The sequence below is a fragment of the Lytechinus variegatus genome, chromosome 10, assembly GCF_018143015.1.
Source record: "Lytechinus variegatus isolate NC3 chromosome 10, Lvar_3.0, whole genome shotgun sequence".
Taxonomy (NCBI): Eukaryota; Metazoa; Echinodermata; class Echinoidea; order Temnopleuroida; family Toxopneustidae; genus Lytechinus; species Lytechinus variegatus.
The window spans coordinates 6,964,963-7,109,141 of record NC_054749.1 but is presented as its reverse complement, the minus strand read 5'-3'; the positions used below and the strand labels follow the sequence as shown (position 1 = coordinate 7,109,141).

The following is a 144,179-nucleotide window of genomic DNA, read 5'->3' as shown; positions in this document are numbered from 1 at the left end:
TCACATATGTAACAGCCGTAACAGCCGTGAAGGAATAATAATAATTTATGTAATACATACAATAAACTCCAACTCAAATACATATAAGAATATAACCCGCATGTGTACAGAGATTGGCACTATTGAGATACTCATTACCTAAAAGCAGTACAGTACTCCATATGTGAATAAAACGCATAAAAACCTGATCAAAGTGAGGATAAAAGAGATGTCACTAAGTGCAAGTAAATGTACATGTTCCTAGATAAGCGATAGGATTATATAATTCACATTAAAACTAAGAAATGTCATAAGTGAAAGTTCAGATGTTCATGTAAATATTTGAATTGCATGCTCTCTGTTAAAATACCATTCCACATTCTGTTGGTTACTTGTTTTTTTTGAAAAAAAAACTAAAGTAAAATCTTTTTTTTCTTCTATCATATTGTTTTTTGTGAGTAAATGAAATATGTGTGTGATAGATGATAAATGAATTGAAGGTTATAACATCATAATTTTATCAAAATCTTCATTTGCATAAAGATTTTATTGCTATTAAGGGGAATTGCAAAGTAAACTAGATGGATTTTCTACTGCACACAGTAAAATAAATGCCTCTGCTATTGCCAGATCAAAAACACATTTACAAACCAACTTCTCAGGTTTAAAACAATGACTTTTGTCACCTTTGATGACCCTTAAACTTGAATCGGATCATCGTCCATCTAATGTACATACATGAACCAAGTTTGAAGTTAATCTCTAAAATGTTTGTTCAATTATCACCAGAAAAAGATATTTCATTGTCATCTAATGACCTCTGTAACCTTTCACATTTGACCTTAATCAACCCCTCCCCCCAAAAAAAGATGAAAATCTGTTAATTGTCACTCCTATGTAAACAGTTCTTTTGTTATCAGAAGAAAGAAAATGGGAGCGATGCTCACCAGGCGAACAACCAGTAAACATAATGGCCCCACTGGGAAGAGGAATATAAATAATACCACAGCAAAGTTAACCTTTAGATGCTACAATATACGGCAGATCCTTCACTGTGTCTTATAATGCCAGATCATATCACTACATGACTTTGTACCAATGATCAATACAGCATCCCTACCTGTTATAGCTGAACTGGGGTCCGTTGCAGAGAGTTGCGTTTATTAAAACGCAAGTAAAAAAAATCAATCGCAATTCCCAAATATGTGCTGTTGATTGGCTGAAAATCAAGTTAGGCATGATTTTTAGAGTTGCGATTGATTGCAACTCTTTCTGCAACGGGCCCCTGGTAAAGATAATAATCATTGTATGCATAATAATTAAACACATGCAGATAAATAAGTTGATCAAGGCACACACACAAATAAATCCCAATGCTCAGGATGTGTTTGTAGTACATTGCTGGCAGAGATCCCACTGAAATGGGAGATGAAGTTCTGAAGAACATTTCATGAAAATTGTCTGCATTGGCAAATTTCAGTCAGTCTCCGACATTTACCACAGTGATATTCAGACACCTGTGCATCTGGTCTGCGACGCTCAAGCTAACAAGAGCTGTGACGTCACATCTCCCCTCACCCAGTCGCAAGCCAGTCGGCGACCAGTCGGGTCGTAAGGTGTGCGGTGGCCTTTAGCCAACCAGAACCAAAGGAAGTTGTCAGAAGACAACAGTTGTTGAATGTCAAATGTTGTTGAAGTTGTTGAATGCAGGTACCCATTTACCTCACCTGGGTCGAGTGCAGCACACTGTGGATGAATTCCTTGATGAAGGAAATTACGCCATGTCTGGGATTTGAACCCACAACCCTCTGTTTCAAAGTCCGGAGACTAATCCACTGGGCCACGACGCTCCACGACTATGAGAACAAAAAGTCTGTGCCTGCAGACTATGGTAAGAAAGGGTTGACAGTCATATATTAGTTAAATCAACAAGACTGGGTAGTGTAAAATCTTGACTCAATCAAAGAATTAACATCATAATTAATTCATGCATCCATTTTTTGTATGGGTATGATTCAGGTATGATATAACTTTAAAATTCTAAAGGAAGTTGTTTTGTTAGTTTCTTTTGTCTCAAGCTAGATTTCAACGTTAGATTGACACTATCTTGACCATTCCCCTATGCTGCATACAGGAACCCCCATCAATCATGTAACAGTTTGTTAGCATTCGGTTATAATAAATACATCGCACAAACACAACCATTGCAAATGTTCGCAAGACCAACTGAGAAAGCCCCTTACAGTAGATCAATATTATGCATTCCAATAAATAGTTCTCTATCCTGGGAAGAATTCATGATGAAGCCATCGCTGGATCAGGACACACGGCTTTGTACGCAATAAAGAAGTCTGTGAAGTCAACATACGGATCAATCATTCCGTTCTCATCTACCTTTGCCTTGGTTTCATCATGCCTGTTGAAATCAAAGACTCTCTGAGATTCCTCTGTACTGCTTTGGTTGGTAGAATCTGTACTGCTTGATGTGCGAGTATTCTCTGTGTCCCCGCCTTTATCTTCCTCTTCGACCCCTTCCTCGACTTCAACGGACGTAGGGCGGGGGGTGTGCTGCATGTCGACATCAAAGTACGGCTGGGGAATCCCCGGCTGCGGGGTCAGGTCACCGACAAACTGTCCTAAAGGAGAGCGCTGCTGATCTATGGGGGACACATTGTTGTTGTCGACCTGGATGTACAGCGGAGTCATCATGGAAAGTGAGCTCTGAGAGTCTGTGCGGGTTCTGTTGGCGGACGTGATGGTGAGTCTTGGAGGTTGTGACCCACCCTGTGGTATCGGGGTCGAGAACGGTATCGGCGCAGGATTGTAAGGGGCTGCTCCACCAGGGCTTGACATGCGACTTCCCAGAGGAAAATTGAAGTTGCGGACGATGAGAGTGATGTCGTCTCGCTTCTGGCAATTGGCCATGCGGCCCCCTTCCGAGAGGTAGGTGTCGTGATGTTTCCGGACTACTTTGTCAACAACAGCTTGCGCAACACCGCTCAAGGTCGCCTGAACCTCAAACTCGGACATGGCCATGAAAGCTAGGTCCAGGTTGGCTTGAGAGGTGCCCGTAGCTTCAATTAGTGACTGACTGAGACCGTTTGAGTACATCATTAAGAAACCAGTCATGTTGCTGACATCTAATCCACCTATAATATCTGGTTCAGCTAGAATGGGTTCACTTGAAGCTTGGCTGTGAAGGAAGATAAAAAGGCAGCTTATAATTCAATGTTGATTAGTTTTGAAAAGAATAAAATCTAGGTTTAGTGATGAAATAATGTACATTTTATCATTAAGCAATAAATTCTATTAACCTTGTAAGACTTTCACCTATGTCCTTAAAAGATGAAGGATCCTTCGAAAAATTACTGCCCTGTTCAACTTAATATGAGGTTGTGGCACTAGCAGTTTGAGGCATTCCAATTCTCTGAGACTATCAACTGCTAGTTGAGCAACCAGGGTCCCATAACACAAAGTTTGGCGATTGATTGTATGCTTGATTTTCACAGTTGATTGTACATTGTAGTCAATGCAATCAATTGTAAAGATATTCTTCTATGATGGTTGCTAAGCTTTGTCCTACAGGCTCAGATCTTTGGCCAAGCAAATCAATCCTGGGGTGCATTTCATGAAAGAACTAGTCTGATGTTCTATCCGACGAAGTCTGTTTGGGCCAACAGTTACCACAGGAACAGTCAGACATCTGTGCTCCTCAGCCAATCAAAATCAAGGAACGTTTTCAGATCTGACAACCCATCAGACGACAAACGTTGCTGAAATGATCTCCAGTGTTACTGACGTGCCAATCTGGCCCGTATTCTGCGGTCAGGTTTAACTTAGATCGTGTTCTTACTCAGTGCTAAATTTATGGAAAGCCAAACATGTCAAAATTTTCCTTAAATTGCATGTTTCTTATACTTGCTGTGCTCTTTCATAACTCATGAATGGTGAATAAAGTTATCTTATTTATCTTTCCGAAACAGTTAAGAATGATTTGAGCGAAAAATGACTTGATCCATTTATATCATATTGTCAGATATTTATGCAACTATTGGTTGTCCATAGTTAAACCACAACTTTAAACCAGAGTTAAAATTAAAGCCGACTTAAGAATACGGGCCTCTGTGTTGCAGATGCATCTTTGGAACTTGGCTTACAGTGGTACAGACTTTCCACAAGCAACCATCTTTACCAGTGATGTGTCATGGCCCCTTTTCCAAAAGCAACTAGCACAGATAGTTTTCTAATGGGGATTTTTTAATTTAAACAAATTCTTTGCAATTTATACTCAGGGGCTGTTACGAGAAAACATAATTTCAGTTGAAAATCTAGAAGTGATACATCAATTCTAACTAAAGCAAATGTATTTATACTGTTGACGCAAGAAGCAGACAAGTAATAAATTGCAAATTTGCAATTAATCACAACTGATTCTGGAACCAAACATTGGGTTGCAATCGAATGATAGTTTTTTGATAGTTTTTTGCAATGCCCCATTAGATTATATATGACCTGATGGGTATTTACTAAAGCTATCTATAAGCTATGAGCAACTTTACTGGTGATACTTTCGTAGGAGTGTTGTGGCCCAGTAGATTAGTCTTCTGACTTAAAACAGAGGGTCGTGGGTTCAAATCCCAGCCACGGCTTAATTTCCTTCAGCACAAATTTTATCCACATCGTGCTGCACTCAACCCGGGTGAGGTGAATAGGTACCCGGCAGGAATAATTCCTTGAATGCATAAGCGCTGAAAGGCAGCTCGAGCTAAAGGCGGGGTATTAATAATAATAACAATGCGCCTCGGAATAGAATATTTCTAGATAGATGGCGCTATATAAATGCCTATTATTATTATTAGGAACCAAATAACCAACTACATGAAAATCTGGTGATTATCATTTACCACAAGAAAGGATCACCAGTCGCTCGTTAAGTCGCTTGTAACTCACGAACAGCTTTACAGATAAAATAATATAGGTATGTATAGCGCACGTATCCACCTTGCTAGGTGCTACAGGCGCTCCTATTTTACCCCGGCTAAGCTAGTCTACCGATTCTGGTGCTAACAGCTTTATGAGGAAATACTTCCTGCCGGTACCCATTTACCTCACCTGGGTCGAGTGCAGCACAGTGTAGATAAATATCTTGCTGAAAGAAAGACGCCATAGCTAGGATTCGAACCCATGACCATCTGTTTGAAAGGCGAGAGTCAGAACCACTAGACCACGACGCGCCCCTTTATGAAACGGGACCGCTGTTTTGTGATACCTACCATAGCAGAGTGTTCTCCTTGTAGCCACCCTTGACTGTGTGATTACCAATGGTCCTGGTAGCCATCTTGTCTCCTAGAAGCTTGTTAGATTGTAAGGTATCGGTGTCTAGACCTAGCTGACTCAGTCTCAGAAGCTCATCGTGATTGTTGGTGGTATGGTCTACACTAAGTTGCCTAACCTTGGTCGTGTTGTCTGGTTCCAAAGTGCAAAGAAGAGCTCTGGAATCACCTGTCAAAAAAAACATCATAATAAATCAATAATGGCAAAGAAGATCTCTAAGAAGCTTGTTATTATAAGAAATTGGTGTCGAGATCTAACTGATGCAATCTCAGAAGTTCATTGTGATTGTTAGTGGTATGGTCAACACTCAGCTGTCTAACCTTGGTCGTGTTGTCTGGTTCCAAAGTACAAAGAAGAGCTCTGGAATCACCTAGGAATGTAATATCATATTGCCAGACCAAAAATATATTAGACACAATTTGTAAAATTCAAGTCATCATCACTCCTATGTGCATACTTGGATCAAAAGAAATAAAACTGGATGGACAACCAGATGGCAACTACCTACGGGGGATGGAGGCATAAACTTCAGTAAAAGTGAAGTCTCTGAAACTTGTTGAAAATAGGGTAATGGTTTCCAGAAAAAGCCGACTCAGTCTCGGAATCTTACTTAAAAAGTGATCAGAGAAACATTCTAGCATTGCCAGCCCTCATGTTAGGTGCCCACCTCATCTGCCTTGCTGCTCAAAAAATTTCCCTATTACTTAGTGTTTCTAAGATGATTTTTTAACTGCTTGTCCTTCTGGGAATTACTGTGACGGCTGAGTATACTGATATGTTTATGTCATATTACAGAGCTGCCAACCTGAACAAGAACATTTCTGAATTTTTAAAAACTGAAAGAACTGTATTTTGGTGAGGAAATCAATGATTTAAAAAATATACCACAGAACAACACAACATAAAACTAAAACTTTAGAAATCTGTATTTTGCATGAAACCATCAGTTTTCCTACCGCTACTAAAATTAGAACCAAATCTTGTGCTATTTAATGTACAGTTGTGCTCCAAAGTTAGTGCACCCCACCACAAAATGCACTCCTTCATGCTGAGTGTCGAATGAAGACTACAACACTACATTGTTCGGCGAGCCCAGAGAAACAAACTTTATTCAATGTAATATTTTATCACCTGACTTCACAATTAGATATCTAAAACAAGGCAGAACTTGAACACTTTGCTGGTGGGTTTCACTAACGTTTGAACACCAATGTATCATTGGCCCATGTTGGGGAAAATAAATTTTGGTTTCATTTTTATGGGATACCCTGAACAGTTCGAGAAATGTTTGAGGGGTTTTTGCATCTTATACTAATGAAAACTTTATCATTTGCCTATGTTGGATAATATCAGTGGGAATTCCGGTTTCCTGTGTCGGGATGCACTGTACAGTTTCAGAAATGCTCAGAGGGTGTTGGCATGCATGTAATTTTTGTTGTGTCAAGAAAGAGGGCCGACTTAGATTTAAGCAAAAAAGGCAATAGAGTAGCTAACATGGATAAGTATTTAACTTTAGCAGAATAATGAGTAAAATACTCAAATCTGGCTAAGACTGGCTTAATTATCAAACTGAATACCAGCTCAGGTGAATAGGCAAATTGCCAAATCATCTGTTGCCAACTCCTCCACTCACCACATGGTCTACCTTCATTTGATCTAATGCCATTCCGTCCATCAACATTTCGTCTATCAACCATTCGGTCCAATTATCACTCCTAACCCCCCATTTGTCTATGACCATTTCGTCTCATAACCAGTTGGTCCAATACCAATTTTCTTTTCAGTCCTTTCGCCAAATGAACACTTAGTCCTATTAGATCATATGATATATGGAATAAATAGCTATTGGACCAACTGGTTATTAGACGAAATGGTACATGGACAAAATAGCTATTAGACCATATGGTTAATGGACTAACTGATGGTAGACCAATCAAACTGGTAATTGGATGAATTGGCATTAATTGAAAATAAATAGCAAACAAAGGCATTTAACAGAGCTTTCTCTATTAGGAGAACCAACTCACCTATATTCATCACAAAGAGCTTCATGAACCAACTCACCTACATTCGCTACAAAGAGCTTGTTATCATGAATTAAAGTAACAATGGCTGACGTTCCACCGCTGATATCTGCCGTCATTGACTGGAATTTCTCCATTTCCATAGGATACTTCTGATACAGTTCATAGTCACTAACACCCTGTAAATCAACACAAAAAAGACGGAGAATATGGAAAATTATACAACTCCCAAGAATGTTCTGTAATCTGATTGGCCCAAATCGGATCACATAATATTCAGCGAATTGCACTGTTGCATGCAAAACGCACTATCCTGCACTGTTGAAGTCATACCAAAAGTACTATACTGCACTCTGACGTCAGAGTGCAGGATAGTGCGAGGTCTGGAATTATCTAGAATTTAGATAAAATATAGCATTTGGGGCAACTCGGTAACATGGGAGGTTGAATAAAACAAACAATGCACGCATTCTTGTGCAGAGACCTAAATAATGAACTCTGTGCTCGACTCGCCAAATGGATATACCGCACTCGCTCCTGCGGACCTCGTTGCGGTATATCCATTGGCTCTTCTCGTACATCGTTCACTATTTGGCCCTGCATGCGCATGCTTACGTGCATTATTTGTATACTATCCTCTAAAAGAGAGTCAATATGGAAACCAATCGCCTCTAAACGAAGTAAAAAAGGGAAAATTCATCACCTCCTAAAACAGAGCATGTGGAAAGGTAGACAAGTAACACATAAAACTAAAATAAAACTAAATTGTGCATCATCTAATTATCAAACTGATGGCCACTGGACAGTTTCTCAATGCTGTACAAATATGTTTCTATGATGACTCATAAAAAGATGTTTTATACAATCAAACATGTTTTGAAAGGATGTCAACAAATTAAAGCTGATGTTTCATAAAACCCACACATGCCTTTACATTTATACTTTGGATGCTTAATAGAAAACTACCTGAAAATAACTTGCTGGATATAATTGTTTCAATTTCATATATCTAATTTAATCTGTTCTACAGTGTTGCAATATTATACTGGATGGAATAGTTACAATTTAAATTGATTTTGAACATAATCCGATAATGTGACCATCCAAGTGTTTGTATGCATAAATAACAAAAAAAATATGTGCCAAATGATTATGTCAGAAAATATGTGATCAGTGGCAGACCATGACTCAGATTAGACAATGATTGGAGGGACACTGTATTGTTTGTGAACAAAGATGTGCCCCTCCAAATGCTTTGTCTCCTCCAGGTTGCAGTCGGCCAGTGTGTGATTGCTTAAAGAAATGGACAAAATAGGCTTTGCATTCCGGCCAGGTGTCAGGCTTTTTTCCCAGTACTAAAATACACTGTCCCATATGTGCTGATCTGTGTTGGTCATTCAAAAATAGATGTTGTGATATCACATATTCCATGTGTATATTAATTAACCTTTATTTTGAAGAAATTCTTAATTGGGAGAATTACTCACATCAGGAAGGGAGAGCTTCAGATTGGCTCTCTCTGCGACAACATGATCCAAAGACTCGAATAGACCTCGCTCCACCGTAACAAACGCCCTCTGCAGAATACGCTTCACCTCCGCGTCATCGTGTACCCCGCTGAGCTGGCCCAGCAGTAGTTCTGCAGGCAAACCTTGATGGGCGAATCCTGGGGCGTATACTCCATCGTATCCATCAAATATGGCATATAAGTAGTCATCTTGTTCCGTCCTGTGAAAGATGGAGACACAAGATGTTGGATTTGCATTGTTTATTCATATACACATGGAAATACTACCAAGCAGCTGAGACTTTAAGTGTCAATTAACAATTAAGAGAAATACAATCTGATCACAAAGCAAAATTGCACGTAAATACAGTGTACATGTATATCATGTATCATGAAATGGCTTGATATGATCTGGGGCCCGTAACACAAAGCTTAGCGATGAATAGCAAATATAAAAGAACACTTTTGTGACCTGTTGCATAAAAATTTTGCCATAAAAAAGTCAAGCAATTTTTTTGCCAGTTTTTTAATTTGTAATTTTCAATGGCATAATTTTGTTTGCTATAGCTTTTGCTTATTTGTCAGTTTTTTTATGGGGAAAAAAATTTATGCAACAGGTCCCTGATTGGTTCCTGGGTCCCGTAACACAAAGGTTAGCAATCAATCGTACGATTGATTGTACATTGAGCCAATAGAATCAATACGAGAAAAATATTCTACGATCATAGCTAAGCTTTGTGTTACGGGCCCCTCGTCAGTGTTTTGAATTAGATGCGCATTTAACATTGATCTACATTGGTCAGTCCATTTAGCGATTGATCGCTAATCTTTGTGTTAAATACGGAGCCCTGGAATTCAAACGTGGCATTGAAATACCAGAAGTGAATAAGTATATATTTTTTTACGTTTAGAATGATCAACTACAATCTAGTATGTTATACATGTAACTTTTGTTAATCTTCCCAAGACATGTACTCAAACTAATAACTAAATGAGATTAATAACCCATAAAATGCTCATATTTAAGTAATGATATGAAGCATTGTGGAAATGAAAATGGGCATGAGACTTAATAACTGATAGACCGAATTGAGACTAGACAAGTTTTTAGGTTGATGGTGTTAGACAATTTAAGAATCAGACCATCTACTAGTGCTAATAGACTAATGGGTTCAAAAGATTTGAGGTCATAAAATAAATTGTAAGTCATGCATTTCATTGCAAATTTTGCAATGAATTGATGGTCTGCTTCTTGCATCAACAAATATACATTATTTTGCTGTAGTTAACATTGATCTATCGCTTGTAAAATTGTGTCTGTACTTTGCAATTGATTGCATATATTTTCTTGCAACACCTTCTGATGGGATGCAAAGTGATATATCTCTTCACCTGAAATGAAAGAATTTGTCTTCAAATTCATGATCTTCGCTCCTGGCTCCATCCTGTCGGTAGACCTGATTGTTTGAGTATCCAATCCCTGAGTGACGGCAGACAGGCAAGTCATCGGTCCAGCTCTGTAAAGAACCCTGTGAAACACGACAAGAGAGATGAGGGAATGGGCTCCGTCTTACAAGGAGTTACGAATGATCCGATCAATCGCAATTATGGACGGCCAGCAACGTCAACATCTATTTTGCATGATTGTTGAAAATATTGTATAACTATGATGTATATTCATGCATTCATTGTATTCTGGAAAATTCACTGTGCTTCTCTCGACATACAAAGGTCATATTTTTCATAGAAAAAATTATTACACTAGTGGATTCCAATAGAGTTATGATTGATTTGATCAATTGTAACTCTTTGAAAGACAGGGCCCTGGTTCACTCTATGGGATGACGACGAGGTTAGTAAATAGGAATTGATGGCACAGAACATATTTCTTGCACTCTCAATTCGCATAATTTCCATTTAAAGGGGAAGTTCACCCTGACAAAATGTTTATTCTAAAAATAGCAGAAAAAATGATAAAATAATTGGTGAAAGGTTTGAGGAAAATCCATTACATAACATAATGGGGCAGCTGCTCGTTTATGAAAACACGAATCCAAAACTTTTAACATTCTAATAACTTTCTTACTCTTCAGTGGATTTCCTCAAACCCTCACCAATATTTTTTATAATTTTTCTGCTATTTCTACTTACAGACTTTTTGTCAGGATAAACTTCCCCTTTAAAGACAAGGCAAAAGCGATTTTGTGTCTTGCCCACTTATGAAAATAACCAGAAATATTGTGTTTTGCGAGGGCACACAACAGAATTGTATCGAAACTTCATTGTGAAATGACTGGGATGGAATAACACTTGTCATAAAAGCCTTAAACGTAAACTTTAATGGTGACCCGGAGATGACCTTTGACCTTAACATGTGACCTCCGACTGCAGCTTATCATGCTGGTCGCCTAAATACATCTGCCATCCAAGTTTTGTTCAAAAGTAACTTACGGTTGCGGAGTCAGATGTCATAAGAGAGTCTTGCATGTATCTTACTATGTTACCTCCAACCTAACATGCAGGTCCCCCAAGTCCATCTGCCATCCAAGTTTGGTTGAAAAGTGACTTACGGTTGCGGAGTTAGGTGTCATAAGAGAGTCTTGCATTTAAACTTTAACGTTGACCTGAAAATGACCTTTGACCTTACCATGTGACCTCCGACTGAAGCATAAGATGCATGTCCCCCAAGTCCATCTTCCATCCAAGTTTAGTTGAAAAGTGACTTGTGGTTGCGGAGTTAGGTGTCAAAAGAGTCTTGCATGTAAACTTTAACGTTGACCTGAAAATGACCTTTGACCTTACCATGTGACCTCCGACTGCAGCATAAGATGCAGGTCCCCTAAGTCCATCTACCATCCAAGTTTGGTTGAAAGGCATTTTACGGTTGTGGAGTTATGTGTCATTTGATTTGTGACAGACGGACGAACGACGGACGACATTTGGATCCCTACATTGACGAGTGGATACCATGCGCGACCCCCAAAACATGTAAAAAGGATGTCTTTTTCAAGATAGGGCACGTTACGTACGTTACGTGATAAGGGTGTCAAAAACACCAAAATGTTGAAAAAAGGGTATCTATTTCGCTCAGAAAAATATACGTGTTTAGGGTCAAATATGCGGGGATGATAAAACAAAATCAAAATGTTTTTATAAAGAATGTCCTTTTTGCCTCAACACTACGTGTTTAGAGTCCGTTTTGCGCGAGATGTGGAAGGTGGGGCCGGTACTAAACCAAAATAATGGTGTCTAAAGTTAAAACATCGGACGCGTGACATAACAATAAAATATCTTTGTACTTGTTTAGGGGTTCATTTCAGGAATACTTGCTAACTAAGAGTATCGTTTTGTTTCCAATACTGGTTAAGGGGTGCCTTTTCAGAACATGGAAAATACATCACTGTACTAGTTTAGGGGCTCATTTGTGGGAATACTTGCCAATTGTTTCCAATACTTGTTAAGGGTAGGGTTTCACACGCCAATATAATAGGCAATAAGACCTACTTGTTACAGTAGAGGTGCACTACCAATATTGGAGACTGTCTCCCATGAGAGAGATTATCTCCAATATCAGAGACTTTTATAAAGAATTTGGGTATCCAATTTCAGAGAGTCTCCAGTTTGGGAACCCAATTTTCTTTGTTTACATTTGCTTAAAAAGGATTACCTTGGCGGCAGATAAAAATGTGATAAGCAGATTCCTCATGAAATATTACCCCTTTTCATCATCTACTTTAAAAATTCACTGTCTACTTTTGTTTTTATGAGGATTTTTGTTGTCATCCACACACAAAACAAATGGGCTTCTGACCTCAGTGGGACAAAAGTTTGGGTGGTAAAAATCAAGCTTTTGTTGGTGTTGTTTCTTTTATTCTTTTGCAAAGCAAGTCTCCAATATGGGAGATTGTCTCCTGTATAGAGTCTCCCATATTGGCTGGCGCCTCTACTGTGTTAAGCCAAGGCAATGGGTGCATTTTCAGAAAATAGAAAATATGTGTTTAAGTAGACAGCTGGCAGCCGTTTGTTTCGACGAGTTTTTAAACATTTTTTTTAATTTTTCCTCGTACACAGATGGCTCGCTATCGTGCAGCCACCATAAGGGGACCTTACAATGCGAAATCCCCCCGTCGGGGCTCTTCAATTTTTGTCTTTAATGAATCAAAATTATGAAAATCAACACGACAGAAATGCAAATTAATATTCCCTCTTGGCATAAATTGCCAAAAAACGGGGGGAAATCAAGTTAAAAGGAACAAAAACAGCGACTTACCTCGGCTGTTGCGCAACTTCACTTCCTGTTTTATCCAAACTTTAGTACATAAACATATGGCCCCTGTACAGATTGCGCTAGAACTTCGGTCTCTGTATTTGGTGAGTGAAGCGAACAGAGTTCAGCTGGACAACCAACAGAAACCGAAGCTTTTGGTCAGACCACTCATTCAATGAACAAGGTTATAATATAACCTTGTTCTCAGTTATATCTCCATGTGTGGCAAAATAAGGGTGGCAATGTTTGGCTTATTTTCTCTTTTTCTTTGGGGCAAATGCTTGATTTTTTTACACTGACAGTTTTCATTACACCTATTATTCATACTACTTGGCTCTTATTTCAATTTGATTCTTTAAATCATTTTTTTCTTAATTAAAAATAGAGATCAAAAAATGATAATTTTCTTGCCATATTACTTTCCACCAATAGAGGGCGTACACAAAAATATGCCCAAAATTCAAGTTTTTGAGCGCTCTGGTGAATACAAAAATTATTCCCAAGTTACTAATGAAAAATAAATTGCAACTGTATGAAAATTAGTAATTTTGGTCACAAAAGTGATATTTTAATGATTTTTTGAAGTGTGTGCTCTGTACAACATTGGCATACCATAGTCCTACCTGTAGATTCACCACAGGCAGGGTGGTAGCAGTGAACAAGTGGGTCAGACTGGAACTTCAAAAAAAGGAAAAGTTCTCTCCTACCCCAGTCTCGATCGGCCATTTTGTTACGATTCATAACAAAAATGGCCGATCGAGACAGGGGTAGGAGAGAACTTTTCGGGGGTTTTTTACGTTCCAGTCTGTGCCTCGATGTCAGGAAACTGCCACTCGTTAGACCTTCATCCATATAATCGTGGTAAGTGCATAATTTCTGTTTTCACAATTCATTTGGAGAAATACCATAAATCATGCTAGTCCCGTGAGTATGGTCAAATACACGGTAAGCCCCTGGGCTCCCGCCCGCACAGCACAGTGGGCCGGAGCTCCCTGGGTTAATGTTTAGGTAGACCAAAAGCTTCGGTCTCTGTTATGTTGGTTGTTCAGCTGAACTCCGTTGGCTTCACTCACCAAATACAGAGACCGAAGTTCTAGCGCGATCTGTACAGGGGACTCAATAACAATATGTTTATGTACTTAATATCGGATAAAACGGGGAAGTGAATTTGCGCGACAGCCGAGGTAAGTCAAATTTTTTGTTCCTTTTAACTTGATTTTCTCTGTTTTTTGGCAATTAATGCAAAGAGGAATTATTGACATTTTGGTCGTGTTAATTTTCAAAATTTCTATTCATTAAAGACAAAAACTGAAGAGCCCCGACGGGTGGATTTTGCATTGCAAGTCCCCTAATCATGATGGCTGCACGATACTTCGAAAGCGAGCCGTCTGTGTACGAGGAGAAAATTTTTTTTTTTTTAAACTCCTCGAAACAGACGGCTGCCAGGCCCAGCTGTCTAGTGTTTAGGGTGCTTTCCAAGACCCCGTGGACGCATGGTATCCACTCATCAATGGAAGAAGTGCCCCCCCCCCGGACTTTTAGTTAAGTTAATGTCTCACCCACTGATCTCTCCCCTATCTGGATATGCGGGGAGGGTCCTTTGTTTGAAGCCCGCGAGTTCTATTGTCCGCCATACCAGTTCCCCCAAAAGGAACGCGATCGCTCCATTAGCATGTGCATTGTGAGCGATATGCTAACTGTCTGCACACTGAAGCACTCATTGCTTTTTATACAAAACTTCATATATTCAAGGTGCCAGAATTCGCAATTTTCTTGAAACCATGGTACTTTCCCAGTATACAATTCAGAAACATAATTTTGAAGGGGTTGGTGTTTTTCTCACCTACGGAAGAATTTAATGGATGAAATCCTTGACTTGTCTAGGGGTATTTTGGAGGTTTACCAAATAACCATCTTAGGATCGATATGGCGAGGACTTTCTAGGTTAATACATGTATATGAAGGCTTATAACACTGGGCTTGACCCCCCCCCCCCTTTAATTTAAGTCTACCCACCCCCCCCCAAAAAAAAAAAAATCAAACAAGTGTAACACCGAAAAATTCAGAAAAATTCATCGCTTAAGTGAAACTTTAAAATATAACTTTCATATTTTATTTCTGATTTTGATTAAATTTTGAGCATTATTGTGTGTTTTTCTCTCTATTCAAATAATCATTTTCATGAGGTGGACTCGCCCTTTAAAGAACAAGTCCACCCAACAAAAACTTGATTTGAATAAAAAGAAAAAAAATCAACAAGCCTAACCCTGAAAAATTTATGTTCGACAACTTTTTTTGTGTTCTTTTTGCTTGTCAATTTTTTTCCTGCATTCCCCCTAAATTCAGGTGGACCCCCCTAAAATCGTGGTCCGCCCTGAAATTCTGGTTGATAACCGTTTTCATGCTTGTCAGATAATTTCTTTTGTTTTGCATCCCTTCCTAAATTTTGGGTTGATAACCTTTTTTTGCTTGTCAGATTATTTTTATTGCGTCACCCACTAAATTTCTGGTTGATAACCCCCCCCTGCTCCACCGAGACATTTTTTCTTTGAAGACATTCGGCATCTCAAAATAAGTTCTGTGAAATTTCTGAAGTCTGTAAATCCGTCTCTGCTGTAGCTTAATGTCTTTTTTACGTACTTAAAAAAAAAGAGTTCTTGGAAAAAATAATTCGATCTATTGTTGACAGAGAAATATCACAAATTCACATGCCACAAGTTAGTAAGCCCCCTAAAGTCCTAGTCCTATACCGTACATGTACCTATAGCTTGTAAATTTTATTGTGCTTTCACAAATAAAAGATAAATAATTTTCAGAATACCTTGTAGATCCAGTCCTTGTCCCAAAAATCAGTCTATTTCGGTCAGGATCTCTGCTTTGCAAAAAATAATTTTTTTTAACTCCTCCGAAACGGCAGATTTCACAATACATATGCTATACACGGTCAGTATTTTCGTGTCTCAGTCGTGATATTCTTCTGTCCAAACATGATTGATAAACTCATAAAACTTGGTGACATTTGTGAATATTAATAAACTGAATATTTATTTGAATCATGGTTTGAATTCATCACACTTCCAGAGAAATCACAACAATCGATACCCAACCCCCCACCCCCCCACTCACACAACATGCGAGGTTAGTAATACTAACCTCGCACAACGCATGTGGTTTCATAGTGGACTTTGACGTTTTCATTCATCACACGAATGTGAGGGAATAAAAAAACGCCAAACATTTGAGTATTTCTCCACTAATGGAAATTTATTTTTATGATTTAACTTTTTTTTTTAATAAATTGAAAATTATTTATAAAAGTGTTTTTATCGCTTACCTCCAAGTCTCAACCAGGATACTCCGTTCGATCCGTCCTTAATACTGCGGTGGAAAGTACGCAAACAACAATCGAAAAGCAATTTTTCGTATCGAACATTCTCAATTCAAGTCGTCAGCGCATAATAGGAAATTGTACCAAAAATCAACAGGTTGCATCTCATGTATATACTTATTGGTAAAGTACGCCATCTTTTGACAAGATGATGATGAAAGTGGATTGAACGAGCAAGAAAATAATGCTGATCGCCTAGAATGCAGCTAGCTTGCAACACCGTAAACAAAGGTACGGTAGGCACTTAAGAACCAAGTTTGAAAGGACACTCGTAAAATTACGTCACTCTCGCGATGAATAATCATTAGATCGTGGTCGTGCGTGTTCAATAAAAACTCTCTGCATGCATGCACTCAGTGTGTATTGAACACGCACGACCACGATCTAATGAATATTCATCGGCGAGAGTGACATCATTTTACGAGTATATATCCTTTCAAACTTGGTTCTTAAGTGCCTACCGACTTTGAAATAATATCGCGCGCCCTCTTTAGGCAAAAGTTGATATCAACGCTGATCAAGAGGCATCTACGTGAAGATCACGAAAAATGCTCTTATTTTATTCAAAACAACACCAAACAGAATTCAACAAACGATCCATATGGTTCGGTAAGTGTCATAGAATAAATATATTGCTTAGCTACGATGTAAAGTCATAGTTATTTTAGTAAAAAGGGTGTGAAAGATTCGCGTGCACCAGGTGCATATGAATCCTTCACACACGAGACGATTTGAAACCATGAGTGCCACCCCCCCGGAGTTTTAAAGTTTTGGAAACTTGCTCTGGCAATTTAGAATTACCACACATGTATTTGAGCACATGGGACTACTTAAAGTCTACAACTATGCAGTTCACCAGCTTGTCTTATCTGTGAAAAGTAATCCCATTTTCTCTGTTTCCACGGTCGTCACGATAAGTGCAATTATACGTGGCACAGGACGACATCTCAAACTTTGTATCAGGCATAAATTCACATTGAAAAGTGCTGTTATAAGAGTTGATTTGGAAGTATAATTAAGAATTGACACTATTGCCGTGTACACAGTACAGACAGTCAGACTCTACTCCGATTTTGGCTTTTTGGGGGAACTCGGCGTGCGGATGTACCGACTTCCGGTGCTTTAACACGGAATAGGCCAATCAGCGTTATTGATCCCATCCAGGTAGGGGAGAGATCAGTGGTCTCACCCCCCCCCCCCCCTTCCCCTCATTAAATTTAAAATAATAAAAAAAAAGATTCAGTTCAGTCCCACATGTATATTTACCTGTGAGTGTTGACTTACAATCGAAGGAGTGGTGCGCCTTGGTGTTCTTGATGTCATATTTTTAGGGCATAATCAAAACGTAAACAAAGTTTGATACACAATCGATGATAGTCATCGATGGTAACGTCACGATTCAGTAATATATGTCCAGAAAATTCTTTAAATGGCGGAAAGTGCCAGGTCAGACGACTGACAGTGATCGCAACGCCAACAGCTTGCTGGAATTTGTTTATGTTAAAGCCCTCTACGTTGATTCAAGTGAGCCGCGCAGAAAAAAAAGGGGAAGCCCCACGGCCACAGATCTATCTCTGAGGAGCATCGTGAAAGGAATTATCGGCCCTTTGAAAATTGAATTAAATTGAATAACTTTTTTTTCACTGGTTTACACACATCAAGATACAATTTATATACACAGAACAAAACAAAAGTTGGTGAAAACACGTCAACATGAGGGAGTTAAGTAAAATCAGGTCCTATACTGATATGGATCACGCAAAATAATCTCTTTTTACAATGCACAAGTATTTAAATTACAAGTCAAAGTTAAAGTCTAGTCTAAGAATTATTCATTTTCTAAAATAGTTGTATATTGTTAAAGTTAACGGCAGAGATAGTGATGGGTCGAAACCTGATGCAAGTACAATTGTAATTTTAGTTGAGAGTCAGGTATGTGTATGTGTATTTGAGTTTTGTCAGACGTGTATCAATCAGATGATTATTTACGTCTGGACCGACCTTTAACGTCACCATCCGAAAGACGTGACCAGGGCTCGAACCTCTGCATCAATTTGTAACTTCACCACAGCTTGGATTACAGGCGCACGCCACAACGCCCAGTCAGGGAAGTGCAAGTATATGGTGTCATGTCCGTTTCCAAAAGAAAATTATCTCTTATGATTGTTAAGCAAAGAATAAATCTTTAACACGAACCCATATCGACAAATCTAATAATTATAATCTAATTGACAACGATCATATTCACATTTATATCGACAATAAACAGATCGAATTAAGTAATTCCATTACATTTTTAGGTGTCACATTGGATAATCTTTTGAGTTTTAAGTACCATATGATAAATGTATTGCATAAGATAAGTAGGAATACTGGTTTAATTTACAAACTTAAGCATATAGTTTGCTTCATAAAAATCTGATAACTCTATACCATTCCATAATTTTCCCTTATTTAAGATATTGCAATATTGTCTGGTCTACCAATGTAACCTCATATGAATTGGATTCAATATTCAAAATTCAAAAGAAATGTTTAAGAATAATTACTAATTCCCATTACCTAGCACCATCCGCACCGTTATCTAAGAAATTGTCTTTACTTAATATATATGATTTTGATAAGCAAGAACTCGCAATATTTATGTATAAGTAAAAGAAGAGATTGTTACCCACTCCTTTTTCAGATCTTTTTCAATATAATAATCAAATTCATAACCATAATACCCGTTCTTCCAATAATTTTTCATCTATGGTCTATCAAGTCTTGTCACGAAGCTAAATCATTAAGTTATGTAGGTCCCAAACAATGGAAGATTCCCCAAATAATAACTAATTCACAATTTATATCTTCCTTTATAGAAAACAGTACAAAAATTTTATAGTAAATGATTATTAATTTTCGCAGTTGATATCGATGCATTACTAGTACCCTATTTACCCCCCCCCCCTTCGATTCGTGTCTTTTTGTATTCTTTGTTTGTGTTTTTTTTCTCTCCTTTTTTCCTACATAGTATTTACTATAATGATATGATATTCTGTTTTTTTTTTTATTAATATTGTTGTCTTTTTACTATGTTTTGGCGATCCAGCCTTACAGGTTTCTGATAACCTTCATGGAAAGCCACGCAATTTATTTTATTATCTAATCACATTACTTGCTGTTTCTTTGTATTTTTATCCTATTTTGCGAAATAAAGATTGAATTGAATTGAAGCAATTAAGAATTAGTAGGGTAAAAAGCAACGTTATACATGTATTTTATCACTAAAGCGAAGTCATAACACGTTCGTGTTCTTTATTATCATGCATAAAGATAGATAACATAGGCCTACCCTTAAAAAAGGCATTATCTTAAAGGGGATGTCTGATATTTATGACTTGTTTTTCAATGGTAAATTTCATTCACTCAAAATTTAGTAGGGTCCATGCTGAAATATGGCAAGTTGAGAAGAAAACAACCCCAAAGTATTGCAATGTTGATCACTTGCGACTTAAAAGTGGGGAAGGGATAAACATACAAAAACCACTTGTATTAGTATGATTTATCATAGCAAAAAATAAATAAATAAATACAATCAAGAAAGAAATAGAGAAATCCGGGGGCACTTCCATAAACGAGTGGATACCAGGCGCGATCAGGCCCCCAATTCAAGCTCCTTCATTTTATCGTGGACATTTGGGCAAATCTAAGCACCCAATTGTTTTTTGTATGTGGGCGCGACCAAAGAAACGCGTAAACAGGATCTCCTTTAAATTTAAAGATTGGGCACGTTACGTACAGTAACGTAATAAGGGTCTCAAAAATATTGAAAAAGTGTATATATTTCGTGAGGTGAGGGGGGTTGGGTGTTAACTGAAGGTATAAAGCCGACGTCCGTGACATAACAATTATTAAATATCGTTGTAAAAAAGGGGTTTCGCTTAAAAAAATGAAGGTCATTTTGGTTACATCTTCAAGATCTCAAATACTTTCTATTCTCTGTCCATCTCCTATATTGTGATTATCATGACCGAATGATAAAAAAAGAGATATGAATGAATATAGACCCATTATAATCTGAATATATCATTGGCGCATTATGAGCCAAAAGCTTTGAAGGGGCCAGATATGGAGCATTAGGCAAAATTTATACAAAGTTGTGAGCGAGTGAAGCGAACGAGGAAATATTTTGACATTTTTATTTAAAAAAAAATTGTGTGTAATATCCCCCAAAAGACATACACCGTATACAGATGCTGCAGAATATTGCAGCTAGGCTAATATCTCGTACTCCTAGCCAACTCAGCATTACCAATACCCTGAAGAAATTACATTGGCTTTTTGTTGAAAAGTGCATCACATTTAAGATACTTTGTTTAGTTTTTAAAAGCTCAGCATGGCTTATCTCCATCATACTTGTCCCATTCACCAAATGATTACAACCCACCCCGTAACCTTCGATCAAGCAAATTCCCAAAACCCACACAAGCTTTTATGGTAGCAGATCATTTGCTGTAGCTGGACCAACCCTTTGGAACAAATTATCCCTACATATCAGACCGGCATCCATTTATTCAACTTTCAAGTCCTTGCTCAAAACCCATCTTTTCCGAAACTAATAACTAGGTGTAGTATAGGTAATAATTGTCAGCTTTAAATATAAAGTAATTTTGTAATTCACGAGTCTATTTTCTTTACATTTTTGTTTCCATTTTATTGTAAAGCGCGTAGAGAAACTTTCAGTTTACTATGCGCTATATAAGAGAAGTAGGTCTGTTATTATTATTATATTTAAAAATAACATTATATTTCACCATTTCACCCTTCTCTCTTTCCGTTTCTTTCCTTTTCACTTTTTTGTCGTGATTTTTTTTTTTTTTTTGGGGGGGGGGCAGCGCCTCCAAGCTCCGGCATTTGTATGCCACTGATTGATAGTGTTTATATTCATTTCCAAATCAACAAACTACATTTTAAAGCAAAATATGTATTAATTATACTTGTTTATAAAGTGCCTACCTCTTTATTTTCAAGGCTCCGTAATTTTCAAGAAATATTTCTACCAGATACCCATTTACCTCACCTTGGTTGAGTGTAGTACAATTGAAAAAAAAAAATGAACCCACTAGACGGTTTGTTTATGTGAGTTCCCTGCAATAACTAACTAGTAATCAAATTATAACTTATCTTCTATGAAATTCAATCGTAATTAACTGTATTTCGAAAGTCAAAATACAGTATTTAACACAAACTTGAAACCTGAATGATATATTTCGTTATAAAATATGTTTTCAGACAGTATCCCATTAATTTATAACATTATATATGCATTTTAGTGCTCACTCTTGTGATTTCTTTGCTCCTCTTTCTCATTGTGCATAATACTTTTAGGGCCTTTGGCAGCCATTTTGAATATAAAAATGCAGCATTCATCACATACATGGCATATTAAATGTTAACAATTATGTTTTAGTCACTATTCCACTCATTTAATTTCAATATGCATTTTATTTGATCACTCTTGTGAATTTTTGGCCCCCATTGCCATAATACGCAATACTGTTTGGGCCAGTGGCGGCCATTTTAGATATCAAAATACAGAAATGTTCCCATTATGACATAATAAATTATGTATCTCGCTAGTAATGATGATTTGCATATATAACTTCGTTCATACATCCCGATTTTTGTAGTTTAGTGCTCATTTTTGAGAAAATTAATCATTGTACATATTACAGTATACAATGTACTATGGCGGCCATTTTGAATATCAGGAAAATAAATATTTTGTCAAGAATTATTTTTTCAGAGAGTATTTTACTCCTGCCACACGATTTCATGCATTTCATAGCCAATGTGCAGACAATTTTAGGATTTTCATGAGTAATTTGCATATTTTGGCCGCCATATTGGATTTTGCCAATTTGCGGAAAATGCTCAAGGTTACACGAGTGGCATCATCCAGATTCGTAATCAGCACCCTCGAATTGACAAGAAACCATCAAAAAATATTGTATGTATAAAAAAACAAGGTTTGGTCAAATTTCTATGGGGCCTAACCTGGACTATGACAACTGACTAAGTGCATTCGTTATTTACTACCGGATATACCGGTGTATTGGCTCAGTTGGTAGAGCGTCTGTCTCACAGCCTGGAGATCGGGGGTTCAAACCCCGGCCGCGTCAGACCAAAAGTCGTTAAAAGATGGGAGTTGCTGCTATCCTGTTTGGCGTTCAACGATTAAAGGGATAGAGCCTCGTCAGTCGATCTGGCGCTGCACAGCGGCTGCCGGGCCCACGATCAACAAATTTTCGGAGTATTTCATTTCATGTCTATTTCGAACAATAATTTAGGGATTTTTTTTATTTCATCATGATGGAGACATATCATTTGCACATATATAGAAAAGTGGAGAAAAAAATGATTTTATGTAATAACACAAGAAAAAGGAAAAAGGGGATGTGACATCATCAGCCCACCTAAAGAATATTCATGACGATGTGCATATTTTTCACAAAATATTGATAAAATTTAAAATTCAATAACGTCGTTATTTGTTACCTGATTTGGATGAAATATTCAGCATTTTGCTTTGTGAATTTTCTACTGTTTATTTCGATATTAATATTTTCAGCCCGGACCATCCCTTTAAAGTTTCATGAGTCATCTGAGTGGGGTAGATAAGTCATTTTTTTCTTTTGTTTTAAGATCATGGCCGTATGCGGGGGGGGGGGACTCACACCTTTTCTGCAGAATTTCCCAAATACACCAAAAGTATGAACAAAATCCATCAATTCACTTAACAAAATGCAAAAACGCCTCAATCGTAAGCTCAGTCCCTTCGTCCCCTTGATTTCAATTTTTTTCCCCAAAAAGTTACTTGCGCTGCCCCCCGTGAAAAATTGCAGGAGGCCATGTTTAAGATAGTGCCCTTTAAAATAAAAGGCGCACTTTTTTCCCTGTCCCCCCAATTTCAACTTCACTCTGCCGACCCTGCCTGCAACGTCAGTGGCGTAGCTAGGATTTTTTTCCTGGGGGGCACCGGTGGGTCCTTGCTTTTTCAGGGGGGTCACCGGCCATTTTTTTTCTGTGTGTGTGTATGTGTCAAAAGGGCGGATCCGACTTTCGCCAATAGGGGACGGGGCCCAAAATAATCTTCACCTATATTTTCCCCGATCAGTCCTACTTAGTTGTATTCTTATAAAACAACATAAACATGAAATAATCTCATAAGCCTCTTAAAAAGTGCGGGATTTTTTTTTTTTACTTTCATGTATTTTGTCCTGAAAATTAAATATTCTGGGCAATGTTATGTGTGATCTTGAACAAGATTCGTAGTAACTAGATGGGTAATGCGAACGCTAAGCACGAGCAGAATTTTGTATTAACTGTTCAAGCATTATCGGAAAGGGACCTGTTAAGGACTGCTTACAGTTACCCACGAAAACGGTATATATTTCAATAATGCGAGCGCGAAGCGCGAGCAAATTTTTTGACATTCCGACCTAAAAAATGGTCATTCTAAGCACTTTTTTGTATTAATTTATGGTTTAGATATGTAACTAAACAATTGATGCGAGCGCGAAGCGCGAGAGGAAGAAAATTTAGATTTTAGACCTAAAAGCAGGACACTCTGGCATCATCATTAATGCGATCGTGAAGCGTGCACGAGCAAACAATTATTGATATTCTGATGTGAAACTGGATGATTTGAGTACATTTTAAATAAAGAACATGCAGGATATCGGGCATGTTTTCGATTTAGACCTAGAAATTGGGCATTCTGAATACACTTGTTTATTGGAACGTTATGGAATACACGTAGACAATATGAACTTAGCAAATCAAAGAATGTGACCACGCAGCGTGAGCTTATATATCAGATAAGTAGATCATAAAACGGACGTGTTTCAGAGCACTTCAATTTGTAAATGAAAAAAAAAATAATGAAAGCTCGATGTCCGAGCTAAAACATGTTTTGTATATCGACTTCAAACGTGCTCCATAATAGCTTAATGAGCAAGATATGAATTTCATCGAACAGGCAATTCTGGCGCGAAGCGCAAGCAAAAAAATTCATTTAGTAACATGAAAGATTTTTTTTTTGCAAGTCTTCCCCTCACATTATTTCATTCACTCGTCTACCTCCTCTTATTTTCTTTTCTTCTGTCTTTCTTCTTCTTTTCTTTTCTTCTTTCTCCTTTTTTTGCTCTACCAATTTTTTTCTGGTCCCCCGTAGCTACGCCACTGTGCAACGTGATGCGTTCTTACTCCCCCCATAAGCCCCTTTTACACCTTCACGGAAGCAACACGGATCATCCCGGATTGTCAATCCGGGGTAATCCGTGTACAGTCCGGGACTACCGTGTACACTCCGGCTACTCATCCGGCGCCATCCTTGATGTACCATGATGTCCGGGAGAAAAATTGAACTTCTGTCTTTCAATTTTTCATCCCGGAGTACACGGACTGATAATCATCCGTGTTCATCCTTGTAGCCTCGACATCCGTGTAGCTACCGAATGCATCCGGGAGGCTCCTTGTAAGAACCGGGTGATCCTTGTTGATACCGGCTTTATCGGGGTCAAATGTTTGTATTGTTTGCGTACATGAACAATAGTCCGTATTCATAACCAAGCACGAGCATGCTCCAGATGCTGCAAAAAGGGACGAAACTTCATTCTAGCAAGATATATCCCAGTACAAAATGTGAGCAACCGTGAAGGTCCGTGTAAAGACCCAGTAACATCCGTGATCATCCGGGTATTCCGTGTTGGCTCCGGGAGCATATCAAACAGGATCCCTATTGCTACCTTGCCTATCCTTGTAGACTCCGTACTTTTCCGTACATATCCGTGTTAATAACCAGTTAACTCCGTACTCACTCCGGGAATGCTAGGAAAATACAAATTTGGCACCCCGGATCATCACGGACTGAGATCCGTGATGATCCGTGTTGCATCCGTGAAGGTGTAATTATTTTAGGGAGCCCGAGGTGAGGGTTTAAACCCCTCACCCCCGAGCTGCCAATGGATATAGATATGATTGAAAGCATGGACCTATATATGTCATGTTTCAAGTTTCAAGTTTATTTTTATTGATTTCAAATCCAAACATAAAGGATTACATCAAAATGAAATGCACATCTTTTTTATTTATTCATTTTCAATACAAATTATCGAACATAAGATATATTAACACTTTTAACAATAAACTGAGTCACAAATTAAACGAAACCAAAACAAAAGGAGAAACATAACAAAACAAATCAAGTGCAGGAAAATTCAACTATATGCTGTCAGAAACTGTTTCATCAGGGCATAAGTCATTCTTATAAAAACAAGAATCATCAGGTACTACATGTAATACGTCGTTCTAATTTATCAACTGCCAAATTATCATATAATTTTTTGAAATATTTGTTATTGCTTTAATTTGAGGCCATATACTGTTGATATACGGATCGCATGTTGAAAGAGCTCAGAAAAAAGAGAGAAAGAGGCGGCTACCCCGGGAAGCTGCTTCAGTATATAGAGACGTATATACTTGAGGTTTATATTTTTATATATCGGCCTGAAGAAATACTCATAAAAAATGACTCATTTAATTTTCAGACTTTATTATTTGCTGGTAAAGGTCATCTTACGACAAGCAAAAGAAGAGGGATCAGGTTATCTGTAACTCTGTCAGCAAAAAGGGGTCTAACTACCTCTCAAAAGAGAGCAGGTCTTACCAGACTATTGCTTAAGACTGTGGGTTGCAAAAGGGGTTCCCACTGAATCCTGGCACCAGAAATGAAATTCCAAGCCATGGTGTGCTTTTTCATCAGCAAGAAATTTATCCACATTGTGCTGCACTCAACCCAGGCGAGGTGATAAATTGCTATACCAGCTAAAGCCGGGGTAATTATGCTTCATTACAGATAAGTGTAGACCGATTGGAGATTTATGATAAAGTAAGCGATTTATAAGCATGTATTATCACACGCAGATCCCCGATCCCCACTCCAGCCCCTGTTATTTTTCATACCCCCCTCCCCCATCCCAAATTAGCAGCACGCTCGACATTTGCGCTATGTAATTACGTAGTCCTGACCCGACGTAATAACAGTGTGGTGGATATAATAGCGCGTACGTTACTGTAAATGTACTCAATCAGTACAGTGCGTCTGTGCGATTTATACAAACCAGTCAACACGAACAGCTGTGACGGGGAGAGGTAAACAGACTCGAAATATTATCTCATTTAGAGTAAACATTGGATATGGACCTTCGATCAGTTTTCAGTAATCATTCTACAGAAGGATACTCGGTTGGTCATGTGTCTGGTAAGTGTTCTAACTGTCTATTATTCATGATTTACAGTATCTATTGAACACCTGTCTCAGTTCTCCGTGAAAATATGCAACACCACCGGCGGTGTACGTCGACGGGTAAGTGCTGGGGTGCAGTACCGTGCCGTGCGGCCTACGTAGGCGTCGGCGAAGCCAAAGCAAAGTTTTTGGGAGTCGAGTAATTGAAGTGCTGCAGTGCAAAGTGTGTGGTGATGCTGCTATGTTGACTGACTAGAATTCAGGTAAATTTTAGGTGTGTATTAATTCGGAACTAGTGTGACATATTCATGGAATTTTTTGCTGTCTATGACTATGATTAGGGCTGGGACTAAAACCCGGGTACCCGGGTCCCGCCCGGAAACCTCGGGTACCCGGGTAGAAAAATCAATACCCGATACCCGAAAATTGCTCACCAGTATAAAGTACATTTGATTTGTATTGCGTAGTGTAAGACATGATTGTAAACTCATCACAAAAGTACACAAGTCTCATTTTGAATCTCACCAATTACCCTCGAAATATCTACCAGTACTAGTTTTTCAAGTGATGATGTGACTGAGATCGTTCAATCGTCGCCATGTTTCTTTTGTAGCGCAGTGACGTCATCCAGCCACTGCGACGCAAGCCAATTTATGAATGAAAATATAGTAAGCATGCGCATTGCAAGCCTCAGCCCCACACAGTATTCCGTCAAAACAAGTCTGCAATACTCTTTCCCCTCGTACCAAAATCGACCTAGAATTAATTCCTTTATTTCATATGAATTATAAAAGGTATTCTCAGAGGATGTATTTCTCACCGATAGCGCACAGGTAAGCAAATTTTTATTACTTCTTGCTTTTCCATCAAAATCTTACAAAGTAGCGTCGATGTTTGTGAGTTTGTAGAATCTATCGCTACGTGAACAAAGTCAATTGATTTCCGGGTTTCGGAGCATACGAGGCGCCAGCCAATCACGTTCTTGATACCATTTTCAGTCCATCATAAACCGAAAATGGTAACACGATCGTGATTGGCTGGCGCATTTGACGCTCCGAAACCCGGAAATCAATTGACTTTGTTCACGTAGCGATAGATTCTACAAACTCACGAACACGATGTAATATCGACGCTACTTCGTACGATTTTGACGGAAAAGCAAGAAGTAATAAAAATTTGCTTACCTGTGTGCTATCGGTGAGAAAATAGATCCTCTGAGAATACCTTTCATAATTCATATAAAATATAGAAAAGTGGAATTCTAGGTCGATTTTGGTACGAGGTGACAGAGTATTGCAGACTTGTTTCGATGGAATAATGCGTGGTGCACGGGAGCCTTGCAATGCGCATGCTTACTATATTTTCATTCATAAATTGGCTTGCATCGCATTGGCTTGATGATGTCACCAATGGGGTTTTTCCACCAGTCATATTTCGAGCGACATGATTTTCGGGTACCCGCCCGAAAATTGCCACGGGTACCCGAAGAGAAAAAACCCCGAAAGTCCCAGGCCTATCTATGATACCCCTGCCACCCTAGCCAGGCGGCTTCTAGTATTGAATGAGTGCTACGTAGGGTGGACAACAAGAATCTGGGATGGTGTCCGCGGCCTGCTGCATGCCGCGGCTCTCGCGTTGAACAAAAATTTAATCACGACCAAGTTTGAAATAAATAAATAAAAAAATCTTTAAAAACAAAAATCATAATATATAAAGGATTAAAACAACACTCATACTCACAAATACATGTACTATACTGATCCTGACTATAATCCTTCGTTGTCTAAAAAGTCGCCGATGCCGAAGATTTAACTGGATTTTATATCCCAATTCCTCCCGAGTTTTCTCTCTGACCCACGGCGAGACCAATGCGGAAGTGACCGTATTTTTGCACATTTTGATCATTAAATTTGTGGAAAGAATAACTGTGTGTTGTTGTAATAAAGCTAACTCCCAAATAAGTTCCTTTCCAACTCACCGGAAAACTGTGAAGTACGAGGAGGTGTAGATCGAAGGCGAATGACCACCAACTGGGCCGAGACGCGGTAGATGAAATTAAATAAACATGTCGCGTTTCTTGATCGCGAAAATGAGCTCATAACATAATAGGTAACTAAAGGTCCGACATAAAAGTGAAACGTATCCGAAATGATTATTCCGTGAGTAAATTAATATCCAAAATAAGGCAGTAGAAATGGACCGCGTGGGTAACAGAGGTTGACTAACTCCTCAAAACATGCGATATGCATTAAGTGTACATGACTAGTTCGCAAGGAGAAGTGAAGAAATTACTTCCCTGAAAATTGACCATGAGATCGTTCCAAATGATGATTGGTAGATCCAAAGTTTCTTAACCTGGACAAATCATGATGATTGGTCACTCGAATATAAACATTGCTGGATTGGCCGTCTAAAATAGCGAGGCGCGCCCCAAGACTTTGGAATGCGGCACGCAAACTTGACAATAAGAAAATATGCGACTCTTGCGTGAAATTAACGAGGTACACATGTTCGCGATTAGCTAAAGGAATTTGGCCATTGTATTTACAGATTAAGACGAAAGAAAATGTAGACGGAAATTTACATTTAGGTCAAAACAAATGCAAGCCGCTACAGATTGCTTGGGATTGGCAACTGGTAGGTCTAAGAAAAATGTGGGCTAACTTCAGCGAAAGAACTTTTGATAGAGATTCTTATGTCAAATGTTCATAGGCCCCGCCCCCTCAATCCAGAAATAATGATGAAAAAAATTTTTAAAAAATATGATCCTGTGCATTTTTTGAGCTGCACATTATACGGTCGTTAGAAAATAGTATTCTAGTGTTATTCCCATTGGTTTCATGCCAATACCTATCAGGGTTTTGGATTCCCGAGCAAAAAACTAAAAATGACGTCATCCAGCGCTGTTGAATATTCATGTTTCCGACGATCTTTTCGATCACGTGGTTACGATTCCTCATGAATATTGATGAATCAGTAGCGTGGCGCGACCCTTGACTTTTACGTCTAGTCTAAAAAACAGACCTTTTTTGAAAAAAATTGAGAGAAATACAGTCGCTGCCATGTAAAGTGAGGAAAATCAATCGAATGAAAAAAATAAAAGACTTGATATTAGTCTAAATTATTTATGAATGGAATTTTCCACAACTTGAATGGAAAGACCGCATGCATGTGAGAGATCAAATGGCACATGTTCGACCCCAAGCCCGTCAAGAGACCCAGGGAATTCCCCTGATTGACGCAGAAATTCAAAGCTTGATAGACGGGCTTCAACATTCTATTTGAAGAAATAAAATTCAGAGAGGATGAGAGAGCTTGAGAGATATTGGGGGGGGGGAAGAAAAAGATCTGGGATTAAATTGCTGATAATACAATGAAACTGTTCAACTAAAAAGCTATTTTTATTATTTAGCTCTACCGATGTGTTCAAGTCACCCCCATTAATAAATGAACTTTCAAACTTTAATTGAAAATGAAAACAAGACCCAGCTTGTCCTGCCTTTTCGCCATGGATCTCAACTAGAAGGCAACCCTAAACCTTAATATTCCAGAGATATCCAATAAAAGGATCAATTTTCACAAGTTCCCTTTTTTTACAATAGTTTAATCAGTACATTTTTCGAGACGCACGCGTCTGTAACGTTGGCGAAGAACAATAGGAAACAAGATGGTGGCGTAAATATCGGGCAAGTCTCTTCCGTCTTTTCACAATATTTTTCTCATTTTTTTAAATGAATTCTTGTTAAAAAAATAACGAGAGCGTATAAATGTCGGAAATGAAGTTTTATCTCATGTACATGTACATGATTTAGGGCTAGATCTTTTAGAAGGAAAGTAGAAATCTCGGGGGTGAAAGTTTCAGGTTTTGGCTTCCGTCATGTGGGTCATTGAGAAAGAAGACCTGGCTTCGTATGAGAGTAACCTTACGTTAGTAAATGATTTTTACTCTCTAGAAGCCGCCTGGTTATGCCACCCCTCCCTGCCAGCATAAGTAGCACATCTAATTTTTGTCTGAAGGAGAGCAGCAATAGACATTCTACTTTGATTGATGAACAGGCTCAGTCCTACAACATCGTTGGAGTAAACTAAACTAACTAAACTAGTCAAATACAAAGAGAAAGAATGGAAAATAAAGTATTACTGATGATGAGGGGTTTGGATTAGCCCACTTACTAACCTCGGACTCGGAGGCTCGGTCCTCGCAGTGTGCGTGGGATCAGCCCACCCTACCTCGAGTGAAGTTCGTGCAGGCTCCACTTCATTACCACTACACTACGCTCGACCTACCCTGGTGGAGCTATACTATGCTCCACCTACACCTTCGGGTAGGTGGAGTGCACTCATTGAATGAACAAGGTTATGATATAACCTGGGTGGAGTGTAGTGTAGCGGTAGTGAAGCTTGAAATGGAGTGGAGCCTGCACGAACTTCGCTTGAGGTAAGCCCACCCTAGCCTTGAGGACTCCATGATGATATTCTTTAATATTTTGAGATATACATGTACTTATTCATCATGGAGCCTTGAACCGCCTTCCATATACATGTATGCATAAGCGTGACCTCCACACCCGGATGGATTTCCCTAGGAAATCCATATTTACAGGGTGAAATTGGTTTATAAGTGAATTTTATTGATATTTGAACCTTCAAATGTATGGAGGGTCACAGAAAATCAACCTTGTTGATGAAATTATTGAGAATAATTTAAGGAGAAGGGCAAACACATAAATTATAGTCATGTTACAGTTACTTTATAGTTATTATTATCAGAAATCTATTTTTGATGTTAGTTCACATATTTCACACATCATGTGATCTTTGATAATTGATGTAATGATTTATTTTTTAATCTGACAATATTTCCAATTTCAGAAATAGGTAATGTTTAAATTTACCCAAACTTAGCTTTATTTTTTTATAAAAAAATTACCCCAATAATCCTAAAAATTTCCATGAGTTGTAGACAGCTCAGATTATTGATTTATAAGCCAGATTTTGATAGACTCTTGGACCAGGCATAACATTTCTTTTGTTACCTATTGTATTTATGAATATTTGCAATTTTGCATATTTTGGTTGTCAAGGCAAGGCCCACACTAACCCTTTTTCTACTGGTCGACCTGATCAAGTCGGACCAGAAGATACCCAGTTTTTCCATTTTTTACTGGTCTGAACCTAAAATTTACTGGTCCCAAAATAAAAAAAGAAAAACATGAACACTTGAGTTGAGACTTTATTTTGTTGTATTTTATTGCTTATTGTTACCCCCCCAAAAAAGTATATAATTTATGAGAGCCATTTATCAATTTTATAGAGCCATTTTTTGTGAGATACCTGAGCCATCGTTATAATTTGAAAATAGAAGAAAATATCATTTGTAACACTCAGTAAGATATAATTGTTATTGGTCATGTCAGATCAGTAAATCTGACTATTTCTTAAAAGTTACTGGCCCGACAGCAATTTTTACTGGTCTGGGACTGTCAGACCAGTGCAGGTGTTGATCGCTGGTCAAGGATCAGGCACACAGTAAAAAAAAAGAGGCCTGACAAATGTTTAAATATTTTGTGAAAAAAAGATAGATTTCATACTGTACAGTATTTGGCAAGCTTTCTGCATCTAGATGAGCAGAGAAAGGTCATGACCTTCTCTTTTCAAGTCATTGAGCTCAATAACTTTGTGAAAATAGTTTAGAATGAACCTAAATTTGAGAACACCATTTTTAAATGATTGAATGGCTTTTCTGGAAAATCCATTGACTTTATTGATCCTATAGCTCCAGGCATGAGGTTCTATTGAATTTTTTAGAGTATAAGCTACGGTTTCAATAGTTAAAACTCAGACACTGCCTTTTGTGTCCCCATGCATTGTGTGCAGAGCTCTTCAGGAATCCTATTCATCTTGAGGTCTACCTGTAAACAACAAGAATAGGGTAGCATTTTATTTAAGACATGTTCTCCATAGATGTTTATGTGCAGCTTTATTACAGTTAGCATAATCTTGTCCCAATATTAAAATTGTCAAAATTATATAGTGATTATATTATAGGGGCCTTGACACCATTTGGCGTCAAACAGTTTTGGGGCTTATTGTCCTCAGTCCTGCTTATTGCTTTCACTGTGGTGTTAAAAACAGTTCCATCAAGAATCTAGGGCCTACATGTACACTTTTGATTCTGATTGTTTATAAAAGGATTGTTTTTAGTCCCATCACACAATGTCGAGAATGCATGACTTTAAAGTGTTAAAGAATCCCCTTCCCTCTCCTTATATCGTTTTTTTTTCTTATTAAATCATCCTTTCATTTTTAACAAGTGGTGGTTTCTGCTGGGACTATAATAATATGTTAAAAAAAATACTACAGTAGGGGAGACCGGGGTTAGTTGGAACATCGGGTAAGTTGAAACATTGTAATTTTCTTTAAAGCCTGTAAAATAAATTTATGCATTACTGCCCTCAATTTATTGCAATAATAATTTAACACTGTTGTATTATGAATAGCAATAAATTGAGGGCAGTATTGCATAAATTTATTTTACAGGCTTTAAAGAAAATTACAATGTTTCAACTTACCCCGTGTTCCAACTAACCCTGGTCTCCCCTACAACAATGTGTTTGTGTTTTGAAAGAATCCACGGAGGGTGGGAGCCTCAGTCAGAATCAGTCGATCAAAGGCCTAAATGTACATGTACAATGGAGAAAAAGATCAAGCTATTCAATCCTGCAGACCATTGTCCATTTTAAATTTAGCCCACTTATCCATTTTGCACCCACTGAATAGACCTGATGACCAGGTAGACTTGCATTTCCTTAAAAAATTTACTCATTCATACATGTACAGTACCTTCATGTATCAGTCAATGTAAAGTATTTGTACATGTACTTGCCTTTAACGTGTTGCAGGGAAAGTCAGAGACTCGAAGCAATTTCATCCCCAAAATGCTCAGAGTCTTGAAAAATCCCCATATACTGCAATGTTAAAGCTTATGGAGCTAATGTTGCAAATTTAAGGCAGTACTTCTAAATGTAGGCATTGAATTGTAGCCCCTGAAAATTGACATACAGTACATGTACATGTGTAATGTAACTAAATGTATCATGTATAAAGTGTGTTTTTATTTTTATTTTGTTTTCAAATATGATTTTGTATGATGATAGCAACTGACAATGAGAGAAGATGACATGGACAATTATTTAACACATTATTAGTTTGCATACAGCTCTGATATTGTTCAGATGACTGAAATTACACAAAGATTCAAATTTCATAGGTCACACAAGAAGTGTTTATGTTGTGCTCTATGTTTATTTTGATACAAAAATATGGAGAACCATACCCAGGATACAGGAATCTACATATACATTGTACATATATTACATGTACATGCTAGAGACTTCCCCCAAATCCACCATTGTGTTCTTATGTTCCTTTCCCCTTTCTATGATACATGACATCACCATGTTTCCATGGAAACTATTCTACTAGCAATATACAGACATACATGTAGGAGTAATATATCCTACACAGATGGAGAGAGGTTTGGGGGAAATGTGAGAGGCTGCATCAATTATGATACACTTGGCAATGCACTATTGAGCAGTGGGAGAAGCATTCTGTACGAACGTCCTCTTCGGAAAGCTATTAAGTGAGAGGAGAGAGAGAGAGAGGAAGAGAGAGCACTCGTGACGCACTGCTGACGTACATTGAAGTCTGCTATGCATAATGATACCTTACATGTACGACATGAGAGGAATGATGCACACTTTAATATCCAAGTCAAGGATTTTTAGTGTACCACATAATATCGGTTTGTGAATCAAATCAATATTTTGAACTGTTGAGTTGGTTTTGATTTTATTTCCTTTGTAATCATTGTCAGTGTTACAGATTATTGATTATTAATCATTCAGAGAATATACATTAAATGATCATCATAACCTCTTTTTTATGTGAGTGAGAAATGATCCTATCATTCCAAAACATTTCAGAATCATTAAAAAAAATTAATTACTGCAAGTTGGGTGTTGAAAGGTCATACTACCATGCACAATACAAGGAATAATTTTCCCGGTATCGCATCGCAATTTGCTCCCCATTTTTGAAAGACTGGTATGCATAAAGTCTTTTGTTAAGAAAAATTACATACATGTATATTCCCTGCAATATATTCAACTGTTTGAATACACTGTGAAATGTACATTTTATGTACATGTCATCACATTCAATGGACATTACATGTACAGTAGATGCATATTTGTTCTGTTACTCAGAAACACTATCAAATCTAATAATTACATTTGTTATAAAGAGGGAGACACACCGTTATCACTTATCAGCGTTGTTTATCCACCTTTAAATTTGAACAGCCCAAAAGTACACAATTGGGTGACTGTTTTATTCAAGAACTGTAGATCTGAATGTTATACAGTGACTTGTTTTTATTATCTAAAATGGTATCCTTGCTGGGGGGGGGGGGGTCTGATCATGCAAAAAATCACAATCATGGTCATTTTCACATTTTTTTTTTTGGGGGGGGGGCTGAAGCCCCTCCAGCCTCCCCCCCACTTCCATGGCCCCTGTCATCATATCAGGATACAATATAATGAATGGTTTATGTAGATGTGTACACACAGGAATAAAAAAATACTTGTCAGAGCAGGGGCGGATACAAGATTTTCCAAAAGGGGGCATTTTGTACAGGAAAATGTTGACACCCCCCACAAAAAGGTCTTCACTAGTCACTACATACAACCAAATACTACAGGATTTTTTGCAGAAAAAAAATTGACAAGCAAAAAAAAGGTCCTTTGAAATTGACATATTCCACCAAAAACATTTTTTGTGCCAGGCCCGGAAGTGCCCCCTATATTCTCTACTTTGTCAGAGAAAGAGGGAGGGGGGCAGCAGAAAGTAGTTGGGGCAGGGGGAGAAGAAAAGAAGAACATATATAGGTATACATGTACATGTACAGAATACTGGAGCCCCCCCCCAAGGTATATTTGAAACCAATCAACAAATCTTTGTTAAATTTGGCACTCTTCCCTAATGAAATGATCAAAAGTAAACAATTTTTTTTGCGGGGGGTCCTTTGATATTTTAGCTTTGAATTGCAAACACAGAAAATATGGAATAAACAATAACCCTGCTCTACTTCTGTGTGAAGGAGAGATTGAGCGGAACCAGATTTCAATAGGCGATTGCTGATTGGTAGTTGGAAATAGTCTGCAGGCACAGACATTTGGTGTTTGCAATTCGCATAGTGCATAATGCAGAGTCTGAAGAAGTGAGACTAGATTCAAAATATATGTAATGTGGCTGGCTCTTAACGATGTATTTGACACAGACAGAGCCTTTGGCATCTAGTCTTTACTCTAGACCTGTTATTGGTTGAAGTGTCAAATATGAGTCTCTGCTTGAAGATTATATCGGCACATTGTGTGAAATAATTGAATTCTCACATGAAAGGGTGCATGAAAACATATCACTTTGAAAAAAAGTATGATTAAAGATCTGCTCATTGGTGGTTCTGTAAATGTACAAACATTGTAGTCATGAACTCTTTGGTCATAAAATTTGATGAGTTAAAGAAAATAAGCTTGTACATGTACTATGTGTAATCGTGTGCATGTATGCACACAAGAATGACTGGTGAACTTTTCTTACGCGCTAAACCAGAATATACCATTTACCACAAGAAATTTACAAGGTCATTTCTTTAAAATGCTGTTAAATGTTATAGAAATAATTTTTTTTCAATATTTGATAATTTGTCTGTATGCATTCTGCATGATATTTTTTTAAAAATGTGTTTTGTTATTGTTATTCTAAGCAATACCAAAAAGTCCTTTAAAGGCTGATCCGCAGCCACCGAAGCAAACTTAAAAACATGCAACACAATTATGTCTTTCATATTTCCCTGTGTGATAATCAGATTTTTCTTTTCTTTTTCTTTTTTCGTTTATATTACTTTCAATATTGACACTGGCTGGGCATTGATTGTTATTGGAGGCGGTATTGTGTGGGAGTATATATGGGATTGGCAAGATACACATCCAGTGTTAGAAACCCTTTGAAAGACCACATGAAGTTAAAACACAATGAAAATTATGGGTGAATTGATTTCAAAGAATGTGTTAGAAAATGATCTACAAAAGTTTACTTTTCTCCTTTTTTCCCCTGTCGGTTTTACACATAACTATAATGATTGATCAGTATAATTACATGTATGTACATTTTGCGGTAAAGAGCATTTTATGTGATTTTTGGAGTGCTGTTTTCAGACATTTGACTTGCTCTATTCATTTACTTGCTAACATACATGTAGTGAGGAGTGGAGTATCAATGGAAGTGGTTCAGTGTGTGATGACTTACGCGTATTGTCATGCCTATCAATTTGAAGGTAATACGATTTGTATTATTTTTTCTTTCTTATAGTCACCCTATTGCAACATGGGGGGGGGGGGCGGGCTTGGGGAAAATTTTCCCCCAAATGCCTGAAGTACAGATCCCCTGAAATTCCAATAGGGGCTAATGGGAACTGTAATGCAAGGCAGCAAAATTAGGCTAATGGTGAGCTAAAAAAACTAGCCACAGAAATAAAAATCCCTGCATAAGGGGGTACACTGTCCACTGTACGTTGATTTGTGACTTTTTTGTTTAGAATTCTTTGTAAATCTTGGATCAATCGTCACTGTATTTAATTATGATCTCAGACATACTGGCCCGAATTCACAAAGGTGGTTTTGAAAACCCACGGTTGAGTCCATGGTTTATGCAGATTTCCTGTATAAATTACGCTTAATTTAGTGCGTATCGGGCGCATGTATAAGAAATCTCCATTGCTGATGTGCGCTTTTGTCACAATGCGCCAAATTGACGCCTGTTACCATGGTTATCTACGCTATTTTATTCATGAGTCCACTGTTTGAAGAGTGGACTTATGAATAAAAACAGTGGACTTATGAATAAAATAGCGTAGATAACCACGGCAACAGGCATCAATTCAGCGCACTGTGAGAAAAGTGCTCCATCAGCATTGGACATTTTTTATACACGCACATGATACGTGCTAAATTAAGCGTAATTTATACAGGAAATCTGCATAAACCATGGACTCAACCGTGGGTTTTCAAAACCACCTTTGTGAATTCGGGCCACTGGGTTTCTACTGCTCTCTAAAATTGAAACTACATTGTTTTGAGAGGGATACTATTTCTCTTTTTTTTAGCGTACAGTATGTACATGTATTCAACATTGTTGCAGTGGGTATATTGAGAAAGTGCTTATATTGCAGCACTCTAAATTTATGCGTGTTAGACACTACAGGATTAAAGAGTCTACATAAATGTTTATTGTAATTTATTTACATTAAAAATCGGGGCATAAATGTCTTTTTGAGTCCCCATTGTGGAAAAAAATGTGTTTCTGCAAATAAATGACACTGCAATGATTGCATACTAGTACATACATGTATGGATCTGGGGGGGGGGGAGGAGTGATGAGAATGTAGGGTCAAATTATATGTCATTGCCTACAACTTTGCTTCAAATGATATTTTTGCTTTGATATAAACCTATATCAGAAGTTCATGTAATGAAATAACAGAAACATATAAAAAAATGTTTCTGATTTTATTTTGATTTATTTCAATATTCACCAACAGAACAACACATTTAATGAGGAAAAAAGTTCATAGACAGATTCAATTAAAAAGTTTCTCCCCATCCTCCCCTTCCATCATACCGCGTAATTATTCATTGGTGTAATCGTAATTCTTGGCATACTGTACCCCTCAAATTGTAGATATTTTCCCTCTATATTGTAGACAAATTAAAAAGCAGAAATGAAACCATATTTAGAATTTACAAGAAAATATGCTGGTACAGTATTGAAATACCAGAAGTGCAATATACATGTACAGTGTGACCTTATTAAATGCAATTCTGATTGTAGTACTTACTGGTATAGGATACTTTAATTATTTCCTACTTTACTTGTATTAGAAGATATTTAAGGACCTAATAGATCTTACTGGGAGAAATACAACTGCAACTGCATAATTACTTTTATACAGATGGAACCCCCCCCCCAAAAAAAAGGCCTGAGCTCAGCCAAACTGATGCAGGTTGGAGTAGCGAGATGCTCCCGACAAAAATTACATGAGTATCTTGGTAGGAGGTAGGATTAGGGCTAACTTTGAGTGTCCTCGTCCAAACAGGCACGTTCCTCCTCCTCTTACTCCTACAAAATTAACTACATGTATACCGTCTTCATACTGGTTTTCGAATTTATCCTGGTGCTGTTGCGGGATGGCGACACCGCTATAAATGCATTCACAGTAGAAAATTTATCCCGGGCCGGCAGTCCTGGGATAAATTTCATTTATCCATTCTCACTGCAGCAAGTGATTTTTATGACCTCCATAACAAAACACGTATAGGCTTGTGACCCCGGGAGTGACCCGACTCTGATACACTGGAAATACTTGAGGGCAGTGAATTGAATCCACGTCCTTTGGATTGAAAGACGAGAGTCATAACCACTAGACCACAACGCCCTCACATTCTATAGTAAACATACATGTATAACAATTGGTTTACCCATTGTTGGAGCGATGTGCCTTCATACTGAAGGAACACCGCGACAGTCACAGGGCTGTCCTGCTGCTAATACGTTTGTTGCAGAGTTATAGCGAGGGGAGGTTATCTTGGGGTAGTTTGTTGTGGGTCCGAGAATGCACACTGAAGGCAACACCGCTCCAGTACCGGTACTGTAGCGGTGTTTGTGGCCAGTGTGAAGACGGTATTAGACACCGTTCTCGTTACGCTCTCTAAAACTAGTTCACCAGTTTGGAAGATCGCTTTGCTAGCGATCCCATTTGATCACACGAAAGTGGTTTTCAAAATCATTTCACATAAAGCGATTATGTTGCTATGGAAACACTTTCAGTGGGTGACACGTTTCGCGCAAAATTCAAAACTGCAGCATAGGTATTCTACACCTGTCGTGTGTAGTAGCGCGCTCAAAATGTGCGAAGATCGCCTCCCAAAGAATGGTTGTGTCCTCACTTATGTTAAAACCAGTTTAACGAGGCAAAGCAATCTTGAAAACTACATCGCGAGGTAGTTTAATAAACCGGTTTGAAAGATCGCTTCAGCCGTTCTTGTTACACGTTAAACTAGTTTTAGGAAGGTAGTGAGAACTGTGTCTTAGACCCTTACTCCCATTATACTCCTGTCCAAATCAATACACTTTAATAGCTTTAATACATGTACATGTACATGTAGCTTAAAGTTTAATAGCTTAAATTCAGTTTTGCATGGTTTAGCCCAAAGATTGTCTTTCAGGTAATGTTTTATAACCAATGTGCCTTTTTTTTTAAAGGTAATTCTATAACAGGGGGAGGGGGGCTTCAAGTTTACTAACAAAAGATAACTTGTTCACTGACATAGCAACGCACCTGGCTTAATGCATAAGCCATTGAAGGTGCTTTTGTTGTTCTTTGGAAGCCCCCCCGCACCCTTCCAGTTATTTAGGTCATGCAGTAAGTTACAGACCTGAAGTCGAATTCATCTATACAGTTTCTTCAGAACAAGCATTGTTGTTTCCGGGAATAAAAAAAGAACAACTTTAAGGGCTAAATTTGAACACTCTGAGGGATAATCACCGATTGCGGTCGACTATTGGCTGATCTTGTAAAGAATTGGAAGTTTTGAATGACAAGACCATGTGAACATTGCTAGTGACAAGATTCCAGTGAGTGAAAGAAACCTAGATTGAATAGAACATCAACAATCCTGGTTTGAATAGAACTGACCTTGAAATGAAAGCACTTTGGTACACTGACAGTCTGGAAGTGGAATGCAGACTGGGTGCAGTAGGCATACATTTACTTGTTATGTCTGGCAAGACTCTTTTCAGGTTGGGCAACCTGGCTGTAAAAGTATGTGTAAAATTTGAATAAATTAGCAAAAAGGTCCCTGGGAAAGCTTCATGTCCATTATTTGGTCTCGTATACATACATTGCAATGTATTTTCAATGTCCCTTTAATGTTCGCATGCATGGGACTTGCATGTACATGTAGCTGATCAGCTTGGTACCAATTGCCCTCTGATGATGACGCCGGGTGTGGCTGTTGAGAAGAAAAAGGGTTGCTCATCTGATGGAGGAGGGGGAGGATGCTGGAAAAGAGGTATTTTTTTTTTTTTGGGGGGGGAACTTTCATAGTTTGAAGTTTTCCATACTTCTTTTTCTTCACATTATCACAAAGCTTGCAGGCTAATATTGATGAAATAATTCTGCTTTATAATACGGGGGGCTGTTTCATAATGCTATTCGTAAGATAAGAGCGACTTTAAGAACGACTGGTGAACCTTTCTTACGCGCTAAACCATCACCAAAGAATATACCATGTACCACAAGAAATGATCACCAGTCGTTCTTAAAGTCGCTCTTAACTTAAAGGTCAAGTCCACCTTAAAAAATGTTGATTTGAATCAATAGAGAAAAATCAGACAAGTACATGTACACTGCCGAAAATTTCATCAAAATCGGATGTAAGATAAGAAAGTTATGACATTTCAAAGCTTCGCTTATTTTTAATAAAATAGTTATGTGAACGAGCCAGTTACATCCAAATGAGAGAGTCGATGATGTCGCTCACTCACTATTTATTTTGTTTTTTATTGTTCGAATTATACAATATTTCAATTTTTACGAATTTGACCATTCGGACCTCCTTGCCTGAAGCACAAAGTGTTAAAATATTGGAATTCCTTGTGTTCAGGGAGGAATGAAACTTCATTTCACATGAAAATGACGAGAAAATAAAAATATTTCATATTTCTTATAATAAGATACAAAAGAAATAGTGAGGGATGTCATCAGTTCCTCATTTGCATACCGACCGAGATGTGCATATAACTGTTTTGTGAAATGAAGCAAAACTTTAAAATGCCATAACTTTCTTATTTTACATCCGATTTTGATGAAATTTTCAGTGTTATGCTCGTTGAATGTTTCTCTTTTTATTCAAATCAAGTTTTTGTTGGGGTGGACTTGTCCTTTAAGAACAGCTTTATGAAACACCCACCTGTACATGTAATAAACAATTACTGCAATAATCATTGTTTACCTGTACTATAAAATGTAAGTAATTTGTTATTTGTTATTTTCTGTACATGCCATGGTGCACTAATCAGAGGTTATACATGACTGAATTAGTCGAGGTTCATTAACTTTGATACAAGCAGTGGCAAGGGTTCATCTACATGTATGGCAGGGTTAGGATCTCCTGGTACTTGTCCCCATTTTTCCTGGGTGCTTAAATATTAAAGGTTGGCAACATTTGAACAGTTTTATTTCCCCCCAATAGACGTCCTGATAAAAATATATATAAAATTTTATTATTTTAAGCACACTGAACCGCTGGTGAATTAAAAGGAAAAAAAAAATAGGGCAGACCTCCAAAGCCTTGTACATGCGTAAAGTGGAAATATGGATGATTTTGCTCAAAAGTAGGTAAAACAATATTTCCCTTTATAGCTTTGATAGAAAACTTCCCAACCAAACCTGGAAAAAAAAATCATATCGAACAAGGGGCCAGAATGGTTAAAATTCATACTCTTTCTTCCAAATTTATACAGGTTTCATAGAGATACGAGCAGAGCTACCAAGTCTCACGCATTGTGCGTGAGACTCACGCATTCAGGGTCCGTCTCACGATCTCACGCATGGCACCCATTTTTCTCACGCATTGGGACCCAACAGAAAAAAAAGAGAAAAGGTAGCATTATTCGCTAGATTATACGACTGGCCGACCGCCTTCGCGTCTAGCCCAACACGCAAGACGAATCGAGAGTGCAGTCAGCGCACAGCTAGTACGTGATACGACAAATCGTGTGCGTGCATCGCATGGTTTGGTGGTGGATCGATATCATGATGAAGCCCATATCTCATGCGCGCGCGTTGCGCGCGCGCCTTTTCGCAACATACGAGTATAAATACTGGCCGCGCGCGTAGAGACGCCGAATCATGAAAATCTCACGCATTACATTTTTTTGAACTTGGCATCTCTGTACGAGTGTGTGTTGTACAATGTATAGTATGTACATGTAGCATCAACATGTACATGTAGACACAACACAGATAGTGTGGTTGGAGATTGTAAGTGGTTTGTACAGAAGGCTTTTTTTTGCTGTCTGACTCGTGAGTAGTGGGGTGTGAAATATATTGAAATAAATGAGCTGTGATGACACCAATTATTGCTCAGAAAGAAAAGCACAATGACTAAAAATATTTATCTTTTATTCCAAAGTCATGCTGCGTAAACCTGCAGCAATTTGATATAAACAGCTTCTTTCATATACATGTATCTGGGAAAATATTCAATATTCAACATACCATAATTGGAGCCCATGCCATTGGAACCACAGTATTTGAGACTCATACATGTACATGTAGTTCGCCAGTATGTCCAAGGGTTTGCATTTATATGAAGGATTAATTTCAGAGAGAAAATTAGAAGATGATTCTTCATGGATCAGGAATTATTGTACCAGATGTCTAGTTGAGAAGAATGGCTGGTGGTTACTCAGAGGTATTTTTAATGATACTGTAGTTCTTTTTCTTTGTACTGCTGCAGCCTGCAAGTCAATATGAATACATGTTCATTTGAATTTTTGAAAAGTTTATTGAGTTTGTGTTTTGGGTATACACTGTACTAGCAAGTTTTTTTCTTAATTTTTGATCTTGCTCCTCTTTACCAATTGTCTTTCCTTTCACCTCCTAAATCCTCCTTCAATACTTCAATACTACTCATCAAGGTTGTCACCAGTTCATTTTTAGCGTGGACTATCTATGCACAGCGCTCTTGCGAAGCTAACCCAGGGGGCTCCCGGCCGCGTAGCGGTCGGTTCGCGGCCGGGAGCCCCCTGGGTTATTGCGAAGCTTGACCTAGTGCGTACTTGGTCTTTGCCAGCGCTATGATCCTGGATCACAAACATTGATTTTGGGTGTACAGTTACAGTAGGCCCATAATGACTTTCATACATAGTTCAACTGTCAAAGATGTGTAGGGGAAGGCGGGGTAAGTTGAGCATAGGGGCAAGTTGAGCCACCAGCCCCAGGTCAATAATGAATGAGTCAGACATTGTGGTGGTGTCATGTATTGATGACCCATAGCATAACCCCTAACCCCACCATATTGTTTTCCACTTTGAAACAAAAAGTAGTTTTTTGGAGGGAAAAGTATGAATTTCAGCCAAAAAAGTAAAAAAGAGTGTGAAATAGATGAGTACTTTATTCACACACACGTCTTTAAATAAAAGACATGATAACAACATTGTTAGTCCAGGTATGGATCTTCATTTTTGTCAGTCTTTTATATGATGGATGCATAATAAATGCAGAGCTACCAAGTCTCACGCATTATGCGTGAGACTCAAGCATTTTGGACTCTTGTTCATCCCCTCAAATCTCTGTCTCACGCAACTATCACAGCCTATCCCCATTGTACACAATGTCTGTGATCTCACTCAGATTTACAGAAAATCTCACGCATAGCTGGTCTTTGAACTTGGCATCTCTGTAAATGTGTGGATACAAAATTATCGCACTAAGTTCGGACTGGGGTAAGTTGAGCCAAACAGCATGGGGCAAGTTGAGCCATGGTAATTCTTATGGTAATGTATCTTAAAAGACTAACAAACCATAAAAATCGATTGAAATGCAAGCTGAAAGGAGCAAATTTACATGACTGCTCTTTTCCTTTTAAAGGATGTTAGTATTTATAGAGAATTAGCAAGTGAAAAGACTTCAAACAAAAAATTGACATGCTGGTTCTCCCCCCATACATTTTGTACGTAGTTTTTGTGGCTCAACTTCCCCCAGATGGTGGCACAACTTACCCCATATATGGGGCAAGTTGAGCAATTTGACATCGGTTTTTTCAAAGGTCACAATGACTTTCAGTGTGGGGGTAGAAAGTTATATATTTATGTAGGTGAAAAACATTTCCCAAGAATCAAATTTAAAGGCAAGGAACTTATTTCTACAGTAGTACTAGTCATATCAATTCTAACATGCAAAATGCAAAAAGCGTCACAACTTACCCCGCCTTCTCCTATTGTTTTGATCATGATTATTAAACAAGTTGAGTGATTCTTGGAGTTATTAAACATGTAATTTGCAGAAAATAGCGGTGGTGAGCAATGGGCCTTAGTGTGGGGCTGTGCCAGCTTTGCTGATTTTATATACATGTAGATTTATTTTCATGTGTTTACATAAGACAAGAGGAAACTCCATAAATTGACAATAAAAAAATTACCCTAATGTATTTTTTTCATGTCTCCCTTGTCATTCCTTCTTTCATTCCTTTCCTTATCCCTCTCATCTTCTCCGTCTTTCTCTGCTCCCGTTCACCATTACAGCTGAGACCCTATCAGAAGATGAGGATGAGATGAGTAGCAAGCTAAGCAAACACAGGAGGGGTTCAGGGGGCTACACCCCTGCCCCCGGGGGCCCTTTCTCGGCACTCATACCCAGCATGTGGCCACAGGATATTCTTGCCAAATTAGCACAGGTGTGTGTGATCTTCTTTTAAACCGTCAATATACAGTTGAGGCCGAAAGTTTACATACACCCATGGAATTCAGTGAAATTTGTTCACATGCCAAACATCGTTAAATATACTATATCTTCAGAAATATGAAAACCACCATGAAGAATTTGGTATCAAATGAAAGAGCATATTGAGCTCTTCCGAATACCGTTGAGATCAAAGTATATTTCAGGTGGAATTTTCTTTGAAGAAAAAAAGTAATATTAATGCCATTGTATTCTATTGTTAGTTTTTATATTTTTAAACATCGTTTAATAAACAAATACAAATGTCAAATCTATGATTTATATTACATTTTCTATCATGATATGTCACCACTAAACAAAAATGTGTAATCTGAAATGTTTGTTTTGAGAAGTAACTAGCACAAATATGAAATGTTTTTGTGAAGTTTTTATTTTTAATTCGTCTAAAATATGAAGATTTTTGGTGAAAAAATTTCACCTAAATATTTTTCAGCTCCTGGTGACAAAGCAATGTGATGAAGGGGCATGACATACTCATTAATTTGATATGAATTTTGTCATGATACCACAAATATTTTATAAGATACAGTAAATTCTATGACGTTTGACAAATGTCAGCTTTTCTTTGAATTTCCTGGGTGTATGTAAACTTCTGGCCTCAACTGTACATGTACATGTAGATCATGAGTGTCGATATTTGAAACAATATTAAACATCTGTGCCCTGTCTTACAAGAGTTATGGTTGATCCAATCAATCTCAACTGTATGGAAATCCATCAATACCATATTACTTTTTGGACAGGAAACTAGCTCAATCTCCTTTAAACAAAGAGAATCTTCGAGAGAACGATGAATGTATGAATATATTGAGAAAATGTTTTGAACAAATTTGCATCTTAGATGTTGACGTTGCTGGCCGTTCATAGTTGTGGTTGATCGGATATTTGTAAGACTGGGCCCTGATTGATTTGAATGCATTCAAGTAATGCATTTTGACAATGAAATGTAGATATTCTCAAATTTTATGTGATGAAACAAGGATAAAAAGAGAATATCCAATTTTATAATGAAATATTCTTCCCGTGTGATGTATAACGACCATGTACAGTGTACATTGAAATGTGAATTGCCCATGTAGTCTGGAATGCGATGGGAAGATTCTTAAATGTCAAAGCACTAAACCACCTACTATAGACACTTTGTCCTTTCTTTTGTGTGTTTGCTTTTGCTATTTTTATTTTTCTCTCCCTCTCCCCTGTCGTTGTGTTTATCTTGTTTTATTTTTATCTGTATGTATGACATCTTTTCTTTTTCAGTTCTTTTATCTTTACATGTTCTTCTATTTCTTCATATCTTCATTTCTTTTGTTCATTTTATCTTCTGATCTGTCACTTTTTTCATTTCTCTACTTGTGTGTGCCATTCTTCCCTTTGATCCTCATAATTTTTTGTTCATTCCCCTGTCTGAATCAGCTTGCTCAGTTTTTTTTTTCTTTGATCATTTTCATTTCCCCATTCTTTCAATTTATAAGTTGCCTTCCTTTAAACATGAAATTTTCCATGACTGTATTCATGCAATCAATTCTAAGTATACAAAAACTGGGCAGTGGCCCTGTATATTTTACTTTTTTAGTAATAAAACATGTTTAATGGTATTGAATTATGTATTATTTCATAAAGCTGTTCGTAAGTTAAGAGCGACTGGTGATCCTTTTTTGTGGAAAATGGTATATTCATTGGCGATGGTTAGACGTGTATAAAGAAAGGTTCACCATTCTTCTTAAAGTCGCTCTTATGGAATGGCCCCCGGTATTTATAATTCTATGTGTGACCATGCTGCATTCCATGTCACTATGGACAAATAAAGAAATTGAACAATTCATTTTATCCTTCTCCGTTTTATTCTCTCACCCTCTTGAAATCCTTTAGTCTCATGCGTTTAGATATCCTACATACATTTTTGTCTCACCTGCGAAGCAAAGTGAGACTATAGGCGCCGCTTTTCCGACGGCGGCGGCGGCGGCGGCGTCAACATCAAATCTTAACCTGAGGTTAAGTTTTTGAAATGACGTCATAACTTAGAAAGTATATGGACCTAGTTAATAAAACTTGGCCATAAGGTTAATCAAGTATTACTGAACATCCTATTAGAGTTTCATGTCACATGACCAAGGTCAAAGGTCATTTAGGGTCAATGAACTTAGACCATGTTGGAGGAATCAACATCGAAATCTTAACCTGAGGTTAAGTTTTTGAAATTTCATCATAACTTAGAAAATATATGGACCTAGTTCATGAAACTTAGACATAAGGTTAATAAAGTATCACTGAACATCCTGCATGAGTTTCACGTCACATGACCAAGGTCAAAGGTCATTTAGGGTCAATGAACTTTGGCCGAATTGGGGATATCTGTTGAATTCCCATCATAACTTTGAAAGTTTATGGATCTGATTCATGAAACTTGGACATAATAGTAATCAAGCATCGCTGAACATTTGTGCAAGTTTCAGGTCTCATGATTAAGGTCAAAGGTCATTTAGGGTCAATGAACTTTGGCCGAATTGGGGGTATCTGTTGAATTACCATCATAACTTTGAAAGTTTATTGGTCTAGTTCATTAAACTTGGACATTAGAGTAATTAAGTATCATTGAACATCCTGTGCGCGTTTCAGGTCACATGACCAAGGTCAAAGGTCAATGAACTTTGGCCGAATTGGGTGTATCTGTTGAATTACCATCATAACTTTGAAAGTTTATGGATCTGATTCATGAAACTTGTACATAAGAGTAATCAAGTATCACTGAACATCCTGTGCGAGTTTCAGGTCACATGATCAAGGTCAAAGGTCATGTAAGGTCAATGAACTTTGGCCATGTTGGGTTTTTTGTTGAATAACCATCATATCTCTGTAAGTTTATTGGTCTAGTTCATAAAAAGTGGACATAAGAGTAACCATGTATCACTGAACATCTTGTGCGAGTTAGAGTAGTATTCAAAGTCAGCACTGCTGCTATATTGAACCGCGTGATGCAGGTGAGACGGCCAGAGGCATTCCACTTGTTACATGTATCACATTTCTTTTCTTTTTCGAGCCAGACTGAAGATGCTGGTGCTGTGGGGGATTTCAGATATGACGAGTTTGGCTTCAGAGTAGAAGTAGAAGGTGAGTTGATGATTTGTTCAAAACTTGTCTGAGACACCGTTCTTAGTATCTGATTTCCTTTAAAGCAGTTTAGGAAATCAGTTTAGAAGGATGTTTTACTGGTGTTCTTATCACAATATCCTGAACTGGTTTTTCAGAAAGCTCCATGTAAAATGGTCTTGTTCCTATATGGAACACTCTCCGTGGAATCGCATGTTGTGTGTGAAATTTGAAACTGCAGCATAGGCATTCTACACACAGTGTGCACTGACTAACGTGCCCAACATGCACACACTCTAGTACTGCCAGGCGAAGATTGTTTCTCGAAGAATGGCTGTGTCCTCACCTACTCTTAAACCAGTTTAACAAGGCAAAGCGGTCTTGAAAACCCCATCGTGAGGTGGATTTCCACACAAGTTTGGAAGACCACTTCAAATCGCTTCCAAGACCGTTTCAACCATTACACGTTATTACTGGTTTCCACTATAAACTAGATGAGAACAGGGTCAAACATAATGTACATTTAATCTGTGTTGACGATGTAATTTAAGAGGGCATTTTTTTTTGTCGTGTCATTCCTGTTTTCATTCTAGTGATGACTAAAGAATCATTAAAGGATCAAGTCGAAACATAGTCCAAGTATTTTTACTTACCGGGTATTAAAATAAAGATGATCTGGTTGTAAATATTTTGGGGTCATGAGGTCATGTACCTGGATGTATCTCGTTCTTGCAGTTAACTATTTAAGCTTTCAACTTCAAACTATTAGTCCACTCAATCGTGACTCTATCGAAATCCATCAATGTCATAATTTTTTTCTACAGGAAATTTGCAGTGTCCTTTATAAACAAAGAGAAGCACAGTGAATTTTCTAGAAAACAATGAATGCATGAATATACATCATCGTTTGAAATATTTTTAACAAACATGCATTATAGATGTTGACGTTGCTGGCCATCCATAGTTGCAATTGATCGGATCAATCGCAACTCTTTGTAAGACAGGGCCCTGATTTAGGTCTTGGGGTCATGAGGCCAAAGATCATAATATTGTATACATGTACATGACGTATCATTTTAATGCGGTGATAGAATTTTGAGGGATCAATTTCAGACAGGGCTCTTGTATCTTGACAATGATCTTAGTAGATTGGGGGTTACAAGGTCTAAGGTCACAAGGTCAAAGGTCTCATGGTCATTGAATCATTAAAAAAAAGGTGTGTAGTATATTCTTGGCCTGGCATTGGTGGAGGCATGAAATTCAACTGTGAACAGTCAAGAATTGATCTGGGGCTCGTTGCAGGAAGAGTTGCAATCAATCGCAACTCTAAAAATCATGCGCAACTTGATTTCAACAAATCAACAGCACGCATTTGGGACTTGCAATTGAGTCTTTTTCTTGTGTTTAAACGCAACTCTTTCTGCAACGGACACCCTGGTTATCTAGTTTTACTCTTGTTTTTGGTTGGTAAATTGTGATTTCACCTTGGTCACAGTGTCGAAACGTGCATCATTATCATCTTCATGCACGCTTGCAGTAATTCCCATGTACATGTATATGGCATTGGCAAGGCCCATCTACTCATTAGAGTGTGAATATGACACCGGCTTTAGCATCTGTCGCCAATTATGCTTTCATATCACCCATAATGAAGAGTACCGACTGATTTCTCCTGTCACACCGTCCCCCCCCCATCCTACTGATTGGTTGTCATTGTTGTGATAGACTTGGGCCGTTTTACAAAGAGTTGGGATTGATCCGATCAGTCGCAACTATGGAAAGCCAGCAACGTCAACATCTAAAATTACATGTTTGTTCTAAATATTTTCTAGATATGCTGCATATTCATGCACTCATCCTTTTCTTGCAAGTCCAGTGAGCTTTTCTTTGCTTGCAAAAGACGAGTAAATCAATCACAACTATAAACGGCCAGCTACGTTAACATGATATGCATGTTTGTTCAAAATCTTTACTCTTGATGTGTATTCATGCATTGTTTTTGTTGAAAATTTACTGTGCTTCTCTTTGTTTACAAAGGACATTGTGCAAATTTCCTGTTGAAAAAAAATTATGATAAGGATGGTTTTCCATGGAGTTGTGATTGATCAGATCAATTGCAACTTTTTGTAAGACGGGGCCTAGAAGTGTTCTTTTGGGGGGGACCGGGGGGTGGGGGGGGTACATGTATTATTATAAAAGGAATGTGATTGCATAGTAGGGGTCCTCTGCACTAAAACTGATGTTTTTTTTTCAACTTAAACAAAGGAAATTCCTTGATGAATAGTTCTTGAAAAAGAATCTGGTTCATGAGGTTGCTTTATTTTATTTGTTTTTGCCCTTTTTGTCAGTGGAATGCATAAAGGAGTGTATTTTCATGAATATCCAAGTAAATGTAATTCCCTTTTGAATAAATCTTTAAAAATGTGTCTCATTGGCCGCTGTACATGTAGCTGTGTGCCACCATCAGGAATCAAAATCTATAATGTTATCTTTATTACATAAAGCGCTTAAATAATTTATGTTTATTGTTTAATCCCTTATTATCTGTTCCTGCGCTTAAAAATAATATTACATAACCTTTTAATATAAGGTGCTTACTATAAGTGTTTCTAAGCACACTGTTCCATTTATGGTTTTTTATTGGGAAGAAAAATATTGAAGATATTTTAAGATTTTCATCTTTTATCCTCACAACTGTAGAATACAGAATTAAATTGACAGGAATTTTTGGTTAGGGCTTCATATTGCGTGATAAGCTGCATCGTCTTTCTTGTTCAAACAAAGTTTCAGACTTCGTTATTTATTAAAGTGCTAAATATCGTAGGTGTATTCTGACCTTTTCTTTTATATGGTTGTAGCCCCCCATGGTAGATTGATCTTCTACCCTTTGTGGGTTGCGTGCAGACAGCTTCACATATATATTTCATGAAGGATTCTCTTGGGGATGCATTCGCTATAGAGCTCTCTCTCTCCCTGCTCATTAGTACTGCTAAATCATTGACTTTCCATTGTTAGCATGTTAGACAGGTGCATTGGATTATTTTCAATTGGTTTACTGTCAATTCGTCTAATAGCCAACTCGTCTGCCATCATTTGGTCTACCATTAGTTCGTCCACTATCCACATGGTTTTATTGCCATTTCATCTAATGACCAGTTGGTCCAATAGCCATTTAGTCTGCATACCATTCAGTCTCATTGGACCAAGTGTTACATGTACACCTGTAATTGGGCGAAAGCCGAAACGAAGAATAAATTTGAGAAAATAGAGATTAACGTCTAGTTTGAAACAGATGCTTGCAGAATGCATGTATATGGAAGATCTTTAAGTTCATTGCATACAATTACTATAATTGCAAGTTTGCCATCAGTTTTGCCATCCAGTGGTAATTGCCATGGTAACAAGTCACAATAGCCAATCAAATTGAAGGATATCTTCTCTATTAAGTTGACATGACATTCAAACTCTTCAAACAGATGCAGCTGAACCCAACTCCAGCAAACTCCTGAGTGAACCCTTTATAGAAGATCCCCAGCAGAGATTAAAATGGACAGCTTACTTTGAATTTGCTCATAATACAGAAGTTGGCGATCTCACATGGGAATCGGTATGTGATTTACTATTCAATATTTTTTTTAATTTTGATATGTTGAATATTTCTTTTTGTAGCTTGAGAGTGGCTAAACGCATGAAGAGTAAACGTTTTCAAATGAATGCATACTTTTTACACAAAGGTTGTTCTTGCTAACCACTAAGTCTGCAAGAGGCTTGTACCTAACAACTGGTTTCCAAGTATTTCAATTTATTTCTTACCAATAGGTGAAAGGAATACATGTACCTTGTTGCTAGATTCCAAGAAAAGAAACATGTAGGGCTGGGACTAAAACCCGGGTACCCGGGTCCCGCCCGGAAGCCTCGGGTAGAAAAATCAATACCCGATACCCGAAAATTGCTCATCAGTATAACATACATTTGATTAGTATTGCGTAATGTAAGACATGATTGTAACTCATCACAAAAGTACACAAGTTTCATTTTGAATCTCACCAATTACCCTTGAAATATCCATAAATATACCAGTTTTTCAAGTGATGATGATGTGACTGAGATCCCCGCTGAGATCGTTCAATCGTCGCCATGTTTCTTTTGCAGCGCAGTGACGTCATCCAGCCACTGCGACGCAAGCCAATTTATGAATGAAAATATAAGCATGCGCATTGCAAGCCTCAGCGCCACGCAGTATTCCGTCAAAACAAGTCTGCAATACTCTGTCACCTCGTACCAAAATCGACCTAGTATTCCTCTTTCCTTTATTTCATATGAATTATGAAAGGTATTCTGAGAGGATCTGTTTTCTCACCGATACCACGCAGGTAAGCAAATTTTATTACTTCTTGCTTTTCCGTCAAAATCTTACGAAGTAGCGTCGATATTGCATCGTGTTTGTGAGTTTGTAGAATCTATCGCTACGTGAACAAAGTCAATTGATTTCCGGGTTTCGGAGCATACGAGGCGCCAGCCAATCACGTTCTTGATACCATTTTCAGTTCATCATAAACCGAAAATGATAACACGATCGTGATTGGCTGGCGCATTTGACGCTCCGAAACCCGAAAATCAATTGACTTTGTTCACGTAGCGATAGATTCTGCAAACTCACGAACACGATGTAATATCGACGCTACTTCGTAAGATTTTGACGGAAAGGCAAGAAGTAATAAAAATTTGCTTACCTGTGCGATATTGGTGAGAAAACAGATCCTCTGAGAATACCTTTTATAATTCATATGAAATATAGAAAAGTGGAATTCTAGGTCGATTTTGGTACGAGGTGACAAAGTATTGCAGACTTGTTTTGACGGAATACTGCGTGGGGCACGGGAGGCTTGCAATGCGCATGCTTACTATATTTTCATTCATAAATTGGCTTGCATCGCATTGGCTTGATGACGTCACCTATGGGGGTTTCCACCAGTCATATTTTGAGCGACATGATTTTCGGGTACCCGGGTACCCGCCCGAAAATTACCACGGGTACCCGAAGAGAAAAAAACCCGAAAGTCCCAGGCCTAGAAACATGCATAAAATCATTAAGCAAACTATTGAAAGCAAGAAAAGTTTAGGCTTAAAATTAAAAGGTTCCATTCCTCAGCTAATTCATAGCGTACAATATACTTTGCTACTTGCAGTTATGCCTATAAAGTTATATTTACTTCTCAGATATTTGACATTGGCTTTTAGTTCTGACTCTCGCTTTCTAAACAGAGGGTCGTGTGTTCGAATCCCTCCTGGCAAGGCGTTAATCCATACTTTGCCACTCTTGACCCAGGTGCTAAATGGGTGTCGGGTAGGATATGAAAGATATTATATGTTTGAATTTGCCAGCGCCATAATGAGGCTGCGATGAATGCAAAGAATGCATTCTATGGAGTGGAAATTGTGCACTTTTCGTGCGGGATTGAAATGAATCCAATGACTGGGGTAATAAAATGCTGTTAAGTGCTTTGAGCCATTCTAGGAAAGTGCCATATAAAAATATTTTACAAATTCATATTTCACACAAAAATATCACTTAACTTCTATCTGTACATTGCCATGTAGATGGAAAGCAGATTACCCCAAACAGAGAAGTTGCGTTCGCTGGTCCGCGAAGGCATCCCACACAGCATGAGGCATCAGCTGTGGATGAGACTGTGTGGTGCGCAGGAGAAGAAGAGTAGCAGCGAAATGACATACAGGGTAAGGCTAATTAAATTGAATTGAATTCATTTATTTTCAATAAAAAACTTTCAAAATCAAGAATATACAAACATTACAAAGTAAAAAAATGAGACATTGTGAGAATGACTTATCATGCATGTACTTTAAAGATAAATGCAAAATATATTTTGGAAAATGAAAACAGTATGGAAGCAGTATGCTTGTAGGGTTGGGTCACCCAGAAAATATCAGTGGATAGAGTACATAATACAGTTATATGGAATACTCAACGGATTAAACTTCTATCAACGATAATGATATATACACAACAAAAAAAGTAAGTCCCCCCTAAACAAACATCAATAATTTCCGAACCAATGCGAGTTTTGATATATTTTTACATGAGCGTGTAGGTAATTTTATAAGCTACCCTCTGAGTAAATGTTGTGGACGTATCTTACGTCATGCTTCAGTGAGCACCGTCAGAAGGCAAAAATGTCACTTTTCAAAAGTCACAAGCAAAATATCATGACTTTGATTCCATTTTATTGGAACTAATTCCACATTCTCATCATGAAAAATAGTCAGAAGGCTTGTAAAAGGTACTTTCTAAAAGACGATACAACTTTTTAAAGCTAAATTTCACGGTTGAATAAACTCAAGTCCAAATTTGCTATAATTGGATTTTTACACATTTCTATCAATAAAAATGCTAGAATATGATGACAGTTATTTTGGGGAAGACTATCTTCAACAATATTCATCGTTTCACGGTTCAATGAACATTTATTGGAAACAAAAAATGCGATTTTCAAATATCGCAGGCAAGTATTGCTTCAATTTGGTAACTGAAAATGATCTTTTCTTAACTTTTTCGTTATGTTCATGACCAATTAACATGCTTCAATGATTCAAAGGTGTCAAATTAAACATTTACGCTTGAATGAACATGTGGAATGTGATTAGCTCTTTTTTACGTTATTGGAAAAAATGCAGTTTGTAACTATGGATATCTGTCACAAAACTCCTTGTACAGTTCATTTGATTTGATTTTTATGAAAATCCCGATGTTTAATGCATCAGTGAGCACACAATATTCGAAAATTATGCAAATGAGAAGAAAGTTCAAGGCCTTGGCCCCACTCTGTACCGTATCGAATGGTTATTTTGGTGTGCGCACCTTTTGGATAGTGTTACTCTGAAGCCATGTGCGAAGTTTCATGAAATAACTGTTAGCAGAAGTAACAAAAACCGTCCATGAAACAAACCCTCATTTCATATTTGTTAAAATTTTGACTTCCTCTCTCATAGACTTGTGTACATTATGGGTGCATATGTTTAAGCATACGTAACCCCTTATTCAATATGGTGGAACTTTTTTTCAAGGCTGTCTTTAGCAATGTCGTTTGGCAGTAATGTTTATCAACCTATGGGCAGAATTCTGTGCAAAAATGAAATTGATTTGTTTATTTATGGATGAGTGAGCACGCATCAAAGTGGGAAAATTGGTATTTTCAATGTCACAGACTCATTTTAAAGGGTAATAAAGTGAGTATTGGGGGCAAATTTGGTTTCAAATGTGTCTTTAATTGCCATTGTTTTTATCATCCATCATTTCTATCACCAAACACTTTCCGAACTTTAACCATTTTCATGGTTGAGCGAGCACATTCGAAAACTTAGGAATGAATACTCTATACTGCATAAATGTATTCTTTTCCTAACAATTTCTCAGAATCAGTTGAATGTATGGACAGATCAGTGGTGGATCCAAAATTTTAAATGGGGAGGGGCCTATAATCGGGGGAGCCATCAACATTTTCAAATTTTAACATGATCTAACAAGTTGTAGAAGATACTACCACCCTCCCCCCCATGATGATACGTCACAATACAGGGGCCACAGAGCAGTTTTCAAGGTGGGGGGGGGGGGCTGACCATGCCAAAAATCACAATCGTATTACATTTTTGCACTTGCTTATGGAAAAAAGTGGGGGCTGAAGCCCCACAGCCCCCCCCCCTGCTTCCGCGGCCCCTGCAATACATCGTGCTCACTCAACCATGAACATACGATATCAAAATTTGGTCTGAAGTGGTTAAATGATGGATAGTAAACAGCATAACACCATAAAATTCACCTAAAAACAATTTTTGCCCAATTTTTTTATTTGCACAATCTGAAAAACGACACTTGTGACTTTCAAAAATGGTCATTTTTAATTCAATCTTTAATTACTCATGCATGACTCAACCGATCGATCTCATTTTTCCCCAGGAGTTGCTTAATGAGTGTAGAAAACCACCCATGAAATATCATATCTCAAAATAATTTGGTTCAAAAGTTACAGCAATTTGATTTAGGGGGGACTTACTTTTTTTGTTGTGTATATTACATATTCATATGATACTTTATAACTAATAATCTGACCCACTTACAGGGTTGTTTACAACTGTAAATGCTTCCAAGAAATGTGGGAGAGGATAAAATTCCTTGTAAATTGAATCTTATGATGTGAGAATTGATTATCTGTGCAAGAGGAATGAGTGGTACTTGAATATCAATTTAGTAGGAATAAACGATTCTTTACCACATTTCAACTACATCTCTGAAAGTAATTTGCTTTTAAAGTACATGCTCTATTCGTGTTTGTCTATACTATTCAGTGATTAGGCATTGAAATGGATGTACTGTTTTTATTCAGATTATAAATTGGGATCGTGACTAGTTTGTCATTTCAAAAGCGACTTGGATGATAACTAATATAAAGCAATTGTTATAAAATTGGTTAGTTCAAACAAGGCCAGGGACCTGTTTCACATTGGCTTATTAAACTTTTTGTATCTTTGTCATCATGGCAACTCCCATGGAAAACTTGACGGGGGCCACGGAACAGTTTTGTAAGGGAGGGGGGCTGACTATGCAAAAACAACAATCAGATGATCATTTTTACATTTTTGTACACATTTTTGGAGAAAAAGTGGGGGGTGAAACCCTCCAAGCCATCCCCCCTCTCTCCTGTTTACGTGGCCCCTGATTAATTACGATTAACTGATGAGCCCTGTAAACCGGGTATTTGCAGTAATGACAAAGAATGTAGTTGCAGGTCTTCATGAAATTGGGCCATGATATGGATCTCACTGTATTTTGCTCCATCTCCAAATCAAATCCTATTATACATTCTACGGGGTTCATACAGTGAGGCCATGGTCAAGGAATTTATTGACAAGGTCTTGTATTTGAAGATTTCTTTCAATTAAGAAGCAAAATACATTGTATTCCTAGAATTTACCTTTTTTCTGTCAAGACATTAAAAAAATATAGATGATTTCCTATTACTGTTTCTAGTTATTTGTGTATCTGGGCAAAATATATTAACACAACGAGGGACAGGTCAGCTCATTATGTAAACTCAATTTTGCAAGTTTAAAAAAAATCTGCGCTGGAAAATTGTTTGATCGAATGTGACATGTCGCCTTCATGCAAGTTAATTCTATCTTCATTTTTTCACATGATTTGTTTATTTTGTTTCATAGGAAATCATTAAAGCCAGTTCGAGTGACCAGTCCATGGCAGCCAAACAAATAGAAAAGGTGAGAATATATTTTGTCAACACAGACACACATGTCGAGCTGTTGTATGTAGCATGTTGTGTACTGAAGCAATTATCATCATTTCCCATGCTTCACACGTACATAAGTAATATTAGCATCAATTGAAAAGCATATACATAACTCAAAACATAATAATTACAGGAATTTATCTACATAGGGATGTTCTACTCCATTTGTAATCCATTACAAATTATAACCAGACACAATGTTTAGCATGACCACATTTGCGATGAATTTTTTTTTCAGTGTTCACTCCTATATGTCATTGAATTTTTTTAGCAGTCAATGTTTATAAAAAAATTTGCATCGATATCGTGTAAATATTGGCCATGATTGGCCGATCCATACCAAAGACTTATAAAAATGGGACCTTCTGCCTTCTTGCTTGGCGCTCAGTATTTAGACTGGAGAAGGGTAATAATAATATATTAATGTTATACAAGGCCTGCTGGAAGAGCAGTCTTATGATTGAAGTGGCTACCCTGGGTAAATGGTTGGTTGGTGGTGATTTTTTACCTGATTGCTAAGAAAGCAAGAATGCTTGTAAGCAAGCAACCAGATGACCGACGGCTTAAGGTCCTCTCCGAAAGGACCTGGTAATGAGGATTAATGCCTTACCAAAGGGCACTAGTGCACCAAATGGGAATCGAACCCGGGTCACTGGAATACGAATCCCCCGCTCTACTGACTGAGCTATCGCGCCTCCCGTTCACTCGTACAATCTCTACAATATCTCATGTATTTCGAGGCAAAAATTGTTTTGTTACATATCTCTGAACAGGACCTACTGCGTACGATGCCCAGCAATGCATGCTTCTCAAACCAGAAGAGCACCGGTGTCCCCAGGTTACGTAGGGTTTTGAGGGGCATCTCATGGCTCTACCCTGATATAGGCTACTGCCAAGGGACAGGCGTGGTAAGTAAATGTTGCTGTTTTAGTTTCAACAGGGGTATCATTCACGTTTAAATATTTGCAAAAGGTTCAATGTATGGTAAGCCTATGTTAATGATAACAGTGTATATTAGGATTCTTGATGTGATGCTATAAAGGCCACCTGTCAAATGGACATCAGTGTTCAATCCATTTACAATATTATGCCATTTAAGTCAGTAAATGTTTTCACTTCAAGTATTTTGTAGAGTGTGTTCCAAGTGGAAGTTGATATATTTCATGAAGAGTGTATGGTGGAAAAAGAGAAAACTCCTGCAAGTTTTTTAGGGAAATATGCAATGGAAAGAAAGGAAATGCTGAAGTTCAATTCCACTTGTTCGATATGATTCTCTTTGATAGTATTGTGATATTAATGAAATTACCGAAAATGAAATCGTTGCCATGGCCAAAAATATTTTATAGGATATTGTACAAATGACTTTCAAGGCAAGGTTCGTGTTTGTATTATCTTCTTTTAATCCTAAAACTTGGGTATTCAGGATTATCAATATTTCATTTTCTTTTGGTGAATATGAAATAATTTTATTATATTTCTCCTGTAGCATTACCCTGAAATGATAGGAGAACACTATTGAATTTGTGTCATGATTCTCTTAAAGTGAAAGATATGATATTGTTGATTACCCCGTCTCATGTCCTGCAGATTGTAGCATCGTTGCTCCTGTTTATGGATGAAGAAGATGCGTTCTGGATCATGTGTTCAGTCGTAGAAGATCTTGTTCCTCCGTCATACTTCTCACACACATTACTTGGAGTTCAGGCAAGTAGAAAAGCCACGTTTTTTTATGATAGGGAATGAGTTGATCCAATCAGTAAAGCGTCACCTGTCAGACCAAATATCGTGGGTTCACTTTCACCCCAGACAGATGACGGAAGCCTTTGTAATGTTTTAATGTGCCCCTCCCATTTCGTAGATTCTGGTTATGTTACATCAGTGGAAAATACCCCATCCCAGATGGGATGTTAAATGGAGAGGAGAGTTGCCACCTTGTGTTACGGACCCATTGCTTTATTTGTATAAGAGTAGGGGTCCACCTGCACTCCCCCAATCCGTCTGTAAAATGATATTTTTTTAAGCAGACCTACAATGTACAAATGCAATGTCTTGGTGAGAAAATATTGGGTCTAAACCACTCAGATTTTACATTATTACGAATGGAAAAGAAATCCCTGAACCAACCAGTCCATATTTTTTTCTCCTGAAGGGAAAGTCTTCAATAATGTTTTCTGTTTTACAATTTTAGGCTGACCAGAGAGTGCTTAGACAACTAATGGTGAGCTATCTCCCCGAGCTTGATCAACTACTTAAGAGCCATGATATAGGTGAGTAGGAATCAGATAAATGGAAATTCATTGTAAGAATTCCACTGCATGTGTTTCATAATAGATCTTATGCATTGACATTGCCGCGTTGCCATCTTAGAGGCCGAAGCCATTGTCTTGCATGTATTGGTGATCTGCAGCTGGCACATCTCTGACAACTCTGTTTATGTGTACTCCTATATCCTCTAAGGGAGGGCGCTATGAGATCATGATGTCATATGCATAAACTTCTATGCATGGGCTACCAACGTCCATGAATGCAGAATCTCCCTTCAGAGACTAGCTTAGTCAGGGTAAAATAGCGCCTTGAGCACCTAACAAGGTGGAAGTGGATTCTATGCAAATACCCTATACTATTATCATTCTTATTCCTATTACTCTTATTGAGGGGTGTGAGAGTTCAGATTTTTATCTGATTTCAGATATTTTTTTTATTTTCAGCTTAATTTCAGCTTAATTTTGGCTTTCCTCTGCAAAAAGTATGGGAGCTCTTTCTTTTTCAGACTTTTTCAACACTCTTCAGCTTTTTTCAGATCTTTTTATTTGTGACCACTCACACCCCTGCTTATTCTTATTGATATTACTAATACCTTTACTATAACTTTTATTATTATTATCATTATTATTTTTTTTTTTCTTTTGCAGAATTATCCTTGATTACATTGCATTGGTTTCTGACTGCGTTTGCCAGTGTGGTGCATATGAAGGTGCTACTAAGAATCTGGGATATGTTCTTCTTTGACGGGTCCATCGTTCTCTTCCAAATCACACTTGCCATGTTCAAAATGAAGGTAAGGAAAAAGAATGTATGCACTTTCTCCACTCCCTGGGGAGCATTCCAGCATACTCATGAAATGTATGACCCTCATGATCTTGTCTTTACAAGACCTTTGGTGTCTTTTTGTCCAATGGGATCAATCGCAAATCTTTGTAAAGACAGGGCCCCGTCTTAGGGCCCAGGTCCCCGTCTTACAAAGAGTTACGATTGATCCAATCAATTGAAATTCTATGGAAATCCATCAGTGTCATAATTTCTTATACTGGAAAATGTCCTGTGTAAATAAAGGAGAACACACCAAATTGTCAAGAAATCAATAAATTTATGGATATACATTCATATCTAGAATTTTCTTGAACGAACATGCATTTTATATTTAGACTTTGCAGGCTTTCCATAGTTGCGATTGATCGGATCATTTGCAACTCTTTGTAAGATGGGACCCCTGGTTGGCGTTTTATAAAGCTGTTGATAAATTACGAATGACTTTACACAGGACTGGTGACCCTTAAGTGTAGTACATGATAATCCTTGTGTAAGTGACTGAGCACCTAATCATGTGTTCCAGTCGTGTGTAGTGTTACGCATAACTTTACCAACAGCTTTATGAAACACCCACCAGGGACTCGATGCAATAAAACTTCTGTAGCAGAAAAACTCTGGCAATTTTTTTTTTTTTTTTGCCAGAGTTTTTGTTATATGTAATTTTCAATGGCATATTTTTTTGGCTAGAGCTTTGTTTATTGCCCAGAGTTTTTTTATGGCAAAAGGTTTATGCAACAGGTCCCGGCCTTTGTCAGTACTTCACCCAAACTCTGGAATAGTCTCCCTTCCTCAATGACAAATGTCAAATCTGTCACTTTGTACTAAACTAAAATTGCAAACTTGGCCTTTACAAGAAGAGTTTTCCACGAATAAGACACATCTTACAAAGACTAGACTAACAATTAATATGACCATCTTAAATTATATGGAAATCCAACAATATTATTTTTTCTCCAGGAAATGTGCACACCAAATTTTTAAAGAAAAAAAAATGAATGTACGATTTTTCATCATATCCAGAAAATATTTTGAACAAACATGCATTTTAGATGTTGACATTGCTGGCATTCCATATTTGTGATCAGATAAATCGTAACTCTTTGTAAGATGGGGCCCTGTTGTAATGCATTTAGTAGAGATAGTAGCCATCCCTGCTTCTCATTTTGTATTGAATGAATTATATTTGCGATCTTTTTCATTGTTGTGTTTGCTTGTATTTCTTTGCTGTCTTGCAATAGTGACATGACATTAGCTTCTGTGACAATTTCTCTGGGCTGTATGTAGTCTAAGAGGTAGGGTTAAGGAGACCGCACACCCTACAACTGGTCTGCGACCCGATTTCAGAATAAAATGTGGTAGAATTTGATGTTAACAATGAGACATGGAATATCTTATCGTGCAATGTTCTAAATCATCGTACGAATACCTATGATCAAATTTGTGACTTTGCTATCATCCTTCTTAGAATAAAAGCGAATTTAATATCTAGTCATAATGACATCATAGCAGTCGTACGATTGGCTAGGATTTGAAACTAATTTGGCCTTAACTCTAAAATAAGGGCTTGCAATCTTTCAAAATGGTTATCATATTATTCTTTCAATTAATTTTAACCTCAAATAAAATGATGTGTTCCATTCACATCTTCAGAAAATGAGCAAAATGCGATTTGCTCCAAAATCGGATCGCAAACAGTCGTAAGGTGTGCGGTGACCTTTAGGGGTAGGGTCGCAATAGGGTTTGATGTTCGGTTTAGGATTGATAGAGTATAGTGTTAAATCCAGGGTTGAAGTTAGTAATTCAATTAGTATGCGGAATTTATAGCAGAACATTTGTCGGCGGAGCGAATGCCATGGAACCATTGCAATGCACGGTGGAATATATTCATGTAGAAATTACACAATATAAAATGCAACTCTCGATAATTCTTTTTTTTTATTGTTTGCAAGGAGGAAGAGCTATTATCGTTGGACAATTCAGCTCAGATCTTCAATGCCTTGTCAGATCTTCCGGGAGTAGTAGATGATATGGATAAGCTTGTACAGGTAAGACACACTCTCAACTTATACATTATACATTATAATAATGATAACGTCATATTTTACCCAGGGAAGCCACTTCAGTTCCGAAAACTGTTCTACCAGTGGGCCCCGCTTAAAAAGATAGTTATTACTTTGTAAATATGAAAATCTAGTGTGTGATTGTTCTAGTAATTTTATTTGTCTTAGTTCCATGATATCTTTAATAACATACATTATGATTTTATTCTCAGTATTCTATGCTTATTCTCTTATAAATCAATTTAATTACATGTTCGATTTGTTCATGGATCATAGCTTCATATTGATTGAGTCATGAGATGAGATGTACATGTATATTTAAATCATGCAAGTGATCGGGGGTGTTTCACAACGATTTCAGTATGACTTACCATCGTACTTAAATGCCGTTGCATACACGATATACAGCGCGCGATCTCATTGATCAGTATTTTGTTTATTTATTATTAATATTTTATTCGGCATACAGAATCAAATAAAATATTACAAACAAGTGAATACAAAATGCAATAGAGTCATACAAATCATAATATAAAATTCAAGACAAAATTACGTTGTATCAGGTGCGTCTGGTCAAGCTGCCAGGGTATGGAAAAAGTTAACTTAATAACTATGGTCCGCAGACCTTCCTCCCCATACCTGACCAGACGCACCTGATATTGATTGAAATAATACATATATATATACGTACATGTATATCAGAGTAAGATACATACATTTGGTAATGGGCATGATGTATAAACGAATGGAGAAAAATTATGAAAAATTATTAAATCATGGCATATAATCACTAATTCAAAAACATAAACATAACATAATCATTGTTTAACGGCCTTGTTTTATAACGCAGTAGTGCGGGTTCTCTTTGCATGATTTGACGAATGTGGTGGTGTCTTTTATACTTCACGCAACTAGATATCTTTGTGAAACACCCCCCTGTATTATATATCAGACAACTATATAGGACCTTCTATTATAAAATTCTCCATGACATTCAGACTCTTTCCATGTCATTTTATTAGTATTGTATACTTTATTTATTATAGAGAATCCATGTACTTATCTTGAAAATTGTATCTTTGTATGTACTTAGTCATTGTAACTTTACTGACAATTAAAGGTATTGTTTAACTTTGTGAGCAGCCGATTTAAAAATTCTCAAACCAAGATGAAACATGTGTACAAGTGCATGTATTAGAACTGATAAACCCTGAAAACAACCATTATTGAGAATGAAAAGCTAAAACTACAAGGCAAACCCCGATTTTGTAAATAGGCGTTTTATAGACACCTAAATAGTACACATAAGTGTATGGGATGAAATTAATATGGTGTTTCTGGTCACTTTATATTTCTATTTTTGAGGCACTAAATTATTTTCGAACGCAATTTTTTCTGGGCTTCATTTTTGTAACATATCGCAGACACAGGTGACAAGTGTGACCTTCTAGCTCAGATTTTTAAAAGTCAAACCAATGTTAACCAATCACTTTAATGTTGATACAAAATTGCAATGAACAGCATGAAAAAAAGTCAGTACTCGGAATATCTAAATCTTAGGTAATATTCATATTTTTTTCTTCTGATGTTGCTTTTTCTATGTGATGCAATCTGACATGTATTAATCATAGATTTTTTTTAATTTATCCTTATTTATTCTATCGATTTGATTCCATTTTCTTTACAAACTATATGTTAAAAAAATTCATTGTAGATGAATGTTGGTATGTACATATTGTACATGTAGGCAATAAATGTTTCAATTACATGTAGTATTCCGTGATGTATACATATTAAAAAAAAATATGTATACCATTAGATCTATTTACACCTTAACAGTATACAGTTTCTCGTTACCACAGTGATATTCTGATGACGTACACACATATACTTCCTGCTCACTTTCTTTTGAAAGCAATATAACACAAAAAAAGTGGCAAAATAATCACCAGCTGTCTATATTTATACAATGCTAAATTTGATATCAATTAGAGCTTAGGTTTTACACTTGACTGAATGCACATTGTTAATGTATAGACTGTTCTCATTATCTTATGCAGTTACAAGTATGATTATAATCCAGCTGTGGACCTTTTAAGACATAAAGCTGGACTAAAATACCTACCTATCTTACAACCCACAGAATATCATTCATGTCTTGCTTTCCTATATCCATAATTCTTTATGTGAAGAAAGTGTTTATTTTTTCTATATCTTAATCAAAATGTCAGTTTTCTTTTATGTGGGCATAATGATCTTGAGAACCAATGATGATGTTAATTGATGAACTCTCATTTTGATGAAAAAATATGGAAACTAAACTTGCAGCAAATATTATATTATCAATATATTTCCAATTTTGTACAGATTTTATCTAGAAAAACATAAATATAATTTCCTTGATTCTAGACTAGAGAGGTTATTGAATGTGAAATGGGTGCCAGATGTCAAGTTGCTGTATTTATTTAGAAATCAAAGTGTTATGGTGTCAGAAAATTCCATTGGGATAAGGAGGTGATGTACCATTTGCTATCACTGAACAAGCTTGGATTTGATGGAGATGTACAGGCTTATGTACATGTACATGAAGTTATTTGCTGTCCAATATGGATGGGTAGATGGATGGGTGGATGGATGGAAGAATGGATTGATAAAGGGATGGATGGAGGGATGGATGGAGGGATGGATGGATGGGTGGATGGAGGAATGGATGGATGAAGGGATGGATGGGTGGATGGATGGGGGAATGGATAGATGGAACGATGAAGGGATGGGTCGATGGATGGGGGAATGGATGGATGAAGGGATGGATAGAAGGATGAAGGGATGGATGGTTGAAGGGATGGATTGATGAAGGGATGGATGGATTAATGGATGGATGGATTAAGGGATGGATGGATGGGTGGATGGATGAAGAGATGGATGGATGGATGGATGAAGAGATGGATGGATGGAGGGATGGATGGATGGATGGATGGATAAATGAAGAGATGGATGGATGGAGGGATGAAGGGATGGATGGATAACACGACATAGTGAATGAATGGAACAATGAATGAATGAGGCAACGAGATCTTGAAATCTACATTGCAAGGTGGTTTATCAAACTAGATTGGAAGATCGCTTCAAAGACTGCTTTGACCGTTCTCTTGCATTACACATTTAAGTACTAAAATACTTTCCAGTAAACTAGTCTTAGGACAATAATGAGAATGGAGCCTTAGTCCTAGATTTCATTTGTCTATCGCTAATTGGAGCTGAGATTAGCAACTCTACTGTATACAGTATATCAAAATTGTACAGGCTGATATGCCAAATATTGCACGATCTTTCCATACATATAATACAAAAAAAGTAGTCATATATTGGAAGTATAGCTTCCACAAGTGGACTCCACACTAAAAAGTCATTATCCTATAGGAATTATTTACACTGTACAATGTCAATATTGGGATTGTGATAGACCGCTATATGGCATTGTCCTTTTAAATGTCACCACATATTTTAATATCAATCATTTGCTCCAAGTCACTCTGCCAATAGTCCTCTCAAACCATTCAAATCCTCAAACAGTAGACTCGTTACCAAATCTCATGGCTCCCGGTTAATGTATTCTGTACAATTAATATCTTTTAGAGGGGTTTATCCATTCCAAAGCTAACCGGGATAAAGGATGAAAGCATCAACAGAATACCAGTTTAACTTACACTACCGGAACTTTTTATTTTTGAGGCTGGTGAATGATAGAAATCTGTTGCTTATGAAACAAAAAATTTTGAGAGAGAGAGAGAGAGAAAAAACGGAAAACCTGTTTTTTTAGGTTTGCCAATTGTATTTTTTGTTTGATAAACTGGTAAATTAATTATTAATCAGAATTAATTCTATTATTAAAAAGTGAGATACAACTGGATTTAAAAAAAGGCCAACATTTCAAGATTGTGGTCAATTGCTTTTGTGTGCACATGTTCCAAGAGAATAATACCCAGAGCTCTCTTCGTGCATATACCAGATATAGATTAAGGTATCATGGATTACGCTCTGTATTTATGCAAATAAATGGAGACACGTGTCATTGGCCATTCCGTTCCTCTTTCAATCCTGCTTGCGGGGCGAAGATCCTCCCCTCTCTCAATCTGTAATGGGAAAGAAACAGCTGGTGAACACATGACCGTTTTACTAATTCTGCTATTAGACCTGTATTCATAAAACGAGATTCATTTTAACTGTGCATTGTTTGGATGACATGGTATAGTCCGTGTTATTGTAAAAGGATATGTGTCTTTCAGGCAGTGGATTCTTATAATTTTGGAATAATTAATCATGGTGAACTCTAACATTGACAGTACCAATAAACTTTTAGCTGCCCTCCAATTAAACAAGGTACTACAATAATTGTTTTACAAAATTGATATGTTTTACATTGTATATTTGATTGGAGTTTTGATTAGAGATTTTATCAGCAGGTAAAGCGAATTATGTTGACATTACTATATGGAGCATTGAACCCTTTCAGGATAAATACATCTTTCGGGAAAATTATGCTTGAAATTGACAATAGAGATCGTGATAGATTCAGCGAGTTGATAAAATGATAAAACGTGTTTCTGAATATTGGCAAGAATTCAATCAGAAATGTAATTGTAATTGAAAAAAATGTAATTGGCTTTAATTTCTGTCAATTTTAATTCCATTCAATTTCTTTACAATATACTCACGTAATTTATGATTTAATTTCATGACCTTTTTCATGTCAACTGCTTCAGCCTCACAGAAAGTAACGGGCAGAATCCAGTCTCTAACCTACATGTAAACCATCTTTTCAGTTTCTCTGTAACTTTATGGCTTTTCTAGAAAGTAATTGAAATGGTAATTGTAATTGAAAAAAATGTAATTTAATTGAAGTAGTAATTGTAATTGAACATTTCTTCAATTACATACAGTAATTGAATAAATGAATTGAGCCCAAACCTGACTACACACTCACACACGTTATATGCTGGTGTACCACACAGGAAATTATACCTTGAAAAATTTATGTTAAAGCGCCTTATTGTTATCATGATAAAGCTAGAATAATGATGTAGAATGCTTAGAAACATTTTAATGATTTGTCATGGTGGCCATCTTGGATTTCAAAATAGCGGCCGACCCATCAGTCAGATCACTTGGGGGGCTGCGTTTTTTTTTTTTAATTCAGCACCCCCATTGATCCCTTTGTATCAAATTTTACACATTTTCAGATTCAACTTAAGCAACAGTTTCACATATCTTTCGCAGTATTTGTATCAAGCACCTTGTGATTGTTATTTATTTATTTATTTATAAATTTATTCATGCATGTTCAGTGTTCATAATGTACAATGTAAAAGAATACACAGATAATATATAATGTATATAAAACACAAGTAAATAATGAACATACAAGGGTGTTGCAACATAAGCTGGAAGCTTGATTTGTTGAAGCACCTTTAAATTGGTTTTTGCATCCAAGAATAAGGAAGAGAGGAAAGATAGAGAAGATATAAGAGTGATAGACTGCCAAGATATAACAATTAAATTTCAATTATGAATATATGGTGATAGTAATTCAACCAAGTTAAATTCTTAATCTTCAGTTACTAAGAAAAAGGAAAGATTGTCATTATGATTATTATCTGTTGTATGATTCACCATTCCCCCTTCATAGTCAGCAGTAAGGATACAGATAAATATCGAAGATGAGGTGTGTATCGGACCAGAATGTTTTAGTTGTACGGTGAGTCATGGAGCCAATGTCGCCAAATCTAGTTTATAGATTTTCAGAGCATCTGGGTCAGATACGGAACACTTATTCTTTTTTATCTATAGAAAAATTAGCATGTAATACTAGTAACTATTTGTAAAGCTTAATGTCAGGTTAATAACAATTTTTTTTTGGGGGGGATGGGGGGCAGGAAAAATTACATGGGGGCTTGTGCTTTTGAAATGCCCCAAAAAGCCCTGGAAAATGGTAAAAAGAGGCCCTGCAATTTCCAGAGGGTGCTATAATCTAAAATACACAATGTAGACAATTTTGTCTGGTAAGCTTTACATGTATATACAAAGAATTAGAAACCGTAGAAAAAGAAAAGGTTTTTTTTTGGGGGGGGGGGGATGGGGGGAATGAACATAAATTTCTTGTATGCTTAAAATTCCTTTGTGTATTTCAATATAGGAATTATAATACATTTTAGATGCCATGAAGGGTCTGGATTCTTTTTAAAATATTTTTTATTTTTTCAGAATCTAAAGTTGTTTGCAAAGACTCGATGTTCTATGTAAATTATACTTGAGTATTTATTATCTAATAGTCCAGGATAGGCCCCATAGAAACTTGACCAAACCTTGTTTTTTTATATATACAATATTTTTTGATGGTTTCTTGTCAATTTGAGGGTGCTGATTACGAATCTGGATGATGCCACTCGTGTAACCTTGAGCATTTTCCGCAAATTGGCAAAATCCAATATGGCCGCCAAAATATGCAAATTACCCATAAAAATCCTAAAATTGTCCGCACATTGGCTATGAAATGCATGGAAGCGTGTGGCAGGAGTAAAATACACTCTGAAAAAATAATTTTTGACAAAATATTTATTTTCCTGATATTCAAAATGGCCGCCATAGTCCATTGTATACTCTATTATGTACAATATGAATAGGGAAAACTAATTTTTACAAAAATGAGCACTAAACCGCAAAAAATCGCGATATATGAACGAAGTAATATTATGCAAATCATCATTACTAACGAGATATATCATTTATTATGTCATAAATGGGAACATTTCTGCATTTTGATGTCTAAAATGGCCGCCACTGGCCCAAACAGTATTGCGTACAATGGCAATGGGGGCCAAAAAAATTCACAAGAGTGATCACTAAAATGCATATTATTAAGATTAAACGAGTGGAATAGTGACTAAAAACATAATTGTTAACGAAATATATTATTAATATGCCATGTATGTGATGAATGTTGTATTTAGATATTCAAAATGGCTGCCAAAGGCCCTAAAAGCATTATCCACAATGAGAAAGTGGGGCAAAGAAATCACAAGAGTGATCACTAAAATGCATATTATATGTGATAAATTCATGGGATACTGTTTAAAAACGTATTTTCTAACGAAATACATCATTCAGGTTTAAAGTTTGTGTTAAATACTGTATTTTTACTTTCAAAATGGCCGCCAGAGACATTAACAGTCTTATGCACAATGCAAAGTGGGAAACCAATATTCACAAGAGTGAGCACCATAAATGCAGATATTAGTGATCTATGAGTAAAATATTGTCTGAAAGCATAATTTCTATTAAGAGATATCATTTATTATGCCAGATAGGTGATAGATACTGTTATTGGAAAGTCAAAATGGCCGCTACAGGCCCTACGATATTATACACAATGTGAATGGGAACAAATTATTTCAGCATAATTTGGCTTTGCTTGGCCAATTGGGGATGTATGAGTGAAATATCGTCTGAAAACATGATTTATAACAAAATATATGATATCTCATGTAATTTATGTGATGAATGCTGTATTTTGACATTCAAAATGGCCGCCATAATCCCTATATTTATCATGTACAATGCGAATGGAGAAACTAATTTTCACAAGAGTGAGAATTATGAAATGCATATGACTGTGATATACGAGTAAAAATATTGTCTTAAACATGATTTCTAACTAAATACATCACATATTGGTTGTGGAGGTTATGAATGCTGTACTTTGAAATCCAAAATGGCTGCAATAGGTCCTAAAAGTATTATGTACATTAATGTAACATTAGACATATAATTTTGACAGAATTTGGCTTTGTTTGACTCTAAATATTGCCTATTATTGTGAATTCTGATGCAAGGGTGAAATATTGTCTAACACCATGGTTTCTAACGAGATATATCATAATGTTGTGTATTTAAGGTGATAAACACTGCATTTTTAAATTGAAAATGGCCAACATAAGCCCTTATCGTATAATATACAATTTTAGTGTAGACAAATAATGTTCACAAAAAGGGCATATGGCAGCCATTTTGTATGTTGAAATACATTATTTATCACATAAATTACATAAGAGATGATATATTTTGTCATAAATCATGTTTTCAGACGATATTTCACTCATACATCACCATTTGGCCAAGCAAAGCCAAGTTCTGATGAAATAATTTGTTCCCATTCACATTGTGCATAATATCTTTAGGGCCTGTAGCGGCCATTTTGATTTTCCAATAACAGTATTTATCACCTAACTGGCAGAATAAATGATATCTCTTAAAAGAAATCATGCTTTCAGACAATATTTTACTCATAGATCACTAATATCTGCATTTATGGTGCTCACTCTTGTGAATATTGGTTTCCCACTTTGCATTGTGCATAAGACTGTTAATGTCTCTGGCGGCCATTTTGAAAGTAAAAATACAGTATTTAACACAAACTTTAAACCTGAATGATGTATTTCGTTAGAAAATACGTTTTTAAACAGTATCCCATGAATTTATCACATATATATGCATTTTAGTGATCACTCTTGTGACTTCTTTGCCCCTCTTTCTCATTGTGGATAATGCTTTTAGGGCCTTTGGCAGCCATTTTGAATATCTAAATACAACATTCATCACATACATGGCATATTAATAATATATTTCGTTAACAATTATGTTTTTAGTCACTATTCCACTCGTTTAATCTTAATAATATGCATTTTAGTGATCACTCTTGTGAATTTTTTGGCCCCCATTGCCATTGTACGCAATCATGTTTGGGCCAGTGGCGGCCATTTTAGATATCAAAATACAGAAATATTCCCATTTATGATATAATAAATGGTATATCTCTTTAGTAATAATGATTTGCATATATCACTTCGTTCATACATCGCGATTTCTTTGCGGTTTAGTGCTCACTTTTGTGAAAGCTAGTTTTCCATATTCATATCGTACATAATATAGTATACAATGGACTATGGCGGCCATTTTAAATATGAGGAAAATAAATATTTTGTCAAAAATTGTTTTTTCAGGGAGTATCTCACTCCTGCAAAACAATTTCATGCATTTCGTAGCTAATGTGCGGACAATTTTAGGATTTTTATGGGTAATTTGCATATTTTGGCGGCCATATTGGATTTTGCCAATTTGCGGAAAATGCTCAAGGTTACACGAGTGGCATCATTCAGATTCGTAATCAGCACCCTCGAATTGACAAGAAACCATCAAAAAATATTGTATATATAAAAAAACAAGGTTACGCCTCTTCTATCCTGGACTATAACATTCAAATCTTACAAAAATATTGTTTTTTCAAACATTGATTCTTTTGTGAAGGTTTGCATTTAGATTTTTTTAAATACTACAGTAACTAGCATCAGGTGCCGCTTTTAAAACTGCCGTCATTTTTCTTTAACAGAGATCCTTTTGGCACTTATCATACAAATTAGGTAATTGGATAATGGAAAGCTAAAAAAAGAGATAATACCCTGAATTTTCAGCACATTCCATTCTTAAGATCTGGTTTTACATATAAAAAGAAAAAAAAAGTGGATATGTTCATTCAATTGGGCACCTTGTCATGATATCATGTTCCTGTGAATTTGTATGAAATCATAAAATACATCCACGGAAAATATCTTTCATTTTGTCTATGGAATACATTTTATCGGACATCATGGCATCCATATAATGTTGTATATAGTGGACTTAAATAGTGACATCCATTTACTAGTAATATGGATTTTACCCAAATTCAAGAGGGGCTTTATTGCTGCCCATTAATATTTCATTGTTGCGCATTAATATTTCATTGTTGCGCATTAATATTTCATTGTGAATATGGCAAGAAGCAGTATAGCATCAAAAGCAAAATATTCTGAAAATGCTTCCCAAGGTAATGATTGTCACAAAATTACTCTGCTTTATTATAATCATAATAATAATCTGCTTTAATAATACATTGGAACTTCTCTAAAGAGCACTTTACAGATATATTACATGTATATGTAAATCACTCCTGGATTGCTTGTGTGCGTTTGGATATAATACTGTATATGTATGTACATTGTGTAAATTGTGTCCTTATGTAGTTAAGGTTGAAGTTGAGGTCTGTGTGGGATATATTACAGGTAGTTTCAGAATATTGTATATTTAGAAAAAATGAGATGTCCAGAATTAATGTTTTTATGTCTTAAGCAGAAGTGTAATGTATTTATCTATCTACCAGTATATATTTGTAGTCTTTTTTTTATACGGGGTATGTGTTTGATTCATGAACATGTATCAATAATTTCAGTACTTTGCTTTTTAATACATGAACAATAATCCTCAAACTTTACACTCTGTTGAAGAAAGTGCACCACATGTAAAAGCAGCTGTGTCGCCTTTGTTGTAAAATAGATGATCTACTATAAAGGAGTGATATCTCCTTGGATCTATACAGAGTGCGCACTGTCTTTACGCCTTCAACGTTCGCAAACCAAGGTCAACAACACACGAATATAGCACAGAGAGAGAGAGACAGAGAAAGGGAGAGATGATAATACCATGGTCACATTTGCTCTACGGCGGCCGTACGGCGAGTCGAAAACAGCCGTTTCAACATTTTTTGTACCAACTACTATAGGTGGTTTGAATTGAAATTAATAAAACGGCTGTTGTCGACTCGCCGTACGGCCGCCATAAATCAAATGTGACCAAGGTATTAGAGAGAGAGAAAAATGTCAAATAGGACTCTAAAATATTGAACATGTTGCAGAAAAAATTGAGATGACTCAAAACTGAATTACACGTGATTGCGCGCATCCAACCAATGCTCATCTTTTTGATGAGGATCTTGGAGTGAGTTGTACAAAATCTGCACAACTTTTGGATGTGTTTGCTATTTAATCAATACTGGTTAGAAGTAATGTATTGCATGCTACATGTTTTATTACGTGTTTATACAGAAATGCTATTAGCTTTTAATGAATCGTCTGGGTCTCTTTTACCGATTGACAACTTTTTATCAAACTTTGCTCATCTACATACATTTTCCAAATCTTCAATTTTTGGCATTTTTTAATCACAAGTTTGTAACGGCCTAGTCTTATATGTAGCCGTCTTTCTGGGTTATCTACATGTAAATTTGCCTCTCACTTTTCTCTTTCATTATTTAAAATATTAAAGCACTTTCTTTTTTCTCCTTTTGTTTATTTACATGTGATCTTTTGTGTCTTTCTTCTGCTTGGACAATAATAAAATCTTTTGCAGAAGTATGAGGTGTGTATTTTACAGCAATTCCATAAAATGATCAACCTTTTTGTACGTCCAACCCCTGTTTTTCTATACTTAATAAACTGACCAAGTCATGGTCTTTTGAGAACATTACAGACTGTCTTTAACCCGTTCGCGACGGCATAGTAGAATAGGTTCTAACACCCCAAACGAGATTAATCAGCCGGCCATGTCAAGTTCGAACAGCTCCATTGTTCCGTGCGTGCGAGCTGGATCGTTGATTACAAAAGCGTGTGTGCGATCCACGATGAGTGAATTGATCGATCGATAGTTTTCGCGCATGCGTAGTTCATTTCCTGTTTTGGCTGCACGGAGTTCAGAGCTCACCTGTCGCTCCAGTGCTATAATTATGTCCGTACAGAGTGACTTCTTTGAGAATGTATTGTTGGTGATGTGGGTTTTGAAGTTCTTCTTGGACTTCTTTTTCGATATTACTATTATCATAATATTCTCTTAATGTTACTATTATCATAATATTCTCCCTTCCTTTCTTCTTCCTTTTCTTCTTTTTCGATCTTCTTATTATTATCAAAATTATTATTCTCATTTCTTTTCTTCTCATATTCTTCTTTTTCGATATTCTTATCTTATCATCCTCATTTCCTTTCTTCTTTTGTTCGATCTCTGTCTCATCTTTTTGTTCTTATACTTCCTATTTATAGACCCCCCCCCTTCTCCCTTGATATAGTCTTGCTCTGTTTCCTCTTGCAAATGAAATCCTCCTTGTTTTTTCTTCCTTTTTTATAATGCTCCCTTTTCATTTTCTCCTCCTTCTTCTTCACTGATAATTGTGTAATCCTACACCTCCATCTCCTAAGTTTTCTCTTTCTATTTTCCTTCTATTTATTCTTGTTATGAATTTGCTTGTGCTTCTTTTTTTCGCCTTTTTTCTTCGTCGTCTTATCTTCTCTTTATACCTATTCTCATTCTTTTACTCCCGTCGTGTCCTATTTTGCTTAATTTTGTTCTCTCTGTTTTTCTCTTCATGCAAAATGAAAAAAAATATGATATTTCCTTTTAAAAGTATGCCCCCCAAAACATGAATCTTCAAAATATCGTTATATGCATACAAGTAATACTTTCTGAACAAGAAATCATAATCTTCTCGATTAAAATTTGCAAGGTGGTATACGACAATTATTATGAAGATTATTTATCATTTATCATCCAATTACTTAAGTTAGCCCACCCCATCCCCCATGATCACCATTATCTTCTCCCTTCATCTTTTTTTTCTGTTTTGTCTGCTTTTTTATTTTATCTTTTTCTTTGTCTTATCATTATTATATTCATAATCTTAACCATTGTTGTTATTATTATCAATATTATTTTTTTTATTATCCGATTGTTATATTTTCTTTTATTATTTGTTATTATCATTGTTAGTGTTGATAGTAATGTTTATAATTGTTATCATTGATATTATGTAAACATTTGAATATTTTACATGTAAAGAATAAAAAAAAATAGTTTAATTCGATTGAAAAATATTATTGTTATTGTCATGAATGCCATCCCCTCTACTCTCTCTAATCCCCTTACCTCTAGTCAACCTCTACTTATATTCTCTCTCTCCTCTATTTTCCCTTTACTTTTTTCCCTTCTATTCAATCAGTAGCTTACGCAGGGGGGGGGGGGAGGGTTCAATTTCATACGAGGCGCTTTTAATCGAAAAAAAATGTACTACAACACTGCGCAGACAAGTGGGTTATGCTCTCTCTCTCTTCTTCATCTCCCGTTCCGTGCCCCCCGGCCCTCTCTCTATTTTTTCCCTTCTGAGTATATTCTCGTCATCACAGAAATATGTCCAAACCCGGCCCTCCAAGCCCAACCCATACTAAAAAATAGAACCTACATTAGGATAGGTGCCCGGCATATTCGGCCCATAATCAATTTCAAATGATTTCTAGATTTTATACGTCGTCGAGAAATGTTCAACAAAAACCTCCAAATTATTTCCTTAATTCAAAATCCAACGGAGACGTTGCCATGTATTTGTGTAAAAAAATGAATATTATGTATCAAATGATTCTAGTAATTAAAATTGTATTAAAAACAAGACATTCTGCCTTTCTTTCATTATCCAAAAATATACAATAAGTCCCTGCAAACCGTTTTATTTATTGTGAACTTACTCAATTCTCAGTTTATTTCACTAGTTTAGAACGTGTGTGGTTATTTTCTTGACATTTATGTGCAAAGGATTTAATGATCAACAAATGATTAGTAATTCATGGAAAATGCAAGAAAAAATAACTTAAGTATATGTTGGTCAATTTAAAATGGAAAAAAATGAGTGTGACCAGAAAGACATTTTTGGTTTTGCTGGTAATCTAGTTGTCAGAGATCGGCGGTGAACCAAGGAATTCTTGGTGGAGGGGACTATAAATGCGCTACTTTTTCTTTACTTTTTTCTGACAAGCAAAGGGGGGGGGGGAGAAATAGAGGTCAGCAATGAAATCGCAACCCAAGTTACACCATTACTATTTTATACCCTTTTTTATTCTAGTGCATATAAATTATATTCCATCATTTAACCCCCCCCCCCCATTTGTTTCGCCACACTCACTGTCAAATTTTCGGACAATATATGATTTGATTAACATTTTAGGAACTTTCCGTTCGGAAATTATTATTTCCTGCGTTCAGTTTGTTTTAATATCCAATTTCGTCAAGATGAAAAAGGACTCTGAAAATAATAACCTGCATTGCCAAAGTATAATTCTAAAATGTCGTAAGTGTATATAATTTCTCACCCGGTACATTCACCTTTACAGAATTTCGATGTATTAAAATAATTCTTATGTTTTATTTCTCCACTTCCTTTTTCCTTGTAGCCAACAATCCATAAGAGCTCCGATGAAAATACAAATATAACGAGTTAATCAGAGAACTGTAAGAGGAAGAGCGTGCTTCAAAAGAGATACATAGAAAGGCCATTCTCGCCTGCCTAAATATCATATTCCAGCTCATATTAAGTGATATATAAATTATCTCTAATTAATTAATTAATTGTCTTTATTAATCAATTCATGTACTGATTGCTTTATCTCATATTTATCTTTATCAAAGTTGAACGTCTGTTATATTCTATGGAGTACGGCCAAAAATGAAACAAATAACTGAATGGACGTATATGGAATCACAATATGCTTTATGCCGTTTTTCTTGCACCCTTCTAACAAGCAATTAAAAAAAATTAAACGAGCCGCATGATGATAATGATTAATAATTCATATAATATCCACTAAACATTGTGATCAAGGCGCTCTACTTATTCATTACCCGGCTTACATCATTTGTTCCGTGAAAAGCATTATAGGCCTGTTTGCAGACATAAACATATATATTTTATTTTAATATATTCTGCTTTTCATTCCCTCTATCTTCTCGAATAATATATCCATGGAATGCATATTTACTCCATGCTCTGGATTCCTATCGCATCACATTTTTTTTATATGCAGGTCAAACCAAACCACGATAACATACTCAATCAGAATAAAATCAATTGGGGAAACCTTAGATTTTTTTTCGAAAATTCATATGAGATTACTGATATGGATAAAACATGCTTCATATACTTTGTACATCGTAAATAACACATATTAGTCTTCATTAGCATGATTATGCCTATGTCACGGCGTTTATCACTCTTTGGTGTTAAACCAAACTGACAAAGTGTGAATTCATCCGTACATCCTTCCCTTTCAAGTCACTCTTTTACATTGTTAGTAAGTGGCAACTTTATTGACCTTCGCTGGATGCCCTTTTGTGATTTTCAAAGGAAAGGGGGCCATGCCTCCATCAATTACCACATCCGTATCGTTAGAACAAAATAGAGTGTACGTACGATCCGAGGTATTCTCAATAGCCAGCTGTATACACTTTTTGTTTAGGATTATAGAAATCGATATCAACTTAAAGTCGTGTACTCTCTTCTAGTTTGATCTAGCTTGATCAGTTCATGAAGTTGAATATTATGACAGCCATTTTCAAGAGGCAAAATAATGCACCTAAATGAAAGAAGAAAACAAAAATCGATGTGTTATAAACTGAAACCATGATTTTTCTTCTCCTATATTTTATCAACGGCGCCATTTTTTTTTAAAAGAAGTGCACACCTAGTTAGCAGTAATGCATATAGCATTTTCATTTATTTGAAAAGAGCATTGTAGATTAAATGCCTTGCTCACGGGCATAGGTGCCGCGGCCGGGATCGAACCCCGGACTTTTTGAAACCTCACAAGCAATCTTATAAAGTATCGATCGTTTTCGATCTATCGTTGATCATATCAGCGCACGCACGCAGCTCTGCGTGCGTTTTGGGTTGCATTTCGCTGCTCCCATTGTTTTCCCTCACTTTTATTGATTACGGTATATACGTGGTTCTGCGAAACTGAAAATCGTTGAAATCAAGCTTCCATCGCGGCAATGCCCACTGTACGCCAATATTGGACTCTCTTCGAAGCATAACTCGTTTTATAATGCTTTATAAACTATAGAAACAAAAGGTAAAAACGTATGACTTTCTGGAATGTGTAGTTTAATTAATGGACATTGTAATTATAACACAGAAAAGGCAGAAACATAGTATGAAATTGTATTTTTAAAGCCTGCAAATGGATGCGAGTAATAGCCTTTGGGGAACCGACTATATACGGCTCCCGTACATGAATAAGTTTTAGGGAACCGTATATATCCGGCTCCCGTTGGCAACGGGTTAAGAACAAGAAATCAGAGACAGAAAATTTCATGAAGGTCCCACATATAGGGGGTCGGACGTACATATTTTATGGAATTATCTCCTATCAGCTTAGAGTACCAAGAATCTTTTCTTCATTTCTCTTTTTTTTTAAACATCATGTCTCCTCTCATGTAGAATAGAACTACATAAAGCATGTCTGTTCATCCAAAGACCCTAATCATCTTTTTAGGCCTATACAATGATAGCTGTGAATTTTCCATGCCAGATTGCAATGATAACCCATTAAAAGTGAAACATCTATACCCATTTTTAAAGATTATTATATTATTTTTTTTGGAAAAAAGCTATATATATTCCCTGTCCATTAAGTGTATTTTTTTCACAAGAAACAGAATTGTCATGTTTTGTTGACATTTAAAATTTTTTTTACCCCAAATACTGTCGTGAATAACTCCCATCCCCAATTTTCTTTGCAGTTAAAGGAGAATGAAACCATTGGAACAAGATAGCTTGTGTGAAAACAGAAAAATCAAAGAAACAGATCAACAAAAGTTAGAGAAAAATCAGACAAAAAATGAGAAAGTTATGAGCATTTGAATGTTGCGATCACTAATGCTATGGAGATAGCAAATTGGCAATGCGACATAGATGTGTGATGTCACTTGTGAACAAATCTCCCCATTACTTTATATATTTCACTTGAATTGCCTCTTTTATCACATCTATCCATAGATCATGTGTTCTTTCTACATGAGGGCATGTATTGCAAATTTTTTGAGAATACATCATGGATAAAGAGTTTGCATCATTAGAAAAAGCGAAAAGAGACATTTTGAGGGTATTTTATAGTCCACCAAAGGGAAAGTTGTTCATCAGTGACATCACACATCCTTGTCACATTGCCAATGGGAGGATCTCCATAGCATTAGTGATTGCAATATTCAAATGCTCATAACTTTCTCATTATTTGTCCGATTTTTCTCAAACTTTCTTTATTCTTATTCTTTGATTTTTCAGTTTGTACATCTAAGTCTATTTGTTCCAAAGGTTTCATTCCCCTTTAAAATATTTATTTTACTAGAAGGCACGTTGTACCATAAACATTTCTATATTTTTTCTTCAGGTGATGTTTTACTTTTTGAAGCCTACAGGTGAAATGTATTAATTATCTATTTTCCCCATCTTAATATTACAATTGAATAGCCCCCCTCAAAAAAAAAAACCTGAAAGAGTGAAAGTGAAAACAAGCATCATTGGGACCTAAGTTTATATTTTTTTTTAATGTATAGGGATACTGACAACATTCAAGCGCTTGAAGTTATTAGAAGTTTCAAGATGTTGTGAAATCAATTGATATTTAGTTTTGTTTTTGTTTTGAATTGAATTGTTGCATTTCAAAAACTTATCTTTAAAACTGTTAGTTATGATGTAACAGGGAAGAGAGGTTTCCAGAATTTATTGAGATCCTGTTGTGTTTAGGGCAGTTACATGCATTTCAATCATAGAATTGGTAAAAATATTACACAATATATAATTACAAAATTGTTGGGTGGCCTATCAAAGCAATTAAATGCGGTAGTAAGGGCCAATCATAACATCATGCGGGATAAAGAATTTATCCAGGGGCTGGTTTCATAAATTGTAACTTTGCCATTATGGCTACTGCCATGGTAACAGGTCTCAGCAGCCAATCACGATCGAGATTTCCTTAGAAGTTATAATAATGGTACAGTTACGATTAGAGGAAGGGGATAAATTATGTGAGATGAAACATTGCATGTACATGTGTAGACTGAATGTAGCATGGGATTTCAGATCTCTTTACCCCCTCCCCCTCCTCCACTATCCTCCTTTCATCAAACTACAGAATATTAACTTTGGTTTTATTTGTGTTGGGTGAAGAGAGGAAAATGCATGATCTACAAGTTTGCCATTCCATTTGCATCTTGGCCTTTTTTGGGGGTAGATTTTCAACAGTCAGCCATGGTACCAACATTGGTCATGTATCATAAAGACCTGGGGGTGTTTCATAAAGCTGTTCGTAAGTTAAAAACGACTTTAAGAATGACTGGTGATCCTTTCTTGTGGTGAATGGTATACACCAAAACATTCATTGACGATGGCTTAGCGCATGAGAAATTATCACCAGTCGTTCTTAAAGTCGCTCTTAACTTATGAACAGCTTTATGAAATGGGCACCTGATGAGGTGAAATATGATATTGAAAAATTTATCAGATATATTTATGAACCCAAGTGCTAAATGAATGTATTTATCTGTTTTTATTTGACTGCATATGTAGTAGCCCAATTTTAGTTGCATTTTGATTGTTAACACACAATAGAAACAAAGAAATCATTAATAGCCATAACATGTATTATCATCATGGGCATAAATCCCTGACGTCCTGCTATTCAAGGGGGGGGGGGTGGAACAATAGATCATCCCCCCTCTCCCAGAATAATAGGTGTGACGCAGAGATTTATGCAAGTGTGTATCATGTGTAGTTAACAACTTAGTAGTATAAAGGATTTGTTTGTACTCGATGTCATGCCATATATAGATTAAAGGTCAAGTCCACCTCAGAAAAATGTTGATTTGAATCAATAGAGAAAGATCAGACAAGCACAATGCTGAAAATTTCATCAAAATCGGATGTAAAATAAGAAAGTTATGACATTTCAAAGTTTCGCTTATTTTCAACAAAATAGTTATATGAACGAGCCAGTTACATCCAAATGAGAGATGATGTCACTCACTATTTCTTTTGTTTTTTATTGTTTGAATTATACAATATTTCAATTTTTACGAATTTGACAATTAGGACCTCCTTGCCTGAAGCACAAAATGTTAAAATAATGGAATTCCACGTGTTCAGGGAGGAATGAAACTTCATTTCACATGACAATGACGAGAAAATAACAATATTTCCTATTTCATATAATAAAATACAAAAGAAATAGTGAGTGAATGACATCATCGACTCTCTCATTTGGATGTAACTGGCTCGTTCATATAACTATTTTGTTGAAAATAAGCGAAACTTTAAAATGCCATAACTTTCTTATTTTTCATCCGATTTTGATGAAATTTTCAGTGTTATGCTTGTTGAATTTTTCTCTTTTTATTCAAATCAAGTTTTTGTTGGGGTGGACTTGTCCTTTAATGCATGTCTTATTAATGAAATTATTGAATGTTGGTTACAAGTACTATCAACCTTACGAGATTTTTAACGAATTTTATGTTTTATAATAACATTTTGGTGCATTAAAATATAAATAGATGATGAGAAAAAAGGTTGCAGGAACTAGATAAAGTATTTTATTATATTAAAGCTCAGTACCATTGTTAGCCTAACAGAGCACTAGCAGTAAGCCCAGTCACATATTTCGGATTTTGAAGTCAATTTTTACATTAGGCATCGCTGTCACATTTACCGGTTGTAACAGGGCATCTGTTAGCACATTACTAGCACTGGAATAACGTTTCTGTGCGGTCAGTACTGGTTTATAGCATGCTTGTTATGATAATGATACATGCTTTATCATGCTGTTTTTTCCCCCAAGGTCATGAGCATGCAATAACCCAAACAATACATTTATTTCCAACTGTACTGTATGCTCAATAATTTTGATATGTTTGTGGCTACAAGTTGTGTATGAATACATGAATCCCCAAGCAATAGTGATTTGATTGCTAAATCAAGATGCATAAAATAACCATTGCATTTCAGTTGTTGAATAGGATTTGAATGAAACAAGCATAAAAAACAGACATCACAATGTTAATACAATGTGATGCCACATGTACTACATGAATACATATTTTAATGTAAATTTATCAGTTTGTAACAGTCATCTTTCTACTTTTACATCAAAATTAAGTGGATAGTTGGAAGTCGAGCTTAAATATAATATTTTGGATTACACTGAAGCACCTATATTTACATTTTTTTTATATAAGCCTACATGTATGATTATCGAAAACTGAAATTGGAAGTTGGCATACATGTTCTGTTACTTTTACATGTAGTCAATTGTGGAACATTGCATTATGGAGCTTTGTGGCCAACTTGATAATCAGTAGTCTTTCATCTTTGAAATAGAGGGTCTTGGGTTCAAATCCCAGCCATGGCATAATTTCTTTCACAGAGAAATTGATCCACATTATGCTACCCTTAACCCAGGTGAAAAAAATGAGTACCTGGCAGGAATTTGATTCTTATCAAGCTTGTGCACTGTACAGGTTGCCAGGCTACAGCCGGGGTAATGCTATCCAAGTCATTTGGAAGTGCATATAGACATTTTATAATAATTTGAAATACGCTGTACAAGATCATTATTCATCATCATCATCGTCATCATCGTCATCAACATCACCATCATCATCACCATCAACATCACCATCAACATCACTATCACCATCACTATCATCATCATCACCATCATCACCATCATCATCATTATCATCATCATCACCACCACCATCATCTTCATCGCCATCATCATCACCATCATCTTCATCAAAAAGAATATATTTTAAATTATATGATGTGAAGATATATTCTATGAAAGAGAGTTGAATCTATGATTTATATATCTGTGATAAAGGTTCTTTTTCCCCCCTGGAATAAAAAAATATGGAACAAAGGTTAAGTTATTGAATAACATTAAATTTTGATCTCTATTTCAGATTGGCATGCGTCACTCTGCATCCCTGACTGACATCATAGTAGACACACACAGACGGAAACATCTGGCCTATCTAATGGCTGAACAAGGTGCTATTGTCAACCCAGAATCGGCAGGAAACCTTCCAAAACAGGTAAAAACATTCACTAAATGTATAGATATACGGCTTTCACAAGTGTGATCTTACTGTACTCCTCAAATTGGCAACAGATTCTCTATTTATTTTCATAAAAAAAAATATGTATATGATACGGGTATAACAGAAGTCAGAATCAATGACACATGATAAAATTTACCCCCAATTGCCAATTTGCGTTTTATTCAATGATTTTATTTTAATAATGTTGCCAGTTTTGAGTGTGTAATGATAAGCTGAAGTTATAGGTCAAGTCCAAAAAGTTGATTTAGATAACTAGTAAAAAAGTCACATGAGCTTAATAGTGAAATTTTTATAAACACTGGATATAAAATAAGAAAATTATGGCATTTTAATGAAACCACCTACATGTAATATGGGATAAGACCTTTTTACAAAAACTTATCATTTCTTGTATTTCAAGATTATTCAACATGTTCTTTCTATAATGAAAGTTAGGTTTTCATCTTGATGATCATATTGATCTGCATTAAAATGGTTATCGTGATCGCGATCTTGATCATGAGAATCACAGACAGATTACCTAATTTGTCCCCATTTTAACAAAGTTAACTTTGTTGTTCTAAATATTGAGCAATTTGGTGTTTGAAACACACTTTAGGACTTCTTCCTAATAATTTCCTAATGAAATTAGATTTCTATACCAGAAATCAAACTTGGCTTAAAAACATTCTTTCAATACTGATACACATTGGCTGATATATATACATCTGTCTTCAGGCCTTGAAATAAGCACCAAAAATACCTCTGAATCTTTGCTTATATTGCTTGATCATTTTTTTTTTTTTTTTAGTAATACCCCCTTCCCATTGACAGGTCTATGATTAATGTACTGTGAGCTTAGAAATGACCCTTGACATTGTGGTTTCTTTTATGCTGGTACATGGGCCCTGTTTCATAAAACTAGTTCAAATAACAAATCTGCAATAACAGTTTAAAGCTACAGAAATCCTTTAGTTTGATTGGCTGGTACTGAGTTTGTAATAGAAAATTTGTTATTGCAACAAGTCTTTGTGAAACGGCACCCAGAAGTATACAGTTTGGATATGTATTTCCTGCCAAACGGCTCGAATACGTTAATGCAGTTATCGTATATCTGCATGAATATTAGTCACGCCTTTGCATTGATTTTCAATAAATGACTATTTGTCATAGAAGCAATTATGAATACTTGCTGTATGTCATGTTTGAAGGTTTGTACTCTAATTGTAGCTTATACCAAGAGCATGACCTATTCCTGCAATTTTACTCTACCATGGTACATGTACATGTACTCTTCCATATTGCTCTTTCCTTAGATTCTTGGGTTTGTTATTCAGTATTTTCGCAGTTCTTCCTTGAAGGAAATATATCATCAAATGTTAATTATTCTTTTTTCTGTTTTTTTTTCCGTACAGCAAGTGAACAAGCGTCAACTTCAGAGGAGAAAATCACTGATGGGAGCTCTGTTTCGTAAGTAGTAGTCAATAATTATAATATATTGGATGGCTCAGAATGCGATTCTGGAGGTATTTCACGAGTTTTGGACAATATTGTAAGATCAGTGGAATATTTGCCCTAAAGAGTAAAATATTTCTGGTCTTTCATGAAGTCCATCCAATATATGTTTATTATTATCTACATCCCTAAAAAGGATTGAGCAAATTATGCCACATATCAAACTCAGTTAATATGGCCCCACTATCAAAAAGAAATATCATCTCAAGTCTAATACTTGTTAATTACCTGTATCATCAATCTGGTTTATTCAGTACCTTCCCAAGAAACGTGCTGGGCAAAGGTCCTTCCCTGTCTTCACTGCAAAACTATGGAATCATCTACCTGCTGCAGTGAAGGCAGCCTCCTCTGTTCACCACTTCAAGAAAGCTATTAAAATCTATTTTGCTTAAGTTAGAGGACAATGAATGGCATGGAGTAAAGCTGATCCACCTGAGGTGCTGAAATTATTTGTTTTATTGGTCCAAACACGGAGTAGTATGCGTGCAGCACTTTGTAACAGAAAGGAAAAGGCGCTACCTAATGTATATTGGAATGGATTTTGATTGTAGAAATGGTGATCATAGAAAAATGAAATGTTTACATTTATTTTCTAGTTCATACAAAGAATTGTTAATTAACCCCCAAAGTATTAATGATAGTAGATTTTTTTATGCTTTGTGTATTTTTATAATTCTATTTTGATGCTGTTATGTTTAATGCTGTCTTTTATGTAACAGTTCTGTACAATTCAGCTCTTGCTGTGAACAGTCTTTGAATAAAATACCATTATTATTATGTTAATATCTCAAATTATTATGGCTTGAACTTTTTATGAAGTGAAGGTTAAATGAAACGAAATAAAAAATTAGGGTCAACCATACAATACAGTTGCTTACTTTATGGAATTGCCCACATGCCTGTATCCAAAGTGCCATTCAGGCAACTTGTCAAAATGTACCACATCTTTTCGCAGGGATCCTATTATAAGGGCGCTATGCATCTTTTCACTGAAGCTTTCCTGCATTGCCTATTGTTTTTCAACAGCAATATGTGATACATGTAATGAAAAGTCGCTCGCAGGATTCCTGCATGGAAAATGTGGCTCTGAATTTTGACAAGAATAATAATGATAATGATAAATTGGACTGTAGAGTGCTCAAGTTGCCTATCAAAAAATGTTAAAGGAAATTATTGTTTTAAATTTTAGGATGTTAAACATGATTGAATGTCATCATGAAGGCTTTTTCATAACTAACAGGACTTTTGGATATTTTGGGTGTAACAAGAATACTGGAAGTAGAGGAAAAGGTGTCTTGACAAGATCACAAATGTAAATGTGTTTTTTATGACCCTGTATGAAAGAATGTTATTCAATTTTTTCTTTCCAATCACAGCTAATCAGGATGATTCCAATGATTTGAAGGCTAAGAACATTCGTCAGACGGAGCTTGTGTCAGATCTGAGGGAAGCCATTCAACAGATCGGAAGACACTTTCAAGCTATTGACCCAAAGAATGCAAAAATAGTAAGTGAAGCACTTTCTAATGAGAGACATTGTGGTTCTCATGCACAGGAAACAATTCTTCTTTGGACTAGCAATTTGCTCAATAAGAAAACATTGTTCAAAATCTATTGTCTGTCGTAAGAAAAACGTACAAACACTGAAAAACTTTGCTAAAGAAAAGAAATCATCCAAACTATCAAAAGAATCATTAATAAAGTCCCAAAAAGACGTATGCGGTTCTCGCACACAGGAAAGGATTATGCTTCGCAAACTGATTGACAATTTCTTACTCAATAAGAAAATATTGTCCCAACTCGCTGTCTGTTGTTAAGAAAACAACATATACCAAGATTTATCAGGATTTCACAAAGTTCAGTTTATGTCAAATGTAAATGTACCAGATGTTATTGTCACTTGTCATCCTTGCTTTACAAAGATCAATTACCACACACAATAAAGGAGTATTTACATATTCGATCTGTCATCACAAGTGTTGATAAGGTCTGAAGGGGGGGGGGGAGCATGAGCATTATGTCACATCTAATTTCTTTGATTTCACAAAGGAAATTAATTTCAAAATTCATGGCAACAAGTGAGGTTTAAAAACTTGAAAAATATGATACATTTGAAGAGATAAATTTATTCTTAAAGATAAATGCCAGTTGTGGTAGCGATTTCAAAATGAGTTTGTACAGAATCCAATGAAATGACCTTTAAAGTGTCTGTTCATATGAATAAAAAATATGTGCCAAAGGATTCTGGAAGAAATTGTGTAATTGCTGAGATATTAGCAAATAAGCACAGGATTTTGGTCAAGCGTCGGGCCAACATTCAGAGCAATAATAATGCACTGTCCCACGTGCGCTTATCTATGTTGGTGATCTTCAGTGTGAACATTTTTCAGCGTAGATTTCAAGATTTCGCAAAGTTCAGTTTATATAACTGTACCAGATCTAGATCCTCTGATTTAGTGACAATTAAGCTTGGTTTTACAGACTTTCTCGTTAAATTAGTGTTTACTGCCACTACTTTCATTTATCTTTAATCAAGTAATAAAATTCTCGTAAACTGCTTTGTAATCGACCAATGAGTAATTCAATGAATTGAATTCAATTTTTTGTCAATAGACTATAACCTCTATTCCTCTATGTCATTTTGAATAGGGTCTGATACCAGACTACTCTCTGGAAAGTCACCAGAAAGACCACGAACAGTTTGTGAACATCACAAGAACAAGGAAAAGAAGGGCCAAAGCACTGCTGGACTTTGAGAGGCATGACGATGATGAATTGGGCTTTAGAAAAAATGATATCATCACAGTGAGTATTGATTTGAAAGCAATATTACAATAATTGGATAAAAGAGCATTGTTGATTAAATGCCTTGCTCACAGGCATACATGTAGGTGCCGCAGCCGGGATCAAACCCTAGGCTTTTCATGTGTAGCCAGGCACCTTAGACCACTCAGCCATGGCACTATAAATGGAAATGCTATTTGCATTATTGGTAACTAGGTGTGCACTTGTTTTAAAAAAAAAATTGATAAAAAAATATTACTATAATTAATTCAATTAGTATGTTATTGTTTTCTGTTAGGAGAGATTTGGTACCATTTCCACACAGTTTGATTGAAATACGATCTTGACCATGAAAATACTGCGTAATCTCATATATCTTCTGTTTCAATTAAACTTCAGTTGTCAGATTCTATCTTTGGCGTGGTCATAGGATTGAAAATTACTGCCATGTTGTATCAAGATTTCTTTATCCTTACATACATACATAATACATGTAGGTACTTATATAGCGCTTTACCAAAAATATCAAGCGCTTTACAATAAATAACTAATAATAATAATGATGAAATTACATTTAATAGCACTTAAAAATGTATGTTCGGGGACTGGTGCCTGATCTTAATGCCCTGTTCACCCATAGTTCGAAGAACTTGCCCAGAAGGCAATCCGGCTGGTTCATAACTCACAAGGGCTCTAAAAACATGAGGCCTGATCAAGCGAAACCCTAACACAAAACCAAGTTACGATAGAGAATCAAACATGAATATTAAAACCACTAGTTACACCAAAAAAAAATCATGAAAGGAGAAAAAATTTCAATGAGCAAGTAAATGTGTTTTAACCCTTTGAACCCTGAATTATTTGGGGCGGTCGTGACATACACCCTGAATTATTTGCACATATATGACTTATCGACTACATTCATACAATACCCATGATTCAAGACCCAACGGCACCTTCCCCCCGCTAGTACCCGGCCCGAGCCGGCTGAAGTTGTTTGGCTTCTCGTAGACCTAGTCTACAATCAGAAATATCATATTTAGTGTCTGTTTTGGGCTCAAAATCACTGTTTTCACCAAAGTGAGATATACCAATTGCTTCCCCGTAGTAAGCGCGTGACTCGCCGCGTATTACTGCACCTACGACACGAGCAATCACAAAAAAGTGGCATATTTTGGCCATTTTTGAAGCTAAATCCTTCCGAAATCATTGCCGACATTGACTGAAATTATCGACTAAATATTCCTACACATACTAGAAAGATGACGTCATTTTAGAAGATCACCTGACATTTAGAATCCATGCTTTTGAAGTCACATGGCTGTAAGCCGGAATACCGGCCTAATGGGTATTCGCGTGTTTTCTGGCAGGCCGGTATTCCGGCCTATCAGGTTCAAAGGGTTAAACTTGTCAGCAAATCTTCATCACTAATATGAATGATTTTTTTGCTTCCCCGTAGATCATATCTCAAAAAGATGAGCACTGCTGGGTAGGTGAGCTGAATGGCCTTCGAGGTTGGTTTCCGGCCAAGTTTGTAGAGATCTTGGATGAGAGGAGTAAACAATACACCAGCGCGGGGGACGATGCGGTCACAGAAACCATCACAGACCTAGTCAGAGGATCGTAAGTTACTTTCAGTGGAATGAAATTGACACTGAAAGGCCATTGGGTGATTTCAAGTCCGGTCTTGCCCTTGGCCTTGGTGCTGGTGTTGGTGTTGGAATTTGGATTGCTTCCCCTAGCTCCAAAATCTATTCTGAGTTTGTAAAACTAATCCAGATTACATTATTGACATCTCAACAACCATTGAGTGACTTTTCAGGACCATCTTCTTTTTATGTTTGGTGTTATACTTGTGTAAAAATTGACCTAACACCAACAACAATGGTTCAACACTGAACTTGAAATCACTGCCTTTGTATAGAAATAGACCAAGTCTTATTTTAATCAGTAAAAGGAAATATAATGATACATTTATGAATTTTGTCTTAAAAAATATATTTGCATTGGATTTGTACCCTAATTCACATTTTGGAGTAATTTTGGGTCTGCATGCACAAAATGTTGATTTTGGAATCCTGTACCTGGGTGTCCCAATTTTGGTCTGAAAAGTTGCGCGAGACTTGAAAGTAAATAGTCAGCGATCGACGCGGTCAAAAAAATTTGCACAGTGGATTTATCTGGAAAAAAGTTTTTTTGGGGGGAATGAGCCCCCTGTCTTACAGGAATAAATGTCTAGATATCTCCACTCTATTGGTCGGTCTATATCTAGGTGCACATCTTTGTTCTATGTTTTTATTTCAGTTTCTCTCTGATTTGAGACTTGGTAACTTATTCATTTACGAATTACACTTGTTTTTAAAATCGAGGTAAGAAATGAATAGTCAGAAAATGGTGTACTTAAAAAAATCAGTATTAAGCGCCTTAGACATTGTAGGATTATTGATATTATTATCATCAAATTGTGTGTTTCTAGGTTATGTCCTGCGCTAAAAGCTGTATTTGAACACGGCCTGAAGCAGCCTTCTATCTTAGGAGCAACGTACCATCCGTGGCATTTTATTGAAGAGGTAAGTGTTGTCATTCCAGCATGTTGGTTGGGATCGGGCCCCTGCCTGTAGTGAAATAGGTACAGGAAAACTAGCGCGAGTGTATTCGACTAATCATTGGTCCAGAACTAGTGTTTTTCCCTGTTTTAATGGTAGAGTTTTGCAACCGCTATGCAGAGGCTGTCTGGAATGTTGAGAATCTTTTGTCAAAACTATTGTGTGGAAGCGTCGTGGTGTAGCGGTTCTGACTCTCGCCCTGTAATCAGAGGGTCGTGTGTTCGAATCCCACCATGGCCTAGCGTCCTTTGGCAAGGCGTTAATCCACACTTTGCCACTCTCCACCCAGGTGTTAAATGGGTACCCGGTAGGATGGGAAAGCCTATATGTAGTATGCCTAGCAATTGAGTCTTGGAACTCTTGTTGGAATGCTCCCCAGGGAGTGGAGAAGGTGCATACATTGTATGCGGGCATGCAAGGATCCGATGACCGGGGTAATAATATGTCTGTAAAGCGCCTAGAGACGTCGTTCCGATGTGTTAAGCGCTATATAAATGCGGAATATTGTTATTATTAAAACCCCTTCATGACAACTGGGCATTGTGGCGTGCGCCTATAATCCAAGCTGTGGGGAAGTTACAAATTGATGCAGAGGTCCGAGGTTCGAGCCCTGATCACGTCTTTCGGATGGTGACGTTGAAGGTCGGTCCCAGACGTATATAATCATACCTGATTGATACACGTCTGTCCAAAACTCAAAATACACACACACACGCGCAGTCTTCGTCGAAAATCAGTGAATCAAATACCCAGTCTCATACGCAACTCTGGACAAACAACATATATTGGTCTTTCCATGAAGATTGGGCACAAATTGTGACATTTCAGCATAACTCAGTACTAATCATACTATACATTTTATTGTTTGTAGGCTTTACATTTGTATTACGACCATACATTTTACTGGGAGTTTGGGGGTCATTTAGTTTGATTTTTCATTAAGTTATTTAGCAAAACAGTGTTTTATGCTGTTGCATGGACCATGGTGTCCATGAAGCATTAGGATATTTACATTTGGTCCTAAAAGTCAAATGTTGGTAATTAGGTTGACCTACGCTTAATATGATATCCACATCTACTTGTTAAGTCAGGTAGCTAAATGCCTCAGGTTTCCTTTGCGTAAAGCTACTTTCAATTCAAAGGAAAATTTAAAAATCGCCACTGTGCTTCTCAGTGTCCACCAAATGTGACATTTTCCAATGCTACATGGACACTTTGACAATTCCTTCTTTCTTTTTATTGAAACTATACATAGCAAATCTGAGGTGTTTAGCTACCTGACCTAACAAGTAAAATTACATATTATATATGTTATATATGTATATATATATATATGTTATATATAATATATATTAATAGCGTTATACACTGTTTTGCTAAATAGCTTGATGAAAAATAAAGCTTAATGGCCCTAAAGTCCCAGTAAAATGTATGATCTTAAGCCTGCAAATAATAAATGTATGATATAATTAGTACTGAGTTATGCTGAAATGTCACAATTTGTGCCGCATCTTCATGGAAAGACCCCTTTGCATTTTTTTATGGGCTCCTAATCGTCCGAGAATATTCTGTCCCGGTTCACCAATTTTCGACAAAGACGTCATTGCTGTTCATTGAGATTTGACTGGCATTTTCAATGCATTTTCTTTGTTCCATAATTTGCCCCCATTGAAATTGGCAAAAACTTGCTAGTATCCCTAGTTTTGTCTTTTTTTTGTATCATCAAATCCCATTTCTATTTGTGTGTGTGTGTTTATCACAGGCAAGAGTGTTTGTTTATTGCATTGTTTATTGCTTGGTTCGAATCCCAGCCATGGCGTAATTTCCTTCAGCAAGAAACTGATCCACAATGTGCTGCACTCAACCCGAGGTGAGGTAAATGGGTACCGGTAGGAAGTAATTCCTTAAAAAGCTTTGTGCGCTATGAACGCCTAGCTTAGCCGTGTAATATAGGAGTGCCTTGAGCACCTAACAGGGTGGATATGTGCGCAATATGAATACCCTATATTATTTTTATTATTATTATGATAGTAAATAAAAAATGTATAAGGAAAATTGATGGTCTTACTGTTAATTACTATTTCATATCATTTTATTTTGTTTGTTTCTAATATTTATAATGTTTTTTTTATGTACATGATTCTGGATGGGAGTGGATTTTTTCATATCAAGCTTCAAGCTCAAGGAAATATGTGATATGATTAATTCATAACAATATATGTATCTACATACTAGTTTTTGCAACCCCCCCCCTCAACCCTTTTATAAAGATTTGTTATAGACCTAGTGCTTACCTTGATCACACTTGTTCTGTTATCGTCACACCCTCTGATTGTAAATATCACATTTTTGCTTTATTGGAGAAAGATATGAATAACAAGTATAATAAGTATACTATATGATGTTAATGTTTATTTTGTGAAGGATTTCTAATAAAAATCATTAAATGATAAAAAAAAAGAAAAATGATAAGTGCACTGTGAATATAAGGTAACAGGTATATTGCGAGAACCCTATTGTCTATGAACACTCCCCCCCCTTGAAAAAAAAAACAAACAAAATAAGGCAGCAGCAACAAAATGCAATAAGCAAGTAACAAAAGTAAAATCTAAAAAGAAAAGCCCCTGCTCACTCTCCTGTCAATTACAAAAAGTAAAGCAGTAGCAACAAACTGTAAAAAGTAAGAAAGTAAAAATATAAAAAGAAATGTCTATTGATTTTATTGTCAATTACAAAACAAAATAAAGCAGTAGCAATAAAATGTAACAAGTAAAAGTACAAATTAAAAAAGAAATGCCTCTATTGATTTTATTGTCAATTACAAAACAAAATAAAGCAGTAGCAATAAAATGTAAGAAGTAAAAGTAAATGTATAAAAAGAAATGCTTCTATCGATTTTATTGTCAATTACAAAACAAAATAAAGCAGCAGCAATAAAATGTAACTCGTAAAAGTAAAAATATAAAAAGAAATGCATCTATCGATTTTATTGTTAATTACAGAACAAAATAAAGCAGTAGCAATAAAATGTAACAAGTAGAAGTAAAAATAGAAAAAGAAATGCCTCTATCGATTTATTGTCAATAAAACAAAAATAAAGCAGTAGCATTAAAATGTAACCAACGAGTAACAAAGTAAAATATAAAAAGAAAATATTGATTTTATTGTCAATTACAAAACAAAATAAAGCAGTAGCAACAAAATTTAACCAACAAGTAACAAAGTAAAAATATAAAAAGAAAAGCCTCTATCGACTTTATTGTCAACCACAAAACAAAATAAAGCAGCAACAACAAAATGGACCATACAAGTAACAAAATAAAAATATAAAAAGAAAAGCCTCTCTATACTCTATTGCCAATTATATCTATGAATAGATTGCAATGAATACACATCAATATAAGTGAGCTCCCCAATTATCGGACATGGGCCCAGTTGCACAAAACGAAGCTATTGATTGTAAAATTGATTTCCACAACCGATTTCTTATTACTTTCAATGCAATCAATTGTTGAAGTCAGCACTGCGATCAGTCACTAAGTCCTGTGTCAGAGGACACTGGTTGTTGTTGCTGTGACCTTGCGTGAATGTTTTGTATTACCGAAGAAACCCCACACACGATGGTACCGTGACAAAGGGGACTCCCGCTCTCTCCTCCAAATGTCAATATGGCACACAAAAGGCATGCAGGATACATGTGACTCATACCTTTGTGTGGAATATGAAAGCAATTAAACAGGGAGAAGTGTTAGGTAAGGGTTCTTTTGTCCGGGGAAGGTTACAAATATTGGGTCATATTTGTTTGACCCCTGGGGATTTCTAACTCGGCCTTTACATAAGTTCTGTGCTTTGAAAATATTGTATTCATTAGGTGGTTTCAGACCGCCTCGAAGTTCGTCAGTTCCAGGTATTCTCTGATCGGGAAATTTAGCCCGATCAGAAAATACCAGGTATTTTGGTAATGTAAAAGCAAACTGCGCGTAATTTCCCCGAAAGAAAATACCCGCTAAATAGTAGGTACTTGGTGAAATTACGAGAACTTTCGCGGGGATTTTTCCAAGGTCGCAGGTATTTTTTTATTCTTATTTGAATTAACATTTGAGGGAAAAAAATACCCTACAGAATTCATTTGTTTCATTTCACTATCTTTTTTTTTAAAGTTTGTAGTGTCCTATTTTTTGTGCATTATTTGCATATTTTTTGCACTGTCGGTAAGTTTCTTCTTGATGTTTTGTGCAATATGTTCACAACATACTAAATTGCCCTTGTAATGTTTGATAATTTTTTTTCTCTATCATCTCGCACCAAATTTGTGAAGGCCGAGTATGCGGTTTCAAAGTTATACAATATTTTGTGCTCACATATTGGAAGAAAAATTACTTTTGAAAATTCATACTTTTACTATCATTTATTAAAATCAATTAGTTTCAGTCTGGTTATGATCTAAATAGTTTTGCCTATGAATTTCATTTAAAACACACACACACACAAATTCTCTAAAACAATGATTGACTTTGAATAATTCAGAATCTAGGCATTAACATGTTTGAGAAATGCACCCCTAGTTTTAAGAAAATGTCATTAATTCAAAAGCATAAAGCTTTGATAGAGTGATTACATAATAATGATGTGGGAGGGGATTGGGTGAAAGTCAGATGAAGGTGATACAGTTTAATACAAAACATTTGGGATGGGGCAGGAGGCTGTGAGCTAATAAGATACAACTAATTCTAAACACCTGTATGATAGACCAGTTCGTAGTTACTTCATGGGCAATTTTGGTCAAATGACCTTTCATTTCTTTCATCATGATAGGCAGATTTCAAAGCAAGATATTACGTAAGCTTGCCTTACATAGCAGGATGAAGAAATTGAATAGACCAGGTGACTAGAATAGCACACCAATGAACACTTAATGAAGGTATTTGTTGCATTCCTACTTTGAATGCATATCTTAGCATGTTGCACAATGTACTTGACAAACTGTGAAATACCAGTCGTTCGTGGAAGCATTGTTGTTTTGTGGATGTAAATGAAAACGACAATTCAAAAGAATATATGAATAATCAAGACATCAAAGTTGGTGCTTATCTCCTTAGATTTTAAAGCACCATGTCACTTTAGTACAAATGACCTACTTCTGATCATGCGTATAATCTTTGATCATGCGCAGAAAGGAACTACGAACTGGCTTATTGAACAATGTTTTCTTCAAAATTAAATCATCAAGTGAGTTCCAAATCCAATATTGCAAACAGATTAATCTCTTGAAAATTAAGGAAATAGAATTCAGGAAAATTCTTTTTATACATGCACCCCCGTCAAAATTTGAAGAGGGTACATGTAGGAATCGGCGTACGCTTGGGCGGCCGGTTGGCCCGTTGCAAATCTTTCCTGTCAAACTACTTCTTCAGTTTTTAACCAATTCTTGTGAAATTCGGCTTACAAATTGGTCTTGGGGAAAAGTTTTGCAAGACACATAATTTCCATGTGTCAGAAATTGTGTTGCCATGGTAATGGTATATCATGGCCCAAATAAGGTAAAAATCTTGCGGTTCCAACAGCTTCCTAAGTTTTAACAACTTTTCATGAAATTTGGTACTTACACATTGGTCTTGATGTAAAGATATGCAAGACATAGTTCTTGCATCTGTCAGGCACCATGTTGCCATGGTAATAACATATTGTATTAGGTAGGGGGGCAGTCAAATGTATTGCTGTACACATGCGTGACCAAACTATTTCCAAACACCCCTTTTAAAATGAATGATTTCTCTGTGTGCAAAATAACCCTCTAACAAGTTTTTTTGCAGGCTTTATTTACACAATTTGGCCAGAATATGACCCTGGTGAAAAAGCGTGGGGGAAAAAACCTACCCTGAACACATTGACTTGTCTTTAAAAAAAGCTTTGGAAAAAAAATACCATAAATAGGTTTTACCCCGCGATTGACCATTGACCAGTCTTTCAAAACCACAGTTTTTTTCTTGAAAATCAGTGGTTTTTATACCCTTAACAAGTGCATGTGCGGCCCGTGATATCCAAAACTGAAGAAACCCCCCTTTAAACACATTTTTTGGTCAAGCATGTGTACAGCAATATATTTTACTGCCCCCCCCCCCAGGTTCGCAGCCTTGTCGGAGACACTTAATTTTCCGATGCCATTTTAATGTTGCATCTACACATATTATTGATTGTTTTTACACACTGTGATCAGTTCCTCCTCAGAGGATCAATAGAGTTTTGTTGAGGGGTATAAACAAGGTATTTCTTGTGTACATAAGCTTAGCAGAGAAGGCCATATGGCTTAGCACTGTCTGTGTTCATGAAAAGAAGACTGAATTAACAATGTTTATGTCATGTTGGTTTACAAGCAGCTGATCTACTTTTCAGATAGTCTAATTATTCTAATACCACATAAGGGCCGTCTGGACCATCTCGAGTTTTCAAATTAGCGCGCTATTTCTGATCCGGCAAATTATCCCGATCTAACTATCCCGAGATTATTTGTAATGGAGATGCAATTATCGCGCTAGTTCGTAGGATTAATCTCGAGATTGCAATCCCAAGTCAACTTGTAGGATTAATCTCAAGATTGCAATCCCAAGTCAACTTGGGATTGCAATCTCGAGATTAATCCTACAATTTTTTGTGCAAAATAGTGCGATATTTTACGAATTATCGTGCTACTTCGCAGGTGCAGACGCAATCGGGATTATTTATTCACGGCATCGGACCGTAATGCATCATGCCTTGCTCGAGCAAGAATCGCTCTTCTTGTGATGGTGGAGACGGGGGTTTCTTGAATCTCGAGATTAATCGCGAAGAGGGCCGATCAGGCTAAAATCTTGAGATGGTGCAGCACCGCCTATAGACTAAACCTATTAGGTCTACTACTATGCTTTGTCTAATTCCCACTTGTCTAATTCTCATTCAGTCTATTGAACAGATGGTCTTTCTTACTTCAAATTATTTTGTACATTTTCAAATAAAAATGTGATTCGTTATAAATCATGCACAGATAATCATATCGGGGAAAAATGAAATTGGGGTTGGGGGCGGTGTCGACCCCGAAATGCCCCAAAGAGCCCTGGAAAATAAAACTAAAAAACCCCTAGAAAATCACCATTCACGGCCATTTTTAAGCTTATCCAATGGGTGATTTAAAGTCCAGTATTTGCCTTGGTGTTGGTGTTGTAATTTGGATTGCTTCCCCTAGCTCCAAAACTTATTCAGAGTATTTCAAACTGACCCAGATTACATTGCAAATCTCAAAAACTAGTGAGTGACTTTCGAGACCATCTTTATTTTATGTTTGGTGTTATAATCGTGTAAAAATTGACCTAACACCAACACCAAAAGGTTAACACTGAACTTGAAATCCCGGTGGGGTCACTCAATATGACTTGGGGACCGCATGACCGTTACCAAAATCGCGGGAAAAGGGGTCAATTTCATGGAGCGTCCGCGGACAGAACACTCCTCGAAGTAGTGAAAATAGGGGTGCTCACCGTCCTCGATCTGATGGAAATAGGGGTCAGGAAAAAGGGGAGAACGATCACGGGAAGTAAAATCCGTCGCCGAGTCACCAGCCGCAGAGGGCGCGCTCATCATGCTCTGTATCTTTATGTGGACAACTCTACATTTATTTTTACAAAGAATTCTACTTTTCTTATTTTTCAAGAAAAATAAAGTTCTTTTTTATTATTGTATCAGTATAACATGGCTCTTGGTCATCTTTAAGGACTGAGCACTCTGACGCCTGTGTTGCAATTTCCTCTAATGAGGAAAGGATATAAATGCCCTGTCCTTGAAATATGGTAAATAGGGGTAAGTTTGCGAAATGGGCAAAAGTGTCCTTACAATCTTATAATTAGGGGTGTTTCAAGGTACCATTTTACCGCAATTTTGTTTTGCGTGAAAATAGGGGGGTAAATTTCACAAAATGTCCTTGAAATTGACTGCAATAGGGGGTTACTTGCATTTGTGGTAACGGTCATATGCGTCCCCCTCTGCGGGTGAGTGACCCCACTGGGCTTGAAATCACCCAAAAGTGAAGAATTAACTTCCTGCTTGAGTTATTATACAGACTAAATCAGCGCTTCTCAACAATTGCATTGCCATGTATCTGATATGACAAACATTATTTTTTTTTTACAATAGAGAAAATCAAAAGTTTGAGTATGGATTCATGTCAATACTTCATTGTTTTTTTTTCTGTAGGCAAGTGCTAAGGAAGTTGAGAGAGATTTTGAATCAGTTTACTCAAGACTGGTGCTTTGTAAGACTTATAGGTGAGTAAAGTAAAGCTTCTCATAATGTTAGTCATGACTTAGTCCAGGGGAGCGTTTCATCAATATTTTCATCCTACAAGTTGTCAGATCTGACATCTTTCCTTGATTCTGATTGGCTAAGAGGCACTGTTCCTATGGTAACTGTCGGATAAACTGGTACTTGTCGGATAAAACATCCGACAAGTCCTTTCATGAAACGCTCCCCAGGGTCCCGTAACACGAAGGTTAGCGATTAATCACTAATTTCAAAGAACAATTTTGATTGGTTCATAGTCAGTCTACACAGCAAAGTGCGCATGCAACGAGGATCTTGATTGGTCATTTCATTTAGCGATTAATCGCTAACCTTTGCATTACGGCGCCCTGGTGAGGTAAATGGGTACCAGTAGGAAGTAATTCCTTAAAAAGCTGTGTGCGCTATGAACGCCTAGCTTAGCCGGGTAATATAAGAGCGCCTTGAGCACCTAACAAGTTGGATAGTTGCGCAATATGAATACCCTATATTATTATTATTAACCCATGGTCCAACTTAAACCTGACCTTAGAATGCGGGCCATATTAAAGCAACAATGCGATATGATCATTTGACCAAGAGATGGACTTAGGTCCTTCGGATACTCACATACTCAATGCCATTCACCTATGTATTATGTCCCCCTCAATCTTTGGCTTTGATGCAAGTTTGTGTAATTTCTGTTCTCTCTTAGACTGGACGAGGACGGTAAAGTGCTAACACCAGAAGAGCTTCTGTATCGGTCAGTCCAAGCGGTCAATCTGACCCACGACGTAGCCCATGCTCAGATGGACGTCAAGTTCAGATCGTTGACGTGTCTAGGCCTCAAGTAAGAAAACATTGAATTTGGGATTTTTATTGAATTTATCTTAATACGTGCATATTATATTGATGTGTCAATCAAGGTGTCTTCCAATCAATAATATCTTTCGTTCCAGTATTTTGTATTTGTGAAAAGAGACCTCAACCTATGAATTACAGTGAAAGCTGTACATGTTATGAACACCAAACTTAAACTTATAGACAGGTGACTGATACAGAAAGGTTCTTATCCATATAACCTGCCTCATTTGGATTTTGGTTTAGTAGTCACTGTAGAAAGTTGTTTGCTATAGACAGGTTCTTATTGGCATAATCTACCTCCATGAGAATAAGTTGTAGTGGTTTCCAGAAAGGCCTTCTCCACACAGTCTGCCTCAGTGGGAATCAGTGTTTTCTAGTTATAATAATAATAGGCATTTATGTAGCGCCATCTATCTAGAAATATTCTTTTCCGAGGTGCACAAGGAAAGAAAGAATGAGAAAATTTGGATGAGTGTCAAAGTGCCAATAACTAATACTGTTAGAAAAGATCAGACTTCAGTTTAGATTTGAAGGTCTCCAGTGATGGTATAATTCTTAAATTCAACGGCAAATTATTCCAGAGAGAAGGTGCTGAGGCAGAGAAAGCTTGCGCACAATATGCTACACGTGTCTTGGGAGTCTTAAGAAGTTTCTGGTGTGATAATCTTAGGCTATGAGCTGGTGTACAATGCATGACAAGGCCTTGTACATATTTTGGTGCCAAACCATTTAACACTTTTCAAGTGAGAAGTTTTTTAAATTCTATACGCTTCCAGATTGGCAACCAATGTAACTTTTGGAGAATTGGTGAAATGTGTTGATATTTTGACGTACCAGTTAAAACCCTGGCAGCTGTATTCTGAACATACTGAAGTTTATTGACATTGTGTGAGGTTATTATATTCATTATAGGCAGGTGGCTGCTTATGATTGTGTGACATGTCCAAATGCTGTATAATATAAAATAAAAAAAGAATAGTTCCTTGTACATGGGCAATTCCATGCTAGAAAAATCAGCTTTTTTTCACATTTTTCAACCTACTGTCCAAACAAAAGAGAAAGTTTGATTTGTTTTGTAGTAATAATAGTAAAGTCCATGTACAACTGGGTAGTTGTGTAAAAAAATGACGACAAAATATGTAGTCCATGGGTGAATTAGAGGTTGAAATGTTGCGTGTCTTACGAGACATTTCTGAGTCATGTAGGCCACACAACATTTTCACCTTTAATTCACCCATAATCAAACATTTTTTGTTGGTAATCAGTCTTTAACATGACTACCCACTATAACTTTATCAAGTCTAACAAAAAAAATTTATTGCTCAAGCAATCAGCTAAGAGACTGGAAATTGTCAAAATGTCCCGTAAGACACATACGTGGAGCATTGTGGCCCAGTGGAAGAGTCTTCGGACTTTAAAAGAGAGGGTCGTGGGTTCGAATCCCAGCCATGGCGTAATTTCCTTCGGCAAGAAATTCATCCGCACTGTCTGCACTCAACCAAGGTGAGGTAAATGGGTACCTGGCAGGAATTTATTCCTTGAAATGCCACCGCGCTGTAAAAGGCTGCTGGGCTAAAGCCAGGGTAATAATATCCAATTAAGCGCATAGGGACGCATTTGGTAGTGATATGTGCTATATAAGCATATTATTATTATATGGAGTTGCCAGCATGTCTTAATCATCCTCTGACGTGAAAGCCTACTCTTGATTCCCTTTCCTATTTTTGCTCTTCCAGTGAACAAGTGCTCCACCTGTGGCTCGAAACCCTGTGCTCCTGCGACAAGATCGTGGAGAAGTGGTACCACCCGTGGTCCTTCCTCCGCAGCCCCGGCTGGGTCCAGATCAAGTGCGAGCTCCGGGTCCTCTCCAACTTTGCCTTCAACCTGTCGCAGGATTGGGAGCTCCCCATCAAGAAAGACGTGAGTGGATGATGGGTTGCTATGGTTAGAGGCGATGCAGGATGATGATGATGTGTGGTTGAGTGATGGGGATGTATCGAAGTGTGTTTGATGGAGAGAAGAAAGGAACAGAAAAGGTGAGAGAGAAAGGAAAAGAGGGATAGCGTAAATAAATAATGTAGGAGAGATATAGAGAAATTGGGTTAAAAAATAAAACTTCTGGAAGTGGTAGAAAGAAAGAGATGGAAGGAAGAGATGAGTTCAGTGCAAGGGAAGGGTTCTAAGTGACGGTGATGAAGGATTGCGAGGAAAATACAGTGAGAGAGAAAGAGAGACAGACAGAGACCTGTATTCTCAAAAAAGGTTTCAATTTCATGTATACATCTGTAAAGCGCTTAGAGACGCTGTTCTGATGTAAATATAAAGCGCTATATAAAAGCTGAATATTATTATTTTACCATGGTACAAACCATGAACTATGCAGACCTGTGTACATGCTTACACTTATTTGATTGTGTACACCAAGGAAAGTCTGACTAATGTGCGCTGTTGGTAAAGGGTGCTGAATTCATGCTTGAATGAAGATAGATAGCACAAGAAGTCTGTTTAAAGGGGAATGAACTTTGGAACAAATAGGCTTGTGTAGAAACAGAAAAATCAAAGAATAAGAATAAAGAAAGTTTGAGAAAAATCGGACAAATAGTGAGAAAGTTATGAGCATTTGAATATTGCAATCACTAATGCTATGGAGATCCTCATTTTGGCAATGCGACAAGGATGTGTGATGTCACTGATGAACAACTTTCCCTTTGGTGGACTATAAAATACCCTCAAAATGTCTCTTTTTGCTTTTTCTTATGATGATACAAACTCTTTATCCATGATGTATTCTTAAAAAATATGTATTACTTGCCCTCATGCAGAAAGAACACATGATCTATGGATAGATGTGATAAAAAAGGCAATTCTAGTGAAATATATACTAAAGTAATGGGGAGAGTTGTTCACAAGTGACATCACACATCTTTGTCGCATTGCCAATTTGCTATCTCCATAGCATTAGTGATCACAATATTCAAATGCTCATAACTTTCTCATTATTTGTCCGATTTTTCTCAAACTTTCGTTGATCTGTTTCTTTGATTTTTCTGTTTTCACGGCAAGCCATCTTGTTCCAATGGTTTCATTCTCCTTTCATCCATGATGCTGTGCCAGGGTACAATTGAAACCTATGAGAATACGGGCCAGAGAGACAGGCCAGAGAGAAAAAGAAAAGACCTGTCACATCGTTCTGTGCAAGCCTTGTAGGTGAGTTTTGATCATGTTCGAAACTTTTTTGTGTGCAAATCAGACTTGTGAGCGTTTCTGCGTGTGGGATGCGTTTGAGGTACTCTCAATATGGGGGACCTGTGGGTAGCAAAAATAGTTACCCGCTGGTCACATGCAAGGCTTGCACAGAACGCTGTGAGAGGCCCTAAAGAAAGAAAGAAAATAACTGATTCATAAAAGAACAAAACTTGACTGAGTTTAAAGGTAAATGACAAGGTGAGAGGAGTTTCAGCTATTTCAACCCAGTTGATGGTGGATAATAACCTTTTGCAGAATAACCTTGATGCAGTATTGGTGAAATGCAATATGAAAGTAATTAAAAAGATTATCTCATTAATTGCTCAACAGACTTGGGGACGAGCAGTGAATCCTCCACAGGTAAATATCAATGCATTGGTATGCAATATAGTCAAATATTGAAAAGCTTGCTTTGCAGCAGTTTGCATATAGGTCTACAATCTTTTTGTCAACTGCCCATTTGGTCTTCTACTTGGTCTAATCACATTCTGCCTACAACAAGTTCATCTAATGACATTCAGGGGACCGTTTCATGAACGTTGTCAGCACTGACAAGTTGTCTTTCTCTGACAGTTACTATAGCAACAGTCAGAGGCCAGTGCCTTTCAGCCAATCAAAATCAACGATTTCACTGAAATTGTCAGCACTGACAATTTAGTCAGTGCTGAAAACTTTCATGAAACACCCACCTGCTCTAATTTGCCATTTATAGTTTATTTACTTTTTCGTCTAATCACCATTTAGGCTATACCCATTCTGTCTCATCCATTTGGCCTATTAAACACCACTTATTTATCTATAATTAGATGGATTTGAGAGTGTTTCATAAAGCTGCTGGTAAGTTACAAGCAACTTAACGGATGACTGGTGAATGTTTCTTCTGAACTAAATCAACACCATTCAATATCTGGTGTATAACATTTAACTCAAGATACAGTCACCTTGTGTTTGTAAAGTCACTTGTAACTTACCAACAGCTTTGTGAAACAGCCCCCTGTGTAGGAACGAAACTCATTTGACAAAATAACACATTATTAATAGACAAAGTGAAAATTAACCCAACCGGGCATTAGACTAAATGAGAATTAGACCAAGTGTAGTGTAGACCAAATGGCAATTAGACCCAATTGATGATAGTTGACCAAATGGACGTAGTCCCATTGGTGTAAGGGTGTGTTCAATGTTGATTTTCAAATTTAAACAGCAACATGAATCATGATTCAAAGTTCTCCTCCTCACCTACAAAAATGTCAATGGCCAAGCCCCAAAATATCTTACAGATCTCATTTCCTTACGTTCTAGTACCTCCTCAAGACCTCTTCGTTCATCGTCTACAATACAGTTAACTCCTGGACCTCGAACCTCTACAAAATATGGTGACCGCGCTTTTTCTTCAATTGCCCCTTCCCTTTGGAATAAGCTACCATCTTACATTCATAATGCCAAGTCTGTGAATCAGTTCAAAACCCTACTCAAAACCTACCTGTTTAACAGATAATTCACAGTTGTGGGTCGGTCAATTGAGGTGCACACCAGTTTTGAGTTTTGATTATTACAATAGTTGTATTACCTGTTTCATTATCCCCTGCCACTCTTTTTTTCAACCCAAGTACAAACCATAAACAGAACACAGTGCGCTTAGAAACAACAGTAGTAAGCGCGTTATAAATGTTATGTATTATTATTATTATTATGATTGAAAACTCAATTCCTAAACACCGAACACAAACACGATCAGAGGTGCACCATTCAGTGTCGAGAATATAAAGCAGTTTACTGTATATGTTGATCTTCTTTAAATTTCCAGCTATCGTTAGTGCAGCTTGCGTGCTCTATTTGACCCATCACAAGAAAGGTCGGTTCTGGCACCCGTTTGTGTAGGCTTCCACTGCGAGAGCAAATTTAAAGACGTTTCAAAACGCAATTGTGTTCAATGTTGCATTCGCAACTCTCAATGTCGTAAATTTGAGCTGATCGCGTTTACAAACTCGTCTTTTTCAACATTTAAATTTTCCTCCGAATCGTGATATGAAAGATGTTTACTTTTCCGACCAGGAATAGTGGACATTGAACACTCCATGTATTTTTTTCTCATATCTGTGTTTTGTAATCACGTTTTCAATCATGATCATTGTTGCTGTGCAAATTTGAAAATCGACATTGAATACACCCTTAGGCTATTTGAGTAGTAGACCAACTGCTTGTTGACCAACTGGATATAAACCTGCTTTGCATGCTTAAAGCATCAGGAAAATGCATGCTTAGTTTTGATACAAGTTGCATGTTATTATTACATCATCTAATATTTAACTTCACATTACTTTTATTTGGTGGGGAAAAATAACCTATTTTTATTTACAATCAATAATTTTTTTTGTTCTCTCATTAAGGCTATTTTTTTCATTTACCACATCTATATTGCATGGCCCTTACCTGCAGTATGGTAGGGTAGTTATTTCAAAGGAAAATCATTGGTTTTGCCATAAATTCATGTGGCTGCTCTAGTTTTGAGATGTTTTTTTTTTTGAATATCAGAATTATTTATCACCAAATCTCCTTCAAGTGATATTGAAAAAAAAAACATTGTCAGTAATTTTGGCTTGTATTGCCAATGATAAATGGAGTTTGAGATTGAAGCTATTGCTATGAAATGCATAATGAATTAATTTAAAAGGAGGCTCAGGGTATGGTAACACAAATCCCTTTGACTGATCTTGTGATTGATTTTACAATCAATTTGTAACTCTGGAAATCCATCAGTGTCATAATTTTTTCTACAGGAAATTTGCAGTGTCCTTAGTAAACAAAGAGAAGCACACTGAATTTTCAAGAAAACAATGAATGCATGAATATACATCATAATTAGAAAATATTTTGAATAAACATGCGTAATAGATGTTGACGTTGCTGGCCGTCCATAGTTGTGAATGATCGGATCAATCGCAACTCTGTGTAAGATGGGGCCCAGTTGTACATTGTGATCTATGCAATCAAGCATGATAATCTGTTATGTGATTGATTGCTAAATCATGTGTTACAGAGCAGAGAACAGCATTCATCATTTTTGAGGCAGCCAATATCCTTTTCATCCCCAACCCCCAAACAACAAACAATATAAATAAATAAATAAATAAACAAATGTAAATGAATAAAAATACCAAGGCAATCTGACAGTTATTATGGGGATGACCATATATATTTTTTTGCAAATATATATATTCTGAGAAAGTTTGAGAGATGGAAGAGACAATAGATTGTAAAACTGAAAAGAAGAGGTTATGCTTTGCTTTATAGAACTAGAATAGAAATTGATGAAGAAATAAAATAGTGCTCTGCTGCATGTAAATGTCGAGTGGTTATTGGATTTTCTTTTTTTCTTTAATCGATTATTTATTCATGGGAATTTTTTTGCCACTGTGTTTCCTATTAATCCTCGTAACATTCTACTAGCAACCATGTATAATGTATTTATTGAAACATTGAATACATAATTCTATTTACTTTCATGGCTGCACATGTACAGTATAGTAGTAATGTACATAAAGCCGATCAATTGAAAATTCTACAGCCTTTTTTTTCCCTTTCCATCTTCCATTGTTTTAACCTTTATTGATGTATCATCTCTGTAATTATTAAACCATATATATATATATATATATGTATATATATAGTCAAACTAGATATACATAATACTGCTTATATGTTTGCAAAAATGTCTAACCACATGATTTTTCCAAAAATAGAATCTTTAATATTTGCAAGGATATACTAACCTCTTATTTGCACAAATGTGATTTTCATTTGATTAGATGCTACATGACTGAACAATTGACATGTTATGATTTATGCTATCTTTCAATGGGGGTTATGCTTGAAAGTCACCATGTCATTTAGGGTTCAGAGAATACAGATGTGCATATCATCTTTTACCCTCTATTTAGACAAAAGGTGAATACATTGTGTTTTTATTTTTACGAGGACGTACTGAAATAGCGTCTCCAAAATTTGAACCCTCTATGACTTCATGTAGATTAATTTCAAAAGGAAAAAGAAATCATGTTTTCAACTTGTACTGAAGATGAACTACATACCAATTACATGCACAATGAAATGATAATCATGTTTTTCAACTCTAAATCATGTTGTCCTATGACAGTCCTTGTACCTATATGAATTTAATACGCAATACAGGAGAGACATGATTCAGCTTGACTATTTCATATTCGTACAAAAATGATGAGCAAACATAAACTACATATCAACTAAATGCTAATAAAAGGGAAAATTGTATTTTTGATATAGCAGGCCTGGATATAGTATGTTTGAATATTGCACATTTCACCAGAAACATTTTATTTCTGTTTGCTTTTGTGGTACTTTATTTGGTTTCTAGGTTCATTTACTATTTATTGTCCAAACCATTTAAAACTTTTCAGGAAGCAATTCTATATTTAACAGAACCCTTTCATGCTCAATTTTTGTTTCCAATCTGCACATCGGGAGGAATTTATACAAAAGGGCTTTTATTTGCACTTTTGTTGTTTTGCAGTTTGAAATGAAATCCTTCATAACTAAGAATCCTTTCAATAATTTCAAATAGTCATATCTTTGAGAAAAAGGGAAAAAATGCAATTGAACCTTCAAACAAAAGCTTGAAACATATCCTTTCCAAAATAGTTATGAAGCATCGGTTCAACATGTGCTCACAGGTGCTCTTTGGTACAAGTTACATGTACACTCACATTTGGTGTTCTGGATAAACTATTTCTACTGTGTTCGTAATTCTTATTGGTGTTCATCATGACCTTTTTAGCTCATAACAAACCTCTCTCTCATTTTCCTTCTTTTTTCCTTCTTCCCACCATCTCATCTCTCAGAGCCAAAAATCGTTAAAAGACAGCGTACAGGATATGCTTATCAAGCACCACCTCTTCAGTTGGGATCTCTAACATTTGACCTTCTCATGACCCACCATGACCTCTGACCTTGGATGGGTTCGTCATTGCACTTCCAGGGCACCATCACATCCCCCTGGCAACAGACCTTCCCCCTCTCATGGTGAAATCTATTGGTCACAAGGTGTATTAATATTTTTTTTAGTTCCCTGTTCATGTATGAAGGATATTGATTTGCCAATGCATATACAAAGTCATGGGACTTTTTTCATGGTATTTTCATATGTCACAACTTTGTTTTAACCTAATCTTTTCCTCTATGGTGATTTTGTTATATTTATAATTAATATTCCATCACTGTCCGATAACTCGAGGTCCATGGGATGCTGCACAAGGACATGTACATGTATGACAGGACTAATTTATGAGCACTTGTTATACATTTCATTACTGAGTGAAGAGGCTTATTGTTGCCTCCTTATGAAAAGTATTGATGCAAAGAATAATGTCACATTCACAGATGTGCAAAACATGTTTTTAGATTCATTTTTCCATTGTGTGCTCTTCCCGAGGATAACAATGCCTGTGCTCATGTCATAATGATTCTTACTAAAGCCATGTGTTTTTCGAATCAGCGGGTGAACATTCAGCCATGAAAACAATGTTATATTTTTAGAATGTCAACATACAGGAATTTGGACTCATTTGGGGAAGACGAAATTTTGTTGAACTCCGCCTACAAAAGAACATCTGTGCTTTGTTGAACAGCTGATTTGGTATGATCACTTCTTCAGTCCCATTTCTATATTCCCTTGCGGGATAATTGGACCCTGCCCTTCTTCCTGTAGAAAGTTTGTCGACCCCGATGTTAAATCTTTAATGGCATGTATAATATTATGTAAACACGCAGATAATCATGTCCTTAAGTAAGACATACAACTCTTGGCAAACATGAATATTTGCGAGATATTGATCAATCACATTTCAAGAACACATGCCAAAAGAAAGGAATATTCTATTATTACAAATGATGTGAAGGCCTTGGAATGTTGGTATGTTTTATTTTCACTCTAATATACATTGGGTTGTACATAATAAGTTGAACATTGTCATTGCAGGAAAGCAAATTTGTTATGCAAATAGCAGCTTGGTGAAATGCTCAAGTTGTGTTGAGAGGCTTTAGTATGCTATTCAGTTAACATGGACTTTTCAAGAAATAGTTCATATAATGTAAGCATACTGTACCTTGAACCCAAAATATTATTGTAACACAGTTTGATAACGTTTTTGACATCATTAAATATTCACCTTTAGTAAAGGGGAACTTCATAGGAAAGCTTACAAATGGTGCCCTTTAATGTCCACCCTATTTGTGGTATAATGAATTTACCCCGGCCCTTGTCCAGAACAAAAAAGGCAGAGATTCATTTGGTTTGAAGGTGCTGTGTGTGGTTTTAAAATATTCTTTTAAGCATATATACACCAACTTGAATGAATGAACAGGTCCCCTCCATCACTGACAGTGCATATATCATATGACCCTGATGTTTTCACTGCACTACACAAATGGGCATTCAGTGATTTCCTTCAACATCCAAGATTGCAAGGATAATTAGATAGATAGGGGAACTATCGGCCAATCAGGAGTTTGTGGTTAGGAAGGGGGAGGAGCCTGCATGGTTTTGGCCCCTCCCAGTCTCAGTGGGCTACTCTGTGTGGAATTTCAATCCCACTTGAGGATAGAGGACACTATGAAACCAATAGTCTGAATTAGGAGGGTATGGTTCTTGGTAAACATTCATTGAATGAATGAAAGTTGAAGGTAGATATCAAGGCCCCATCTTACAAAGAGTTACGATTGATCCAATCAGTAAACTCTATGGAAAGCCATCAGTGTCATAATTTCTTTCTACAGGAAATTTGCAAGATGTCTTTTGTAAACAGAGGGGAAACTCCAAACTGTCAAGAAAACAATGAATTTATGGATATACATTATATCTAGAAGATATTTTGAACAAACATGCGTTTATAAGATGCTGACGTTGCTGGCTTTCCATATTTACGAATGATCGGATCAATCGTAGATCTTTGTAAGACAGGGCCCTGATTCAGAGGAAGAAGGGTACCCATATGGAGAGCATCAGATGAAGCAAGTAGTCAGTGATTTCTACTGACAAATTTGCTCTCAGCCAATTAAATGTACAGATTTCACTAGCTTATAACAAGCAGTGGAAATCAGCGTTTCATGAAAAGCTCCCTGGGTTTAAGTTTGAATCAATGCCTTTGGGGAATCCCTAGGTTCATGTACATTTATCAAGCTTCCTCCCCCCTTCTTTTTTTTATGTAGCGGAAAATACATTTGTGCCTAAAAGTTAGTGAACTCCACCACAAAATGCACTTCTTCATGTCGAGTGTTGAATGTTGACAATAACTCTAACATGTTCGGTGAGCCTTGAGAAACAAACTGTATTGAATGTAATATTTTGTTACCTGAATTTACAATTAAGTATCTAAAACATGGGATAACTTGAACACTTTGTGTTCATTTTCTGGTGGGATGCACTAACTTTTGAGCACCACTTTAGACCATCCTTCTTTTTCTTGATGTAAAAGGGAAGTTCACGTGACAATAAGTTGACTTAAATGTAAGCAAAAAAAAAGTAGAAATAAGAAATAAAGATAAAAATAAAAAATGAAAATAAAGAAAAATATTGGTGAAGGTTTGATTAAACTATGAAAAAGAATTAGAGAGTTAAGTTGATTTATTTTATTATTAAGATTTAAAGGGAGCAGGTATTCCTCTGAGCATATTAGTAGATGGGAGAGGAGGGGTCTGGGGCTACATTGTTACCCTTTTGGAGGTGACTTTGTGACACAAATGAGTCAATTGCTTTCTCTACTATCCAGTGAGGATTATCTAAACCGCATGGTGTCTATCCCAAATTTCAAGTTCAATATTCGTCACTGTCCAAGGTCGACAATCGAATTGAAAACATCCTCTTATTTCAGTGTAAACATAAGATGTAAGTGTGTGGATGCTAGCCAGAAGTTGAGGAAGTATAGTATAAAAAATCTTTGGAAGCTTGCCAAGAAAATTAATCTGCCATTTTATGAAACCTCAAAATTAAGCCTGCCATAGGGGTTATAGAAATATGCCATTAAGAAACCACAATATTTCCTGCCACTCACTGCCATCCCCATGTATAATAACCAGGGAAGGTTAGATCTATGGGCCAGTCACACCGACGAACCCGACTCCAGCCTTTACATTGGTTTCAATGGCATATCATTGATCAGTTTGAAGTCAGTCTTGCCATTGTGACTGTGCCATGAGTTCATTCATAAGAGTATCACTACTGCTCCTATACAGCTGAAACTTATTACCACTTGGGTTTGGCAATGTGCCATGGGTTGTGGAAGCACTGACCATTTAATGAATCATAAATATTTGCCACTGTGTACATAAATCACTCACAAACATAATTTGTAAGTTTTCAACAAGTGATTAAGTAAAGGGTGTTTAATAGCAGTATTTTGTTTGTGATTTGAATCAATCTTCGTTTCTGCGGTTTCACGATTAGATGTGCATGTGTAGTTCTGTTTAGCTTTTGTTGCATCTGGAGTGTTCCTTCATCGAAAGTGAAAAGCCATGAAGGAACGTTGACACGACATTTGCTCCTGCGACAATTGCTCTGGGCTTGATTTGGTCAGAGATGTAGGGTTAGGGCTTGGGTCGCAATAGGGTTTTATGTTATTTTTAGGTTCAGGGTAGGGTATAGTGTTAAACCCAGGGTTGAAGTTGGTCGTTCGATTTGTGTGTGAAGTCTATAGCGAGCAATTGTCGCCAGAGCTTACGTCATGGAACCAACGAATTACACTGGCTTTCTTGTGTTTCGTTAGCGGGGAGGTGTTTCATAAAGCTGTTCGTAAAGTTACGCTCAACTTTACGTACGACTGGAACATTGGTGATATTTTTTACCTGATTGCTAAGAAAGCATGAATGCTTGTAAACAAGCAACCAGAGAACCGACGGCTTAAGGTCCCCTCCGAAGGACCTTAGGACATAAATCAATTACATAGGGATATCACATAGCTCAAAGGATCACCATTTGTGCGTAAAGTCATTTGTATCTTACAAACAGCTTTATGAATCACCCACCAGGGGCCCGTTGCATAAAACTTTTTACCTGAGAAAACTCAGGTTGTTTTTACCGGAGTTTTTGCCATGTGCTAAAGTCAATGGCGGAAATCAGACTAACCTTAGTTTTCAGTTTTTACCAGAGTTTTCTCAGGTAAAAAGTTTTATGCAACAGGCTTCAGGTTTCCATTTAAACACTCAAAACACTGTCATGAATTATGTATGTAATTCAATCAAAAGTCTTGATTTATTTTTCGTAACACTAGTTAATTTAATTTTCAATATGTACATAAAGATTTTTTGTTGTTATTGATTCAAGATATTTCATGCACATGCTACCAATGAAATGAAGAGATAGATTATTTTGATTTGTGTTCTATGTTCCGTATTCTGAAGTCTGGTATAATTTAAACTAGGGTTTTAAGTTGTAGTTTAACTATGGAAAGCCAGTTGTTACATAGATCTCTAACAGTAGAGGTTCAATGTATCAGCTCATTTGACTCCAAAAACATTAACTGCCTGGGAAGGATAAGTATGACAATTGTCTTCACTATGAAAGAATTAGTAAAGAGCGCAGTAAACATGAGAAGCATTCACTGTAAACAAAATTTTGAAACACTTGGCTTCCCATAATTTTAGCACAGAGTTAAGACCATGGTCTAAGTTCAAACCCAACTTCAGAATATGGGCCTATAAATCTTTTGTTGTATCTGTGTTAAGAGAATAAGAATATGTTCCTTTTCTTCTATTTTCATTTTAGCTGCATTTAGATAAAATCTAATTTAAAAAGAAAATCAGATGTGTAACTGCCAAAGAATTTGTTCAGGGAGGGTAGAAATTATGAGGTATAGAATATGTGCAATGCTTTAATGACAATGGAAAAGGTGTTCAAATATTGCCAAGTCTTCAAGTTGCCATTTTAGAATAATTAATTTCGTGACTAATTTATTTATTTGTATCATATAATTTTATTGAAGTTGTGTCTCTGAAATATGTTTGAATTCCCTCATGTGTTATTGAGTTTGAAAATAGTACATTTACATGTATGAACATATTGTTTGCAAGATTGAATTGGTTACACTTCGTAATTCCGAAGGTTCGCAATTCCGAGGATTCTTTATTCCGAAGGTTTGTAATTCTGAAACACGTAAATTTCCTATACCTAAAAACGTAAAAGGGTTCGTTAATCCAAATATTTGTGGCGTTATTCTGAAGGTTCGTTAGTCTGAAAACCAAATAAGGTTCGTTGTTCTGAAGGTTTGTTAATCCGAAAACAAAATGAGGTTCGTAATTCCCGTTAGTCCGAAAACGAAATAACGTTCGTTAATCATTACAATTTCGGACTAATGAACCTTCGGAATTATGAACCTCATATCGTTTTCAGACTTACGAACCTTCAGAATAACAAAGCTTTGAAATTACGAATGTATGCGAATTTAATCAACCTGTATCACATTTTGCAATTTCCATAACAATCCAGTGATTAATATGTTGGGAAAATTTGCAAAAATGGAGAATAGCATGCTCAGTGGGCGATTTATTGATGTGATTGACCAATGTATTATGTATATAACAAGGATGTTTAATCACTTTTATGCACAATTCAATCACATACAGATATATGGTTATTTATTTTGCTTTAACAGAATGGGTATATCAATTTCAATGAATTATTTGCAATATATGATTTTATGTATTGTAGACATGTAAATGTTCAACTATCTTTCATGCACCTTGCAATGTCTAAAATACACCAGAAATGTTATATGAATTTTCCAACAAAAACATTCCATTTCTATCCAGACATTGAATTGGGTTGTTTATCATATTAATTGAACAAAAAGAGAATGTAAAATTTATAACGATATAATATAACAAGTGAGTTTTATTGTATAGCACTATTTTCAGCAGATTTTTTTTTGTTGTAAATTCAATCAACACTGTTTTCTTTAATGTACAAAGCCAAGGTACAGTATCATAAAAAGTTATGTTAAATTATTTAAACAATGTGATCATGAACTGACAAATATAAGGCCTATTTGGTGATAATTACAAATTGCAAACAAAATTCTATTCCAATGTATATGTATGACCAAATTATATTACATGTATTCATTCTATTAATCTGTTTTCTATTCAATTTCAAGTTCTTGTATTGATTAAGATATGAGCTTGTATTCTATTTCATATTTCACTTACTGAGTGGTATATTTTTCTTGTATTCCTGTGATTCCAGATTTCATTCAACTTTTTGGTTAAAGGCATATTTATTAATGTATTCAATCTGTGAATCAACCTTTCTTTTATAATGAATTTTATTCATTTATTCATTCGTTTGTTCGTTTATTTATTTATTCATTCATTCGTTCGTTTGTTCATTCATTCGTTTGTTCATTCATTCATTCATCCATCCATCCATTCATTTATTCATTTTTCTCAATACTAATCAATCCTTTAATCTTTCATGTGTACTAGTAAATGATATGCTATGTCTGTTACAAACTAACCATGTGAAATGTACTATCTTACCTTTTTTTCTATTTATGGTGTATATACTTGTGCTGGAGAAAAATGCTTGGAAGGCAATGATAAATGGGATTGTTTAAGGCCAGTAACAAAATTATACACTAAGTATACACTGCAGTATATAGTGTCTTATAATAACATATGTGTCTGCGGGACACATATTTAAATTAGTACTGTTTTGTTATTGCTTTTGATTCTTCTGGAAATGTATCCATAGATCATCATGAAAGTTCATCTTTGTTTGTGGAAAATAAGTAGAATTTAATTTTTGCTCCCAACATCAAGAAAAATTGGAAGAGTTGCCTTGAAATTCTCGGTTGCTTACTGGGGCCTTCTTCAGCGATGACCGAAGTGACCGGATTTAACTGAATGACGTAGCGATCAGTAATCAGGTCGTAGACATTTTACATCCAGGCGTTCAAACCTCTCAATAGGGACGGAGGGCGAAACAAGCTTCAGAGTGTCTACGACCTGATTATCGATCGCTACGTCACAATGTCAAATCGGCTTACTTCGGTCAACGTTGAAGGCAGCAGTTAGCAGTCAAAAATTTTGAGGTAACTCTTCGGATTTATCTTTGTGTTGAGAGCAAAAGATTCAATTTTACTTATATCCATATCATTCCATGAATTCAGTACTTGTGATTTGAAATATAAATCCTTTGCATCGAATTTGAAGGTCATTCTATTACTATCAGTTATTGCAGACAAACGTTTCTTCATATAGAGAGTGCAATATTCTTTACAAATGACTGTGCTTCAAATTCACATACTCAAATATCTATTTGAGTAAAGCTCAGCTATGAAATAGTCTAGTGAAATATAATTTACATGTTCCAGTGACATCTTTCAAAAAGTAATATATTTTTGTTATAGAATTATATAAAAAAAATGTAGAATTTAGTCAAATATAATATAATTTGAATGAAAATATTGCAATTTTGATTTGGCATAATGAGTTGCCTGTTGATATAACAATTCTTTACAATTCATGTTTTTTCACCTGATTTCTGTCTCCCTACAGACATTACCATCTCTAAAAGCTAGCATCCGTGACATGCTCATTAAATATCACCTCTTCAGTTGGGAACTTTGAGGGCAGTATAACTATTATTAGAATATGGGTCACAATACAATGGTTGCTGCAATGTCAGGCAAGCAAATTAGAAAGCGAATATGTATGCCATGTGTTGTACCAAATGATGATCACATTGGACACACTCTTGTTTTCTGGGAATAAGGGCACTGATAACCTCATGGTATCAGTAGTGAGTTACTTCAGATATGACTGTGAGACTACTTACAATTTACATCAATGTTGTAGAAAAATACACCAATGGGGTACACATTAATACTCAGATTACTTATTACAGGGTAAATGGAATACCCTATACTCTATTTATTATATTTTAATTGAAGATGGTATTTGTGTAAAGAAATCAAAATCAGTTCCGTACATGGAGACTTTTTTTTGGGGGGGGGGGTTGGGTCAAGTTAAGGGGAATAGGGGGCAGTTTGAATAGCCTTATGTATTAGCTAGTCTGTCACTGATTTTGATACTCTTTTGCAAATTTTGATCTTGAGATATTTCACTGCAGCAATGGGTCAGTAACCCCTACATCTTTCACAGCTTTTTATTTTCAGAGGAGAAACATTTTAATTTCAGCTGCCCAGATCTAATAAATCATTCCTGTCATTTTGTTTTATCCGAAGATTGCTCCAAATTTACTTGTCATAGGTATTAGGGTGGTTTTTTTTTTGGGGGGGGGTGTTTAGAAGGGATTGATAACTCTTTGGCAGAAAGGTTGTTTATCCTACTTCCTTTTCAATAGATTTTTACATCATGTGATTGACTTTAAGCAACTGTTTATCATTTACTTCAAGAAAGCACAAACAATTACCCCTGTGCTCATTATTGTACTCCTCAAGCTGGCATGCTATTCATTGTGTTGATGAACACTTTTTGACTTCCTAATCTTGTTTACCCCTCCTCCTCCTCTCCTGTTTATTGTTTGATGTTGTTTGTAGGAATTTGTTTACTACTTTATCTCCAACTTATTTAGTATGGTTTTGAGCTGAACTTTACTACAATAAAACAGTACTTAATCAAACTTAACTTGTTTGAAGAATTTTAATGAACCCCTTGGGGATGAAAATGGGGGCTCTATTTTTTTCCTTTGTGTGTTTTAATGGTATCCTTAGACACAGTAAAAACTGGGGTGTCAAATCTAAAACCAGTTGGTGTCTTTATAGCATCACACCCTGAGATGTTAAAATTACACCCAATAGAGATTGAACATAACATCAGAGTGTAAAAGCACCAACCAAAGGTGTTGTAAGAACACTGAAGGGTGTTGAAGTAACACTGTAGTTTCAACTCCAGTGTAAATTGACTGATGAGGTCATATGTACACTGGTTAACATCTCACTTTTTTCTGTATTGATGTATACACCAGTGCACATACTAGCAAATGACTAGTACTTGTCTTTCTTTCTCTCTGTACATTTTCCAGAGTTAGTGTGCTTTCTTTCTCATTCCTTTATCTTTCTGGGATAGATTGTATTTATTATGTTTGTTACATAATATTGCACGGTTGCTCTAAGAGTTAGAATATTATTTTCATATATTTTCATTAGTTAAACTTCAAATCAATTTCAATTTCATGGTTTTTTCATTGATATACATGTTTTGCAGGAAAAATTGTAAATGTTTTACAATGGTAAATATACATGGTATAAAATACATTTACAATTGAAAACCTATACATTACTCTTAATTTGTCATGAAGAAATAATGTTGCTTTTTGATAAATACATTAGTTATTTGATTTACTGATAAAGGACGGTGTTAGCGTCTTATATGGGACTGGTCGCAGAAATTTGTGGAAATTAACCAAAAATCAAATGCAACATAATCCTCGACCAATCAGAAGCTTGCATTGACATTTCTGTTCAATTTTCAATGTGAGATTTCAATATAGCTCTGCCTGCTATTAGCCCCATAACTGTCATCTACTAGTATCAGTATATCTTATATTGATCAAAATTCTCAATTATTTGTAGATGTGAACATTATGTACAGAATTGAAATCATGATTAATTTCCTGCCAGCTTTTTTCTACTTCGTGTATACTTGGGTGTAGGCAGTTTCACAAAATTGAATCAATAGCAAATGCTTGTAAGGAAATGTATTCCAACTTTCGGAGCAACCTTGTGATAAATTTCCTAGTGGGAAATTCAGATGTAAAGTAAGTACCTATTTATTGATCAGTAGTTGAATGGTAAGAGTAGTACTTATGATTTAGTACTATACATGTAGTTATGAGCATTCCATTGTATCACAAATCCATGCAGTGGTCTGTTTTCATTTCTTTGTTTTATGTGCAATGTTTAGAAATTCTGAATATATATATACTGAGAAAATGGAGACAAGAAACAACATTGAAAGGTATTATGACAAATATATGTATATATTGTATATATTAATATCACTTTAAGACAAACTACACTTTGTGTATTTGCACTCTGAAATGGAGTTATAGTACATAGACATGGAGTGTAGTATTGTAAAAAAACTACATTGAATTAATTTATGAAAAGGGTGAATTATCATTTTGGAACTTAGATCCATTATGGTAATGACTGAATAACAAAAAGAAGAGCGTTGCATAAAGAAATATTTTTTTTTCTTGTGACAATAGTCGGTCTAGAATAAAGGCAAACTAACTGAAGAATAAAATCGTGATTGAGTTTTTATTGATATGTCGGGCAATGAGGTGTTTCGGTGACGGAGAATGGGAGAAGAGCCTTTCAACTGGCAAAGTAGACTCGTGTAAGATTATGAGAGAGTATGTCTTCGGTGGGATATATGTTCATTTTAGAGAGATCGTATATGTTTTCTGCAAAAGATGTGAATGAGAGTCTCCTGCCCATATCAAAACTTTTTTTTAGCCAACACAATGCTGTAGTTTGTACGGGCGATACATCATGTATGGATTCTTTTCAGTAAAGGGTGTTCCTGACAATATTTGTCTGACATCACGACAACTTCTTTGAAATTTTTGGAGGATTATACATGACACATGTTAAGGCCTGCAATGGTTGTATATTTTATGGAAAAAATTGAAAATGATTTTTAGTGTACCTTTGGTATATCAATAGATAAATCATTTCATACCCGATTCGAAAAAGAAAACAAAAGTCATCACAAACCATTAAAAAAAAAAATCGAAATTTATGCAGTTTATATTACATAACATATGGGCCAGCTCCTCGTTTATGACGTCAATAATCTCAAAATTGAAATTGTAATAGATTTCTTAATCTTTAATAGATTTTACTCAAACCTTCAAATTTTTTAAATATATTTTTTCTGCTATTTTTACAAACTTTATATCAGGATAAACTTCCTCTTTTAGATATGATTTACACCTTTCTACTCTTTCGTTTTAGAATGTGTAGTGAATAAACAATGGAATTCCAGTCTAGTACCAGACAAAAAAAATCATTTTTCATTTTCGGGGACTACTTTTCACACACAACTGCCCAAATCTGCAACACTGGGGTTTTTGGAAAACTTATGTTGTCAGTTTGGGGGCATCATGGTTTCGTGGTTACGACTCTCGTCTTTCAATTGGGGGACGTACGTGGGTTTGAATCTCGGTCACGGCGTGCTTTCCTTCAGCAAGAAATTGATCCAGATTGTTCTGCACTCCATCCAGGTGAGGTAAATGGTTACCCAGTATATAGGATCAATTCCTTGAAAGCTTGAGTTATACAGCCGGGGTAATAGTATACTAGTGTACCATTGAAGAGGGAACTACGTAATCGGCGCCTCATATATGCCATTTGCATTTGTTTCAACAGCTTCCACTTAAAGACTGTCCATCAAAATTCATGTTCTTGGAACTTGGGAAATTTGGAAAACATGGGCTCAAACACGTCATCAGTCTATTCCATTATGTGACAGGACCTTCAACTTGAAGAAAACACTCGTGAATTTGAAACCAGTTTATTGACAGGTGCGATGGTGTGAGTCATCCTTGTCTCAGACATTCCATGGTGCACCAGGGCTCCGTAACACAGAGGTTTGCAATCAATCGCTAAATACCAATGACCAATCAATATCATCGTTACATGCGCACTCTGTTTAAAATACTGACCGGGAACCAATCAGTGCGGCTCTTTTATGTTTGCAATTCATCGCCAAACTTTGTGTTACGGTGCACCAGGTATTGACATACCACTCACCTGGATTCGGTTCCCAACTGAAATGGGGGGGGGGGGGGGTAAGTCTGATGTGTACACAGAGGCTACGTGCTTAGAGGAGCATGCTTGTTACCATCATCGAGCTGTTTTTCCATGGTACGTGCACGGGTGTACCACAATGAGAGGAAGGGAGCTTGGGGGGGGGGAGAGGTGTTGGTGGGGTGTGGTTAGTCCAGCATGTGTCTTAGGGTGTGGTCTGTAATATGCATTTATCTGGCCCTAGCTGACAATTCTTTTCTTTCTTTCTTTTTTTTAAAAGAGAGATGATAATTGATAATATTCACCCCCATACAGAGGCGTCGATAATGGGGGGGGGGGGCAGGGGGACGATCGCCCCACCAATGAAATTATTGGGGGGCAAACATATCGTTTTGCCCCACCCCCCCAATAATTCCGCATGTGCTAAAAATAAAATAAGATTGTAATGTTACACAGAAATTAGCAAGCGAGAGTGAGATACACAACTCGTTCTTCGTCTAAAATCGTGCTCAAAATGTCCCAACTTTTCAGATTGGAATATCAAAAAATTTCAGCTCGCGCTTCGCGCTCGCATCATTTCTGGAAAAAAACCCATACTTTCCATGATTAAATAGGTGAATATGGTACCGTTTTCAGTTCTAGCGCCGTGGTGTAGCGGTTCTGACTCTCGCCTTGTAATCAGAGGGTCGTGTGTTCGAATCCCACCATGGACTAGCGCCCTTTGGCAAGGCGTCAATCCACACTTTGCCACTCTCACCCAGGTGCTAATTGGGTACCGGTAGGAAACAGCCGTTGGTTTAGCAAGTTTGCGCCTAGCAGGCTGCTTGGAATGCTATGAATCCAGTGACCGGGTAATAATAATTGTGAAGCGCTTTGAACAGTCGTAGATTGATAAAGCGCTATATAAATGCCAATTATTATTATTATTCTAAACCTCAAAAGAACTCCCACTTCGATTTGCAATAATCTTTTGTTGGATATATATATCTTGTTCTTTTTTTATAAAAACATCCATTAAACTCAATTTTTTTTCAGATCGAAATATCGAAATTTTCAGCTCGCGCTTCGCGCTCGCATTTATCTGCTGATATATATATATGTACACATATATATAGGCATATGTGTGTGTGTGTGTGTGTGTGAGTTTGTTTGTTTTGTGTGATCGAGCGCCTTTGGAAAATTGATTCATGATTTTGCCACCCCCAATCTGAAAAATGGATCAACGCCCCTGCCCCCATATCACCACTCATGGCAAATTGCCGATTGCACCCGATCATTATTTCCTCTTCTCCATCATGAATGACTATATAACTGCTGCAATGGCATGTATTTGATAGGACGAGCCTGCTTAAACCCCCAATACCCCCCTAGCACAGATAAATGAGTAAATACATAATCAGATAAATGAATGAATAGATAAATAAATATGTACGGAAATACATACACAAATGAATAAATAAATAAGTAAAAACATAAACAAATAAATAAATGAATAAATAGAAAGATGAATAGATAATAAATAAAAAATGAATTATAAAACACAGTAATATACCGTAATATTGTTTCAGATAATGAAAGATTTTCATTATTCAAATAAAAAATAAAATAATATATAAACAGGCCCATCAAACTGGGCGTTGTGGCGTGCGCCTGTAATCCAAGCTATGCGGGGAAGTTAAAAATTGATGATGTTTGAGGTTCGAACCCTGGTCACATCTTTCGGATGTCTGTCCCTGACGTAAATAATCATATCTGATTGATACACGTCTGACAAAATTGAAATACACACACACATCAAAATAAGGGAGGACCATTTTTTTTAATCGATGTCATCTTTATTACTCATATGGAATTTTAATGAAATCATAATCATGAAATATCTGCATGGTTAAAAAACACACAAAATAAAATATTTGTTTCCTTTGCCTCGTTGGGTACGAAAGAAATAGTTCATGAATATTGATTTAGGAAGGTCAATCCTTGTTCATATCCCACTGAGCCGGGTGACAAAGACCGTTTTCAAAAGTTTGTTGAACCACATTTGTTTTGCCCTTTCCAATTGTGACGTACAAACTTGGAGATGACTTTCACCGAAATTTCCCCGTGGGGTTAGTACATAAATAAGAAAATGGCAGAAGGAAGACACAGGTTGATTTTGTGGGGGTATGTTGAGATTGCAGAACAATTGCGTTGATCAAGGAGGTGTGACTATTCCTCACCGAACTACAACAAAACCATAAAAAAGGGCTGCAAAAGTGGAACTGCTGGGGGGATCGAGGGGGTGGTGACCCGAGGCCCTTTGCACAGTACTCCACACAGGCGCCCTGGAACGTTTCCTTTCAGGGAAGGGGGAAAGGGTGGGGGTGAGTAGAAAGTAGAACTGAATATGCAGATAAAGTCACAATTTGAAGGTCTTTTTTTTACAATTGGAAGTGGATGCGGGGCTTAAATCAGCGCAGACCCACTTCCCCGGTTCTGCGGTCACTGCCCCCACCCTGTTGCCACACCCTTTTATACACACCTTATCCCTCTCCTCCCCTCGATCATCCTCGCCTTTATACGCAAATGCTTCCACCCAGGGGCTTCGGGCATGTGTGTACCTACTTTACCATGTCAGTGGGGGCACGTCATCATGGCTGGGTTAATAGTGCCAGGTGTCTGAGCAATGTGAGGAAATAGAGAGTGGACATGTCAATTTATTAAACTACACCATGACATGTTCGATGATTGGAACTTGACATGAAGACTTGACAAGGGAAAAAAGGAAACTGATGCAACATAATTTAGGCCGACAAGGATAAGCAATAATTGCCAACACCCATTATAATTATATATATCATAACGGAGAGCTGGTATTTATATACCCAACATTTTGAACTTCCCAATATGCATGGTGGAAAAAGCTGACAAATAGTAAATAAAACAGTAAACAGAAATAACCGTCATTTCGGGGATTTTATTACAGGGGCTGCGGAACGGTTTTCAAAGTGGGGGGGGCTGACCATGCAAAAAATCACAATCCTATGTCATATTTACATTTTTGTACACAGTTTTGGAAAAAAAGTGGGGGGGGGGGCTGAAGCCACCCAGCCCCCCACCCCCTGCTTCCGCGGCCCCTGTATTAAACGATAATCTGACATTTTACTCTACCATCCCCAGACATTAATGGTGGTGTAGTTCAGCGCGGAACAAGCAAGTACAGAGAATGAAGCTTTTAGTCTAATAAAAGAGATGAATACATCAATTCGTCTGATATACTCTAACTAGATTATCTTGCCCCTTTCGAATACTAGTAACTTGAATTAATTTAGAAATTAGAGAACATGCATCCGCCCTTGCGAGCTCTCACGATGGTCTTCCGGGGGTCTTGCTTACGAATCAAAATAATCATCAGAAGTTAATTCATGAACATAAATGTCATCAGTAGAAATCATCTTTTCTAAATTGCTCGAGTCCCCCGGGTGTCTCCGACCCGCGACTGACCCGGTCGTCTTCCCCAGCGGTGCACCGTCGACGTCATCCTCGTGCACCCGTTCGAATTAAATTTAGACCGTGACCCATCACGGTCGATTTCCGATTTAGACGACGGATACGACATCGAAAGTTTTTATCAGATCAACAAGTTGAATTGCTGAACGAAAGCAGAATACACGGGGGTGGACCCATTTAAATTCAGTGGAAACTACAAATCAGCAACAAGTTCGCGTTATTTCAAGTTTTCTTAATTTTGTTTCGTACGGATGTCACCATTTCTTTTACTGTGAAAGACGTTTTTGAAAGTTTTTAGATGCCAGTGTCTGCAAAAACAAGTTGAGATTGACGCAAACCATTCTAACACGTCAGAATCTACAATTGTTGTCGAATGAGCTTTGTAAAAGTGTTTGTACCTAGCTTCACAACAACTTTGTGTTTGAGTGCACTCTTGACAGTAACGCATTGTTCTCAATCCCCAGGTCAGCGGTGTGCCCCCTGACACACCCCCCAACACACCTCCCATTGGGAAGGGACCATCGAGCACTATAACCGGGGCAATAACATGTAAGGTTCAATAGTAATATGCAAATGAGGAAGGGTGGGTGCAAAGGGCAAAAACAAATCGATATGCAAATGAGTGAAAATGACATTTGCTCTATACCGGGGGTATTGAAATCAACAACATTGATCGATGTTTTCTGTCGCATTTCTTTCTCTTTATCTCAACCAATATCTCTTTCTCTCTCTCACTCGATGACAATTGTATTTATAGTTTCGTGTATTGAAGTCATTCAAGTGTCAAATAAAGCTCATTGCATAAGACGATAAGACTTATTGTCACCGGGGGGATATCATTTCCCTTGAGCGAAAAACGATTAAACTACCATTAATCACTGGCGTGCAGATTGAGGGGGGGGGGGCTTGAGGCCATGGCCCCCAACGGTTTCACAACCCCCTTTCCTATAGCCTGTGTGTGTGTATTTAAGTTTTTTCAGACGTGTATCAATCAGATATGATCATTTACGTCTGGGACCGACCTTTAACGTCACCATCCGAAAGACGTGACCAGGGCTCGAACCTCTGCATCAATTTGTAACTTCTCCACAGCTTGGATTACAGGCGCACGCCACAACGCCCAGTCGAAATATTATACTATATTCTAAATAATATGTCAAAACCTTCCCAAGGTAGTAAAGGCGGTTTGTAATTAAAAAACAGGAAAACAATTTGCCAAATCTGCCCCTCATATGTTTTCTCTTTAATTTATTTTTTTTGGAAGAACTTTTACTTCATCCTTCAAATCTGAGCCCCGCAAACATTTTGCTTATTGCCTAACTGCTGTCAATAGAAATGTATAAAGCAATGTTTTTTTTCTTCACAAATGATCTTATTTGAACCAGTACTAACAATTCAAGGTACCTGAATTTGACTTCCTCTACTATTCAACATTATGTTTGGTATCGATTGCTGCTCATTTCTTGATGTCTTTCTGTTATTAACACTTATTATCTAGACATTAAAACGTGTTGTGTTTTATTTGTTTTGTTTTTATCTTTTTATCTTGATGTATATAAGTGATAAAATTATCAAATGATGCAATATGTCTTCTGCTTGGTTTTTTTTTATATATATATAATCACAGAGCCCTGAGATAGACCAGCTTTTAATGTTAATAATTTGCATATTTTTATCATGTATCTTGCCATCTGTAACTCGTAACACATTTTCGTATTTTTACCTTGTATTTATTCCCCTTTTCTGTATCTCATAATGTCCTGTTACTATGTTTTTCGTGCATTGTATGTATTTTAATGCTGATCAGGCCACTCTGTATAAATATTCGAGAATAAATAAATAAATAAATAAATGTAAATGTTATCTGTAGCAATGAACGTATGCATGATTTACATTACAGATATTGGTAACGACGATTGTATATATCAGAAAATGTTACTTGATTCGATCTTCAACCCAAGGTTTCTATAATTCCTCAATATCAGTTATCGTAGAATCGTAGAGAAAGGAAATGGTGAAACTTTGGCCCTGTTTCATAAAGAATGCACAATTTCTATATCAAGTTCACTACCAGCCAATCAAAGTTACGGATTTCAGTAGATTCTAACTGTTACTGCAAATTTGTTGTTATGACAAGTTTTATGAAACGGAACACATGACTTGTAAAGTATGGGTGCAGTGGCGTAACTACGGGGGGCACGTACCATCGGCTGCACCCCCCCCCCCAAAAAAAAAAAAAAAAACGAGGGAAAAGGAGTAAAAGAGGGAGAGAGGAAGAGAAATGTAATGGGAGAGAAGAAATTATTGAAATTATTGTACATTATAATATGTTATATTACTTTATATATACATTATGTTATATTAGTATTGCATAAGAAATATCTGTTTAACGAGATATATAATCCTGTTGTACTAAAACATCCCGTTTTCAAGTCAATATATACCAATATATTTCCTCGCACTTCGAGTTATCGTTGTTTTATGTAGTGACATATGCTTCTTTTTTATGACCACTTAAAGTGATTGCCCCCTTTTTAGGTTTGAATATAAAACACTTCCAGTCCTTACTTGCGTTCGCATTAGTGGATTGGTAAGATATGTCTGCTCTCCACGAATTCCTTAAAATATGTCCCTTATCTGATCTGAATATAAAAATGTTCAGCTCGCGCTTCACGCTATCATCATTTGGTTATTGAAATACGTATGGTCTTTGTGAATTCCTAGGATGCCTCTCTTCAGGTCTGAATTTCCTAAATTTTAAAATGGCGCTTCGCACTCGCAATATTTCATTAGTGAGGTGCGTATGGTAATCATGATTACAATGAATACAAAAGTGCTTCATGTGTTTAGATTTAATGTTATGTAACAAAATCAGCGAGCGCTTGGCACTCGCATTAGATGACTATGGTGAGATACTCTTAATGGATTCCTCAAAATAAACCTTCAGATGTCCCTGTTTGGGGTCAGTATAATAATACAAAAATTTCAACTCGCGCTTCGCACTCGCATTGTTTGTTTAGCGAGACAGGTACGTATAATGATTACAACAATCTGCTTATAACGTCCCTCTTTTTAGGTCTGAATATTTCAGCTCGCGCTTCGCTCTCACATTATTTGACCAGTGAGATACATATCCGTTAAATGGCACAGTGCTTAAAATTTCTGTATGTGGTCAGTATACCTGGCAATTGAGCGCGCTTCGCGTGGCCACTAAGTAACTCAAATTCTTTGCTGGTGCCTCCCCCCATGCCGTGACCCACGGTACGCCACTGTGTGTGTATTGTGTGTGTGGGGGGGGGGGGGGTGGCAAGTGGAGGGTAAATGAAATGATGAGGAATTGGAGATGTCCAGGACAAGTGGTCTAAGGCTCCTGACAAGACACAATGTTCGGGGTTCGATCCCCGGCCACGGAACCTATGTCTGTGAGCAAGGCAATTAATAGACAGTGTTCTTTTATCCTACATTCAAATAAATGTTTTTTAGCTAAACATTATTGGAACCAATGTGTGCACTTGTTCAATGCCACACGCACAATTTCTGTTTCGGGTGGGGGGGCAAGACGCGTGAAAAATTTCAAAAAAATTGAAGACGAAGAAAGAAAATAATGGATTTTGTGCACACATATGGTGAATTTCGTGAAAATTTTCAGTAAAATATTTTTTTTTTTAAATCAACATTTCAGGGGCAACTGCCCCTACCCCCCCCCCTCCCGCGATGTACGGCCATATACTTTTTTTTAAAATTGGCGGACAAGGAGTAAGAATGCGAAGAATTTTATTTCCAAGTTTGGAAGAGAAGACGAGACTTTAGAGTACTTTGAGCTTATGATGCTTGTGATATCAACAATAATCTTTTGTCCTCAAAAATAAAAGGAACTTCTTTCGGCATTATTAGTACTCAAGGTGTACGTGCTCAAAGAAATGGGGAAAATAAGACAATGCATGGGTCATATTACGTGTCAGTAATGATGTCATTTGACTGATATCACAAAACAAAAAAAAAGGATGAAAATGAAAATGAAAGAAAGGTATGAATCATGTCTAGCCTATGTCAGTATTGAGAAATGCATCGGGAATCCCCATCTTCCATAGAATAGTTATTTTATTGAAAATGGAAAATGAAACACTTTGTTTTGTATGATAAATGGAGACACAACAGCACCCTCCTTCTGTTGTTTCTCGGCATGCATAGGCGGCGGAAGCGGGGGGGGGGGGGGACGTGTCCCCCCTAAACTTGAGGTGGGGGACGATCCCCCCTAATTTTTTTGTTGATAATTTGTTTTTTTTTCAGTTTTTTTCTCCAGCGTCCCCCTACAATTTTAGGTTGATAACCTCTTTTTTCTATTTTTTGCTTGTCAAAATTTTTGGCTTCCACTGCCAATGTTCTCATGTGGAAGGGGTACGGATAATAATTGCAGGGATTTAAAATAAATCCCTAAGGCCTAGTTATAGGGACCTATTTAATCTGAAATTTCGTTTTATCCCAAAGATTCATATTCTAAATCTCAAAGTATTCAAATTCAAATCCCTTGAGATTTGAAAATATTTTTTAGGATTAAAAGTAAATCCCAAATTCGATCGGTCCTTAACTAGTCCATCTGGATTTATTTAAAATCCCTGCGATTTAGAGTGTAGGTTTTCTGCGCTTGCTGCACTCTTGTTGGTAATAGTAATAATAAAAAGAAGAAAAGGATAAATCGATTTCTCTCAATCTATTCAAGAGCATATTAGAAAAAGATCTTGTTTACTAATCTGCCTTTATGAATTTATTGACCTGTCTTTTGCCATTGTTTCTTCTTCACTTAACACAATAGACTTTACTATTGTTATTTGAAAACTTTGTTTTTCGTCAGAGTAAAGGCGTGGTATAGCAAATATTTTTGAATGAGAGCGCTGTTAAAAAGAAACAAACAACAAATATTAGCTTTTTTCGTCTTTTATCAATCATCATTCATCTGTTTTGTTGTATTCAATCAGACACCAACTGCTATAACTTCATGGTATAGGCCTATTATGCAGTTACATTTCATTTTTGTAATAAATATTTTAACGCACATTTTGCATTTTGGGAAATGTACCAAAATGTACCGTCAATGTCCTGAACATTTTGGTAGATTTCCCAAAATGAAAAATGTGCAGTTGCCGAAAATTAAAGTTCACTTTTTAATAGGAATTTCAACTTTTCTTTGGTATCATCTCATAGAGCTATACTAAAAATCTATACATTGAGACATAAAAATCAAATTTGATGAAAATTGACCTAACCCCTTTTGCAAGTGAGCTCTTCAAATATAGAACCTCGGCCCACTCGCATAAAAGATGAGCGGATCGAGGTTGTGGGAAAAGTTTTCCGCCGAGTTTCAGAAGTTACTCTGTTGCTATGGTAACAGTGTTTCTTGTTGGGATGGAACATCTCTTGTTTCGAGGGAAGAAAGAGGGTGATCTGTGCCATTAGGATGGAGACAACATCTGCTGTTTTCGAAAATGAGCTGTTTTTGAGCCATATTTGTCTCCTTATTTTCGTTGAACGGTCTGAAATAGCATGACCATTTACCCAATGACCTTTATGAGAAAAGGTAGGTCATGCAAAACATCACCCCGCCCGCTCTCTGCAGTGGAGGCACCAAGAGGGGGGGGGGTGGTGATGCATTTGTGCCCCCATGAATAAAACTGTGTAATTAAAAAATAAGAGGTTCTTTCCGCCCTTGCCACCCCTCAACATTTTACATTGCCCTCATTTTGCTCCCCAACTTTTGCCGCAACTCCACCATCTAACCTTTTTCTTCCCTCTCTCCACTTCTCTCTATCACTCTCCCTAAAATTTTTAGCGTTATTACCCTATTTTCTTACCGCTTTTAAACTCAACTCCAGTAACACAAACAATTCTCTTGATTTATTTGTAATTTTGTGTTGATTTATGTATTTGCTATATTCTTAATAAATACTTGATATATAATAAAAATATTCATAATTTAAGTATACACCGGTATATCGGGCGCCAAATCAAATTAGGTCAATAATTCTACAATCATTTCTAATGATCAAGAGTGTACCTGAACATGACTATTTCAATAAATAAATAGATAAATGAATAAAATGAATGAATAAACAAATAACATAAAATGAATAGATAAATAAATAAATAGATAAATGAATGAATGAATATATAAATGAAGGTATAATTTCGTTTACAAAACATCCATGTTCTAATGAAGGTCTGTCGTTAGACCAATCTAGGAAAAAAATTGTTTTGAATAAAGAAGAAAATCAATTAACCGGTCAAATAGCATAAGTTCCTATCACATCCTCCGTCATTACGTCATCTATATACCACTTACATGGTATACTAACACCATTTTGTCCTTGTTTTTGTCATTATGTGACTACAATTGTGGTTATCCCGCTTTTGAATTCTAGGAAAGCTACCGAATATCTCTTTTTTTTCTCGCCTCAAGACAAAAAGGATATATCGATAGTGGGAGTTAGGGGATGGGACAATTGATACTTAGGGGACACGTCCCAAAAGGCCAACCCCTGCATTATTGTCCATTGTTCATTATTATCTTATAGCACAATGACTGTCTAGACGGAGTATTTACATTATTGTTTTGAAGAAAGTGGTGTCCTTTGGTTGGTGATGATTAAAGACATCCAATGCCGCGCTGTATCGATTTCAGTAAAATGTGATTATTTTCAACTCTTGTCCAGAAGTCTTAAAGATCTTATTGTTGTAAATTGTATCGAGAAAAAAAGGACATTTAATGAATCAGCAATAGTTACCCTCTTTCCGTATTTTCTCACTGGTAATTAGAGATGAATTGTGTAACGGTATGGAGTGCACACCTGATTCCATAGAAGCTTCAGTCTCTGAATCCCTGCACTTACCTCTGATAAAATGTGGTAGACAAAAATAAAAAAAATCTTAAAAATCAAATCCCCCAAAAGACAGTTTTTCTTGTCTAGCCTTAAACCAAGCCCCGATTGTCGAAGTTTGTGGAGATAGACAAAGTCAAGATTATGCTCTTTTAAAATATTTATAAGGGCCATGCAGCCTCTGGGTGTGCACCACCCCCTAAAACCCCCCAGAAAATGTCGACCGTTTGGGGCTTTAAAACTTTTTTCTTTTGTCGTTTTTCGAACTTAACGACTTAATGACACATTCTACCTACATGGTCGACTATTTTTATCGATAAGAACCAAATATTTCTCTTTAATTTTACCACTTTGAACCCAAGAATGTTTAATTGCTTTAAAATCACATTTTCGCTGCAACGTAATTTGAGCGGTTTATCAGTGCACTTTTAGGGGCCGCGGACCAGTTTTGAAAGTGTGTGTGTGTGTGGGGGGGGGGTATATAAAATTACAATTTGATGGTAAGTTTTTACGTTCTTGTACATTTTAATGAAAAAAAATGTGGGCTGAAGCCCCCAGCGCCCCTGTTCTTCATTTTTTTCATTTTTGGTGGGTAAATTTTAAACCTGCGTTATAGGACAATCCAGATAAAAGACACCGAATTGTACAGAAAATTTAAATGTAATTGATGAAAAGGCTTTCTAACATTCAATACAAATATCCCCCCTCTCAAAAAAAGGGAGAAATAATTGTCATTATTCAGAGCCCCCCTCTCAATTGAACATCGTCAGTACATCATGCACGCGTGTCTAAAAGTCAGACTCTAATCAGAATGTCTAATTCGTCTAATCATTGCGAACACAAAAGACATAATACACTCCTTAGTAGCTTTGCGACAACTTCATTCATCCCGGTAATTAACAAATCGTTAATCTCGTCGTAAGCTTGTTAAACATGGCCGATTAAAGAATAGTGGATTAGCAATCCGCGTCCAAACACAGCCTATTCTGAGAGAAAGAGCACAATCTCAAGGGTTATTATGAACTTCCGTAGACATAAGGGATTTTTCAGTTAACTCTTTCTTGTCTAGTATATTGTAAGTTCCGTTGAAATGGCTTCCCGCTAATATGACAAGTTAAAATTCATTGATGTTTAGAAGTCATGTTGTTAGATTTTTCGCGAATTGTGTTTATACATACGTGACCTCATTACATTCACAGTAGGCGAAATATGAGAACGAAATATGTTCTACAAAATTAGTTTTGAATCAGAAAGTAATAAAATCTAATATAAATTGATATGTGTGAGCGAGTCTTAAAACGTACAGATTTGATTGAAAGCTGTACTAAAAAAGGGAAGTGTATCTTTTCTTCTTTTTTTTTTTACTCAATTCAATTAAACATTTATCTGCACAGGCCATTAACTATATTTTGCGGAATAGTGTGTTATGAGAAAAGTTAACTTTTCATTTCTTTAGAAAATAAATAAAAATTGATTCAGGATTATGTTCTTTTTTTTAAATTGAAGAAGAAACATCAATTCATTTGTTCTTGGAATGTCCGATAACTTTATTATTTTGGAACAAAATTATATAATGGTTAAGAGAACTTTCAAATATTAATTTACAGCTTGATCGAGAATTGTGTTTATTTGGAATTAGATCATTTGATTTTTTTTTGCTTTAAATACCATTCTATTAATTTCTCGCTTTCATTATTTATTTATTAAAAAATATTTCCTTAGGGTGCCCTTTCAGCAAAAGCTGGTATCAAAAGGGGCCCTATAAAATGAATAATAAATTACCTATGTTTAATCTACTTTAAAGTGAAATTCAGAGATATTTTGTTTTGGAAAAATACGTTTTCATGAAAACAATCAGTGTGAGAAATTCCATCAGAAGTGGTCGTTATTTTCAAATTATTTTATGAAGTAGGCATCACTAGCATGACTAGTACTCTTTATATGAAATAGAGTATGTTATATGGACAAGATGTATAAAAAGAATGAATATTATGTAAAAGACTGTATGCAAAAGAGTTATGTGAGATGATTTGTTAATGTTTTATTTATATTATAAAATAAAGGTTCTTTTTATTTTCTGGAATAAAAATTGAAGAAAGAAAAAAAAGAAGTTAACTTTTTGTGCAAGCGAAGCGGTCGATAAGGGGTTCAGGTGCGTGCCCCAACAAAATAATGGGCAAAAAGTCAGATTTACAATGCATAGAGGTTGAAACTTTGGTTAAATATGGAGCCGGAGACTAAGTTGAGTAGCACACGACATAATGCTACGGGGTCGAAGTAAGCGAGCGAGAAATGAAATAGTCTTTTAAATACATGCAATCAATTATTAGTAAAATCTGCCCATGCTTTTGCAACAACAACAACAAAAAAATCAATAATAAAAATACTGATTCTAGGAACTGGACTAGGGGAGGGTTACATTTTGCTGATTATTTCAGTCGATAAAGTTAGGTTTACCTGTATACCTAGGTGCATGACAAGCACTAGCGAGTGACATAAAAAACAAAACACGACAGAGCCAGAAATATTCGTTGAATTTCACAGTATGAAACTCTAGATTATTAAAAAAAACATATTTAACAAATGGGTGAACACAATAAATTAATGTGACTCTATGAAAATGTAGATTATAAGTTAACGAGCGAGCGAAGTGAACGTGAAAAAAATCATCTAAAAAATGGGTGAATACACTAAATTACAGTGACTCTATGATTTGCAAGAGAGCGAAGCAATTGAGAAAATAATATTTATAGTTGTTCATTTGTATATAGGAAAAGCAAGTTGGCTCGTGAAGTCGGGTAGAGGAATGCCTAAAAATGACATAATATCATTAAGAATAACCCCTGCTGACATGAATGCCTTTAGAAAAATACCTCGATTAAGAGGATAAAAGAAAAAAATGAGTGCTTTAAATCCTTTTGGTCATATTTTTTTTTCAGTCATATGCTTATCAACCTTCAGATCACTGTTTATTTAGATAATCTTCTGTTTTTATTCCTTTTCTGACAAATTCAATATATGTTTATGTCGGGATACGGAGAATCATGGTATTCCCCTCAAAACAATTTAGGGTAGGGCGTGAATAACTTCGGGAGTGTGAAGAAGGGGTATGTACCCGCAAATATTGTCCCCGAGGGCGTAAAATCAATTTCAGAGATATTTTTTATTTTGACCGTTGTGAATAATTATTAGTGGTGTTTTATGGCCATTTTGTCGTATTTGCCACACGTAGGTTATTTTGACCAATCATTTTAAGAGTGCATTACAATCCGGCGTTCCAAGTGAAGCAATGCGTTTTTCTTCCAATTCGCCGAAAAAATCTACTTGTGAACTTCGCAAGGACAATTCATGTTAGTGCGCATATGCAAGTCATTTTGTATACGTGCAATTCTGTACGGTCAGAGGATGCGGTTATTTGGGCCTACCATTTTTGTTAACTATTTTCCCCGCCCTTTTTATTCATGGCACATGAGCACGTAGTACTGCTCGTAAGCGACGTGGTCAAGTTAATGAATGTATTATGTATGTGTGTTAGGAGGGGGGGGGTCTGTGATGGACCCATTGGCGTATAGGATTTTTCCAAAGGGGGGGGGGGCAAATTCGTCCCCCCAAAAAAATTAAAAGCAAAAAAAAGGTCCTCAGGTTCAAAGGAGGGGCCAACTTGTGGCTCGTCAGGGGGCAGGGATACGTTCCTTGCATGAGTTGTGACTCGTCAGGGAAGGGCAGTCTGCCCCCTGCCCCCCCCCCCCGTTAGGTACGCTAGTGGATGGACCCCTTGCTTCTGGTTTATCTTTTCATTTTCTTTTAAAATGATATAACACTGTGTAAAGCATTATTATTCCCCATTGGCATAGTGAGGGTGGGGTGGCTTCGGGGTGTTTTTTTTAAAGAAAGGGTGACCAATTTTGGGGCCTCTCAACAAAGAAAAATCCCAGGCCCTCCATTGGAAGAAATCCATTGTTTTTTTTTAATTGTGTTAGCATGATTAATGGATATTCAAGTATGAACTTTGTGGCGCAGCAATTTATGCAGGTACCTTTCAATATGCAGTAAGTTCTCCTTTAACTCAAATCCCATTAAGAAAATAACGTGTTTGTATTTTTTATACTTTAATCAAGAAGATGCAAACACTTTCCGTGATAAATTAAATAATGTAAGAAGAAAAAAAAGACCAACAGCTGCTGCAACCACTAAATTTCCGGAAACACTTCATAATCGAGGAAAAACATTTGAACATAGGTTTAAGGTTTGAAAGTAAAATCCATCTCAAAGTTTTGATCAAACATACATGCCTTATTAACTGGTATATGTATTCTCAGTTTTTTTCTTCTTCCTAACCACTAATTAAGTAGACTGCCAGCTAGGGAGTGGATTAGTAGGGTCGTAAAAGACGATAACAATAAACACAAAAAGGAAGGTACCACCTTTACATTGTACATAATTGTGTTGACATATTGGTTTTTAATCGTGCGAAATTATTGACTTCATTTGTGTAAGAGGTGGAAGATCAAACAAGGAACGAAAAGGAAAGAAAATCCCCCCACTACCGGTACTAAATTTCCTACTTCAGGAACATCAATCACCCCTTTCTCCCATCATCACTTTTTAAGTGTTTTACCCTTTATTCTATTTTTTCTTTCTTCGCACTCAATTCTCCCCATTTTTAAAGTTTCAGTTTAGTTTTATTTCTAGTTTCTCATAACTAAATACAAATGATATACAAAAGAATTATACCTTGTGACAAAGTACACATCATTCTACAATAAAAGGACAAAATAGAGAGAATTGTTTAATGTTTCATCAATTTCTCATTAGTTAATTCAAATTAATCATAATAATGTATACCTTATGAAAATGAACCTTTTTTAGACAACTGATAATAAATAAATATATCTACAGAATGGCATCATACGACAACAGAATTCTTACTTTATTTCCATTAATTCTTCTTTTGTTAATGCAGTTAAAGGACACATATCATTAGAACATTTACGGTAAATAAATATATCTCAATTTTGTTGATAGAATGGTATCACAGAGATGAAGATTTTATTTATGCATTTCTCATTAATTCAGCGTATAGTGAATACGAATAATATTATATATACATTTATGACATGCCATTAGGATCATACAGGAATGCTAAAACATTCGAGCCATGAAATGAAACCGGTTGGTGGGAAAACATAAAATAAAAATATTTTGACGACATTCACTTACTGACGCTGCATAAAATTATTGACAAAACTAGGCCTACACGATATATTGTCGATTTTTAGAAGCAACAGTGTACAGATTTTTTTTTTTTTTTTTTTGGGGGGGAGTAGGTTAAAATTAATGTGTATACGTTATTACGGTTCTGGTTAGCCCTGACCTAAATTTGATTGGGAATGAGGCGACTTCTAAATCGTTTGGACTGTGGTCTGTAAAAGAAGCCATCCATTTCAATTTATGCATGTATCAAACACAGAATTGTTTATTGGTTTACCAAGAAATCAAGGGATAAATAGAACGTATCGATCCGCTTTCGGTAGACTTCTCATAAGGTTATCAACAATCGTCTGCACTTTTTGTGAAAAGATAATACGAATAAAAAGCGGCATTGCTTGTCTGTAACTGTACATGATTTGGCTAAAGCGTGTCTAGATTACCAACGAAAAACCATTGTGGATTGTTTCGAAATCAAAAGAAGGGGTAAAGAAGATCCTAGACGGGGTAATAATCACACCCCGTTTCTTTATAGCTTATCACACTCACGCCATTGTCTTTGATATCAATGACGATTGAATGCGCGAGACAGCACATAAATGCATGAAGTGATGATATCGCTCGTGTGTCAACCCATGCACCAGACATGAAGATTGCATTTTTGCCTGGGGATAATATCGAACAAAATTATCAAACTGGCAAGAATCGAGAAGGAAATGAAGTTCCTCTTTTTAACAAAGGGCCTATATGACATATAAATTTATGATACCCTCAAACGAGAATCTTTTGCTGTGCTCGTACTGGAATATTTATGCTTTTTGATACATCACACTGCAAAAAAAAACCACCGGTGTTGATTTAACACCAGAGCGGTATCTATATCGGAAAACACCAGGAAAGTGTTGAAACAACACAAGTTAAGAATCAAACCGATATTGGTTTAACACTGATTAGTGCTGTATAAATGCCTATCTGGTGGTACCCTAAAGCCAAAGTGGTGTTGTGTCAGATACAGAGATGGTGTTAAATTGGCACCGGTGTTTTAGCAGTGCATCTTTGCGTGATCATTATGTTCTAAAATGTAGGTATGCCTCTAATTTAATACGTATGCATAACGACTATGCAATTTCTATTTGAAATTAATAAATGGGAATAAAAATGAGAAGTCAAATGCGATTTACACAATGAAACTTCCATTAAGTCCACTGCATATCACACGTGGGCCAAGCAGTTGATAGCACACGTGTACATGAGAATACAGGAACTCCCTGTGAATTTAGCGTCATGTTTTCATCCATCTCTATTATCGAATTTCTCTCCTTGTTGACGGATTCAGAAACACGTCCCTGGGGAAAAACAACCTGCTAACTTCACAAAAGATACACGCCCCTTTTATTATCCTCACGCTCACTCCCCGCGAGTCAGGTCAGCCAGCACTATTGATTGACATCCTGCTCGGCCAATAGAAATCCAGGATTCGCCCCGGCTCCCTCCCGCGCTGCCGTGATTGGCCGTTCGGCGAGAATAGTCTTTATTGACAGCAGGTCCTTGACTTCTTCCCAGGCAAACAAAAGTTGTTTTCAATTTCTGACGAAGCCATAGCGCACAGAACTGCACCGAAGAGCCCGCGAGCAATGGGAAATATGTATAAATAGACAGGATCGCATATCTGTTGTCAAATGAGCATTGCACCTCTGTCTACCAACATCGTGTACCTCAAACATCTTAGGATTCTTGACTTACAAACTGTATATAGCTAAACATTTCCATCGAAAGCTATAATCAGTCTACTGTACGTTTGCTCCATCGCTTTATACTTCTGAATATACTTTCTTCGTCGAGGACACACCTGATCTTCTAATTTTACAAGATGAATATCTTCCAGATCCAGCTTCTGCTTCTTGAACTCATGGTTTTCATCTCGCTGTCGATTGCAAGTAAGTCTTTCTTCACATTCCATCTATAAACCATCATTCGTCATATATATTACTTTATGTGTCTTTGTCGCTATATATTCTACTCGTAAAGAGTAGATGAATCATAATTGTGTTGGATTATAGCTAAGCTAAGTCTGTAAGTTTCATGGTAGCTATCAGTTAAGATGTCTACACCTTACCAAAACCAAGCGAAAGATCGAGATATTATTAAGGTGTTTACATTAAGCATCTACTGGAAACTTGTGAATTTACCATCTTCCTTTCAATCAAAGTGTACATATAGGGGATTGGAGAGTTAGGCGTAGGTCTATATTCATGTAGTAAAAATGTTTATAATTATAAAAATGATTGTTTAGATTACTTACAACGATACAGGATTCATTATGTGTCCATCAGTGCAGAATTCGATGTCTCCATAATTTTATATACGATATTTTATGGGAGCAGGCAGCGTGTTTTAGACTTTGATTCTTTTAAGGATAAGCGATCGATTTAATTTACATCATCTTGTTTATCACGTAAGAACAAAGTTCAGGTTTACAGTACAACAGTTGCGAAACTTTGCCAATCTATTTATATATCAGTTTCTCAGTATTGCATTAGAGCATGTAATAGGTCCATGATTAGAGATATGATAATTATAAACGCACACTGCATAAATTCTTTACATACACATATCGGATTATACTTTGTTCTGTATAGCCTAGGCCAATATCTTATTACCAAATTTGCACCTGTTTTACTCTCATTTTGGCCTGCTGTTGTTTTAGTCATATTTTCCTATAGAACACAGACAATTCTGACTAGAATATCGTTCGAAAAAATAACTAGACGTTTCAGGTGCACCCGACTGACTGTACTGATTTCGTTCGATAATGCTAAGTCATCCCAAAAAGAATGTAAAAGGAACTTTGAATATTCTGAAGATGTCGTCCCCAGGTATAGCCCCAAGGACAAAATGTAAAATCGAGCCAACTATTTACAATGCGATCATGCTGCAGTCAATTCAACGAAACCGACCGATGGACTGTCATTGGTAATAACGTAATAGATTCAGTCGGTCTGGAGTAGTGGGATTCGCCAGTGTGACCGTCTCCCCGTCACATCCCTGGGTCGATCCAGGGTATCCTTAACCATTAACCTTGTAACTCAACTTGACCCAGTGATCGATAACACAGCTTGAGATCGGTGGAGCACCTGCTCCTAGCGCTGTGGAGATTGTGATTCGAGCGGGGTGGATGTAGTTTTAAAAGCTTCAAGCTCTTTGAGGTAAAAAATAAAGAATAAATTCAATCTCGTTGTCTGATGTTTAACAGTAGCGATGTTCCTAGTTTCAAATACACTAAAAACACATAAGGGTGGAAAGTCACGAGGAGTGACAGCGTTTTCCACTCATATCGGAAACTCTGTCACACCTCTGCCCGGCTATTTAAAGATGATTACACTTTTCCATAGATTCATTACTTTTAGATTGAAGGAGTCCATGACATGTTTTCCCCGGACTTAGTTGTAGATACACCAAGATCAGTACCAAGAGAAGTCTATATAAGATTTTCAAAGACATTGTAGGTTAAATTATATCGATACCATGGATACGGGACCCGCCTAAGTTACGAAACTGCGGCAACGAAATTCGCACGAGTTCGTTTAAATCTCATTTTTAAAAAAATTCCTAGTTAGATGAGTTTTCTTAATTGTTTCTTTTACAAAACATGCATAATTCCATTAAATAGTTCGAGGATTTTTACAAACATAAAAATGCCACATGAGAACAAAGTGATAAGCAGGAAATCAAATATCATGTTGCAAATGAGCACTTTTATATAAAAAGTGCTCAAAGACAGTATCTGTTTTGAATCATTATGGTTAAGCCCCTGATCGTACATACATGGACGTCATATTATATTGGCAATATCTAGGCCTACCATGCTGTTTGATTTGTATTTATCTGTCTGTATTCTAAGAAACCACTCTATCAAATTACGCAATGAAAGTGAACGCTCTGTTTGACTTCTATTCTTAAGAATGGGAAACGCGAATTGTATTTATGGATTTTCTTCGAATAGACCGCGACACCTCACTCCCTTAAACCAATCAGATATCAGTGGTCATAAGAGGAAAGATAGAAAGGGAAAGATAATCGATACGTCATGAGTTAAAGAGATAAATAAATGATTGTTTGGCGGGAAAATTGTCAGCCTCGACCTTTCTTTCCCTGATCGATGAGTCACCGATGGATGGAGACAATCTATTGGGACATTTAGGATCCACCTCAAAATCAATTGGATAACTTGGCCCTTATCCACGGTGACGGCAAAAGGGCATTTTAGTCACATGGGCCGCCCATGGGGGCGGAATGGTCTAAGAAGTTTAGAAGGTTATGGAGATGTATAAATGGGAAGCTTGTGGTAAGGGGGGTGGGGGAGGGGCGTGTGAGGGGGTGGGGACGTTGATTCGTCATATTTCCCAATTAAGGCAAGGGACATCGTAATTTTCTGAACAACACTTAAGTAAAAAAAAACACCTCAAAGATTATCAGGTCATTCCAATTTACGTGTGTAGGCCTATATTAAACTCAAAAAATTGTCATCTGTTTGTAAGACATCTGACATTGTCGGATCTATCACGAGTCTATGTTCAACTTATTCTAAATGAATAAATTAATAAGCCCGAACAATAGAGTCCCTTTTCTTTTTCGTTCCCAGGTAGAAGAGGCCGGGAAGGGGGGGGGGTATGAAAATATTTCAAGTTGAACTGTTCCTGTAAGTAGACCATCAAAAGCTTTAGGAGGGGAATACATCGATGATGCACTTTTAACCTTCAAACATTTATCATCCAATACAGTCCCCGTCGTAATTCATTCGTTCCAACCAAAACTGTTACGACATATGTTCCAAATTTCTGATGTCATATCGTAGTAAAATGCGTTTACAGAGCAAACAGTCAGATAAGCTTCAGACAAGTTATATGAATAAGGGTTTCATAAACAAGCTTGAGTGGCGTCTTGCGTTCCTGAGAAGTTTTAGTAGGGACCCAAAGAAATGGGACTTTGGAATTATTTACATTGACGTACGCACAACAGGCATACGATTTATTGAAGAAAATATTTGTCCTTTTTCTGTCGTATTTGAGGCCGTGAAAGGGGATTCAATAAAATGAAGCCGAATGAATGAAACATTACGGATTGGACTTTGTTTTACACGCATGCAAGGTCAATTAGCATCTTACTGCTTGTTAATGAATAGGGGGTGTGGTATCAGCCTATACTTAGAAGATTTGAAGATTACTCTGTGTGGACTTTTAACCTTGCAGAGTTGTAGTATCTTTCCATCAACGGTCTCCAATATTATCTCGTTGGACATCAGCAGTGACATTTAAATGCATTTTTGTCAATAAGTACATATTAAAACAAGTGGCTTATAAATATCCACACGATCTAAATCACTAAATGGCAAAGATGAAATCTGCATAAGTCATGAAAGTGGGATTTGAGACTCTTTGTCATGTTTGTGTTTGAGATGTTTTCGGCATTTTTATACATGTCCCCTAATTTTGTTGCTTAAAAAGTCAAAATTGTATGAAATTTTTGAATTTGTCTCTGCGTGTTTTGTGGAAATCACGATATGATGCATGTATTTTCCCCACTCGAGTTGAACGTCAAAGTCACTTTGTAGCCCAGCTGGCAAACAGCATGCACGCTTGACCTGCCGCCCCTCGTCCAGGGGTGTCCCAGGTCAGCGGGGGAACGTGAGGGTGGCGATAGAGGCTAATGGCACTGATTGGAGTGTGACCGCGCCAATAAAATAAAAAAAAATTGTTTATAAGAAATGTCAGTAAACACCCCGAGTTCACAGGAGCAATTACGGTAATTTGGGTCTCTTGGGAACGAATTTTGTTGCTTCAACATCGGAAAGGTCGGCCTCTGAAATTCGCTGTTTCCTCCATAATGATCGTGGGTTATGATATATTTGAGAGCAGAAAAGGAGTCGATTTTTTTTGCTGAAAAGGAGAGAGGGAAATGTGATTGATCCTGACAAGTAATGTCTTAAATTACAGGGGTTTGCCCTTTTCTATGTTTCAATCGAAACATGGTTACACCGTTCTCCTGTTTTGTCGTATTCTTTCAATCTCCATAATGATCGCGAGATATCTTCCATTAGAGAGTCATAAGTTATGGACATTGAAACCCTGGTTATGTCAATGACGAGTAGTCGACTGGTCGTTTCCTAGTGACTGACTGTAGATCTTAGTTTGGAAATAAAAGCAAAAGTTTATTTTGATAATCATGCACATCGATGTCATTGACTGACCAATCTGATCTTTTCCCTGTCATTTCAGTCGCTCCGCAGCGAGGATGGCCTCTCAACATAGTCCCCGGTGACCTTCCAACCACAGACCTACCCGCACCGGCCAGGGATCAGCAGGACGTCCAGGAGACCCTCGATGAACTCGAACGAGAGACTTTCCGAAAAATCACCGAACACGAGCTGACCAGAGACAACCGACAGTATACCCCTCACAAGTGCTGCAAAATCGGCAAGAAGGTCGCCGACAAGGGTCTCTTCTGTACCATCGATCTCATGCAAGTAAGTAGAAAGGAATTATCTTAGTTAAGGGTGCTTGGGTGAAATTGTGAAATGAGGTTGGACATGGACCAACGAACGTTTCATGTCGAAAAGTTGCGAACGTCGATGCCATATTTGCTCCTGCGACAACAGCTCCTCCGCTATTTCTCTTACGATAGTTAGGTTTCATGTTTGGCATATTGTGTGAACTTCTACTTGGAGTAGTCGGCGCAGGAGCAAATGTCACGGAGTCTAATAAATTAGTGAGACCACCTAATATTCTCAGTTGATAGAGGGAGTGTGTTGTTCTCCAAAGTTTCTAGTTGATTGTCACGGACTGGATATCAAAGAGAAGAAGCAGGGTTATAGAGGTTGGTGATATAAAATCTCGAACGGATATGTGTATTCATAACAATACCGAATAAGGGAAAAGTTTGAAACCATACAGTTATAAAAGGAATAAGAACAAATAATGACGTCTCGCGACTGATTTATCTCATTCTGTTCTTTAAACATTTCACAATCTCTTTCCTTTTCTCGCCAGGTTGAGAAGAAGAACAACCAGGTCTACAGACGGAAGATGAAGTTCCTCGATTCTGTGCGACAGGATTCCGACGTGGCCTACAAATCCTTGATGACCAAGGTCGAGAAGTGCTACCCCAACAAGGCCTCAAGGTCAATGTTCAGCAAGTGTTGCGAGTGGCAACTGCAGATCAACACAGACGTCGACAACTGCAAATACCTGGAGTCAAGAGAGGCCAGGAGAGAGTGCAAACAAAGAGTGAGGGCGCGGGACGCATAGGTGATACTGTCTTGAAGATATCCATGCAAAGACTCAAAGACTTGAGAACAGACATTGTTGTAAATTGTACATTCAGCTATAACCAGACTATCGCGTTCTTCCATATTTTGAAGCAGAGTGATGGAGGTGAGATGCACTACTGTAAGATCGTGATGTATGAAACAAAGGTTCTGCATTTTGTAACATTTGCCCTTGTCATGGTGACTCCAAGCTGTCAGTGCCTTCAGTGAATATTAAGTTATTATATTGTCCATGTCGTTGATTGCGACATAGAACTTTCAAATCCCCGCAGAAATAGGGTTCAGAGCTTTCTGCACTATAACGTCAGGTTGAATTTAGAATGAAGTATTTCCATAAGCTCCAAACAGCGCCATGATGATAAAGAGTGACTTACTAACTCAGTTATCATTATTTGAAAATACGCGTCTATATAACAGGTTCAATCCAATACAATAGAATATCAACAATAATCATAGTTATAATGTGGGCATCGTTTGGGAGGTGGCGATATGTTCCATGAGTTATTAAAGGTACTTTGTTTTCGTTTTTAAAAAATCCCAAGATGCGGAGGAGTGAATCACGGAAAATGTCAAGAAATAAACTGTGAATGATTTTAATGGCAATTGTTATAAGCTACTCGAATCATTCAATCGAATTTCCTGAGACGGAAATTAATGTTAGTTTAATCCAAGGCCCCGTTGCAGAAAGACTTACAATCAAACGCAACTCTAAAAATCATGCGCAACTTGATTTTCAACCATTCAACAGCGCGTAATTGGGACTTGCGATTGATTTTTTGACTTGCGTTTAAACGCAACTCTTTCTGCAACGGACCCCAGGACTGGTTTAATCACTGGATTGACATGATTGACGTTCCATGAAACGGTCCCAGGAATTTACCTGATTGCGAAACCTTTACTACCATGGGGTAGACGTATAATTAAAAAAATATTTATATATTGAAGGCTGTTTCGTAAAGCTGTTTGTAAAACTATGAAGAGGCACAATTTTTGCCCCCTTTCGATCCCATGGGGTCGATCTGTTACACCAAAGTTGACCAAACGCAAACTGCGAATGTCCGCTCTTCTGGTTGGTTAGTATTATATGTTGTCTAATATCATATTAATATTAATTTTACGAACAGCTTTACGAAATTCCCTGATCTTTTTAAAACTAATTTATTATGCACTCCGCTTTTCGAATCATACGTACATGTATATAATAAGGAAGCTTGTTATGAGGTATTATGGAACATTTGTTTATGGTTTTTCATCACTGTCAGTATTCTGTTGTGCGTTCGCATGTATATAAATAGTGTAAATGATTTGCAAGCATTTCACTGATTTTTAGAATGCAGCTTATTTTCTAA

General features: G+C 36.6%; 3 protein-coding genes across 8 annotated transcripts; 2 read left to right on the top strand and 1 right to left on the bottom strand.

Moving 5' to 3' along the window:
* Positions 1-1,192: 1,192 nt before the first annotated feature.
* LOC121422609 (TGF-beta-activated kinase 1 and MAP3K7-binding protein 1-like) lies at positions 1,193-18,006 on the bottom strand. Of its 2 annotated transcripts, none has more exons than XM_041617764.1 (6): positions 17,766-18,006; positions 10,237-10,373; positions 8,825-9,065; positions 7,378-7,516; positions 5,253-5,481; positions 1,193-3,172 (listed from the first exon to the last, which is right to left on the bottom strand). In XM_041617764.1, exons 1-6 carry the CDS (start codon positions 17,820-17,822, stop codon positions 2,275-2,277), a joined length of 1,701 nt encoding a protein of 566 aa, XP_041473698.1. In that variant the 5' UTR covers positions 17,823-18,006; the 3' UTR covers positions 1,193-2,274. The 2 variants fall into 2 exon arrangements, with proteins under 2 accessions (XP_041473698.1, XP_041473699.1); XM_041617765.1 differs by having other exon boundaries at positions 17,784-18,006.
* Positions 18,007-26,641: 8,635 nt separating this feature from the next.
* On the top strand, positions 26,642-115,853 carry LOC121423034 (small G protein signaling modulator 3 homolog). Of its 5 annotated transcripts, none has more exons than XM_041618310.1 (24): positions 26,642-26,805; positions 45,220-45,371; positions 48,478-48,544; positions 52,000-52,130; positions 54,125-54,262; positions 57,758-57,814; positions 58,617-58,751; positions 59,431-59,547; positions 60,032-60,110; positions 60,756-60,901; positions 62,883-62,978; positions 68,680-68,748; positions 74,271-74,279; positions 83,694-83,825; positions 85,247-85,301; positions 86,723-86,853; positions 87,996-88,151; positions 89,590-89,753; positions 90,607-90,700; positions 98,960-99,030; positions 99,738-99,872; positions 101,623-101,806; positions 103,463-103,492; positions 115,715-115,853. In XM_041618310.1, exons 1-24 carry the CDS (start codon positions 26,742-26,744, stop codon positions 115,784-115,786), a joined length of 2,484 nt encoding a protein of 827 aa, XP_041474244.1. In that variant the 5' UTR covers positions 26,642-26,741; the 3' UTR covers positions 115,787-115,853. The 5 variants fall into 5 exon arrangements, with proteins under 5 accessions (XP_041474244.1, XP_041474243.1, XP_041474245.1 ...); XM_041618309.1 differs by lacking the exon at positions 26,642-26,805 and adding an exon at positions 40,881-40,982; XM_041618311.1 differs by lacking the exons at positions 26,642-26,805; positions 68,680-68,748 and adding an exon at positions 43,247-43,388.
* Positions 115,854-137,075: 21,222 nt separating this feature from the next.
* LOC121422405 lies at positions 137,076-143,356 on the top strand. The gene is made up of 3 exons (XM_041617420.1): positions 137,076-137,443; positions 141,782-142,029; positions 142,553-143,356. The coding sequence occupies exons 1-3, from the start codon at positions 137,377-137,379 to the stop codon at positions 142,808-142,810; spliced, it is 573 nt and encodes a 190-aa protein (XP_041473354.1). The 5' UTR covers positions 137,076-137,376; the 3' UTR covers positions 142,811-143,356.
* Positions 143,357-144,179: the final 823 nt, after the last annotated feature.

Bases quoted from the DNA above. Each gene is read 5' to 3' on its own strand.
- LOC121422405 (XM_041617420.1), top strand. From the start codon at position 137,377: ATGAATATCTTCCAGATCCAGCTTCTGCTTCTTGAACTCATGGTTTTC. The intron at 137,444-141,781 runs GTAAGTCTTTCT...CTGTCATTTCAG, and splicing joins CATCTCGCTGTCGATTGCAA to TCGCTCCGCAGCGAGGATGG. The intron at 142,030-142,552 runs GTAAGTAGAAAG...TTTTCTCGCCAG, and splicing joins GTACCATCGATCTCATGCAA to GTTGAGAAGAAGAACAACCA.
- LOC121423034 (XM_041618308.1), top strand. From the start codon at position 43,262: ATGTCCAAGGGTTTGCATTTATATGAAGGATTAATTTCAGAGAGAAAA. The intron at 57,815-58,616 runs GTGAGAATATAT...ATCTCTGAACAG, and splicing joins CAGCCAAACAAATAGAAAAG to GACCTACTGCGTACGATGCC. The intron at 85,302-86,722 runs GTAAGTAGTAGT...TTCCAATCACAG, and splicing joins ACTGATGGGAGCTCTGTTTC to CTAATCAGGATGATTCCAAT.
- LOC121422609 (XM_041617764.1), bottom strand. From the start codon at position 17,822: ATGACATCAAGAACACCAAGGCGCACCACTCCTTCGATTGTAAGTCAA. The intron at 10,374-17,765 runs GTAAATATACAT...CGTGTTTCACAG, and splicing joins TTGTAAGTCAACACTCACAG to GGTTCTTTACAGAGCTGGAC. The intron at 3,173-5,252 runs GTAGGTATCACA...CTTCCTTCACAG, and splicing joins AAGGAGAACACTCTGCTATG to CCAAGCTTCAAGTGAACCCA.